General features: G+C 45.0%; 2 protein-coding genes across 4 annotated transcripts; one reads left to right on the top strand and one right to left on the bottom strand.

The window, feature by feature from the left end:
- The first annotated feature begins 56,305 nt into the window (after positions 1–56,305).
- pcbd1 (pterin-4 alpha-carbinolamine dehydratase/dimerization cofactor of hepatocyte nuclear factor 1 alpha) lies at positions 56,306–64,542 on the top strand. 2 transcript variants are annotated; one of them, XM_080215616.1, is made up of 5 exons: positions 56,307–56,620; positions 56,665–56,766; positions 61,638–61,769; positions 61,891–61,971; positions 64,291–64,542. In XM_080215616.1, exons 2-5 carry the CDS (start codon positions 56,764–56,766, stop codon positions 64,384–64,386), a joined length of 312 nt encoding a protein of 103 aa, XP_080071742.1. In that variant the 5' UTR covers positions 56,307–56,620; positions 56,665–56,763; the 3' UTR covers positions 64,387–64,542. The 2 variants fall into 2 exon arrangements, with proteins under 2 accessions (XP_080071741.1, XP_080071742.1); XM_080215615.1 differs by having other exon boundaries at positions 56,306–56,766.
- A 1,671-nt stretch (positions 64,543–66,213) lies between these two features.
- Positions 66,214–142,297, bottom strand: sgpl1 (sphingosine-1-phosphate lyase 1). 2 transcript variants are annotated; one of them, XM_080215678.1, is made up of 14 exons: positions 142,161–142,297; positions 116,142–116,307; positions 114,990–115,057; positions 110,646–110,793; positions 109,151–109,230; positions 104,008–104,136; positions 94,375–94,463; positions 89,156–89,264; positions 86,438–86,536; positions 84,903–85,049; positions 83,288–83,526; positions 72,440–72,586; positions 71,915–72,035; positions 66,214–70,122 (listed from the first exon to the last, which is right to left on the bottom strand). In XM_080215678.1, exons 1-14 carry the CDS (start codon positions 142,176–142,178, stop codon positions 69,979–69,981), a joined length of 1,704 nt encoding a protein of 567 aa, XP_080071804.1. In that variant the 5' UTR covers positions 142,179–142,297; the 3' UTR covers positions 66,214–69,978. The 2 variants fall into 2 exon arrangements, with proteins under 2 accessions (XP_080071804.1, XP_080071805.1); XM_080215679.1 differs by lacking the exon at positions 142,161–142,297 and adding an exon at positions 136,944–137,042.
- Positions 142,298–144,179: the final 1,882 nt, after the last annotated feature.

Raw genomic sequence — 144,179 nt, 5'->3', positions numbered from 1 at the left:
AAGTCAACGAGGGGCTCGGGTTTAATCCCTGATCTGAAATTCGTTGATGCCAATGAGATAGTAGGTTTACAATGGAAAGAACGTGCATTAGTGTAGCACCTTTCACCGCCCCAGGACTTCTCAAAGACCTTTCCAAGCCACTGAATTCAGCCTGAAGTGTAGTCATCATTTTTAAATGTAGGAGACTCGGCAGCCAACTTGCACACAGCAAGATCCCACAAATAGCAAGGAGATAACTGACTAGACCTTTCGCTCGTGAGACTAAAACATTGGTCAGGATATCGGGAAGGATCCTTTCCTTCGAAACCGTGCGTGAGATTTTTTTTCAGGCTCTTGGTCTGAACGAGTGTTCTTTCCCCTTGGCTCAGTATCAGTGATTGTCTTCAGAAGCAGTGTTGTGGATTGAGATGCTACTGTGAACAATCAGAGTATTCCACAGTTATCTTTCAGGATTTGTATAACATCCATAAACTCATTTATTCTCATTACTTTACTGCCTTTCTAACAGACTAAAAGAATTCCGTCTGACTGCTTGTGAAGTTCAAATACTGATTACATTGATAAGTATATTAGCGTTGGCTCAGTGTCATAGACAGCTGATAAGGCCACTCACACTCCTCCTCCAGAACTCCATTAGAACGTGGCTGATCTGTATCACAACTGCATCCAGAAAAGCAACAAAAACCTGCATTTATATAGCACCTTTTAACACACTAAAATGTCCCAAGGTGTTTCACTGGAGTGTTAGCGACCAAATTTTATCACCTTGACATTTAAAGTGCTCTCAAAACTAATATCCAAAAATTTGATCAAAGGGATAAAGTTTGAAGTTTGTTAATGTCACAAGTTTGCTTACATTAACACTGCAATGAAGTTACTATGAAAAATTTGAAGAATAGTCTTAAAATGGGGAGAGAGAGAGACGACAAAGACAGGCAGGTAAATTTACAGTCACCTGTAGGGAAGTGATTAAGAATCCCTACAGTGCAGAGGGATGCCATTCGGCCCATTGACACCGCACCAACCACAATCCTACCCAGGCACTGTCCCCATGACCTCATGCAATTATCTTAGCTAGACCCCCTGCCACTAAGGGACAATTTAGCATGGCCAATCCACCTAACCAGCACATGTATGGGAGGAAACCCAAGCAGACACGAGGAGAACATGCAAATTTGGCACAGGCAGTGACCCAAGCTGGGAATCGAACCTGGATCCCTGGTGCTGTGAGGCAGCAGTGCTAACCGCTGTGCCACCGTGCCACTCAATTAAAATGGGGGTTACTCAAGAGGTTGGAATTGGTGTATATGGAGATCGTTGTTGAGTTGGAGGGGATTGCAGAGATCGGGAGAGAGAACATGGCAGAATTTGAAAATTATCAGACTGGGAACCAACGTAGGTCAGATTACATTAATATCCCAGAATGTTATTCCTTGCCATCCAGAACTCTCATTGTCAATAGGGATTTGAGTGTACACTGGTTATCTGAGATTCTTGAATTTAGCTGCTTAACGGTGGTGCTCCTTTCCCCGTATCTTTGTAGGAGAGTAGGAGAAACCTCTCTTTACGCATGAAATAATTTGCGTCAGAACTGGTCCTCCAAAGAGCCTCAAAAGTTACTTAAAATTGAACAGATCAGTTATGGCTGTTAGTGTGAATTTAGTCCAAAGTAAATCGTCACAAATTCTATCCCTTCGGCTTTCCTTGGGGACGACCTGGCGCACCCTGTTTGGTTTGATAACACACCTGTGTAGCATCGTGAGGATGTTTCACTCAGTTAAGGTGCTATAGAAAGGTAGGTTGTTGTCTTCATCCTCTGTCTGGGGCGAGCCTCCAGACTTGCACTGTTGTTTCTGGCAGTTCAAGGATAAACCTCCTCCAGCAGCACCAACAGAAGATAATGAAGCAGCGACTGATGCTCAAGCAACGAACTCTTGGCAGGATCCGTACCTGCTGGGCCTGAAAAGATTAATGGCACTAAATGCACAGAATGAACGGTCCAGTGGGTTCCATTCACCCAGGCTTTCAGCTGATAATAAATCTTCCTTCACTTTACATTTTCATTTCTAGATAAAGATAACAATAGTTCTCTTTTCTATGAAGAAAGCTTCAGAAAATCTCTTTCCTTGTTCAAGCATCGCGCTCCACATAGATATTCCCCACTTTGCTGTCAGTCTGACACTTGTAAAGAATTATGCTGAGGGATTGTAACAAACATGTTAAAAAGAAATCACATTAATATCCCAGAATGTTATTCCTTGCCATCCAGAACTCAATAGATATTTGAGTGCGCACTGGTTGTCTGACTTTGAGACTCTTGAGTTTAGCTTGCTTGACTATTAATGTTCTAACCGAACACTGAATCCATTCATTTGAAATTCCTTTGCACGCTTCTTTAACAAAGGCATTAATTAGTTCAAAATAAACGGGCTAAAATCTCTTTCAGGAAATATAGAAATTACAAATGTGTGAAATGGTCCAAATCTTAACAGCCCAGTTTCAATGTCCGAGTGTTCAAATAGTTCAATCCTGCTGCCTTTCTCGAGTAAGGATTACAGTCCCACCCGAATCTGAGAGGTTTTTAAACCGAGTTTATTGCCGTAACAAGTAAACGTGACTCTGACACGGGGACGGTCCCTGAAATTAGCGGCAACGGGTGAGTCATGCGACAGATGGAAAATTCTCACTTTGTTACATCATGTGACAGAAAGTGTCAAAGGTCTGAAAGTGATGGACAGAGAAGGAACCAGCCTTCCCTTCACAATAATGGTGGCAGCACTGGCCATTCACACCGGCGGGATTCTCCAACCCTACCAGCAGCACAATCCCGCCCGCGGGCTTCCCGCCAGCGTGGGGGTGACATCAGGGGGAATTCCCAGAGAATCCCGCCACTGGCAATCAACGCGCCACCTCCCACCAACGGGAAACACACGGCTTGGAGAGCCCTTGCCCTATATGATTGAAGGTTCTTCTCTCCCCTTTCACTGTCCTCGCCGGGGGGAGGGGGGGAGGTGAGTGTCAGCTTACTGGCTATGGCCAACTTCTATAAACACATTGTAATAAACAATCTAAGTTGAGGGGGGTGTAATTAGTCCTCAGAGACAGAAGTCCCTTCACCAAAATCCCTTTATTTACAAATCTGAGAACAGCCTATAGAGTGCTATCAGTTTGCAGCCTATACTGGGAGTCCCAGAGGAACTGACACGCCTGGTTAAATACAAAGCAAGAGTCTCCCCTGATTGGCCCATCAATTTGACCTTCAATCAGGGAGTTCAGATTCTAACAAGCCAGCCTCAATTGCCTGATTAAAGTTGCTGGGGGGGTGGGGTGGGGGTCCCACGATGTTGTGTAAAGCCAGATCCCCACCAGCAACTTAACTTTTCGAAAGATTGAGCTGCCCTTTCTAAAGGGCACCCAAATAAAAAAAAAATTTAAAAACGAAGACCTCATGGAATTCGGCCCCCTCCCCATCCCCGCCACCCATGGAAATGCCTTTTAAAGACAGGACCCTGTTATATCATTGGCAATGAGGGAGAGGGTTGGGGGGGGTTGCCGCTGGAGACAATCAAGAAGGGAAATCCTTCTGACAAAATAGTCATTTTGGGCACTCGATTCTCGCACCCTCTGCCATTTCCACCCCCCCACCCGCAAACCCCCCACCCCCGCCACCACCTCTGAAAACAGGGAGGGGCGGAAGGGAAATCCTCACCATGAGAGATGGAACATCGAGTGTTTGATTCAGCAGCAAGCCACATCACCTTTCAGAAACACATCCAATCAGAGGTGCCAATTCTGAAGAAGGCACTCAGAGACACTTCTCTCCTGTGTCTTTTTTAATGGGATTATTTTTGGTTGGTCCTAATTCTGTGTAACTACGGTACTAACGTTGCAGTCCCTGGCCTAACCCCATACTACTGGCAGCATCAATCATCAATGTTTCACTACATTTATCAATTGTGCCACTTGCTAGCTTAAAATAATGGATGAGGTCAAAGTGATTTGAGTGATTACAAGGCCATAACCTTGTCTTTGGGTCTCACAGTGCTTATAAACAAACTCTCCTTCACTCATTTCTGTGGCCATCTGGGCCAACTAATAAAATAGCAGGCAATGATTTCAAGGCACCGACTGATTTCCCCATATGTTGAGAAAGAAAGTCAATGCTGGAGAGATGTGTGGAGGAAAGTCAATGGGTGGAGGAATGGTTGGGGAGGGAGCTAAAGGAGAAATCTTACAGCAGATTAATTACAGACTGGGAGAGAGAGTGTTTGGCGATTACAGGTAGCTGGGCAGAACAGATGGCAAGGTGTTGGCAACGGGACAAGTCAGCCCATGCATGGACTGCACGCGTCACAGTTTCAGTCTTGGCCCAGCGCAGGAGCTGCGTGTATCAAAGCTGTTCCTCCTATTTCAACCACTTCCATTCATATCGCACTTTCAAAGCAAGTGCTATCCCAAGGTGCATTCACAGGAGTGAGGACCTAACAAAATACTGAGCCACGCAAGGAAATATCGCCACACTGACCAAACACTGACTGAACAGGCACATTTTAAGGATTGTCTTGAATAGAGAGAGCGGGGCAGAGAGGTTTAGGAATTCTAGAGCTTTGGGTCCAGGAAGCTGAAGATACAGCCATGGTGGAGTGGCTAAAAACAGAAACTGCTGGAAAATCGCAGCAGATCTGACAACATCTGTGGGGAGAAAATAAAACAAACGTTTTGAGTCTGGGTGACCCTTCGTCAGAGCTGCTCGGTGGCACGATGGCACAGTGGTTAACACTGCTGCCTCACAGCCTCAGGGACCCGGGTTTGATTCCCGGCTCGGGTCACTGTCTGTGTGGAGTTTGCATGGTCTCCCCGTGTCTGCGTGGGTTTCCTCCGGGTGCTCCTGTTTCCTCCCACACTCCAAAGATGTGCAGGTTAGGTGGATTGGCCATGCCAAATTGCCTCTTAGTGTCAAGGGGATTACCTAGGGTAAATGCATGGGGTTGTGGGGATAGGATTTGGGTGGGATTGTGGTCAGTGCAGGCTCGGATGGGCCAAATGCTCTCTCTGCACTGTAACATGCTGTCAGACCTGCTGAGGTTCTCCAGCTAGAAAAACATTTTCTGTTTTTGTTTCAGATTCTGGCATCTGCAGTATTTTGTTTTTATTGGATTAAAATTGGGGATGACCTGGAGGTCAGTAGCTATGCAAACCAATTGTCTATACCGGCGTGTCACCACCAATTTTCTAGCATTGTTCTGTTTACTGCAATCTTCCTTCAGTCAGCACCGGTATCTTGTCTCCTTCATATTGACCATCGTAGTGTGAGGGTGTTCAGGGTTGAAAGGCTTAATGTGTGGCACTGGAGAGGCAGTACCACCCCACACGAGGACACATGGAAGACTCACAGGCCTAAGAATCCAGGAAATGACCGCTCAGAGTTTTGATTGCATGATATCTGTAGTCTAGTCTTTCTGTAAATGGTATTTTATTTTTAGTCATTCGTGGGATACGGGCATTGCCGGCTGGTCAGCATTTATTGCCCATCCCTAGTTGCCCTTGTTCAGAGGGCAGTTAAGAGTCAACCACATTGCTGTAGCTCTGGAGTCACATGTAGGCCAGACCCGGTAAGGATGGCAGATTTCCTTCCCTAAAGGACATTTATGAACCAGATGGATTTTTCTGACAATCGACAATGGTTTCCTTACTTCCAGATTTTTTTTATTGAATTCATATCCCACTATCTGCCGTGGTAGGATTTGAACCCAAGTTTGCAGAACATTTGTTTCTGGATTAATAGTCTAGCAATAATACCACTTGGCCCTCACCTCCTACAATAAAGTTTTATTACAAAGTTTATTTATTTATTAGTCACAAGTAAGGCTTGTGAAATTCTCCTAGTCGCCACAATCCAGCGCCCATTTGGATCAATGCCTCTAACCGGTACATCTTTCAGAATGTGGGAGCAAACTGGAGCAACCAGAGGAAACCCATGCAGACACGGGGAGAATGTGCAAACTCCACACAAATAGTGACCCAAGCCAGAAATTGAACCTTGGGTCCATGGCACTGTGAGGCAGCAGTGCTAACCACTTGCCACCATGATGCCCCAAGTTATTGTTCAGTCACATCTATGTCACTGCAACCAGTCCTTAGCCAATCACAACAAATATGCAACATGGTGGCAGGGGTGAAGGATCCCACAATCTCCAAAAGATTAGCTCTGGAGATTTGTACATTGGACCTGAAAAAGGTACCAACACTAAAGACTGCGGTAAGCAGTTTAAGAGCTCCATAGAAAACATGGAGGCTAAGAAGCAGAGAAGAAATCAACCGCTCGGTTTATTAAGGGGTAAACCTCAGCACATGGCGGTCCATGAAAAATACCTGCAGTTTTGCATATCTGTAAATAGTTACATTTATACAATGAATCAGTTACTGTTCAGACATACCTATGTCTCCACAATTGTTCCTCAACCATTCATAACAAATATATAACAGCCATTATTAGTAAAAGAGATGCATTGAGTTGATACAGACAGGATTAATGGCATTGTGGAATCTTGCCCCCGTTATTATCAATAAGTCCAAACAAATAGATTCCTGAATATCACATAGTCATTTCTTGTAGTGTTATTTATACCGAGGACATGAAACATTACTTTAATCATGGTCCCAATTAATCTGCATATAAATCATTGATACTGTGACTGCAATCAGGCAGTGTGGTCTGTGACGGTTAAACAAGTGTTGAATGTTTCTGTCCTTTTGAAGCGCTCAGTAAATGCTGGCTTCAATTCGCACATTTGTTGCGTCAGGAATGGTGCATTAAAGGAGACAGTGTAAAAAGTATTTGGTTCTTAAACAATGCTCGAAGGGAAACTGCAGTAATAATTCATGGAGACATTTGATTAAATAAGCTGAAAGTATAAGTCTTGCCACTTAGTGAATTGTAAATGATTGTTACACTGCATAAGGAAGGACCCAGATAATGAACGGAATATTTCTCACTGAACTCAGCAGTGCCAATTCCTAATTCTGTTTCAGATCACGCAATCCCTCAAATCACCTTCTCCCCCGGAACGCTCAGCTCCCGACAGCAGACAGCTTGTTAACAAAATGACCATCTTCTCTTCACCCCTCTCACTTCTTCCACCAAAAGTCTATCCATCCCCTTCCTGAATTTGCCAGCGCTGTGTGTCTCCCTGGGCAGCCTGTTCCACACATTCAACGCCAATTTCTGGACAAAATAGTCCAAACTGAACCCTTCCCTCTTCTGAAGTTGAATTCCTGCGGGGTTTACTGAGCAGAGCTGAGTCTTGGAATGGCGGAACAGGCATGATGGGCCAAATGGCCTACTCCTGCTCCCAGTTCCAGTGATCCCATTGCCCCAAGTGCTCTCCATAACCAAATAGTTTGACGCAGGATGTCCAAATCTCCAGAGTACATAGGAGCCCAGACATTTGAGGGGATATTTCAGAACACTCAGAATAAGTATATTCCTATTATAAAGAAACATTTGAAGGGTGTGGCAGGGGGGTGCGTGGGAGGGGGGGAAACCACCATCTGTGATTAACTAAAAATGTTAAAGAAAAAGTATACAAATGTGTAAAGATGAGTGGCAGGTCAGATGATTTGTCAGAAAATAAAGAATGGCAGAGAATGACTAAAGGGTTAATCAGGGGAAAGAAATTAGAGTATGAAAGGGAATGTAAAAATGGACAGCAAGAGTTTCTAAAGATATTCTAAAAAGGGAAAGAGTAAGTAAGGTAATAAGAATAAGTTGGTCCTCTAGAGAGTGAGAATAGGGAGTTAATTGTAGATAATAAGGAAATGGTGGTGAAATTAACAAATATTTTGCTTCTGCCTACGTTGCAATGGATACAAACAACTTCCAGTAATCGTTGTAAATAGAAGTGGAAGGGAGAGGGGAACTTGGCAAAATTATAGTCACTAGGGAAGCAGTATTGAGCAAACTGATGGAGCTGTGGGCTGACAAGTTGCCAGGTCCTGATGGACTTCTTCCTAGGATCTTAAAAGAGGTGGCAGGAAGGTGAAGGAGCAGCACTCCGAAAGCTTGTGATTCCAAATAAACCTGTTGGACTTTAACCTGGTGTTGTAAGACTTACTGTGCCCACCCCAGTCCAGTGCCGGCATCTCCAAATCAGGAAGAATAAAGAAGCAGAGTATTACTTACAAGGAGAACAGCAGAATTCTGAGGTGCAGAGGGATCTAAGTGTTCAAGTGCATGAGTTACATCCAGGGGCAGCAAGTAATTAAGAAAGCTAATGAAATGTCCCTGATTACAAGGGGAATTGAACATAAAAGTAAGAATTTTATTCTTCAATTATACAGAGCATTGGTGGGATCACAGGGAGGATTCTCTGATCTTATTCATTCCTGTCCTGCTGCCAACGAGTATGGAGAATTTGGCGCTCAGCCAAAACTCCACACACTGCAGCGGCAATAGAGAATCCCAACCGCAAACAGGGTCAGAAGTTTCCGGCACACATCACAAATTTTGTGTGTAGTTTTGGTCTCCTTATTTAAGGAAGGATGTGAATGGAAACGGTTCAGAGGAGGTTTACTAGATTAATACCCGGAATGAGCAAGTCATCTTATAAAGAAAGGTCGGGCAGACTGATCTTGTTCCACAGGAGTTTGGAAGATTGAGGGGTGACTTGATTGAAGTGTATATGATCCTGAACAGCCTTGGAAAGGATGTTTCCTCTCGTGGGTGAGTTGAGAACGAGGGGGCACAGTTTTAAAATCAGGAGACACCCTTTTAGGACCTGGGTTAGGAGAAATTGTTTCTCTCAGAGGGTTGTGTGACTTTGGAACTCCACCCCAGAAGGTAGTAGAGATGGGGGGTGGGGTCGATGAATATATTTTTTTCTTCATTTGTGGCGTCTCTGGCTGACCACCATTTATTGCCCATCCCTAGTTGCCCCTTGAGAAGGTGGTGGTGAGCTGCCGTCTTGAATCGCTGCAGTCCCTGTGCTGTGGGCTGACCCTCAATGTCGTTAGGGAGGGAATTCTAGGGTTTTGACCCAGCGACTGCGAAGGAATGGCGATATATTTCCAAGTCAGGGTGGTGAGGGACTTGGAGGGGAACTTGCAGGTGATGGTGTTCACATGTATTTGCCACCCTTGGTAGCGGTGGTGAATTTGGAAGATGCTGTCAAAGGAGTCTTGGTAAGTTACTACAGTGCATTTTGTAGATTGTACACACTGCTGCTACTGAGTATCGGGGTTGGAGGGAGTGGATGTTTGTAGATGTAGTACTAATCAAGCAGGGCTGCTTTACCCTGGATGGTGTTCAGCTTCTTGAGTGTTGTTGGAGCTGCACCCATCCGGCAAGTGGGGAGTATTCCATCACACTCCTGACTTGTGCCTTGTAGATAGTAGAATAATTTTAAGATGGAGGTATTTAGAATCAAAGGTTATTGATGGGGGGTGGGGTAGTGTGTAGATGTGAATGTAGAACTTGAAACACATACAGATTGGCCATGATCTTATTGAAAGGCAGAGAAGGCTCGAGGAGCCGAATGGCCTACTCCGGCTCCTATTTCTGTAAGTCCACATGTTTGCAATCGACTTATAGGTATCAGTTAAAAAATGTCTACACAACTAATAAGGAGTATAACAAAATATTTAGTCTCGTCATTCAGCACATTTGCAAAATGTCAAATGCTTGTTCCTTTACTGTCTCCTCCTGCCTTTAAAATGCTTGAAATAACATATTTTACAAAAATTATAATATTAGTTTTAACCCTTTGGGCTCTGACAATTTTTCACCAAGAACATTAACCTTTAATAGCAAAAACGTAAAAGGATCTGTGTTAAAAATATCTTTTAATTAGACATCCATTGCCATTTTCCCTTTTGGAACTCATCCACCTTCTTAAGTTTATCTTTTTTTTCGTATTTCAAGGACTAACTTTTAATGCCTTTCTCCATTCAAGTCTGGTCTAATCTTTTTCCAATATACGGTTTAATTAAGAAAATGTCAACTCAATCATGCTTGCTAATTAATTTCATTGGTAAATTCCTTTAGGTTCCTGCTGGTGTATTATATTTAACAAGATTAATCATAGAAATCCAACAGTGCAGAAGGAGGCCATTCAGCCCATCGAGCCCGCACCAATAACAATCCCATCCAGGCCCTATTCCCATAACCCCATATATTTACCCTGTTAATCCCCCTGACACTAAGGGGCAATTTAGCATGGCCAATCCACCTAACCCACACATCTTTGCACAGTGGGAGGAAACCAGAGCACCCAGGGGAAACCCACATAGACACAGGGAGAACTGCAGACTCCACACAGACAGTGACCTGAGGCCAGAATTGAACCCTGGTGCTGTGAGACAGCAGTGCTAACCACTGTGCCGCCCATTAGGTAATGTTTAAATGACAATGGGAAGAGACAACAATATGGAAGCAATCCCAAATTTACATTGGGATGGCCAAGCTACGGGAGTGTGAAACGTACAGGGGGGTTTTGTTTGGGGACAAATCGCAAGGTGAACAAAAATGAAACTGGAGATTTGAGACATTTCTAAACTGTTCAGTTCCAGCGCACTCTCAGTCAGGAGGCTGTGGGTTCAAATCCCTTTCCAGAGACTTGACCACATAATTTGGAATGACCCACACAATGCAGTGCAGAGTGAGTCAGAGGTGCCACCTGCCCTGGGTGTAGAAGATCCCACAGATACCTATTGTGGAGAAAAGTGCTGTCCTTTCCTTCATCCTCAGTATTTGTCTCTCAGTTACTAACAGTAAAACAGACCTCTCACTCATCGTCACTTTGCTGTTAGTGGGAGCTTGCTGTGCCCAAATTGGCTGCCACACTGTCTACATTACAACAGCGACAATATTTCAGCTTTGAAGTGCTTTGGGATGTCGTGAGGTTGTGAACAAAACACAAATTATTTCCTTGTCACGAAAAAACAGAAAGGTTGCAGACCACAAGGAATCTGTCTCATATACACATGCGTACACATGACAAATATACACACACGCACGCAGACAATACGCATATAAACACACACCCACCCCTATACAGACATATACACACATATAAACACATATACACACACATGTAAACATATATATGTCCACATACTCACACACATGTACATAAAAACATGCACACATGCTGAGATACACAAGAACACACATGGACACAGAAACACATGCACATATGGGGCAGCATGGTGTGCAGCACGGTGGCGCAGTGGTTAGCACTGCTACCTCACAGCATCAACAACCCAGGTTCAATTCCGGCCTCGGGTCACTGTCTGTGTGGAGTTTGCACTTTCTCCCTGTGTCTGTGTGGTTTTCCACCAGGCGCTCCGGTTTCCAAAGATGTTTGGGTTAGATTGATTGGCCATGCTAAATTAACCCTGGTGTCGGGGGATTAGCAGGGTAAATATGTGGGGTTACCGGAATAGAGCCTGGGTGCGATTGTTGTCGGTACAGACTCGATGGACCATATGGCCTCCTTCTGTACTGTAGGGATTCAGTTCTATGATTCATACACTGACACAAGCGCACATATGTATACACATACATACAGACACATAAACAGATAGAAACACAGACATATACACACACATATCTGGAATGGTAAAGGGGTGGATTTTTAAGGCAGAGTAGCTGCTGCCTCGATTTGACATGGTGGTTGCAGTGATGGTCTAATTTAGACTCACTGTTTGAATGTTTGCTTAAACAGCATTTGTGCAACGGGAACCAGTTGTCACAATGAAGACTTTGAGGAGTTGGAAAAAACAAGTTTGGAAACATTGCAGGTGAAAAGAAAAACCTTGAGGGAGACTGAAGATAATGTGCATCCGAAGATTCCACCTTGCCAGTTAGTGGAGGAAATGAAACTGGTGTATCCACAGCTTGTGTTCAGATACACTTGGTGTTCTCTCTCTCGAAGGGAGGCTGTTTGGGTTATTTACCAATCTGTTCCTCCACCCCCACATCAGATTCTCTGTACTTACAGAATAATCAGAAACACACCTTTAGCAGTGAAGGTATCACCATTGCGATCCAGCTACCTACCCATGATATCGCTTGGAGCATTGGCTAATGAAGATAGATGGACTCACCCATGCAACCTAACCACTAGATACTAATGAAAACTGTTTAATGGTCAATATGTGTCACTGGGAGATGATTAATTATTGCAGGGAACTGCTAATAGAACATTCCTTGCTATTAATAGCACATCAGTCAGCGCATTCCGTTCCTGAAGAGAGGATAACCTTCGTGTTATACTTGTCCTTCATCAGGAACCCTCCCCATCTCAAGGCACAGACAGTCAAACCCACAGACACACACTCAAACACACAGACACACAGACAGACACTGAAACACACAGACACTCGGACACACACAGAACCCAGACACACACAGGCACCTAGACACACACAGACACTCAGGCACACTCAGACACACACTTAAACACACCCAGACAGACTATTCAGACACACACAGACAGACAGTCAGACACAGACAGACAGTCAGACACAGACAAACACCCAGACGCACACAGACGCTCAGACACATACAGATAGACACTCAGATGTACCCAGATAGACACTCAGATATACACAGACACCCAAACATGCAGAGATACCCAGATACACACAGACACTCAGACACAGGCACTCAGATGCACCCAGATACACACAGATGCCCAGATACACACAGGCACTCAGACACACAGGCACACCGACGTCTAGATGCACACAGACAGTCAAGCACATTTTGATTGTTTTGTGGGTAAGATTTCAGCCAATGTGCATTTTCTGTTCCTTTCACTAATTTGATTTGTTTTGTTGTGTCTGATCTTTCTTCTCCAAATTTGAGTGAACGAGCGCTGGGAAGCGACATTCTGTTAAATTAAAAGCAAACACAACATGCAGCAACACCACGAGCTGAATCTTCCCAGCCCCATGGAGACAGGGCTGAAGAGAAAGGGATGGAGCGTAGAATACTGGGGAGACAGCCTGGGATGTTTCCCCAGTACATTCACAGTGTTGGGCAGGTTTCTTAGGGACTGATAGGGGACTGGCAGGCAATGAACAGAGTTCCTATTCCAGAGAGGGGCAATTCTGTGGCCTTGCCAGCATCATTTCTCCAGTGGAGCAGTTCCCTCCACCACTTGTGGAGACCACTAATGGAGGCAGTGTCCACAGAGTCAGAGGATGCGAATTGAAATTTCACCATCTGCCGTGCTGGGATTTGAACCTGTGTCCCCAGAGCCTGGGCCTCTGGATTACTAGCCCAGTGACTATACCACCACTTCCCCATTCACCCTTAGATTAGAGAGACAGACTTAAACAATCCCTTTACAAAGTATGAGAATGATACATTCAGAGAGAATGCTGCTCCATACCCCTTAAACTCATTTGACTGTTTGTGAAGGATAGTCAGGGTTCAATTTCTTGGGTCACTGTCTGTGTGGAGTCTGCATGTTCTCCCCGTGTCTGCATGGGTTTCCTCTGGGTGCTCCAGTTTTCTCACACGCCACAAGATGTGTTGGTTAGGTGCACTGGCCATGCTAAATTCTCCCTCAGTGTACCCGAACAGGTGCCAGAGTGTGGCGACTCAGGGAATTTCACAGTAACTTCATTGCAGTGTTAACGTAAGCCTTATTTGTGACACTAATAAATAAACTTTAACTTTAGCTTATTCCTTTCTTTCTCATATTTGTATCTAGTATCCCCTTCAAAATATCAATTCAGCTTCTCATATTGCAATAAATCTGCTCATTAATGAAAACATAGCAATAATTAATGAATATTTTCCAATTTTGTTCCCCCCCACTATCGTGTTTATTGTGAGGTCAAGTGTCCGTTCTATCAATACTTTTGTTAAGAAGCAGTTACTAGTTGACTGGATTTGTATTCTGAACACAAGAACCCGATAGATTCCTTCACATTCTCTGATTCCCTCCATCACCCCAGGGGATGTCTGTTCTAGATGTAGGTAACTCCTAGCAACAGGAACAGAGATCAGACCCACTTCACCCCAGCAACTCTGGCTCATGCTGAAAGGATTTGATTTGATTTATTATTGTCACATGTATTAGTATATAGTGAAAAGCATTGTTTCTTGTGTGCTATACAGACGAAACATTCCTTTCATAGAGAAGGAAAGGAGAGAGTGCAGAATGTAGTGTTACAGTCATAGCTAGGGTGTAGAGAAAGATCAACTTAATATGAGGTAGATCCATTCAAAAGTCTGACAGCAGCAGGGAAGAAGCTGTTCTTGAGTCCGTTGGTGCGTGACCTCAGACTTTTGTATCTTTTTCCCAATGGAAAAAGGTGGAAGAGAGAATGTCCAAGGTGTGTGGGGCCTTGATTATACTGGCTGCTTCTCTGAGGCAGCGGGAAGTGTAGACAGAGTCAACAGATGGGAGGCTGGTTTGAGTGAAGGACTGGGCTGCATTTACGACAGGCAGAGCAGGAGCCATACCAAGCTGTGATACAAGCAGAAAGAATGCTTTCTATGGTGCTTCTGTAGAAGTTGGTGAGAGTGGTAGTGGACATGCTGGAATTTCCTTAGCCTCCTGAGAAAGTAGAGGCGTTGGTGGGCTTTCTTAACTATAGTGTCAGCATGGGGAGGCGAGAGCAGGGTTGATGAGGAAACAAGGCAGGAAATATCTGTGATTAACCTGGAGACTGAAGGAGATATTGCTCACAAATAAAAGAGGGAAAATGGTGAATGGTACACCCAAAATCCTGACCAGATTTTCTTGACTATGAGTAGACAGACTAATGACACTAATGCTGGACTACGTATTCAAGAGGTTTGAAGTTCAAATCCCGGTGATTGTTATATTGAGAAATGGTTATCTAATAACTTACTGAATTCAGTTAGTATGTAACGGTTCAGTACTGAACTAAAGGATGAGATTGGAGTATATAGGTAAAGTGGAACAATTGGATTTTTATAACAAACTGACAGCTTTACTCACTGAATTCAAGTTCCCAACCCACCAATTGGTGGGATTTGAACTCTCAACTGGGTTACATGTGGTCAGGCCAATCCTATAAGAAATTCCCATTTTCCAATCACCCATTTTCCTCCACAACTAGAAGAAGCAAGTTCAGTTTTGTTTTTGCTTTCTGCCCCCACCCCCCTCCAATTTGCTGATGTACAACTCCAGTCACCATTCTTCTGGAGCATCATTGACACCACTAAAATATAAGATTTGACGCCTTTTCATCTCCGATATTTCCCCAGCGCGAGCGCTCATTCTGGGAACGTTATTATCAAACTAAGACACTTTTAATATATTGCTACATAATTCTGCAGGGTTTGCTAACCTCACAGCCTTACTGGGAAAGTTTCAAATCACTGCCTCCTCTGTTTGTGACTGAGTCACCGGAATAATTGTCCTCCAGGTATTAGAATCACCACAAAAAGACCAGAGAGTATTAAGTGTGAGCTCCTTCTTGCATTATCCATGGGGGGACAGTTAAGGATACGTGCAGCTGAAGTATTGGATTGTGAATAACTCTTCACACATGCCTGCACATTTGAGGAAGGTTTTCCATTTATCTCCCTGTGAAAATCCACATTTCTGGCCACAATCATTTTACTGTTAATGCTGAAATTCAATAGCCCTGGCAACACTTTTACCTTGATGTACTTTTTTAATATCACTTTTATTATTGAGGAATATTTATAGTTCTTTTCATAAGCAAAATATTGCATCTTTTTATTACACTGTCATGAATTTAATTGAAAATTTCAGTGCCGGGATAATTAGCAGCAGAGTCTTGGAAACAATGAAGGAGGTGTCGCATGGACTGTGTGTCAAACAAGAGACAGCGCTCTGCATGTCTCCTCCATTTCTCTTTCCAATGAAAGATCAATTGCCGGTCTTTTACTTATATCTGGAGAACGAAAATAATACTTCCAAATAGTCAACGAAAAGCTGGGCACTATCAGGCAACGTCTCTGCGACATTTCCTCCTTCCGGCAACACAAGACTCAAAGCAAAATACTGTCCCAAGGCAGCTGCCCCAGCCTGTCTCTGAACTTACCACACTGACCTGCCAACTCCAACAATGAACAAACAGGGTGGATGGAAATTCTCAGTGGATGCGCCAAATCCGGATGATTCATTAGAGTAAACTTATTTGTTGGTGTCTCGCGTAAGCTTACATTAACACTGCAATGAAGTTACTATGAAAATCCCCCAGTCGCCACACTCCGGTGCCTGTTCGGATACCCTGAGGGAGAATTTAGCACGGCCAATACATCCTAACCAGCACGTCTTTCAGACTGTGGGAGGAAATTGGAGCATCCAGAGGATGCAGACATGGGGAGAATGTACAATCTCCACAGAGATGGTCACCCAAGCCGGGAATTGAACCCTGGTCCTTGGCACTGCGAGGCAGCAGTGCTAACCACTGTGCCACCATGCCACCTTATAGTCAAATCCACCAGCTGTTGGATAACATGCTAACTGACTTGAGAAAAGATGATTTCCATTTATACAGTAACTTTCACAAAAAGCTGTTACAGCCAGGGAGGTACTTCAACAATGTGGACACGGTTGTGATGTAGGTAACGAGGCAGCCAATTTGCGCATCGCAAGATCCCGCAAACAGCGATGTGTTAATAAGTAGACTATCTGTCTTAGATATTATCTTTTGGTTGAAGGATAAACATTGACTGGTATGCCAGGTGTAACTCCCCCACTCATCTTTTGTATCAAGCAAGACATGGCCTTGGTTTAATATTGTGTCTGAAAGACAGCATCTCCAACAGTGCAACATTCCCTCAGTACTGCATCGGTCGTCAGCCTGGACTTCGTCTTGTGCATGTAACCTGGGCTGGTTCTTCAGTTGATCACCAAAGCAAAATGGAGCTTGGACCCATAAACTTCTAAGTCAACAAGCAACAGGAAAAGGAGAAGGCCATTTAGCCCCTTAAATGTCCTCTGGGGAAGGAAATCTGCCATCCTTACCTGGTCTGGTCTACATGTGACTCCAGAGCCACAGTAACATGGTTGACTCTCTACTGCCCTCCAAGAGCAACTAGAGATGGGCAATAAATGCTGGCCAGCCAGCGGTGTGCCCATAATAATTTTAAAATAAAATCTGTTCCTCTGTTCGATGAAGTTGTGACTGATCTGTAACCTAATTCTATGTAATTATCTTGGCCTCACATGGACCATGGTGGATGTTGAGTCTACGTACAGCACTGGCTATGTTAACATAGGGAATTTTCAAAACAGTGTCGCTGCACAAGAACTGAGAATCATATTCTCAATTAAATGTGAAAGCAACAAGAAGATAAAATGTATGAGGCTCTAATCAGACCCCATTTGGAGTTTTATGAGCAGTTTTGGACCCCATGTCTAAGTACGGATGTGCTGGCCTTGGAAAGGGTCCAGAGGATGTTCACAAGAATGATCCCTGGAATGAAGAGTTTGTTGTATGAGGAACGGTTGAGGACTCTGGGTCTGTATTCATTGGAGTTTAGAAAGATGATGGGGGAATCTTATTGAAACTTACAGGATACTGTGAGGCCCGGATAGAGTGAACGTGGAGAGAATGTTTCCACTCGTACGAAAAACTAGAACCCGAGGGCACAACCTCAGGCTAAAGGGACGATCCTTTAAAACAGAGATGAGGAGGAATTTCTTTAGCCAGAGAGTGGGGAATCTGTGGAACTCTTTGCCGCAGAAGGCTGTGGAGGCCAGGTCATTGAGTGTCTTTAAGGCAGAGATAGATAGGTTCTTGATTAATAAGGGGATCAGGGGTTATGAGGAAATGACAGGAGAGTGGAGATGAGAAAAATATCAGCCATGATTGAATGGCGAAGCAGATTTGATGGGCTGAATGGCCTAATTCTGCTCCTGTGTCTTATAGTCTTATGATCTTATAAACCTCTCCATTCCCCTGGTCATGATGCGAATGGATCGATGATGATTATAAGTTTATTAAACATGAAAGAAACAACCTTTGAATAGTATAGTGCCTTACATTCCCACAGAATACCCAAACAGACAATGGAGTATGTTGTTTTACAGGCAGGATTGAGCCTAGATTGACGGAGGGTGGAAGATGGGTGGCCAGCCCACTGGAATGGTCAAGTCTGGGGTTAACAAAAATGAAGTTAGGCACAATGTTCCCTGAATGAAACCAGACTCCCTCTGGATTAATGGAGAAGAGGTGATGGATAGTAACGGTTTATGGTCCATGCTGGAGTGGCACTTTGACCAGTGCCTGCTCGGGTGGTTCAGATGTATCGTGCACGGCCTGAATCGCCTGTTTTCAACTAAGAGAAAAGTAATTGGCTCATCAGTCACAGTTCAGTGCATATATTAACTCCCCCATCTGTACTTTTAAGACTGCATATTGTACCACACCACTGTGCTCAGAATGAATATAGAGTCTGCTCACATTAAATTAAACTGCTCATGGTTCAATACATGGTAAATTACACATTGGGAATTATAACTTAATCACGGAAGAATTTTGTTACCTCTTAAGTCAATACTTTGGGAATGGCTGCCAGTTGTCAGATTCTCCGATAGTATATTCTCCCTTTTCTGCTGTGTTAATAATGTTTAATAAATAATCACAAAAAATATATTAATTTATTCATGAAACACAAATTAAATAATTCCTATATATTTCCCATTGTGCCTATTGAATTATTCAAATATATCCTCCCCAATTTCATCGTCCAGACATGCAAAGCAGCGGAGGTTTAATGATGTGACAACGCTGTCTTGATCCGAGGAGTGATTGGTCAAATGGAGGCGAACAGTGACCTTTTGCCTCTGAGATTGAACGCAGCCTAGAAAGATGGACCAGGATTTTCTGGTTTCCAAAGATGTGTGGGTTAGGTACATTGGTCACGCTAAATTGCCCCTTGGTGTCCCAGGATGTGTAGATAGATTTGTGGGGTAAATATGTGGGATTACAGGAATAGGGCCTGGGTGGATTGCTGTCAGTGCAGACTTGATGGGCCAAATGGCCTCTTTCTAAATATTTTTAAGAAGCGGGTTGATGGGTTCTTGATAAGAGAGGGGATTAAGGGTTATGGGGAGAGGGCGGGAAAGTGGAACTGAGCCACGACAGATCAGCCATGATCTTATTGAATGGCGGGGCAGGCTCGAAGGGCTAGATGGCCTACTCCTGCTCCTATTTCTTATGTTCTTATGTTCTTATGTAAATCAAGCAAGCTTTAATCCAGTTTCTTCATTGCTCAAAGCCATTCGTATTTTCATGGTAAGTTGGTAACTTTCGAGGGTGACATTAGTACAGGAATTGAAAACTCTACGATTGCAGAACTGGGCGTGTCCTCTCCGACTTTCAGTTCCATTGTTAGGAAAACCTTCTTCCTACATCTAACTCATCCTAAACCTAACCTCATCTACAGACTAGGGCTGGAATTTTACGGGCATGCCCCCTCTGATACCGGAGGCAGGCAGGGCTCGAAGAAAGGCATTCTCCATTGGCCTGGGACATTCATAAGGTTTATCAGCGGTCATTTCAACAAATTTCTGGGTGACCAAGACAGTTTTTTTGATTTGATTTACTTTTGCCACAATTATTGGGATACAATGAAAAGTATTGTTTCTTGCGTGCTATACAAAGCATACCATTCATAGAGTACATAGGGGAGAAGGAAAGGAGAGGGTGCAGAATGTCGGGTTGAAGTTACAGGCAGGGCAAAGAGAAAGATATTATAGAACCTATTTCTGTGACACTTCTATGCTTCTAACACTCGTTCCGTTCCTCGGACAGTGCAACCTAACGTTCTTTAGGGAAGGAAATCTGCCCTCCTTAGATGGTCTGGTCAGCATGTGACTCCACAACAATAATGATTGACTCTCAATTGCCCTTCAAGGGCAACTAGGGATGGGCAATAAATGCTGGTCAGCCAGTGACACCAATGTCCCATGAATGAATTACAGAAATCTTCTGCAACTGAGAGTAGCAGCCGGTGGAGGAAGGAATTAGTCACTAATTTCAGGGAGCATTCTGGGAAATGCTTCTCCAATTTCATGAGGCAATGACAGAAGATCCAAGATCTCTAGTTGCCTGTAACACATTCAACCCTCTTGCACCGATATACCATCACATCACCCTGAAATGTGTTCAGCCATTTCTGACGGGAACATAAGACATCCACTTTCATCACAGAATTGCCTGTCTGCAATACATTGTCAGAATATCAGGCAAACCCACAATTTATTTTCAAAAGAGAAACTGAATTATGATAAGCTCTTTTGTTTTTGATACAGGATTGAGCCTTGTGGTGGCACAGTGCCAGGGACCCGTGTTTGATTCTCGGGTAACTATCTGCGTGGAGTTTGCACATCCTCTCTGCGGGTTTCCTCCAGGTGCTGCGGTTTCCTCCCACACTCCAAAAATGTGCAGGTTAGGTGGGTTGGCCATGTTAAATTGCCTCTTAGTGTCCCAAGGGGTGTAGGTTAGGGGTATTAGAGGGGTAAATAACATGATGGTTATGCAGATAGGGTCTGGGTAAGATGCTCTATCAGAGAAATGGTACAGACTTGATAGGCTGAATGGTCTCCTTCCACACAGTAGAGATTCTATGCTGGAGTGGGGCACATCACGCCATGTCTCACTGGCTAAAGACTTTCCTGCAAACTTTTGCTCAAAACATTTTTGCAACATAACTTGCTGGGAGTGCTGAGTTCACCAAATGTCGGACCCAAAGCCTGACAAATGAGAATTAGGGATAGAGGAGTAGAAGGAGGAAGAAAATGGGGTGAATCAGAGTCAAATCAGGTAAAGGGAATTAAAAAAAATTGGATCAAAAGAGAGAAAAATAGAAAGGAAACAAAGTATATCTTTTTAATTTAACATTTTAGAATCTCACACTAACATTTCACTGAGACTCCACAGTTTTAACTGTCCAATTTCTGAACCAGTGAGGTCAATTGGCATCCCATTAATTATGTCAATGATCAACACCTTTTTCCCCTGTAGTGTAAATTGTTGTGAGAATTTAAAATTTTGCATTCTTGCATTTGTCCTGATGAATGCAAGGTGCAAAACTTCGACAGTGTGTCTCTTTCTTCAGCAATTATTTTTTTTTTAAAAGGTGCTCAACTACCAGCCCTAACTTTCTGTGTGGGTTTAGTGGTCGATTATTTTAGAAATCCGGAAAATTCTTAAAAATAACAAGGTGGGGAAGTGCGCTCGTGAGAAGTAGATATAAATCGAGCAGCAAGTTCGGAGGATTCACATCTCATTTTGTGTTGCTCAGTCCCGCATTAATAATTCCATGCAATGTGAACACGTTCTTATTTATCCTGCAAGATCCTGCCTCGAATATCAGGCATTAGTCAGATTTCACTCAGCCTGAAATCTGGAGATGTGGCCTTTGTACTTTTTCTTGTCTCAAATACCCACAGAGCTTCTGGTTATTTCAGGCATTTTATGTATCAGATTTACAACATCTGCAGTATTTTTTCTTTTGATCAGAGGTACAGTGAAAGCCCTACGTCATGAGAACTATTAGATTATCACTGGATTCAGGGCTATTATTATGATGTGTCTCTGATCACCTTTTGACTCAGGCAAGCCATTGCAGTCATTGGTATTAGTTTAACCCTTGCCAGTTTCACATCGTAATCCAAACACAAGTATAAAACCTGGCCCAGCTTCTTCGGAAAGGAATCCTAAAAGAACGTGAGAATTGATCAAGATTCTCAATTCCTCTGCTTTTATGTGACATCAGAATGTCAGTCATTCACGCACTGTGGGATCTTGCTGTGTGTAAGTTGTCTGTTCCTCCACTTCTTCAAAATTAAGTGTGTAGTTGGCCGTAAAAGGCTTCTGGACACCATGAAAGATGCTGGCAGGAATCCTTTGGCCATTCACACCCTGTAAAGAAAAGTAAAGTTAAAGTAAAGTTTATTTATTAGTCACAAGTAGGCTTACATTCACACTGCAATGAAGTAACTCTGAAATTCCCTTAGTCACCACACTCCAGCACCTGTTCAGGTACACTGAGGGAGAATTTAGCACGGCCAATGCACCCTAACCAGCACGTCTTTCTGTGAAAGGAAACCGGAGCACCCAGAGGAAACCCACACAGACATGGGGAGAACATGCAGACTCTGCACAGACATTGACCCAAGTCGGGACTCAAACCCAGGTCCCTGGTGCTGTGAGGCAGCAGTACTAACCATTATGCCACCTGCTGCCACTGCCAGCGAGAACCTAGAATTTGGCGCTCAGACAAAAACTCCCTTGGAGGCCCAAAGGGCCTTTCCTGTGCTGAAATGTTCTTTTTCCATCCGCTGCAGTAGGGTCGGAGAATCCCAGCCACTGGCGAAGCAGAAGAATCCTGGCCAGTTTTATAAATGCAAGCCTTTTTGTTGGCATTGCTGCAGAGAGACAGAAAGAGAGGGAGAGAGAGAGAGAGAGAGGGAAAGAGAGAGGGAGAAGGAGAGAGAGAGGGAGAGGGAGAGAGAAAGAGAGAGGGAGAGGGGAGAGAGAGGAAGGGGGAGAGAGAAAGAGAGAGATACACAGAGGGCAGCTCACCTGTCAAGTGCCAGTCATGTCAGAATAGAGCATGAGGTAGAGAAACAGACAAAATACAACAGAACACGGTCTGATGGACGCAATCAGTTCCCCTTTTAATCAGCTAAAATGATGAAGGGCACAAAAGTCCCCTGTACGAAGACACATCGAAGAATTTGACTCTTCATTAACCCCGGAACACAAACTGACTCATTTACATAGCTAACTGCGAGAGCAAACAAAGGAAGTATTAATCATTTCTCGTGTCTTTACACAGTTCCTACCAGGAGTCGTTTTGTGTGTGCGTGCATGTGTGTTTATGTTCACAATTCACGGACAGCGAGACACCTTGGTATCCGTGACAGATTAACCTCAGCTGGGAGCCGTCACTTGCTTTGATTCATTGCCCTGATTCTGAATGACTGCTTGTACCTGTCCCACCCGTGCAGCACCCATTCCATATGGTCCCCTACATGACGGTTCTCATCCCTGCACTTTGTGAAATGCAGCAACTATCTCTGTTTCTCTCTCTTCGCTTCCAGAGACCCAACTGCATCTTTCTCCTGATACATTCCTTGTTCAAACACAAAAGGTTGAATTTTTGCACCTCCAGAAACTTACGATGGTCTAAATTCTGGTGATGCAGGAAAAATAATTCAATGTTCCTAAAAACTACCAGAAGTGACACAGAACAGATTCAAAATTATATAAATTTCTACTGCTCAAATTTATACTAGAGCAGTATTTTGCATTATTAGCTAAACTTGAGACATAAGCTAAATATATTTGCATCCAATACCTCTCAACTGTCATCCAGTTAAGTTGAACTTCTCTCATCTAGGTCCATTCTTATCTTTTATTTACAGTTTGTTTATTAGTGGCACAAGTTTCATTTAAAGAAAAAGTTAAAGTTTATTTATTAGTCACAAGTAGGCTTACATTAACACTGCAATGAAGTTGCTATGAACATTCTCTAGTCAACACACTCCAGCACCTATTCAGGTACTTTGAGGGAGAACTTAGCACAGCCAATCCACCTAACCCACACATCTTTGGACTGTGGGAGGAAACCAGAGCACCTGGAGGAAACCCACGCAGATACAGGGAGAATGTGTAGATTCCACACAGACTGTGACACAAACCGGGAATCGAACACTGGCGCTGTGAGGCAGCAGTGCTAACCATTGTGCCACCGTTAGAAATTTAAAATTATCAAGATATTATGAATTGATTAATGATCTGTAGTTCTGTGTGTTTTTAAATGTAAGAATGACTGTGAGAAGGACTGTCACAGAGAGATAACAATGAAGAGGGAGAGAGAAGGGAAAACAGATGGGAAAGAAAGTGGGGGTAAATAGGTGGCAACAGAGGCAAAGGGATAGAGGGAGTTGAGAGCAGTATTTAAAAAAAGGGGGCAGCACAATGGCACAGTGTTTAGTGCTGCTGCCTCACAGCTCCGTGGACCTGGGTTCAATTCCCAGCTTGGATCACTATTTGTGTAGAGTTTGCACATTCCACCCGTGCCTGCGTGGGTTCCTCCGGATGCTCCAGTTTCCTCCCACAGTCCCAAGATGTGCCGGTTAGGTGCTTTGGCCATCTAAATTGCCCCTTAGTGTCCTGGGATGCATAGGATATCGGGATTAGCGGGCTAAATTAGCAGGGTTAGAGGGATAAGGACCTGGGTGGGATTGTTGTCGGTGCAGACTTGATGGGCCGAATGGCCTCATTATGCACTGTAGGGATTCTATGATTCTTCTGTGAATACCTCACAATGAATTTCAAAAATCTCAATTCAACAAAGGATTTCAAATGATGTTATAAACCATGAGAAAGAAATTGAGAAAACCTTGGAGAGTGGATTACAGCTTTCATTCACCTGCAAACCCTCCGCATTATTTACAGCTTATGTCTAAAAGCTGGAAATTTCCCACTTTAATGCAATATTTTCACCACAGTGTCATCCCACTCTCACTCCAGTTTGAAGGTGAGATTGATTCTGAATGACACAGGATATTTTCCATTTCCTGAGGGAGACCTGATGGTGCGTTGATATTTAATTCATCGTCAGGCATTCAACGGGGCATGTTACAAATAGTTTTTTGTTTAATTTCTACAGGCAAAGTGATGCCCAAGTTTAAATTATTTCTTTCAACTACCTCTCATAAATGAAGACCATTGGATTTGTTAATAGGACCTGATGGTCTCTGACAAGTGGTGGTGTTGTGGTATTGTCACTAGACTAGTATTCCAGAAACGCAGAATAATGTTCTGGGGACCAGGGTTCGAATCCCACCACAGCAGATGGTGAGATTTGAATTCAATAAAGATCTGGAATTAAATGTCTAATGGTGACCATGAAACCATTATCAATTGTTGAAAAAATCCATCTAGTTGCCCTTTAGGGAAAGAAATCTGCTGTCCTTACCTGGTCTGGTCCACATGTAACTCCAGAGCCACAGCAATGAGGTTGACTCTGAAATGATCTCAGTTCAAGGCTATTAGGAATGGTCAATAAATGCTGGCCCAGCCAGTGACGCCCACAGCCAATGAACTAATAAATTCTAATCACTTTCTGCTTAATGACCATGGACCTTAACTAATCCTGGTCAGCCATGGTTTTCCTGGTAGCTCTCATGTCTTGGAGTCAGAAGGTTGTGAGTGTGAGTCCAAGATCAAGAGATCACAAAATCCTACAAGGGCACATCCACTGCAGTACTGAGAGAATGCTGCATTGTCGGAAGTGCCCCCTTTTTGGAGGCCCTAACCATAATCTCAGGTAGAATTGAAAGAACCCATGTCACTACTTCGAAGAAGAGCAGAGGTGTTCCCCCAGTGCTCTGGCCAACATTTATCCCTCAATAAACGTCAACTTTTAAAACCAAAATGATCTGGCTATTATCACATTGTTGTTTGTGGGATCTTGCTGTGCAGAAATTGACTGCCCAGTTTCCTGCTTTTCAAAGCTGACGGAACTTCAAAAGTACCTCACTGGTTACAAAGCAGGTCGGGATATCCCATGGTCATCGAAGGCAAACCCTTGTCTTTTTCCTGCCTTGACTGAGAGTCATAGAATCATGGAATCCCTACAGTGCAGAAGAAGGCCATTCGGCCCATCAAGGCTGCACTAGCTCTCTGACAGAATATCTGACCCATGCCCTCTCCCCCTTCCCTATCCCCACAACACTGCACACTTACATATTCAGTGACCAACTGGAGTCACACCGTTTTGTACTAACCAGATCTGCTGCAGACAATCCTTGAAAAGACGTAAATACATTTTAAAATCTTCATTTTCATGAAATAGTCCAATAGCAGGAGAAAGGATCCTCTGTAAAAAATTTCACCCAGATGCAAAGAATATCGTATTTTGGCATCATTCTAAAATAACATTAAATTAACTCTCAGAGGCTCACAGTTTATAATGTTCATTTTTAAAAAATGTAATTTCACTGATGGTGAAAGATGTTTTATTCATTGAAAAGAACCAGGGCAGGTGTTATTGAGCGATGAACTGACTGAGGCTCTTTCTCCTGGAAACGGGAGGCTGAGGGGTGACCTAAAGTCTTCAAAACGATGAAAAGTTTTGACAGAGGAATAAAGGCCAGAATTTTCCCATCCCACCTGCCATGTGGACCATCGCGGGCGAGACACGGACCACGGCAAAGGTCTGTTGACCTCGGGCAGGACTTTCTGGTCTTGGGGTGAGCACTGCCCGCCCAGTACTTCCTCTTGTGAGGAAGAGCTTAAATAGAAGCTGTCGGTATCGGATAGTCACCAAGAAGTCCAACCAGTAATTCAGGAGAACCTGGCTGGCCCACAGAGGAACAAGAACGTGGGACACACTACCATAGACGTGCTAAAGTGCTCCTTATCCCGGGACGCATGGGTTAAATTGATTAGTAGGGTAAATATGTGGAGTTACGGGGATAGAGCCTGGGTGGGTTTGTTGTTGGTGCAGATTCAATGGACCAAATGCTCTCCTTCTGCACTGTAGGGATTCAAGAATAAAGATAAGCCTGTCCTTCAACAAGTTGATATTTTTAGATTCTAAAACTAATTAGCATGTTTAAGAAGGCAGTGGGTCTCAGGCAAAACAGCAAATCATAGAGCCAGAAGGAGGCCATTCAGCCTGTCAAGTCTGTGCCAACCACATCCCAGCCAGGCCCTATTCCCGTAACCCCACATACTTACCCTGTCAACCCCCCGACACCAGGATCAATTTAGCGTGGCCACACAGGTCATGCCCCTTTTTTATGGCACCAGCTGATATGTGGCAAGTTAAAGGTCATGGTTTAATGTTAGTGAATGGACAGGTGGATGAATGGATAAGCAGGCGAGGTGGTGGGTGAGTGAAGTGGCAGGCAGGCGAGGTGGGTGAGATGACAGGTGAGTAGGGTGGCTGATGGATTGAGTGGAGGTCAGATCGGGGGTTTCAATTCTCAAGCACCCAGAAGTTAGACTCGGTTTTAATCTGTGTTACATTTCCTAGTCTACTGTCCATAGTTTAACAGTGGTTAGCACTGCTGCTTCACAGCACCAGGGACCCGAGTTTGATTCCCAGCTTGGGTCACTGTCTGTGCGGAGTTTGCACATTTTCCCCATGTCTGCATGGGTTTCCTTCAGGTGCTCCGGTTTCCTCCCACAGTCTGAAAGACATGCTGGTTAGGTGCGTTGGCCATGCTAAATTGACTCTCATGTCAGGGGACTAGCAGAGTAAATGATTTGCTTTGACTTGATTTATTATTGTCACATGTATTAATATACAGTGAAAAGCACCATACAGACAAAACATACCACTCATAGAGAAGGAAAGGAGTGTAGAATGTAGTGTTACAGTCATAGCTAGGGTGTAGAAAAGATCAACTTAATGCAAGGTAAGACCATTCAAAAGTCTGACAGCAGCAGGGAAGAAGCTGTTCTTGAGTCGGTTGGTACATGACCTCAGACTTTTGTACCTTTTTCCCGAAGGAAGAAGGTGGAAGAGAGAATGTCCAGGGTGCATGTCCTTAATTATACTGGCTGCTTTGCCGAGGCAGCGGGAAGTGTAGACAGAGTCAATGGACAGGAGGCTGCTTTGCGTGATGGATTGGGCTACATTCATGGCCTGTTATAGTTCCTTGCGATCTTGAGCATAGCAGGAGCCCATACCAAGCTGTGATACAACGAGAAATAATGCATTCTCTGGTGCATCTGTAAAAATTGGTGAGAGTCATAGCGGACATGCCAAATTTCCTTAGTCTTCTGAGTAAGTAGAGATGTTGGGGGGCTTATGGGGTGTGGGGTTACAGGGATAGGCCTGGGATTGTGGTCAGTGCAGACTTGATGGGTCGAATGACCTCCTTCTGCACTGTAGAATTCTATGATTCTATGATTCTAAGCCCAAGATGGGGTGCGATGCCTTATTGTGTTAGCTTGGATCTTGTTTGTCTCTCTTGTGAGGACCATGAATTGGATTCAATTGGAATTTGGATTTTGGGGCAAGCAAGGAGATGGATTTGGGATTGCCAGGTCCATCCTGAGCATTGGCTTTGTAACTTTAAGAATAGAGTACAATAATTTTTTTTAAATGGCACATCAGAAATCAGAGTCAGAGATAGTTGCAAAGGGTCCGAGGAAACAGAGCAATTTGCTATCAGATGTTGAAGCCTCCCAGGCAATTCCTATTGAAATCCATGTCAGAATTTCCACAGGATCCCAACACTTTGAGATGACAGTCCGGAGGCTGGAAGATTTAGGCCGGTTTGTTTTGTATCGTTTGCAAAGACAGGCTGCCCCTCCCACTGTCACACCAGTTATTTTCCAGTAATGATTCCTAAATATCCCGCATCCAGACTGTAATAAATCACTGGATCATTCGAGACTAATAGCACTGCTTAAGAATTCCATTCAGTCAGCAAACTTTAAATTTCATTATCAGTAAGGCATTAGCAAAATAACATCTGATGCAGAGCAAGAGAAATTATTCACCTTCAGCGCAGTTTCCAAATTCCTGTACATCAAAAGCTACCCAAACTACAAAAATTACAATATTTTTTCTCTCCCAGTCGTGGATTATTCAAACATGGTCCTCATTATCGGAGCAGACCACACACTGTTGAGGTGGATCTTACCCAGTGATAATTCAAATTTCCCATTAATAGACATCTCACATTTCCATTGAAATTCATAAAAGTGCAAAAATAATCTAAGAATACTCACTGCAAAGTCACCATTTCAAATGTTCGCTGCAAACATGCTGTGATCTAAGAGGAAGAGGATGATGGTGGTTTTGAATTCCCAAAGATAATGACCGTCACTGATGTACAGAACGGGGGCAGTAATGGAGAAAGAGGCTACTTGTAACTGTAAAGCCTCAGAAACATCTCAAAGGTTTCACTGACCAATCCACCCCTCAGGAATGCTCTGCCCACTGTCACAAAGGCCAACCCCAAAGGGCACGTTGTGTGCAGCAAGATCCTGCAGATGCTCAGGAATCCTTCTGGTACCTCACCCCAGGGAGCAATGGGGACATCCAGGTGGCACAGTGGTTAGCACTGCTGCCTCACAGCAGCAGGGACCTGGGTTCAATTCCCGACTTGGGTCACTGTCTGTGTGGAGTTTGCATGTTCTCCCCATGTCTGTCTGGGTTTCGTCCCACAGTCCAAAGATGTGTAGGTTAGGTTGATTGGCCATGTTAAATTGCTCCTTAGTGTCCCAGGATGTGTAAGTGAGGGGGATTAGCGGGATAAATGCATTTGGTTGTGGGGATAGGCCTGGATGGAATTGTTGGTGCAGAATTGATGGGCCAAAAGGCTTCCTTTTGCGCTCTTGGCTTTCTATTATTCTTTCTACCCTCCAGCAGCAGCTGATGGTTGTCTTGGTGTGCATCCCAGGGAACAACCCATACAGCAGAGTCCCCATCCCTGGGGATAGCCCCTGGAGCTCAGAGTCCTGTGTCACAGAGCTGCTCGAGATAAACCTCAACAAGTACGGCTGACAGTCTGTCCATGGAACTATCTGACATGATCCACCTCCTCCATTTCCCTCAGAGCTTTGAGAACATTATGTGCAGACAACTGTTTGGAACACTCGTGGTCAAAGTTTGTTTTCTGCATGAATCCTTCCCTGAGGGGCAGGTGGTACAACACGGGTAAACTACCTAGAGCATTCTGTAGCAACAAGGCCCGACCCATCCTTCACAACACCAGGGATAGGGAGAACCTCAGTACGTAGAGACACTTGGTATTTGCGTACAGAGGGCCTACGCACAGCTTGATGCAGCCGCACACAAAGATGGCCATCAGCATGAGGGTGACATTGGGTGTGTTTCTTCCTCCCTTATCCAGAGATTTGTACACCATGTCCCTGCAGACATGATCCATCTTTGATCTCCAGATGAACTTGTTTGGGTGAGCGCTGCGGTGAATATGAGGGTTTGGGCCAGACCTGTGCCACATCCAGCAACCCCGAGGGCAGCCCACACCTGATGAACAGGTTTTTACCCATAATGAAGAGGGAGCATCACCCCCACATGCCCTGTTTCTCTTCAACTTGGCGATGCGCTCCTCCCAGGCTCACACCCAGTCGCTCTGAACCAGATCGCTAGCACTTTCAGGTCATCTGCTCTGATAGTGAAGGGGAAGAAGAATCGGCCAGCCCAGTTCCCGAAGACCATGGTTTTGTGCTTGCCCTAGGTTACTGTGACTCCCAAGGCCAGCTTCAACTGGTCACTGGCTTTCAGGAGCGTGCGAACCAGCAGTGGACCTGAACAGAAGACAGCCACATCATCCATGTACAGAGAGGCTTCTCCCTGCCTCTGCTGCCCAAGAACATCATTCCTCTTATGCCCAAATCCTTCCTGATAAGACCACAAGACATAGGGGCAGAATTAGGCCACTCAGCCCATCGAGTCTACTCTATTCAATCATAGCTGATATTTTTCTCATCCCCATTCCCTGCCTTTTCCGTATAATCCCTGATCCCCTTATTAATCAAGAACTTATCTATCTCTGTCTTAAAAGACACTCAATGACCTGGCCTCCACAGCCTTCTGCGGCAAAGAGTTCCACAGATTCCCCACTCTCTGGCTGAAGAAATTCCTCCTCATCTCTGTTTTAAAGGATCGTCCCTTTAGCCTGAGGTTGTAATGGACTCAGTAAAAGGTTCCAAACAAGCAGCAAATGGGACAGGAGAATGAGGGCTTGATGACAAACTTAACTGAAAAAGCTTTCTGATTTGCACCAATCGATTGAAACCGCGGTGTTTGTGTAGAGCAGTTGGATCCAATTGCAGATTCCCTTCCCAATTCCATTTTGGAGATCCTTTATTGAAGTGTGCAATGTTCTGTCAAAGGCCTTCTCCTGGGTCAGATTGGTGAGACAGATACCCGCACCCCGTCCCACACATAGGTGACCGTATCCCCGAATAGCGCGTGACTGTCAATGACCTTCCTATGGGGGTACAGAGCAGGCCTGGTCAGGATGGATCAGCAACTCCAGAGCAGACCTGTCCCGCTTGGTGATGACCTTGGGCAGAATCTTATAGTTCACAGTTAGCAGTGAAGTCGCCAATTTCTAATTCTACCTTCCCCCTTCTGCTTGTAAATGAGGGCAATGATGCCTTTCCTCATGGACTTCGACATGCTGCCTTCCAGAAGCGTCCTCTCCCACACTTCCAGCCAGTCTGGGCCCATCCGATCCCACAGAACCCAATACAGCTCAGCCTGAGCGCTATATCCAGCTGTCTCTTGAACACATTCAATATTCTGGCATCAACTCCTTCCTGTGGTAATGAATTCCACAGGCTCACCACTCTTTGGGTGAAGAAATGTGGGCCACGGTAGCACAGTGGTTAGCACTGCTGCTTCACAGCACCAGGGTCCTGGGTTCGATTCCTGGCTTGGTTCACTGTCTGTGTGGAGTTTGCACATTCTCCTCGTGTCTGCATGGGTTTCCTCCAGGTGCTCCGGTTTCCTCCCACAGTCCAAAGATGTGCGGGTTAGGTTGATTGGCCTTGCTAAACAATTGCCCCTTAGTGTCCAGGGATGCGTAGGTTAGAGGGATTGGTGGGTACAATGTGTAGGGATATGGGGGTAGGGCCTGGGTGGGATTGTGTTCAGCGCAGAGTTGACGGGCCAAAGGGCCTATTTCTGCACTGTAGGGTTCTATGATCTATGAAATGCCCCCCTGTCTCTGTCCTAAATGGTCTACCCTGAATCCACAGACATGTATTAGGAGACAGTGAAAAGTATTGTTTCTTGCGTGCTATACAGACAAAGCATACCATTCATAGAGAAGGAAAGGGGAAGGTGCAGAATGTACTGTTACAGTCATAGCTAGGGTGTCAAGAAAGATCAACTTAATGCAAGGTAGGATACAGTGTGTGGGCAAGTGCAGAGATGGACAAGCAACACATATCGGAGACAGAGTCATCTCCACTATCTGGATAGATACAACCAAGATAAAATAACAAATATTTTAAAATGAAGCAGTATGATTGGGTACAGTGATCTTAAAATGAAGTGTAACCAACAATGTCATTTTGAAAGCATAATTTTGTGATGTAACAGGACAAGCTAGTGCAATCGTGTACTGAAGTGCAGTGATTTCCATGTTCATTGTAGACTTGCAAACTTATCCTGAAATGTCATGCAAACTTATCCTGAAATGTTTATGGTTAAATAATTTAAAAGATGCATACTTGCTTTCTCTGGTTATTCAATCAGGTCTCATGGCTTCTGCTTCACTTTAATGCTTCCTGCCCCAGAGTTACGGATGGTGGGCTGTACCCAGTGAAAGGGTTAGAATTTGTAAAAGATTTAACAATAATTTTCTGACTCCAATTCAAAAGATACCCCATGGAGGAGATCATTCAAGGGTATGGAAAGAGCAAAACCTACTGGAAAAAGCAAGGAAGAAAACAGAGACCAACGTTTGAGGGCAGTTTCTCTTTCAGTTGATGGAAATTGGGAATATTTACCCACAGGGCTGTGTTCTGGGGCCAACACTGTTCACTGGGTTATGTCTGGAGGTCTTGTTGGATTATGGTCAACTTTGTAGACGATGATAAAGATTTAGCTCATTCTTTAAGACCAAAGATTTTGATTGGTGGGGAGGGAGTGGGGGTGGGGGGAGTTAGTTAATATCCGAGAGCTGGAAGGTTGGGCAGGATTTTCCAGCCCCGCTCGCCCCAGGACCGGAAAATCCTGCCAAGGTCAATGGACGTTTGTACAGTCCGTGTCTCGCCCGCTACGATTCCTGTGGGGGGGTGGGACAGGAAAACTCAAGATCGCTGCGTGATGTGTTTGACTAAAACAGGCCAACCTCTGAATGGATCGATCTTTGTGACACATATCGCTTGAGATATTGAACATTCCACTAATCGCTGCTCTCGACATTTCATCAGGTCTACCCTCTCTCTCTCTCCAGCCTGATCTCAAGGCTCTGTCATTGGAGAGTGTGGGTACAAGTCCCAGTCAGAGAACTGTGCAGCAAACTAGGCTGACAGTGCAGTACTGAGGGAGTGCCTCACTGTTGGAGGTGCTGTTTTTTGGATGGCGATGTTAAAGTGAGGTGGATGCAGAAGATCCAATGGCTCTAATTCAAAGGATTCTCTCCCATTATCCTGGCCAAAGTTTACATCCTCAACCAATATAATTAGAAAAGAGTGGTCATTATCGTGTCGCTGTTTGTGGGAGCTTGCTGTGCACAAATTAGCTGCTGTATTTTATAGCTTCAGCATTGCTCAAAAATACATCATTGGCTATGAAGGGTTTTGGGAAATCCTGAGGACATGAAAAGTGCAGAATAAACAGAAGTTGCTCTCTTCTGTTCTTCTTTCTCCAAAGTGACTCTCCTCCTCCTCTTTCTCCAGCTGCATTGATTCACTAATCACCCAGGACCTCAATTTCATCCCTCGTTTATCCGCACTTCATCATTCACATGGCAGGGACCTTCAGCTTTGACCACTCTCAGATGCCAATCTCTCTCTCCTGACCTGTCTCTGAACACAGCTTTAGATTACAAGACTGTCCTATCACAGATGGTATTGAGGGATGGTGGGATATTGAGGGATGGTGGGATATTGAGAGGTGGTGGGATACGTTCAAAGACCACAAACCCTTCGTGCCACGTCTCAACAGAAAAAGGACTCACATGTAGGACTCCCCTCCTTGTAAATTTAGATCTAAATTGCTTCATGGAATAAGACAAGGTCCAAACCAAGTTGTGGAGCTTGACTCAGTGAGAATTTCTTGTGTTCCTCAATGAGAAATCTGGGAGTTCAAATCCCATATTGGAAGATTCAAATCTAAACTCAGGAAAGCTTCAACTGGATTTTGTAAAAAAAAACTACCACTCATTTCACATTACACATTGACTTAATTTTGGAAATTACAAGCAGAGATAACATGGGGATACAGAGCTCCCTCTGGCCTGCAGCAGGGCTATTACCAAGGGAGATGTAATGACTTCAACGAGACCCATGAGGTTGGCCTCTCGAGTATTAGCTCCCTGATTGGGGTCAAGATTGCCTGCCCAATAAGGGAGCTTCACCTGTATATGATTCTTTTTTATTCATTCATGGGATATGGGTGTCACTGGCTGGCCAGGATTTATTGCCCATCCCTAGTTGCCCTTGAGGTGATGGTGGTGAGCTGCCTTCTCGAATCGCTGTAGTCCATGTTTTGTGGGTTTACCCACAATGCCGTTAGGAAGGGAATTCCAGGATTTTGACTCAGCGATGGCAAAGGAATGTTGGTATATTTCCAATCAGGATGGTGAGTGGCCTGGAGGGGAACTTGTTCCCATGTATTTGCTGAACTTGTCCTTTTAGATGGAAGTAGTTGTGGATTTGGAAGGTGCTGTGTAAGGATCTTTGGTGAATAAGTGTGGGAGTGTCAGGGCTACTGACACTCTGGATTCTGCCTTTGTATCTGAAACACTCTTAGGAACAGAGTCTGTAAAGAAAGGGCAACTGGTGAAGGGGCAGCAGCTTTTTCAGAGTGCTACACAGGAGCTTTACTGGAGAGGCAACTGTGGAGAATTTTCCCTGCCTTGTTCCAGGAAGCTTGGAGAATTCCCAAAAAGACCACACCATCACTTTTAAAGATTAAAAAGCAATCTGCAATTCAAAAGGAGCCAAAAGGTTAATTCATTGCTTTCATTTTCTTTTAAAACAGCCTTGAAACACAACCTCAGCAGATCAAGTCTCCAATAAAGGACATCTCACATTATCACAGTGTCTGGTGCTACAGACTGAGAGGCTTTTGAGTTGCTTCTTGCAGTCAGGGTGACACCGTCTCATTTACATTCAATCTGACATTGCAAGAGAAAAGGCCACACTTTTCTGTTAAAGTCAGAAGCGCTTATTGGTGCAGACATTTCTGGACTGTTCCAGAGGTGGTGGAGGGGACCGAGCTCTGCTCTTTTCCCTGAGGGAAGGTCGATTAGAAAGAGAGTCTCTTTGGATGTCATTGAGTGTCAGTGACACAGAGTGTCCTCCAGGACTCTCAGATGCTGCTTGGACAACACAATAAATAAATAAAACCTCAGCAAATATATCTGAAATAGCGGCAGGGAAGGTGTGACCAGTGATCTGAATCTCAGGATTCCAGTGGTACACGAGGGCATTAAAAGGTCTCATCATGATTTTATTCTGAATGTTTCATAAACATATTATAAACACAATCAAATTGGCAGTCACACTGAAGAATGTAAGATCCTGAACAGTATTGAAAGGGTGTTTCCTCTTGTGGGTGAGTTCCAGAACTAGAGGTTGCCCTTATAGACGGAGGAGATGAGAATATTTTTCACTCTGAGAATTGTACAACTTTGAAACTCTCTGCCTCAGAAGGCAGTGGAAACGGGGTCATTGATTATTTTAAGGCAGAGGTAAACAGTGTTTGAGTTCCCATCTAATTCCGATAAACTCTGATGATTGGGCAGCACGGTGGCACAGCGGTTAGCACTGCTGCCTCACAGCACCAGGGACCCGGGTTCGATTGCCAGCTGGGGTCATTGTCTGCGGAATCTGCACATTCTCCCTGTCTCCGTGTGCGGGTATTCCGGTTTCAACCTACAGTCCAAAAGATGTGCAGGTTAGGCAGAGGCAGATGGATCCTTGTTGGGCAAGGAAATCAAAAGTTATGTTTATTTATTAGTGTCACAAGTAGGCTTACATTAACACTGCAATGAAGTTACTGTGAAAATCCCCCAGTCACCATACTCCGGTGTCTGTTCGGCTACACCAAGGGAGAATTTAGCACGGCCAGCGCGCCTAACCAGCACGTCTATCGGACTGTGGGAGGAAACCAGAGCACCTGAAGGAAACCCATGTAGACATGGGGAGAACGTACAGACAGAGACAGTGACCCAAGCCAGGAATTGAACCCAGGTCCGTGGCACTGTGAGGCAGCAGTGCTAACCACCATGCCACCCAACTATCAGAGGTAGATGGGGAATGTGGAACTCAAACACGGACATGTCAGCCATGATCTTATTGAATGGTGTGGCAGGCTCGAGGGGCCAAATGGCCTACTTTTTGCTCCTATTTAGTATGTTCATGTAACGACCACCTGGAATCTAACACACCTGACGCACACCCAGAAGTGCCATTCAATACTGACAGCTTCATACTCACTGAAAACTCAACCATTTACAACTGACCTTTCTTCTCAAAGCAGAGCCTGCCATTTCCCAGCACCGTGCAAGAACACACAAACTAGGATAAGGCCATTGACTTGGACAATCAGCCAATGATTGTGATGATTGGAGCCGGCTCAAAGGGCCAAATGGCCGCCTCCTGCTTCTATCTTTTATGTTTCTATCTTGATCTGACTGGCAAGTTCTGGAGTTTATAAAACGGAATATACGCAGTCCAATTGGTTCCACCCAACTCTCAAGGTAGCCAACATTACCAATCAGCTTGCCTGTACTATTTCCTCATTCAGTTGGGCTGCCAACTCTGGTTGAATTCATTCCAAGATTTTTTTATCATGTTACCTGTCACCTCTGTCCAATCAAACAGCCTGTTTTCCCCCTCATGTCCAATGTTGTTCTAACTAAATTACTGAGATATTTAAAAGTAAACACCATTTTGTTTGTACGCTCCTCTGATTTTTCTCCGGGATTTAATCGCAACAGCGTCCAGAAGATTAATCTCTCATTCCTGGAGAGTTGGCAACCCAGTTTCCATGGACGCCCATTCAACCATCTCCGTTGGGGTTAATTGATTTGTCCAATCACTTTCACACTTGTGACCTTTGACCCATGTTTCTTTGCAAAAAGGTTTGTACACATGTACTTTAAAAACCAAACATTTCCAGAGCTGTGGGGATAGGACACGGGAATGGGACTGATTGGATAGATCTTTCAAAGAGCCAGTACAACCAATGATAATTCCTGGGTTAGGGAAAAGAGAAGAAATCCACTGGCCAATTTCAGGACAATCTTTCAGGAATTCTTCCTAAGCAAGTTCCAGGAGACCACAGTCCGTCATGATGCATCTGGAAGGAAGCTGAAACAAAAGACCATAAGACATAGGAGCAGAATGAGGCCACTCGGCCCATTGAGTCTGCTCAGCCATTCAATCATGCACACTCCTGTTCAGCCTCTCAGCTGCAGCTCAGTAATAAAAGATGATGCAAGCCCAGCTTCTTTACAAACTCACTCTCTATTCAACTTTACACCTCACCTCACCATACCATACCATACCATAACCATCACCACCCAGTGCCACCTGTAGCCCCTTTATATATGCCAGTGACTTCTATTGAATAATTAACGTACAAGTTAGGCTTAAGTGGAAGGTGATGTTAACTCATTCCTAACAATTCCCTGTGTAAACTTCTCAATCTTTTCATAGAATCCCTACAGTGCCGAAAAGGCCATTCAGCCCATCGAGTCTACACCGACTCTCTGAAAAGAGTATCTTACACAAGCCCCCACTCCCACCCTAATCCTATAAACCCAATAACCCAACACATTTACCATGGCTAATTGCCCAAACCTGCACATCTTGGGACACAAAGGGGCAATTTAGAATGGCCAATGCACCCAATCTCAATCTTACCTAACCGCACTCCAAAGATGTGTGAGTTAGGTGGATAGGCCACGCCAAATGTACCCTAGTGTCAGGGGAATAGTCGGGTAAACGTGTGGGGTTATGGGAATAGGGCCCGGATGGGATTGTGGTCGGTGCAGACTCAATGGGCCGAATGGCCACCTTCTGTACGGTAGGGATTCTATAAACCTGCACATTTTTGGATGGTCTGTCTGCCTTTCTACAATCATCTTAGTTTAGATGTGTTGCACTTCTTGTACTTCAAGGGGCAATTCGGGATGGGCTCCCAATGCTGGCCTAGCCAGTGACACCCACATCCCATGAATGAACAAGGAAGGCTGTTACTGAGCGACAGAACAGGTTCAAGGGGCTGAATGGCTTAACCCTGCTCCAATGGCTCACGATCCTGGTTGTCTGGGTGGCGCAGCAAGCCGGACAGTCGTATCAAAGAGAACGTCTGTAAAGATAACTCACTGATGCTACAGGACAACTGGGTACAGCCTTGCTGGAAAAGCCTAAACTGCAGGGGTGTTTCATAAATAAAAAAAACTCCCCTTCCAAGCACGTGACCCTCATCGCAGGAGCAAAGCTTATTTTCCACAAACTCAGTCTGACATCTGGAATAATATGGAATCAAGAGGTGGTCACACTGTAGGTTCCAGTCTCTCCAACAGCCTGGGAGGGAATTTGGAGATAGGTAGCTTGTCCCCAGGCTGAAATTGCAATGATCATCTGATAACCTGACTGCACCGAAATCATTCACTGAGATTATTTAGATTGCAGGTCAGCGAATTTCCATTATGAGAGCTAGTTTCTCCCCATATTGGGAGTAAATAACAGTTCATTAGGAGTACCCACCCATGTGTGCTCTAACTCTAAGGATGCTTGCTAATGTGCAATCTAAATTACTTTAATATGTACTGACTGCATTACTTCCTCGCAATCGGGTTTAATTAATCACACAAAAAACCTGCAGAGATTATGTCAGAATGAGGAATGCTTCAGTGTAGATGTCAACATGCATCAAACACAGACTACAACCACAGGGAGGATGCACCTAGAGGTAACTAACTGCGCAACGAAAAGAAACATTCTTCCTTTAGCCTTCGGGCTCCTGGTGTCAGCTGTGGCTCAGTGGGTAGCGCTGGCGCCTCAAAGCCAGGAGGTTCTGGGCTCATGTACCCATACCCACACTGTCAGAAAGGCCTTCCTATGGGTGGGCAAAGTAAAGTTTATTTACTAGCGTCACATTAACATTACATTCACACTGTAATGAAGTTACAGTGAAAATCCTCCAGTCGTCACACTCTGGCACCTGTTCGGGTTACACTGAGGGAGAATTTAGCACGGCCAATGCACCCTAACCAGCACATCTTTCAGAAAATGTGCAGACTCCGTACAGGCAGTGACCCACGCTAGGAATCGAACCTGGGTCCCTGGCGCCGTGAGGCAGCAGTGCTAACCACTGTGCCACCGTTTCATTTGGACTCTTGGGTAGATCTAAAGAATCTACTGGAACAGTTTCAAATATGAGCTCCCCACCCACCCCACACCCCCCACTACCCTCCCTCCCCCCACCCCCAAGCTTGCTGGCCAATAGTTATCGACATCACAAAAATGGATAATCTGTTCATTATCACATTGTTGTTTGTGGGATCTTGCTCTGCAGGAAACCCTTCATTCCACAAATCAACTAAGTGAACCGTCTGGGAAATGCTTCCAAGGGGAGTACAACTGGACATGAAAATTGTCGACAGTGTTCCAGGCAATGTCTCACCAAGGTCCAGCACAGTCATAGCAAGATTTTCCCGCTTTTATACCCTATCATCTGGCAATGCGCAGCCTGTGGTATAGCTTCAGTCTTGTGCTCTACAGTTCCTGGTCTCCAATTGGATGTAATCCCAGTCCGAGTTGCCACAGCTCATCTCCCTGCGAGGTGACTGTCCTCCGGTGAAGGCCCAGTGATAACGAACTGGACTCGATCTGAATCTTCCATTTACTGATCAAACGAACACAGCAAAATTAGTCCCCCCTAACTCCATCTACCAATGGCATGGTGGTTAGCACAGCACTAGGGACCCAGGTTCAAATCGGGCCTCCATTCACTGTCGGTGTGGAGTTTGCATGTTCTCCCCATGTCTGCGTGGGTTTCCTCCGGCTGCTCCAGTTTCCTCCCACACTCCAAAGATATGCAGGTTAGGGGGATTGGCCATGTTAAATTCTCCCTCCATGTACAACCAGAGGATTAATGTGTGAGTCTACTTGTGACATTGGTGAATTGACCCATAACATCAGGGGAAGTACATGGGGTTACAGGAATAGGGCCTGGGTGGGACTGTTGACAGTGCAGGCTCGATGGGCTGAATGGCCTCCTTCTGCACTGTAGGGTTTCTATGATTCTAAGTTATTAATATCAGTAGCCTATCAGTGACATATACCGATGGCCGCCTGTGTGAAAATCTTACCCTTTGTGGTGGTAAACTTAGCTCCAATGCAACTGAACAATCAAGTATAAACCCCCTGAAACCTGCCAAACTCCTCCATCCCCAGAATCGCAGCAGGCTGGGAGGGACTGGTAGCTTATCAACAATTCCTAATCTAGCACCAGTTCAGAGGACCAGGTCATGAACAGTATTGAGGGACAGGCTGAGTGGTCTCCTCCTCCTTCCATACCCTTGTAATTATTTGTTGAATGCCGCGTTGGGAGATGTCCCTGGCTAATGACTGACCCACTGTCTCACTCAAAAAGTTACCGGACTGGAAAGGGATAGGAGAATTCTGGAGTTTTTTTTGGTGTGGTATTTTTGTGATTAAAGTTTTTTTATTTAATTTTTATCAGGCGTAGCTGTCAGAGTGCACTTGTCTCTCTACATTCCCGTTCCTGTCCAAGTTTAGTTATATCTGGGGAGCTGCTCCTCCGAATCAAACTGTGGCTTGAAATCTAAATTACATTAAAAACTGTGGCTGTCTGGGGTAATATCTCCACAGAGAGCCTTGGTAAGCAAGCAGTGATATGAGCCGCTGTGACACTGTTTTCTCCAAGACGTTACGACATAGAGGACAGAATCTGGAGTTTAGCAACAGTCACCATGGCTGACTTCCATTATTTTGAAATTTGCTCACGAACTTTGAGCGCTCTAATCAGTGCTATTTGTTTGAGGTGTTTTTCTTAATAAACTCTCTCAATGTCTCAAACGAATGATGGGCACATGTAGCTCGTGTCACTGGGGTGAGTAATCCAGTGAACCGGACGGACAATCCCTACCTGTTGATTTTGAGAATCATAAGCCAGCTTAAAAAACATATCACAAGTTGATGGCTTGGGACAGCACAGTGGCACGCTGGTTAGCACTGCTGCCTTGCAGCGCTAGGGACCCGGGTTCGATTCCCGGGCTTGGGTCACTGTCTGTGTGGAGTCTGCACATTCTCCCCATGTCTACGTGGGTTTCCTCTGAGTGCTCCAGTTTCCTCTCACAGTCCAAAGATGTGCAGGTTAGGTGCATTGGCCAGGCTAAATTCTCCCTCAGTGTACCCGAATGTGGCGACTAGGGGATTTTTCACAATAACTTCATTGCAGTGTGAATGGAAGCTGACTTGTGACTAATAAATAAATAAACTTTACTTTTGAAAAATGGTAGATTGTTACAAAGAGCCTCAGATAAAAGCAAAATACTGCAGATGCTGGAATCTGAAACAAAGACAGAGAATGCTGGAAAATCTCAGCGGGTCTGACGGCATCTGTGGAGAGAGAATAGAGTCAATGTTTCGAGTCTGGATGACCCTTTGTCAGAAAAGGCCAAACTTGAAGTGTTTGCTCTGTTTCTTCCTCCACAGTTGCTGCTTGATCTGCTGAGATTTTCCAGCATTTTCTGTTTCGGTTTCAGATTTCCAGCATCTGCAGTATTTTGCTTTCATCTTAAGGCTTCTAAAGCAAAATCTAAATATTATATAAGGGAATGCCAGATAATAAGGAGTTGTTTGGAAAGATACATTAGCAGCCTGTAGCAACAATGGTTTACCATTTAGCAGTGGCAACAGTGTTGTTTGTGTAGAAATGTGAAGATTGTCCGGGTCACTCATCTCCTTCAGGGAAGGAAATCTGCTGCCCTTACCTGGTCTGGCCTACATGTGACTCCGAGCTTGCCCTTAAAGAGGTTAAATGTCTCACTAGGCTATATCGCCACCTTCTGACAGGTGCAAGTTGAGATGGGCAATAAAAGTCTCCTATTCGCACAGTACACAAATTGATCAAAAATTCCTTTTGAAGTGCAGTTATCTGGGCACCATAGAAGATAGGAGCAAGAGGAGGCCATTTGGCCCTTCAAGCCTGCTCTGCCATTCATCACAATCATGGCTGAACATCCAACTCAATAGACTCATCCTGCTTTCTCCCCATAATCTTTGATCCCATTCACCCCACGTGCTATATCCAACCACCTCTTGAATACATTCAATGTTTTGGCATCAACTACTTCCTGTGGTAATGAATTCCACAGGCTCACCACTCTTTGGACGAAGAAATGTCTCCTCACCTCCATCCTAAATTGTCTACCCTGTATTCTCAGACTGGTTCTGGACTCCCCCACCATTGGGAACATCCTCACTGCACCTACCCTGATAAGAGGCTTTGAGCACGGCACAATTACACAGGAATGAGATTGATTGATGGGCAATGTTGCCTGCGGTTAAAAGAAGAACATTTACCAGGAGAGTGGATTGTTCTATAAAATGCACCACGCACTCTTTAATGTCCATTGACAAACATCCTGAAGAATGGCCATCCAGACTCAGTCAGTTTACTGTTTTTCTCTCTCCACTGATGCTGCCAGACCCGCTGAGTATTTCCAGCATTTTCTGTCTTTATTTCAGATTTCCAGCATCCACAATATTTTGTTTCTATCTTAGGGCTTCTTTGGTGGGTATTTTGTGTAACTGATCTGATTTGATTTATTATTGTCACATTTATTAACATACAGTGAAAAGTATTGTTTCTTGTGCGCTCTACAGAGAAAGCATACTGTTCATAGAGAAGGCAAGGATAGAATGCACAATGCAGTGTTACAGTGATAGATAAGGTGTAGAGAAAGATCAACTTAGTGCAAGGTAGGTCCATTCAAAAGTCTGACGGCAGCAGGGAAGAAGCTGTTCTTGAGTTGGTTGGTACGTGACCTCAGGCTTTTGTTATCTTTCTCCTGACAGAAGAAGTTGGAAGAGAATATCTGGGTTGCGTGGGATCCTTAATTAAAGCAAACTCTAAATATTATACAAGGGAATGCCAGGTAATAAGGTGGCACAGTGGTTAGCGCTGCTGTCTCTCAATGCCAGGGACCCGGGTTCGATTCCCGGCTTGGGTCACTGTCATGGTGGAGTCTGCATGTTCTCCTCATGTCTGTGTGGGTTTCCTCCAAGTGCTCTGGTTCCTTCCCACAATCAGAAAGATGTGCTGGTTAGGTGCATTGACCCAAACAGGCGCTGGAGTGTTGTGACTTGGGGAATTTCAAAATAACTTCATTGCAGTGTTAATGTAAGCCTTACTAGAATACAAGAGCAGGGATGTACTTCGGAGGCTGTATAAGGCTCTGGTCAGACCCCATTTGGAGTATTGTGAAAAGATTCGGGCCCCATATCTGAGGAAGGATGTGCTGACCTTGGAAAGGGACCATAGCAGGCTCACAAGAATGATCCCTGGAATGAAGAGCTGGTCGTATGAGGAATGGTTGAGGACTCTGGGTCTGTACTCATTGGAGTTTAGAAGGATTGGGGGTGAGGGGGGATCTTATTGAAACTTACAGGATACTGCGAGGCCCAGATAGAGTGGACGTGGAGAGGATGTTTCCACTCGTAGGAAAAACTAGAACCAGTGGCACAACCTCAGGCTAAAGGGACGATCCTTTAAAACAGAGATGAGGAGGAATTTCTTCAGCCAGAGAGTGGGGAATCTGTGGAACTCTTTGCCACAGAAGGCTGTGGAGGCCGGGTCATTGAGTGCCTTTAAGACAGAAATAGATAGGTTCTTGATTAATAAGGGGGTCAGGGGTTATGAGGAAAAAGCAGGAGAATGGAGATGAGAAAAATATCAGCCATGATTGAATGGCGGAGCAGACTCGATGGGCCGAGTGGCCTAATTCTGCTCCTTTGTCTTATGGTCTTGTGGACTAATAAATAAACTTTAGCTTTAACGTGGCTCCTGTTCCCTCCAATCTGCCCAACGATATGTTAACCTTGGAATCGAAACATTGAAGGAACCAAGTTTATTTCCCAAGCCAACTATTGTCTTGGCTTCTCTTTGCGAGATTGCCCACGGCGGTTTTGCTACTGTAAACGTCGTACTATATGGAAAGTGGATTGATGAACTAACCATGCGCAGGAGCCTTACAGCTCACTTGGGAGGAACTGTAGTCGAGAGATGAAAGGACAGTCTGACAAACAACTGACTGAACTCAAAATAAGTGCCTTCATTTTGTCCTTTGTGGGGATTCAGGTTTGGTCCGTTAATTAACTTTCCTTTCTCACTCCACAGCCGTGGCTACATTTCAAAACAACTTAATTTTCTCCAAAGCACCCTGGGTCGTCCCGAGGCTGCAAGAGGGGGCGATGCACGTAGAAAGTCCACCTTTCATCACAACACAGAACTGAGAAGCGGTAATAACAGCTGCTTTTGATTTACATCGATGACTGTGTTTGCAGTTTCAAAATCTGCCCATGAATGAAAGCTGGAGGTGGAACAGTCTTCGAGAGGACACGGAGGGCCCTGGAGGAGTGGGCAGAGGTGAAACTCAATGCAGAGAATTGAGGGGTGGTCCATTTTGATCAGGTGAATGAGGAACGATTACAAACCGTAATAACTCCACGGAGGTGAAAGTCTCAGTCACCAAGTTACTTTATTTACACCATATATCTGTACACAGCCAACTCTCCAGTTGCTCCCTGCTGAATGCAGGCTGGGAGCCTGACACACCTGCTTTAAACAGGGAGCATGAGGCTTCCTGATTTAACCATCAATTAGGATTCATCAGGTATCTCTTTTTGTGTACCAACCAAATAAACAAAATCAAATTAACTCAGGGACATCTCAAAAAGGGGTAGCTCCCTAAAAGGAGGAGGGGAACTGCCTGAGACAAAAGACAAAGCAGAAAGGAAACCTAAAACATCAAATTAAAATGTGATTAACAGGGTCAATAATACACCCCAGTCCCTGCGGTGCCCAGCAAGCATGGAAGAACATAAGAAATAGGAGCAGGAGTAGGCCATCCAGCCTGTCGAGCCTGCCCCGCCATTCAATAAGATCATGGCTGATCTGATAGTGGTTCAGTTCCACTTAGCCGCCCTCTCCCCATAACCCTTAATCCCTTATTGATCAGAAATCTATCAGTGAGTAAAACATACTTAATGAGGTAGCCTCCACTGCTTCAATGGGCAGAGAATTCCAAAGACTCACCATCCTCTGGGAGAAGAAGTTCCTCCTCAACTCTGTTCTAAATTGACTCCCCCGTAAGGTGTTAACTGTGTCCTCGGACACCACATCCTCCCTCTCTAGGGACACCTAGCAGCGAACGTAGCCGCGGTAGACAGGTTAGACAACCCCTCGATCGCCCACTGCCTGGACCTGTAGATGGAATGCCTTGCCAGGTCCAAGAGCAGGTTCACGAGGAGGTCCCCCTCCTTCCCCACCCCCCTCCACACCGGTAGATCAGGAGTGTAGGAGTGAAGAAACACTATCGGGTGGTTCATACTCAAGCAAGCCAACCTCATTAGCCTGGCTGAAGACATCACACAAACTAAAGGCAGATGTTTGTTACAAAGCTTTATAGCTTTGAGGATTTGAGTACAGGATTGGGGATGTCCTGCCGCAGTTATAGAGGACCTCGGTGTGGTCACACCTGGAATATTGTGCACAGTTTTGGTCCCCTTTTCTGAGGAAGGATGTTCTTGCTGTGGAGGGAGTGCAGTGAAGGTTTACCAGGCTGATTCCTGAGGTGGCAGGAGAGAGGTGTCAGGAATGGTTGAGTCACTTAGTATTGTATTCGCTGGAGTTCAGAAGAATGAGGGGGGATCTCATAGAAACCTCTCATAAAATTCCAACAGGACTAGACAGGGTAGATGCAGGGAGGATATTCCCGATGGTGGGGGAGTCCAGTCTGAGGATTCAGGGTAAGCCATTTAGGACAGAGGTGAGGAGACATCTCTTCACCCAGAGAGTGGTCAGCCTGTGGAATTTGCTACCACAGAAAGTCGCTGAGGCCAAATCGCACTGTTTTTATTTCAGCGGGAGTTTCAGAATGAATCTCCCACACTCTGTGCACTGCAGAGTGCCTGAGCGTGAATCCTGCGGATGTTCCGGGGCTAGGGCCTGTTCCCGCTGGAGAGGCTGGAAGCAGAGTGCTGAGTGAGCCATTGCGCACGCGCCAATCTGTCAGCTGAGGTCAGTGTATGTGCCGTGGTCCCACACTGTCCGCCTCCCGATCGCTGGCCAGCCCCACAACCCCCACTGGGGCTCGCCCGAACATGTCTGGCCAGATCATCGCCCCACACCCACTCCCCACCAGCCCCCCGCCACCCTCCCCACATCTCTGATCCCCCTGACAAGCTGACCCACCCCCTCCCCTACCCCTACGCCCAGCCCTGGTCTCCCCCGTCTGTCGCTCGACTCGAGTACAGAGTGGCAGCAGGACCCCCCGCCCCCCCCCCCCCCCCCCACCACCCATCACCCCCAGGGGTCCACCCTCAATAGACCCCATCCCTCATTAGGCCGCACCCCCTTGGCATTGCCCCAATGCCCAATGGACAATAGCACTTTGCCCCTCAGGCAGTACCAGGGGCCAGGCTGATATTGACCAAAGGTCACTCTCCTTGTGCCTGACCCTTGGGGGGGGTCCTCAATGGCCCCCCCCTTCACTCCAGCGGGGTTGGACCGTCAGCTTTGCCACAATGTTCCTCCCTCCCCTCCCTCCCCTCACCCTGTCTGGAAAGGAAGGCTATAAAACGGCAACGCAGGGGGCAGGAAGTGAGATTGCCCCAACCTCACCGCATCTCCGACTGTCTCAGGTCTTCAGGTGACGTGGGCACCGCTTCAGACGTGACCATTCCAATTCCCCGTCACCCTCCAGCACCCCTGCTCCTGACTGCCCCAGGCCAGCTCCCATTCACCTCTGACCACAACGTCTGACCTTCCTGCGCGATTCCCTTCACAGTGTCTGCAATCGTCTCCAGACCAAAGACCACCCAAACCCTCACCCTGTCTGACTCCCTGACACTCATCCCAAGATGGTTAGGCGGATTGACAATGGTCACTGTCTGTGTGGAGTTTGCACATTCTCCCTGTGTCTGCGTGGGTTTCCTCCGGCCGTCTGAAAGTTGTGTGGGTTAGGTGGGTTGGCCGTGATAAACTGCCCCTTAGTGTCAGGGGGATTAGCTAGGGTAAATACATGGGGTTATGGAGATGGGGCAAGGGTGGGATTGTGGTCGGTGCAGACGCGATGGGCTGAATGGCCTCATTCTGTGCTGTAGGATTCCATGTTATATGATCTAAATGCACGGGGTTACGGGGTTAGGGCAGGGAGGCTGGGTAAGATACACTTTCGGAGAGTCGGAACAGTCTTGATGGGCCGAGTGGCCTCTCTCTATCGTGTAGAGATTCTATGGTCCTAAACCACACCCCACCCTGATTCGGAAATATAATCACTGCTCCTTCAACGGCCAAGATCTTGAAACTCCCTCCCTAACAGCACTGTGGGTGTACCTACACCACTGGGGCTCACTGTCACCTTCCCGAGGGGCAATTAGGGGTGGGTAACAAATACCGAGTGCAGCCAGCGATGCCCACATCCCACCAGAGTCCACACTGACTACCTGCCCGGCGGTTAGTCAGCCCCCAGCCCCCTGCCCCGTCTCAGGAAGACTGTCTTGCAGAGAGCAGCAAAATGGGAGAAATTACGGCTCCTAATTCCATCTTAATTCCAGTCCCACCTTTCCTTCCACTCTCTCTGTGTCTGAGGAAGGGCAGCAGGGAGCTTGTGGCTGACTCCTGGCTCACGTCCTTTCCCCATCATTACATTAACATCGGCCTGGGGTGCAGGGCATCAGAGCAAAAGGATATCTATCTGTGTCTGCTCCAAGTAAGAACAGACATTCAGCTGAAATAACACAGAACGTGTGTGTCAGCGACTGTCATTTCAATTATACCACACGGGCCAACAGAAAATCCATTCAAGCCCGTTACTGTGCCTGTTGCTAGACTTCAGCTTTTCTTCCAAGAAATTGAAAAACGAGGACTGATAACAAATGCAAATCAATGCTTAAAAATATTAATGTTATAAAACCTGACCTCTGTGCTGTAAATCACTGAGTTTGCCCCAGCATAGGCCTCTCCTGCCATCTGCTGGTCAATGTAAGTATGATGTGGAGATACCAGTGTTGGACTGGGGTAAACACAGTAAGCCACTAGCTTTCGGAGTGCTGCCCCTTCATCAGGTAAGTTACCTGACAAAGAAACAGTGCTCTAAAAGTTGTGTTTACTACTAAATAAACCTGTTGGTTTTATCCTGGTGTTGTGAGACTTCTTACACTGTAAATACAGCAGGGTTAACTAGGAAAAATCTAAAATCATAATATGTGAATCAGTAAAACTTAACAAATTATTGACACAGCATTCAGATGGTGCTCTGAGCCAAGAGCTCGATGGCCTGGTGGTATTGTCACTAGATGATTAATTCAGCTAACGTTCTGGGGACCCAGATTCGAATCCCGCCACGGCAACGGTGGAATTTGAATTTGATTTAAAAATATCTGGAATCAAGCATCTACGGATGACCGATTGTCGATTGTTGGAAAAACCTATCTGGTTCACTAATGTCCCTTCAGGGAAGGAAATCTGCCGTCCTTACCTGGTTTGATCTACACATGACTCCAGAGCCACAGCAATGTGGTTGACTCTCAACTGCCCTCTGCAGGGGCCTAGCAAACCACTCAGTTCAAAGGCAATTGGGCAATAAATGCTGGCCCAGCCAGTGATGCCCATGTCCCACAAATGAACAAAAGAAAAGATACCACTGAAAGCCTCCAAATCAAGTTCTCAAAAGAGTAAGATCTCAAACTAATCAATTAAACTAAACAGTAATTATTTAAATGATAAGAAATTGCAGTATGCTGCTGTGCAGAGGGATCTGGGTGTCCTTGTGCAGGAATCTCAAGGTGTTGGTTTGCAGCTGCAGCAGGTAATTAAGAAGCAAATGGAATTTTGTCCTTCATTGCCAGAGGGATGGAGTTTAAAAACAGCGAGGTTATGTTACAGCTGTATAAGGTGCTGGTGAGGCCACACCTGGAGTACTGTGTACAGTTTTGGTCTCCTTACTTGAGAAAGGAGATACTGGCACTGGAGGGACTGCAGAGGAGATTCACTAGGTTGATTCTGGGAGTTGAGAGGGTTGGCTTATGAGGAGAGACTGAGTAGACTGGGGCTATACTCATTCGAATTCAGAAGAATGAGGGGAGATCTTATAGAAACATATAAGATCGTGAAGGTAAGATAGAAGCAGGGAAATTCTTTCCGTTGGCAGGTGAAACTAGAACTGGGGACATTGCCTCAAAATACGGGGAAGCAGATTTAGGACTGAGTTGAGGAGGAACTTCTTCACACAAAGGGTTGTGAATCTGTGGAATTCCCCGCCCAGTGAAGCAGTTGAGGCTCCCTCATTGAATGTTTAAGGCAAGGATAGATAAATTTTTGAACAGTAAAGGAATTAAGGGTTATGGTGAGCGGGCGGGTAAGTGGAGCTGAGTCCACAAAAAGATCAGCCATGATCTTATTGAATGGTGGAGCAGGTTCAGAGGGGCCAGATGACCGACTCCTGCTCCTAGTTCTTATGTTCTTATAAACAGAAGATGAGTTAATGTAAAAGATGGTTTGTGTACGGGAGCAGTGGGAGGAATAAGCGTCAAAAAATTATTTGCAGTTTTTTGTGATCCTGCATTTCACTATCCGCTGTAACTCCAATCACCGGCTGTTTGTCAGAGAGATTACTGAGTGAGAGCACTGAGGGAGTGAGGAGTGAAGCTTTACAGCATCACTAGATCCAGTGACTCTGTGATATACTGTGGTGAGTTGTGATAGTGTTAATACTGGAAAATACTCCCAGTAAATACTGCGATTGCTACCCTCACAGCTCTTAATCATCCTCTATCTGCACATCCTGCCCACGGTGTTCAAAATCAGGACTCCAATCACACCCTAAACGCAAAGTTCATGTCATCAAAGTAACACTAAGAAGTCTCACAACACCAGGTTAAAGTCCAACAAGTTCATTTCGTAGCAAAAGCCACTAGCTTTCGAAGCACTGCCCCTTTGACAGGTGAGTGGGATTTCTAGTCACAAACAGGGCAAAAGCTAGCGGCTTTTGCTACCAAATAAACCTGTTGGACTTTAACCTGGTGTTGTGAGACTTCTTGCTGTGTTTAACCCAGTCCAACACCGGCATCTCCACAACATCAGAATAATAGCCAGGGTCACAGCCAGAAATGAAGAATAAAGAACAGAACAGTGCAGGAACAGGCCATTCAGCCCTCCAAGCTTGTGCTGGTCACATTGTTCTATCTAGACCAACCTGTATCCCTCTATTCCCCATCTGTTCGTGTGTCTATCTGGATAAGTCTTCAATATCGTTAATGTGTCTGCCTGAACCACCTCACTTGTCAGTGCATTCCAGACCCCCACCACCCTCTGTGTAAAAAAAAACTCCCCCCGCACATCTCCACTGAACCTCCCCCCTTCCCCCCCGCCCTCTTACCTTGAACTTGTGCCCCCTTGTAATTGTCATTTCTGCCCTGGGAAAAAGCTTCACCCTATCAATACCCCTGATAATTTTATAAACTTCTTTAGAACATAGAACACTACAGAAATCAGGATATTCCTTCAGCCTCCATCTCTCCAGGGAGAACAATCCCAGTTTATTCAATCTCTCCTCATAGCTAATACCCTCCCTACCAGGCAACATCCTGGTAAACCTACTCTGTACCCTCTGCAAAGCCTTCACGTCTTTCTGGTAGTGTGGTGACCAGAATTGGACACAGTATTCCAAATGTGGCCTCACCAACATTTTATACAACTGTAACACTTTTATACTCGTCCAATGAAGGCAACTATGCCATATGCTTTCTTCACCACTTTTTCCACCTGGTGCTGCCACTTTTAATCATATCTTCCAATAGCCGTATCCCAGAGGAATCCTAGGACAAGGACTGGGGGACACCTTTCAAATCCCAGAGCAAGGTCTCATAGAACATAGAACATAGAACATTACAGCGCAGAACAGACCCTTCGGCCCACGATGTTGCGCCGACCAGTTACAAAACAATGACCCACTAACCTAAACCAATCCCTTTTCGTCCATAAACCTATCCTCTGTGGGATTTTCCTGGGAAGTTTTGAAGTGTCTGGAACTCTGAGTCCAGTTTGTTCTGATTCACCAACCCAGGAATGGTTAGAAGATTAAAGCCAGCATTAACTCTTGGGTAACTATACTACAGACCCGATCCATCCCAGATTCCCCATGAAACCCCCCCCAACACATGAACCAGATGCCACTCCTTACCCCCTCACTCACTTACCCACTCTCTGGAGCTGGGACATTGAATTAGCCGCATTGGGGCAGCCAGAGAAGTAAAAAGAAGGAATGACTTGGTTTCTGTGCACAAAGGAACTCGGGAATCATTGTTCAAGATTCTCTTAAGGTTAATGTGTAGGTTCAGTCGGCAGTTAGGATGGCAAATGCAATGTTAGCATTCATGTCGAGAGGGCTAAAATACAAGAGCAGGGATGTACTTCTGAGACTCTGGTCAGACCCCATTTGGAGTATTGTGAGCAGTTTTGGGCCCCGTATCTAAGGAAGGATGTGCTGGACTTGGAAAGGGTCCAGAGGAGGTTCACAAGAATGATCCCTGGAATGAAGAGCTTGTCGTATGAGGAACGGTTGAGGACTCTGGGTCTGTACTCATTGGAGTTTAGAAGGATGAGTGGGGATCTTATTGAAACTTACAGGATACTGCGAGGCCCAGATAGAATGGACGTGGAGAGGATGTTTCCAGTAGCAGGAAAAATTAGAACCAGAGGGCAAAACCTCAGATTAAAGGGACGATCCTTTAAAACAGAGATGAGGAGGAATTTCTTCAGTCAGAGAGTGGTGAATCTGTGGAACTCTTTGCCGCAGAAGGCTGTGGAGGCCGGGTCATTGAGTGTCTTTAAGACAGAGATAGATAGGTTCTTGATTAATAAGGGGATCAGGGGTTATGGGGAAAAGGCAGGAGAATGGGATGAGAAAAATATCAGCCATGATTGAATGGCGGAGCAGACTCGATGGGCCGAGTGGCCTAATTCTGCTCCAATGTCTTATGTCTAATCCTACACACAGTAAAAAGTCTGACAACACCAGGTTTTAGTCCAACCTATTTATTTGATAATATACTCGCAAGCTTTCGAGGGGTTACCCTCTTCGTCAGGTGAATGGAGAGTTCTGGCCTCAGACAGAGTATATGCTCTGTCTGAGGCCAGAACTCTCCATTCACCTGACGAAGAGGGTAACCCCTCGAAAGCTTGCGAGTATATTATCAAATAAATAGGTTGGACTAAAACCTGGTGTTGTCAGACTTTTTACTGTGTTTACGCCAGTCCAACGCCGGCATACCCACATTAATCCTACACAACCAAGGAAGGAATTCTGAAATGGTGCGCTTGACATTTTGGAGGAGGCCTTGTTTGTACATCTGGTTTGTGTGGCAATGCCACTGTACTAAATAGGGTAAAATCTGGCAACTCAAGACTGGCCATCCACGAATCACTGTGGGCCATCAGCAACAGCAGAACTGGACTCAACCACAACCTGTAACCTCATGGCCTGGCGTATCCCCCCCCCCCCCCCCCCCCCACTGAACCAGGGAGGGTGCAGGAGGGCATGCCAGGAGCAGAGCCAGGCACACCTAAAAATGAGGTGTCAATCTGGTGAAGCTACACACAGGAATACTTGCACTAGTGAGTGGATCAGATCCAAGCTCTGCAGTCCTGCCATATCCAGTCGGGAATGGTGGTGCACAATTGACCAACTCATGAAGGAGGAGGCTTCACAAATATCCCCACCCTCAATGACAGGGAGCCCAAAATACTCGAGGCCTCCACTCTAAGCACTGTTGGAGACCTGCTGTGTTTGCCAGGTGGGAAGTATTCCATCCCACTCCTGGCTTGTAATTTGTAAATACTGGTTGTAACAGGCCTGAACTGAGAGCTTGGAATTATTTGTTGAAACATCGCTCTAAGTTAAACTCTGTGTGGAGTTTGCACATTCTCCCCGTGTCTGCATGGGTTTCCTCCAGGTGCTCCGGTTTCCTCCCACAGTCCAAAGATGTGCAGGTTAGGTTGATTGGCCATGCTGAGAAATTGCCCCTTAGTGTCCAGGAATGTGTAGGTTAGATGGATTAGCGGGTATAATATGTAGGGATATGGGGGTAGGGCCTGGGTGGGATTGCAGACTCGATGGGCCAAAGGGCCTCTTTCTGCACTGTAGGGTTCTATGATCTACTGGTTCTATGATCTAATCAGTTAAGTAACCAAAAAAAAACCCATCTTTAACCCTGTTTAAATGACAACTTACAAGATTCAAGCAATAGCGATCAGTTTACACAGGCAATACCGCCCTCGTGTGGCAAATGTATGCAGGGCAGCGTGTGCCAAACCACTCAATCTACAGTCTTGTCGAGGAGTTTGACCCTCCCTCTGATACACAAACCTCCTCTCAGGTGACGAAAGCAGAGAGATGAGAGTGAGCCAGCCGGATACAGGTGAAAGTGAAACACCTTTTCAATCACCGCAAACACTGCACACCTCCATATCTCATCTGCACTCAGAGTGGAGCACTCAACAAATTGGTTTCCAACATTTTCAGAGATTGGTTCTGCAATTCAAGTACAGAGGGGAGAAGGAAAGGAGAAGGTGCAGAATGTAGTGTTACAGTCATAGCTAGGGTGTAGAGAAAGATCAACTTAATGCGAGGTGGGTCCATTCAAAAGTCTGATGGCAGCAGGGAAGAAGCTGTTCTTGAGTCGGTTGGTTCGTGACCCTAGACTTTTGTATCATTTTCCCGATGGATCTGATGAGTTTCTCTAGTGTCCTCTGTTCTGCTTTCAAACTCCAGCATCTGCAGTATTTTGCTTATTCTGGAGACTGATGTGGGCTAGAATCCTCCTGTTCCACCTGCTACAGGAATTGTAGTGAGGGGGTGGAGGGAGGTCTGACCATTCAAAGATCTGTTGACCTCGGGTGCGATTCTCCGGTTTAGAGGTGAGCGTAGCTGGAGAATCTCACTCAGGATCTAACAGAAGCAATTCAAACTGGTCCTTCTGTGTACGAGGCAGCACAGCAAGTTAAAGATAAAGATTTATCTTTTTTCAAGCTTAAAAGGTGTGTTTGTTATAATATCAGAGCAGCAAAAAATGAAAAAAGTGAATGAGCTATTCATGAAATTACTCATGTTCAGTGGGAATGAATGGTCAAAACCGATTGATATAAATTCACATACTTTTTGATTTTATTTATTATTGTCACATGCATTAGCATACAGTGAAAAGTATTGTTTCTTGCGCACTGTACAGACAAAGTATACTGTTCATAGAGAAGGAAAGGAGAGAGTGCAGAATGTAGTGTTACAGTCATAGCTCGGGTGCAGAGAAAGATCAATTTAATGCAAGGTAGGTCCATTCAAAAGTCCAGCAGCAGCAGGGAAGAAGCTGTCCTTGAGTCGGTTGCTGCGTGACCTCAGACTTTCGTGTCTTTCCCCCGACGGAAAAAGGTGGAAGAGAGAATGTCCGGGGTGTGTGGGGTCCTTACCTTATACTGACTACTTTGCCAAGGCAATGGGAAGCATAGACAGAGTTAGTGGATGGGAGGCTGGTCTGCGTGATGGATTGGGCTACATTTTGTAGTTCCTTACGGTCTTGGGCAGAGCAGGAGCCATACCAAGCTGTGATACAACCAGAAAGAATGCTTTCTATAGGGCATTTGTAAAAGTTGGTGAGAGTTGTAGCCAATATGCCAAATTTCCTTAGTCTTCTGAGAAACTTGCACACATATAGATTTACACTGCAATGTTTCTCAGAATTTCATGTTACATTCCTCGTTCCGTTAATACCACAGTTTTACAAACTGGTACATCTGTACGACTGTTCCAAAACTGCAAACCAGTGAATAATATCAAGGATCGTAACCTAATGTCAGCTAGTCTGTTGCAATAATTGCTTTTTTTTTTAACTCTATTCTTAAATTACAAAGCCAGTGCTCAGAGTGGATCATTCAAAACCCAAATCCATTCCTTGCTCCAGAAGCCAAATTCAAAATCCAACTAAATCCCATTCCCCTCAGGAAAGAGACAAACTTGATCCAAACTGACAAGATAAGGCATTGTACCCCATCTTGGGCTTGATTTGATGCATCATCTTAGCAAAAAGGTCTGTCGTAGTAATTGCTGAGTAAATTATGCATAAAATCATCCAGTAAATGTTGCTGATATACACAGGAGTCACATTACACATTATAATGTGGATTTCTTCCAGTACATAGAATCCCTACGGTGCAGAAGGAGGTCATTCAGCCCATCGAGTCGGTACACCGACCACAATCCCACCAAGGCCCTATTCCCATAATCCGACACATTTTCCCTGCCAATTCCCTAACACTAGGGGCAATTTAGCCTGGCCAATGCACCTAAACCGCACATCTTTGGACTGTGGGAGGAAATCGGACCGCCCAGAGGAAACCCATGCAGACACGGGGAGAATGTGCAAACTCTACACAGTCACCTGACGCTGGAATCAAACCCAGGTCCCTGGCACTGTGCCATCATGGCATCCATATTCTGTGAAAAGTGTGGAGCAATTAGAACGTACAATCAAGATCATAATGTTACCCCTTTGCATGTAAGTGTAAGTTCATTTATTAGTGTCACAAGTAGGCTTACGTGAACACTGCAATGAATATACTGTGAAAATTCCCTTTTTGCCACACTCCGGCATCTATTCGGATATACTGAGGGAGAATTTAGCACGGCCAGTGCACCGAACCAGCTCATTTTTGGACTGTGGGAGGAAACCTGAGCACCCTGAAGAAACCCAAGTAAACACAGAAGGGCATGCAAACTCCACTCAGTTTGTGACCCCAAGCTGGGAATCCAACCCGGGTCTCTGGCGCTGTGAGGTAGCACTGCTAACCACTGCTGCAGCGCTCCGAAAGCTCGTGATTCCAAATAAACCTGTTGGACTTTAAGAAGTCTCACAGCGCCAGGTTAGTGTGCCCACCCCAGTCCAATGATGGAATTTCCACATCATCACAGATGCAGAATTTTTATTCATGCTAGTGTACAACATTCATTTTCGAAAGTTAATTGTGCACAACACTGAAGGTTCGCATAAAGGTCACCTATTACTCTTGAAGCAGCCCTGGTTTTCTGGCAGTGTGGACCCAATGCATAAAAAAAAAGGACATTGGACCAGAGTAAACTTGCAACATGAGATGTGACAAAAACCTGCTCAACTTATGAACAACTGTCAGAACCTGCCATACAATCTGACTGAGTGCAGGCTAAGCCATTACAGGACAGATTGCCACATTACAACAGTCTTCTTCACTGAATAGAGACCTGCCCCTTCCACAGCACTGCAAGGACCCAAGTTTAGGTGCCCTTCGATACTGCTTTAGAAGCCCTGTTGCAAACAACTCAAGCATTTGCAAACCGGCTTGTATGGTGCGTGCAGAAATGATGACACAACGTGTGCGATCCACCTCCTCCAGCCCCTGCGCTTAAGTCTTTAAACTGCATTCCTTCTCTTCCTCACCTGTTGCTGCCTTGTCACTGGCCTTCCCTGCTGCCACCTAGCACAGGTCCTGGGTTTTAGTGACTGTGTTAGCAAGAGACCTGTTGTCAGATCACGCCTGTTGCACCAAGTGGGCGGCGTTGTAAACTCCCGGGCCAAGGTTCTGAATCCCCGGGGCAACGTTCTAAACTACCGGGACGAGGTTCTAAATCTCCGGGGTAACGTTCTCTAAACTCCCGGGACGAGGTTCTAAATCTCCGGGGCAACGTTCTAAACTACCGAAACAAGGTTCTAAATTTCCAATTCAACCCCACGGGAGCCGGTGGTGCAGAAGATTAATTGTCAATGGTAAGTCATTAATTATTTGCCTTATTGAGGGTTTTTTGTTATTGTTGAGGGGTGCATTGGTAGGCAACTCAAAGGTGCTTCGATCGTGCTTCAAGAATTAAAAGCGATTAAGGAAATCCGTCAGTGAAATTACATTTTATAAAATTCGTAAATTTTTAAAAAATAATAAACGTTTTGCGTTTTTCACTTTTTTCTAGATGTGCAGAACCAGAGATTTCAGAAAGCAATTCTCGCGTGACGTTAATGTTATTTGCAGTAATTGGTTTCAGAATTTCAAATTGGAATTTATATGAATGTTTGGGTTTGGACAGTTTTATTTTGCACGGCTGAGTTACGCACCGAACAATCTGCAAACGCCAGTTCTGCCTTTTCATAGTTGCAGTATTGCCTGCGCCATCCTCGTTCTCAGAGCGGCTGTGATCCTTTGATTTTTGGCTGAGATTATCACAGCGGTTGCTATGGCACTCGGTCACTGCAAACAACATTTCTTCCAGGGGGTGAGGGCAATGATCAGGGGCACAGGGACCTGCTTCGTGTTTGCTTTCTAGTCAAACTTTAATGAGGTGCAAACATTTCACATTCTCCGGCAGCCCCTACACTGCAGGACCCTCTGATTGTGTGGCACACAATATTTGCAAGCGACTAATTGAATTAAATTGTCCTGTTTAGCGGCTGGATGTGATAATGTGTTATCCTTGACTAGGTTGGAATCTACACAAGTCAGAGGCAGATGTGATTCCTGCATCAATAGGTACACATGTTCTACCAGAGAGGGAGTGGCAGCACGGTGGCACAGTGGTTAGCACTGCTGCCCTCACAGGGACCGGGCTCAATTCCCGGCTTGGATCACTGAGTGGAGTCTGCATGTTCTCCCTGTGTCTGCGTGGGTTTCCTCCAGGTGCTCCGGTTTCCTCCAGGTGCTCCAGTTTCCTCCCACAATCCGAAAGTTGGTTAGGTCCATTGGCCATGCTAAATTTCCCCTCAGTGTACCCGAAGTGTGGCAATTAGGGGATTTTCACAGTAACTTCATTGCAGTGTTAATGTAAGCCTTACTTGTGACAAACAAACTTTAAAATATTGATTTACGTAACATTTGCAGCTGAAACAGGGTCACTGGGCCCCAAATGTCCACATCAAAATAACATTTTTTAAGTGTGTGAAATATTTTTATCTCTGATATTTCACAAATATCTTTTCAGGAGCTTTTCAGGATTAGTGAGTGTTTGTTTAACAGCAGTTATGAAATTAGAACATTGCTTTTAAAAAACTCAATTACATCTCATTCAACAAGGTGTAACTTTTTAAGAATTCTTACAGAGGAGGTTCCCATCAATTCCCCATTTAAAAATTTATTTATTAGTGTCACAAGAAAGCCAGCTCTGATGAAGAGTTAATCTGAACTCTGTTCTCTCCCCACAGATGCTGGGATTTTCCGGTGTTTTTCTGTTTTTGTTTCAGATTCCAGCATCCGCAGTATTTTGCGTTAAGCTTGCGTGTTAATCCCCTGGTTGTACACCAAGGGAGAATTTATCACGGCCAATGCACGTCTTTTGGACTGTGGGAGGAAACCGGAGCACCCAGAGGAAACCCTTGCAAACACAGGGAGGACATGCAGACTCTGCACAGCCAGTGACCCAAGCCGGGAATCGAACCCAGATCCCTGGCGCTGTGAGACAGCAGTGCTAACCACTGCGCCATCCCATTACTTGCTTATTGGGTGAGACTGCATCGGTGCACCCTCAGGAGAAGCAGGGAGTCACTGAATCCAGGTTGTTCTGCTCACATGCAAGCTCCAGCTGTTGCTATCAGTTTCAGTGGAGTCTCTCTTGTTTTCGACCCTTGTCAGAGGCTCCATTCCCTCAGCATAAGTTCACGGGACAATTGTCTGTGGTTGGGGAAGATGGTTTGGAACCTGCGTAGACCCTGAGTTCTCAGCTAACCCAGCCTTGAAACTGTAGATTTCCCTTTCTTCAAAAGAAATGATCCAAACCAATCGCGTTCCTTACTCACTGCCCACTTGAATTCTACCTAAAATATGATGACGGTAACTTGCTTGCTGTGAATGTTCAGGGGATATAGATTAAAGTAGCGTTCAGCTTCTTAACAGAATGTTCACAATATATAATCTAGCAAAAAGTAACCATCGCATCAGTTTGAGTAGAAGTCAGTGTGCTGTTTGTACGGCACTTGACTTTAAATGTATCTTCTCTGATCTGTAGCAGATCTCTGAACTGGTTACTTTTCTTATCTGGAGAGTTGGATTTTGAGTAACACTCAGTGAAATATGATGTATCAACTGCACAGGACCCCGAACAATCAGTCAATCGATTTTGAAATTAAGTGGAAGGCACAGCGTGAATGAATAAAAGATAAATTATTCATAGTGCCTTTTAGGAACTTAGGATGTCCACATTTGGAATACTGTGTTCACTTCTGGTCACCCTATTATAGAAAGGTTATTATTAAATTAACTTCTAGCCTGGGGAAGCTTGGTGGCACAGTGGTTAGCACTGCTGATTCACAGCGCCAGGGTCCTGGGTTCGATTCCCAGCTCGGATCACTGTCTGTTTGCACGTTCTCCCTGCATGTGCATGGGTTTCGTCCAGGTGCTCCGGTTTCCTCCCACAGTCCAAAGATGCGCAGGTTAAATGGGTTGGCCATGCTGTATTGTCCTTAGTGTTAGGAGGACTAGCTAGAACGTTATGGGGATAGGCCTTGGGTGGGATTGTGGTCGGTGTAGGTGTGGTGGGCCGAATGGCCTCGTTCTGCGCCGTAAGATTCAATGATTCTGTGAAGCTAGAAAGAATGCAAAAACAGATTTACTAGGATGCTACCAGGACTTAATGGTTTGAGTTATATGGAGAGGCTGGATACACTGGGACTTTTTTCCCTTGGAATGTAGCAGGCTTGGGGATGATCTTATAGAGGTCTATAAAATAATGAGGGCACAGATATGGTAAATAGTCAATATCTTTTCCCAAGGGTAGCAGAGTCTGAAACTAGAGGGCATAGGTTTAAGGTGAGAGGGGAGAGATACAAAAGTGTCCAGAGGGGCAGTTTTTCACTGAGAGTGGTGAATGTCTGGAACAGGCTGCTAGGGTAGTGGTAGAGGTAGGTACAATTTCCATTTTAACAAGCGTTTAGACAGTTACATGGGTACAATGAGTATAGAGGGATATGGGCCAAATGCAGGCAATTGGGATTAGCTTAGTGGTTAAAAAAAGGGCTGCATGGATGTGTTGGGCCAAAGGGCCTGTTTCCATGCTGTAAATCTCTGTGACAGCCAGAGAAGCACTCTTGAAGTGTGATCATTGTTGCAATAAAGGAAATGCAGCAGGCTAATTTATACGCTGCAGGATCCCAAAAACAGCCATGTGGCTATGATCCATTGGAGAATGGGTAAAGCACTAAGTAAGCATCTAGTCTCAGTGTGGGAGCCTGGAAATTTGATGAGGGAATGTTAAAGGATTAATCTATCTGAAATCTAGCCCAGTTTGCATTTCAGGTTTTACTACAGTTAACGGTTAAGTTTCTTTCAGTCTTGGGGCTAAACAAGTTCCTGACAGGGGAGGTGGCTGGTTAATTCAGTAGCTGGTTTGAATGAGATTCTCCAGCCAACAGCAGTGCTGACTCATCACTGTAGAATTTCAGAGTGTGTAGACATGGTCTTACCAAGTGCACAGAGTTAGTTAGCACTGCTGCCTCACAGCGCTAGGGATCCAGGTTCGATTCCTGTCTGTGCAGAGTCTGCATGTTCTCCCTGTGTCTGTGTGGGTTTTCCTCCACAGTCCAAAAGACACGCTGGTTAGGTGTATTGGCCATTCTAAATTCTCCTTCAGTGTACCCGAATGTGGCGACTTGGTGATTTTCACAGCAACTTCATTGCAGTGTTAATGTAAGCCTACTTGTGACAAATAAATAAATAAGACAGCAGCTGGCCACTTGAGTGCAGCTGGAAGCAAAGTACGGGCGTGGGGATTTGGTGTGTGAGGGAAGAGGTGCTGTTTACCTAAGTATTTACCTTAACTTTGAGTTTTATGAAGGCAGGCCAGCGTGGCCTTGTGCATTGCCCATCCCATAATGTGGAAATTCCTGGACGCTTCCGGCAGCCTGGATGACCAGGAATCTCACAACCAGCTGCTGAAACTGGAGCTGCAGGGTTCTGAGCTACTCTTCGTTGCAAGAGGATTTGAGTACTGGACCAAACATGGATTTCTGTGGAGCCTCAGTGAGACCGCAGCTGGGGTAGTGCGTACAGTTTTGGTCTCCTTACCCAAGGAAGGATTTATTTGCCTTGGTGGGGGGGGAAGCACAACAAAGGATCGACAGGCTATTCCCTGGGGTAGTCTTCTTGAGGAGACTAAGTTTGTATGCTTAGAGTTTAGAAGAACGAGAGGCAATCTCGTGGGCTTGAAAGATAGACATGCATGATGTTTCCCCAGCAGGTGGTGTCCAGAACAAGGTGACACAGTCTAAAAAAGGGTGGGGGACACATTTAGGACTCGTGGGGGAATTTCTTCACTCAGTTGGTGGGAGGGTAAATCTTTGAAATTCTCTACCCCAAAGGGCTATGAGGCTCAGTTATTAAGTATGTTTAAGACGGATGAACATATCTCTAGATTTAAGACAGCAAGGGACATGGGGATAGTGGCATTTAGATAGATCAACCATGATTTGTATTAATGAGGGAGGAGACTCAAGGGGCTGAATGGCCTACCTACCCCTATAGTCCTAAATATTTGGGCAAACTCCACTGTTGATGGATTAAATTTTGCAGTCACTGCGTTCTTGACAAAAATAGCAGACGGGGGAGTTGGTTTAACACTGATAGTACTAGAATATAATGGCTTTTATTTTAATGCTTTTTTTAGGCAGGGAAGGCACACAGACTGAGTGCTGAACAACGCGAGCAACTGCTTCCCAATCTCCGAGCAGTGGGCTGGTCTGAAGTTGAAGGAAGAGATGCAATTTATAAAGAGTTCATCTTTAAAAACTTCAACCAGGTCAGGATTTCTCAATTGTCTTTTTTTAAAAATGAAAAATTGAGCAAATGTGAGGGGACAGGGGGGGTTTTTTTTGCAGTAAATCTACCATTTCCTCATTTTTTTTTCCCTTCCCCGAAAGGCTTTTGGTTTCATGACAAGAGTGGCACTACAAGCTGAGAAAATGGACCATCACCCGGAGTGGTTTAACGTTTACAATAAGGTAGAGTCAGAACTTGCATTTGTATAGTGCCTTTCATAATCAAAGTGCCTGGGAGTCAAAATCTTTAATGGACACAGTCATCATCACTTTGCAAATGTAGAAAGCTCCTACAACAACAGAGCCCATCACTGTTCAGTGAGTTAGGCTGGAATCATGACTGTAGCTGACCTGGGGTAAAGAATGATTCATGCATTCCTCCTCGCCCCCTCAAATCAATGTGGATAAAATATTCAACAATAAGTAAGTTTGTTTATTAGTCACAAGTAGGCTTACATTCACACTGCAATAATCCCCTAGTCGCCTCACTCTGATGCCTGTTCGGGTACATAAGAACATAACAACATAAGAAATAGGAGCAGGAGTAGGCCATCTAGCCCTTCGAGCCTGCCCCGCCATTCAATAAGATCATGGCTGATCTGTCGTGGCTCAGTTCCACATTCCCACCCTCTCCCCATAACCCTTAATCCCCTCTCTTATCAAAAACCCATCAACCCTCTTAAAAATATTTAGCGAGGTAGCCTCCACCACTTCAACAGGCAGAGAATCCAGAGATTCACCACCCTTTGAGTGAAGAAGTTCCTCCTCAACTCTGTTCTAAACCGACCCCACTTTATCTTGAGGCTATGCCCCCTAGTCCTACTGTCCTTTGAGCGGGAAGAGTCTCTCCACCTCTATCCTATCCATCCCATTCATCATCTTATACGTCTCAATGAGATCTCCCCTCATTCTTCTAAACTCTAACGAGTACAAGCCTAGTTTATTCAGCCTCTCCTCATAACTCAACCCCCTCAACTCCGGCATCAGCCTAGTAAACCTCCTCTGCAGTCCCTCCAAGGCCAAAATATCCTTGCGTAAGTACGGCGCCCAAAACTGCACACAGTACTCCAGCTGCGGTCTCACCAATGCCCTATACAGCCGCAGCAAGACCTCCCTACTTTTATATTCAATCCCCCTCGCTATGAAGGCCAGCACACTGAGGGAGAATTTAGCATGGCCAATCCACCTAACCCGCATATCTTTGGAGTGTGGGAGGAAAACCATGCAGACACAGGGAGAATGTGCAAACTCCACACAGACAGCGACCCAAGCCATGAATTGAACCCAGGTTCCTGGTGCTGTGAGACAGCAGTGCTAACCACTGTGCCACCCACATAAAATAATTTCACTAGCATTCCCATACCCGCTGCTCAAGCAATGAAAGTAAAAAGTCTGACAACACCAGATTTAAGTCCAACCGATTTATTTGATAGGTTGGACTTAATCGGTTGGACTTAAACCTGGTGTTGTCAGACTTTTTACTGTGTTTACCCCAGTCCAACGCCGGCATATCCACATCAAGCAATGAAATGCAGAGAATGTGTAGGTGTCAGCCGTGGCTCAGATATTAGCCCTGTTGCCTTTGAGACTAGAAGTTGTTGATTCAAGCCCCAGTCCAAAGACTTGGGCACAAAATCTAGGCTCGTGCCCCCAGTGCAGTAGAACATAGAACACTACAGCACAAACAGGCCCTTCGGTCCGTGAGTTGCGCTGATCACATCAACACCTACCAATCCATAGAGCTATCTATAACCCCCAATCCCACTAAATCCCATATACTCATCCAGAAGTCTTTTAAAAGACCCCAGCGAGTTTGCCTCCACCACCACTGACGGCAGCCGATTCCATTCACTCACCACCCTCTGAGTGAAAAACTTACCCCTAACATCACTTCTGTACTTGCCTCCCCGCACCTTAAATCTGTGTCCTCTCATAGCGACCATTTCAACCCGGGGAAATAGCCTCTGAGAATCCACCCTATCTATTCCTCTCAACATTTTATAAACCCCTATCAGGTCACCTCTCAACCTTCATCTCTCCAGGGAGAAGAGTCCCAGCTCCCTCAACCTATCTTCATAAGGTATGCCTCCCAATCCAGGCAACATCCTTGTAAATCTCCTCTGTACCCTTTCAATAGCTTCTACATCCTTCCTATAGTGAGGCGACCAGAGTACTGAGAGTGTGCTGTACAGAGGTGCTATCTTTCAAACTAGATGTTAAACAGCAGACCAGTCAGCACTCAGACTGCTAAGAGGCCCTATTTCAAAGGGGAGTTGGGGAATTCTCCCCAGGAATCCGGTCAATGTTTCTCCTTCCAGTCACCGGAGTGATAATTGACTGATTCAAAGTGTGACGACTATTGTCATCCCTGTCTCTAACTCCAAAGGGAACTCAGGAGTGTTTGTTTAGCACATGGGTTGGGCAAGGAGCCTCCTGCAAAAACAAAATTGGGGAAGTTAAAGGAAAGGCAACTATCTCACCAGCTCTGTTTTACCTTTCCAGGTCCATATTACGCTGAGTACACATGACTGCGGAGGGTTGTCTGAACGTGATATTAAGCTGGCCACCTTTACTGAAGAAGCTATGGTTTCCCATTGAAATCCAACAGTATGTCCACGGTTGCAGGGACCAAATTAATTGCTGTAATTTAGTGAGATTTATTTCAAAGCAGAACTTGAGCACTCAAAGCATTTCCAAGGCTGGCAGTATGTTTGAAACTTACTGCAGATTAAACTGTAATTATATTTAAATTGAGTTGAAGGGAGCGAGTCTATATGTTGCCATATGAATGTACATACTGTGTGGAAAAAAAATGCCTTGCAAATAAAATGCGATCAGATTTAGTGCTGAAACTTCAGAAACCTTATCCACACTCAAAACAGATGAACAGACAAACTCTGGTTTATTACTTTGAATTCCCCTTCTGAAATCTTTGGCCTCTGACTGATACTCATGATACACTGCTGGGATTATGTTTAAATGTCACTGCTCTGGCAGCTTAATCAACAATGTTTTGTATAACACCTAGAACAGTCATGTGGGGAACCCATGGCCTAGTGGTATTTTTGCTAGACTATAAACCCAGAAGCTTAAGACTTTGGGGACCTAGTTCAAATCTTGCTACTGTATATGGTGAAATTTGAATTCAATAAAAATATCCAGAATAAAGAGGCTACTGATGACCATGAAACATTGTCAGATTTGACAAAGGGTCATCTGGACTCAACATCAACTTTTCTTCTCTCCTTACAGATGCTGCCAGACCCGCTGAGGTTTTCCACCATTTTCTCTTTTGGTTTCACAAAACCATTGTCGATTGTCATAAGAACCCATCTGGTTTACTAATATCCTTTAGGGAAGGAAATCTACCGTCCTTACCTAGTCTGAGCTGCGTGTGACTCCAGAGCCACAGCAATGTGGTTGACTCTCAACTGCCCTCTGAACAAGGGCAAGTAGGGATGGGCAATAAATGCTGGCCCAGTCAGTGACGCCCATTGTCCCACAAGTGATTGAAGAAAATATATCCTTAGGCGCCTCACAGAAATCATCATTGGATAGAATTCAGAGTGATTGGGATAGAGAAGCAAAAGTTTGGTCAAAAAGATTTTAAGGAACCTTAGGGTTTAGGGGGCAGGTTTCAGTGCCTAGGGCACCTTGGCATTTGAGGGTCAGGTGCAAATTATGATTTGATCAGTGTTGCAGCAAAAATTCACTAGGTAGAGTCCCTCAGACCAAAGAGATATCCTACAGGTGCTGAAAATCTGAAAGAATCACAGAATTGTTAAGAACAGCAGATAGCTGTTTGGCCTACCTTGTGTGCTGGTTCTCCATAGGAGCAATGCACCAAGTGTCAGTCTCACCACCTTCTCCCCGTGACCCTGCACATTCTTAAATGTCTCGATTGAATCTGCCTTCGTCATACTCCAACACTTCATTCCAGATCTTCCTGTCACCATTTCCTCTTTTACTTATTACCTTACATCTGTGCAGTCTTCATGATCCAGCCACCAATTTCCCCCCCATCTACTCTGTCCAAATTGATTTTTAATACCCCCAACAAGTCTCTCAGCCTTCTTGTCAAGAAGACCAGTCCCTACTCCTGCACCCGATCTACATATCTGGAACCACTCTGATGAATCTGTCCTTACTTTCTTAACAATAACCCAGGGATTAGGAGGCCCCATTCCTGACCAACTCAGCTGACAAGGCTCAGATATAACAGAAAGTGCTGGAAACACTTAGCATCCATGAAGAGAGTTAAGTGTTTCAGGTCTTGTGATCTTTCATCACAACTGAATGATATTAGGGATGAATGGCTTTTAAAGAAGGTCAGAATTCACCAAGGGATTGGGGAGGGAGTACATACACGCACACAGAGAAGAAACAGACAACATTAAGATATTTACAAAAGAGACAAACTACACACAGTTTTAACAAATCAAGTTTATTACCAAATTTCAATTACAAACATGTTAATACATAATACAATGAATTAATTCAGATCATTTTGCACACTAATAACGCAAAAGTGCAGGGATTGTTGTCCAGATACAAATAACCTAGGTGTAGGAAATACCCTCTCTGAGGACTAACTAGAAACTTCACAATACATACAAACTCCAACTAGTAAACCGACCATTAGAATAGTGCCCTCACATTGGCTAACCGTCTGCCCCAGTAGAGTTCCATAACTTTTGTCTCAGAAACATGTCACTGATCCCCGATGCACAACTCTGTTCAACGTGGGAATGGGTTTGATACAATACAAGTGGACAAAAGTTCATGCCTTATAGTAGCTCAAGTAAGCAAATCAAAGAGAACTGCTGGGACAGTGTATCTCCCCCATTTTGAAATGTGTGGCACAGGATGGGAGAGGGAGGGGAATTCCTTCATCAAATCCAGAAAGTGGAAAGGAAAACCAACAGAGGTTTACATCCACTTTGCAAACTCAAGCATTTCTTCCTCAGAGAGGAGCAGGACCCAGTTATAGAATACACTAAAAACAGGCCCTGTGACAAATGTACACTGGAGGCAGGGCTCAGTTACAGAGTAAACTGGAAACAGGGCCCTGTGACAGATGTAGACTGGAAACAGGGACCAGTAAAAGTATGCTGGAAACAGGACCCAATGCAGAGAGGGTACATTGGAAACAGAGCCCAGTGCAGAGAGAGTACACTGGAAAACAGGGCCCAATGACAGAGTACAGTGGAAGCACTGCCTAGTTACAGAACACACTGGAAACGACCCAGTGACCAGAGAGGGTACAGTGGAAGCACAGCACAGTTATTCAGACTATGCAAGAGGATCCAGAGCCTGAAGGTGGGGACCTCCTGCATCTGCTTTGTACAAACAGCAATGTAGCAAATGGAATGGGTTTACAGACTCTTGAAGAGAAAAAGACCAGAGTGTTGCATACGGGGTGAGGGGGCAACTCGGCAAGTGTTGATTTTACAAAGTTTCTAAAAAGGGTAGCGGACCTCCTATCAAAAGTCAGAAAATTGTGCATAAATCTTTTTTTGCAAACATTGGAGTTCTGAGGACAGTATGAAATGCAGCCCTTTCGAGTCATTATGGGAAACCATTCTGACTGGTTTAAAATGATGTTGAGGCAGTGGGAGCACATTACTAAACACACTGTTTCAATGTACCAATTTCAGGGCGATGACACTTTCCATTCGTTGCAGAGGTACAGATTCATTCTTAGTGCTAATCCAGATACTCTGGGCAAGAAGGAGAAAAGAATAGTCTCTCTTCTTCTTCACTTTATCCTCAAAGCCCTTGTGACAGAGGGGGAATAAATGTGCAATCAATGGCAGTTTCCAGCAGTGGTGCACAGTTCATCTGCTTTGCCAAGTGGGGAGTCCATTTACCGTCTGGGACATTTCCTGAATGTCACACTTCAAATGGAGAGGGCATTTTGCAGACATCGATCCTCCTACAAGTTCACATATTCCAAGTTCCCCTCAGAGACTAAGCCTGCTGGGAGGAACCGAAAAGTAAAGGAGAAACCGGCAAGAAGAGTTTCACTGGCAACAGATAAATTTGAAGGGGGAGGGGTGTATAAGGGTAACTCGCCCAGAATAGCAGCTATTACTGAGTGCATTGAAAGCCAGGTTAAACAAAAGGGATTGTGTTTCAAGGATCTCAGGATTAGTAAGAAACAGCATGGTTTTAAAGACAGCATTGAAAGTACCGTTAAAATCTTGACGCAATTATTCACAAGCGTGCAAGTCCTGCATAGATAAGTCGCTGTGTGAATACTTGTTACAGTACATGTAGCATCTCAGAGCATCAGAATCGCCACACAAGAGACCCTAGGCTTCGTTACTGCAGCGGAGCACAGTACCCAAAGCACTGACACTAAAATAACTCAAACACAAAGACAGCGACACACAATTCGAAATAATTAAACCATCAGTTCCAACAATGGAGTGAGCACTTTCACACAAAAAAATGGACAATTTGGGGTGAATTCGCAGAATCTCAAAGGAGCAATCTAGGTATTTTCTTTGAACCAGGTCTGTGTCATAGTATCTGATTACTTCAAACAAATCAAAAAATATCTGCATAGCAATTTTTTTTGTATTTAAATCCTGGAAGTAATTCCTATGGCAGCATTAAAGTAGGTCCTCTGTCCGTAACTGATAATAACCATGTCTAGTTTGGGGTTTAAAGAGGTCTCACGTTAACTGGGGGCAATTAAAGGTGGAGTCACTCTTTCGAAAACCATCCAGACGATATTTGAGGCAGTGCAAGCTCAACAATCATTCTGAAACGTGTCAAAAAACTTCAGACCAGACAAATCATAGAATCCCTACAGTGCAGGAGGAGGCCATTTGGCCCATCGATTCTGCACCAACCACAACCCACCCAGGCCCTCTCCCCGTAACCTTATGCATTTACCCTAAGGGGCAATTTAGCATGGCCAATCCACCTTACCCGCACATTTTTGGACTGTGGGAGGAAACCCTCACAGACACGGGGAGAACATGCAGGCTCCGCAGAGTGACCCAAGCTGGGAATCGAACCCAGGTCCTTGGCGCTGTGAGGCAGCAGTGCATTCAGAGGTCAAACCAGTCCCTCACACGCCTTTCTCCCACCTTCCTCACTGATTCACAAGGTAATAGTTTTTCCAATAGTCCCGATTTTCCCCTGCCCTACCACCCACAATGCATGGTACAGAACAGGTAAGTGACCAGCATTCAATTGGCATGATTACAGCTAAGTAGAATCCCTACAATGCAGAAGGTGGCCATTCGGCCCATCAAATCTATACCGACCACAAGCCCATCCAGACCCTATGCTAGTTCCACCCCCCCCCCCCACACTAAGGGGCAATTTAGTATGGCCGATCCACTTAACCCACACATCTTTGGACTGTGGGTGGAAACCGGAGCACTCAAAGGAAACCCATGCTGACATGCGGAGAATGTGCAGACTCCACAGAGAGTGACCTGAAGCCAGGAATCAAACCCGGGTCCCTGACACTGTGAGGCAGCATTGCTAACCACTGTGCCACCGTGCCGCATCCAGGGGAGAGGGGTTGGTCGTCGCCTGTGCAGTCCATGTGGACTGCAACTGTCCACCACTCCCTCTCTTCCCCCTGGTGATATCGCAGCACTAACCTGCTCCAGCTGCAGTTATCACAGTTCTCCATTCACACAGTCATCAGCAGCAGCAACTTTTAATCCATTTTACTCCTTTGAGAAAGATTCTGCCAAAAAAAAATTCTTGGAAATGAAAGAATTAAAGGAGAAAGGCATCGAGGTGAACTAGCACTTGTTGCTGAGTCGCTAATCGATCAATATTGAGGTAATACCCACATTCATTTCACTGGAAAATCTCACTCAAAATTCTTGGAATTTTTTTTAAAGTTTTGAACTCACATTTGCAACGTTTAAAGAATTCCGGACCAGAGATATGATTTTTGGGGATAAAACCTTTTTTGAAAGTACAAAGAAAAGGCTCTGGGGATTTGAAAGTGGTGTAAAAATCACCAACGACATTCCCCGGTACATCTGATTGCCATTTTTCCACATTTCCATCGAGTCTGCCAAAAAAAAAATCACGGAAGAGGACTGGATTTCCAATACCTCAGACCGGTCAGATTGCGTTCCAGAGTTCCTTCCTGCCACCCAATCCATGATTTTTACTTTTCCTTTTTAAAAAAAAACCTGGTTTCTACGTGTTTCAGTGCTGTGCCGAGGCTCCGTTCATATGGTTCTTCTCAGTGTTGGGGAGCTCAGTGCTGTACAGACAGTCTAGGAAGCCGTGCGATATCTCCGTAACCAAGGAACGATCAGGAATTGACTGTGCCATACCATATATGGCACCCTGGAGCAGGAGGGGGAGAGAGAGAAAATCAAGACATGTCTGACAGGTGACCCCCGTCAAGCCAAATAAACCACTGAAGTTGATCTACTGTCAGTTTGCTTGATGGGCACCAACTTAATGTCCATGACAAATCAACAACTTGCATTTATATAGCGCTTCTTGTGAATCAGAATGCCCCCGGAGCAATTATTATCCAAAATGTGACACTGAGTCACATAAGGAGATATTAGGTCAGATGGTCAAAATCTTTAAGGAGCGTCTCAAAGAAAAAAGAGAGGTCAAGAGGTTTAGGTGGGAATTCCTGAGCTTAGGACTCAGAGAACTGAAGTCACAATCCAAAAAAGTTTGAAGTTTCAAGTTAAAATTTATTTATTAGTGTCACAAGTAGACTTACAGTAACACTGCAATCTCCACTACATTCTGCACTGTCTCGTTTCATTCCCAATGAACGGTATGTATAGCGCGCAAGAAACAAAACTTTTCACTGTATGTTAATACACGTGACAGTAATAAATCAAATCAGATCAAAAATCAACACTTTCCAGTACACCGAGGGTGAATTTAGCATGGCCAATGCACCTAAGCAGCACGTCTTTCGGACTGTGGGAGGGAACCAGAGCACCTGGAGGAAACCCATGCAGATATGGGGAGAATGTGCATACTCCGCACAGTGACCCAAGTTGGGAATCGAACCCAGGTCCAACAAGTGGCTTGTGCTACCAAATAAACCTGTTGGACTTTAACCTGGGGTTGTGAGGCTCCTGTGCACCGACTACAATCCCATCCAGGCCCTAGCCCCATAACCCCGTGCATTCACCCTAGATAGCCCCCCCGACACTAAGGGGCAATTTAGCATGGCCAATCCACCTAACCCACACATCTTTGGAGAGTGGGAGGAAATCCACACAGACACAGGAGCAATGTACAAACTCCACACAGGTGACCCAAGCCGGGAATCAAACCCGGGTCCCCGACGCTGCGAGGCAGCAGTGCTAACCACCGTGCCACCCCAAATAGTCACTTAGTAGAATAAAAAGACGTGCTGTCAAAGCTTTTCATCTTACACCCAGGGTAGATGCAAGAATATTAAATTTCAAAGGAAACAAGTATAGATTGCTGTTCCCTTTGAAATTTGGCATTCCTGTATCTGTCCTGATAAGCGCAAGATGAAAAGCTTTCACTACGTGTCGCTTTCTTCCACAGTACTTTCATACAAAATAACTATGGAGGGATATGGGCCAAATGCGGGCAACTGGGACTAGCTTAGTGGTTTAAAAAGGGCAGCACAGACAAGTTGGGTTGAAGAACCTGTTTTCATGCTGGGGGAGATAATGGCTTAATGGTATTCTTGCTAGATTATTAATTCAGAAACTCAGCTAATGTTCTGGGGACCCAGGTTCAAATCCCACCACTAGAGATGGGGGGATTTGAATTCAACTGAAAGAATCTGAAATTAGGAATCTACTGATGACCATGAAACCATTGTCGATTGTTAGGAAAATCTATCTGGTTCACTAATATCCTTTAGGGAAGGAAATCTGCTGTCCTTACCTGGTCAGGCCTACATGTGACTCCAGAGCTACAGCAATGTGGTTGACTCTCAACTGCCCTCAGGCAACGAGGGATGGGCAATAAATGCTGGCCGACCAACAACACCCATGTCCCACGAATGCATAAATAAAACTATGACTCTATGTGAAAAGCTCTACATAAATGCAAGTCATCATCCAACACTTTTCGGCAGTAGATTGCACCCCATCCCTCCCAAGTCCTGACCTGACGGTACCCTTACCCTGCCTGTGGTTTTCTCCGCAGGATTCTTCATTATTTCAGCCACACTTTCACGCACATCTGTGACAAATTGGTCCGCCACTCCATCCCTGGTGTGTAGAAGTGTCACACATATATGGATGCTGAAAGAGAAGAGGCTATCTTGGTTAAAGACATCATGGACCCTCAATCAGTTCCTGTTCATCAATCTTTCACATCACAGTAACTGGGCTATCAGTGAGGAGGTGAGGCAGTCTCAATATTGACTGTATCTCCCCCCTTCTATTTATCAAACAAGTGGTCAGTAAGGAAAGATGATGTTTTTATTTGTGTCAGTGTTAGAAGTGACGGTGAGGCATGCTGCGCACAAATAACATCTAACCGAGGAAATAACTAAAACTGAAACTGTTAAGAATGAGCGACAGGGGCGGGGACAGCGACAGGGCGGGGACAGCGACAGGGCGGGGACAGCGACAGGGCGGGGACAGCGACAGGGCGGGGACAGCGACAGGGCGGGGACAGCGACAGGGCGGGGACAGCGACGCACCTTGAAGGGAACTGCAAGGTGTTGAGGTTCCACCCTTTGGATGTCATCGCGTTTGATAAACGGAAAATATCAAACGTTTCTGAGCCAATGGCCACTACAGACACCTCCGGTTTTCCAAAGATTAAAATTTCTTTTATTTTCCTCAACCTGTAAAACACAAAAAAACGACAGAAAATGGTTTAGCATCTGGGGAAAAGTCAACACCTTTTATCGATATAACACAACACCAAACAGCCCAAAATATCCTGAAGCATCTCAGCACCGGGAGGAGAATGAGGTGACAGAATGCCTAATAGAGACAGTACACAGAAATATAAAATCGGTTAGAACCAAGCATTCCAATAGGATGCATCAGGTAAAAGTTAAAGTCAATTTATTAGTCACAAGTAGGCTTACATTAACACCACAATGAAGTTACTGTGAAAATCCCCTAGTCGCCACAGTCCGGCGGCACCTGTTCAGGTACACTGAGGGGTAATTTATCATGGCCAATCAATCTATCCCTGCACATCTCTGGACTGTGGGAGGAAACTGGAGCACCCGGAGGAAACCCACACAGAGACCCAAGCTGGGAATCGAACCCGGGTCCCTGGCGCTGTGAGACAGCAGTGCTAACCACTGTGCCACCCTAACTTGGAGAGAGGATTTCTTTCTGATTTATCCCACTTCTCTCTTGAAAAGCGAGGAAGTCTCTGCCTGGGTTGAACACAATCAGCACTTTCCAACACTTCACTCTGATCATTCAACTTCTCCAAAACTTGCTTTGGATCCAATGCATTTGAAGGATTGTCTTTGAGACCATGAGCCAGTTCGCTCAGTAAAATTTTCCACGTGTCAGTGGCAGAACCACACCACCAGATGGAGCTGGAGGACAGAGGTCATCGCTCTGCAGCAAATTGGTAAAACTCATAATAAATAAAACTTTGGCAGCAAGGGCAAGCCTTAATTTTATGCAGAATATTTCCACTTCTAAGGCCTGCGTCATCCAGTGAATCCTTGCTCAAAGTGTTATGGAACACAGGCAAAACACTCGACGCTGGAAATGTTAAATATAAAACAAAAAGCGCTGGGAAAACTCAGCAGGTCTGGCAGCATCTGAGAAACAAGAGTTAATGTTTTGACTCCACATGACTCAGAGCTACTCCACAGATGCTGAAGACAATGTTCCAGTAGGCCGATCGCAGGGCCCACATCAGGACTGCCACAAAAATAAATCCCTTCTTTTCTCCACATTCAAAAACAAAATCCCAGACAATCTGAACACTTACTTTCTGTCAAAATCTCAAAGGCAAAGCATCCAGGCAACAAACGCCGACTCCAGCAGAACAGTAAAACATCAGAACACAAGAATTAGCAGGGCTAGGCCATTCAGCTCTTTGAGCCAGCTCCCGTCAACAAGATCTGATCTGATTATTCATTGATTTGATTTATTATTGTCACATGTATTAACATACAGTGAAACGTATTGTTTCTTCCGCGCTATACAGACAAAGCATACCGTTCATAGAGAAGGAAAGGAGAGAGTGCAGAATGTAGTGTTACAGTCATAGCTAGGATGTAGAGAAAGATCAACTCAGTGCAAGGTAAGTCCATTCAAAGTCTGACAGCAGCAGGGAAGAAGCTGTTCTTGAGTCGGCTGGTACGTGACCTGACTTTTGCATCTTATTCCCGGAAGGTGGTAGAAGAGAGAATGACCCGGGTGCACGGGGTTCTTGATTATGCTGGTTGCTTTGCCGAGGCAGTGGGATGTGTAGATAGAGTCAACGGACGGGAGGCTGGTTTGCGTGATGGTCTGGGCTACATTCACAACCCTTTGTAGTTCCTTGCGGTCTGGGGCAGAGCAGGAGCCATACCAAGCTGTGATACAACCAGAAAGAATGCTTTCTATGGTGCATCTGTAAACGTTGGTGAGAGTTGTAGCTGACATGCCAAATTTCCTAAGTCTTCTGAGAAAGTAGAGGCCTTGGTGGGCTTTCTTAACTATAACGTTGGCATGGGGGACCAGGATAGGTTGTTGGTGATCGGCGAGATTGTGGTCTTGACTCCAGTTTCCCGTCCCTCTTCCCCCTTGGCCTTGACTCCATTTGTTGATCAATAATCTGTCTAACTCAGCCTTGAATACGTCCAATGACCCAGCCTCAGTTTCTCTCTGAGGAAATAATTCCAGACTGGCAACCATCAGAGTGAAAGAAATTCTTCTTATCTCAGTCCTAAAAGGGAGACGCTTAATGTTAAAACCGTGCCCCCCTAGTTCTAGACTCTCCACAATGGGGAGGAAACCTCCTCTTGGTGTGTGTGTTTCAATAAGATCACCGTCAATAAGGGCAGCACAGTGGCACAGTGGTCAGCACTGCTCCCTCACAGCGCCAAGGAACCAGTTCAACTCCAGCCTCAGGTTATTGTCTGCGCAGAGTTCCCCATGTCTATGTAGGTTTCCTCCAGATGCTCTGGTTTCTTCCCACACTCCAAAGATGTTTACAATTTATATAGATGATTTGGAGTTGGGGACCAAGTGTAGTGTGTCAAAATTTGCAGATGACACTAAAATGCGTGGCACAGTAAAGTGTGCAGAGGACACTGAAAGTTTGCAAAGGGATATAGATAGTCTAAGTGAGTGGGTGAGGGTCTGGCGGATGGAGTACAATGTTGGTAAATGTGAGGTCATCCATTTTAGTATGAATAGCAGCAAAATGGACTATTATTTAAATTGGTAAAAAAAACAATTGCAGCATGCTGCTGTGCTGAGGACCTGGGTGTCCTTGTGCAGGAATCATTAAAAGTTGATTTGTAGGTGCTGCAGGTAATTAAGAAGGCAAATGGAATTTTGTCCTTTATTGCTGGAGGGATGGAGTTTACAAACAGCAAGGTTATGTTGCAGCTGTATAAGCTGCTGGTGAGGCCACACCTGGATACTGTGAGTTTTGGTCTCCTTACTTGAGAAAGGATATCCTGGCACTGGAGGGGGTGCAGAGGAGATTCACTAGGTTGACTCTGGAGTTGAGAGGGTTGGCTAATGAGGAGAGACTGAGTAGACTGGGACTATACTCATTGGAATTCAGAAGAATGAGGGGAGATCTTATGGAAACATATAAAATTATGAAGGGAATAGATAAGATAGAAGCAGGGAAGTTATTTCCACTGGCAGGTGAAACTAGAACTAGGGGGCATTGCCTCAAAATAAGAGGAAGCAGATTTAGGGCTGAGTTGAGGAGGAACTTCTTCACACAAAGGGTTGTGAATCTGTGGAATTCCCTGCCCAGTGAAGCAGTTGAGGCTACCTCATTGAATGTTTTTAAGGCAAGGATAGATAAATCTTTGAACAGTAAGGGAATTAAGGGTTCTGGTGAGTGGGTGGGTAAGTGGAGCTGAGTCCACAAAAAGATCAGCTATGATCTGACTGCACCAGGTTAAAGTCCAGGTTTATTTGGTAGCACAAGGTTTCGGAGAACTGCCCCTTCATCAGGTGAGTGAAGAGTTGTGTTCACAAACAGGGCATATATAGGCACACTCAATTTACAAGATAATGGTTGGAATGTGAGTGTTAACAGGTAATCAAGTCTTTACAGGTACAGACAATGTGAGTGGAGAGAGGGTTAAGCACAGGTTAAAGAGATGTGTATTGTCTCCAGCCAAGACAGTTAGTGAGATTTTCCAAGTTCAGGAAAGGCGTGGGGGTTACAGGGAGTGTGACATGAACCCAAGATTCTGGTTGAGAGCATCCTCACGTGTGTGGAACTTGGCTATCAGTTTCTGCTCAGCAACTCTTGTGTTGTCGTATGTCTTGACTACCTGTTAAAACTCGCATTCCAACCATTATCTTGTAAATTGTCTGTGCCTCTATATGCCCTATTTGTGAATCCAACTCTTCATTCACCTGAGGAAAGAGCAGCGCTCTGAAAGCTCATGCTACCAAATAAACCTGTTGGACTTTAACCTGGTGTTGTGAGACTTCTTACTGTGTGCACCCCAGTCCGATGCCGGCATCTCCACAACATGATCTTATTGAATGGTGGAGCAGACTCGAGGGGCCAGGTGGTTTACTCCTGCTCCTAGTTTTTATGTGCAGGTTAGATGGATTGTCAATGGTAAATTGCCCCTTAGCGTCAGGGGGATGAGTGGTAAATTTGTGGGGTTACGGGGATAGGACCTGGATGGGATTGTGGGTCAGCGCAGGCTCGATGGGCCGAATGGCTTCTCTCTGCACTGTAACGATTCTATGATTACTTCTCATCCTTTTAAATTCTTCCAATCAATCAAGCCCAATCTGCTCAATATTTCCTCATAAAATAATCCCTTTATTTACTGTATCTGCCAAGTGAACCTTCACTGAAGTGCTTCAAAACAATTATTCTAAAGGAGAACAAAACTCCGGCTGCAACACCACCAAGCCCAGTGCAGCGACAGCAACAGTTGTCTATTTTTACATTCCATTCCGTTTGCAACAGACAGCAGGAACCAACACAGCACTCTGCCTAAACAGCACTGCTCACGATGTGAAACATCCAAGTGGCAAGGGCAGGAACACATTGTGGCACCAAGCGTTAGAAGTGAGACTTCACGGGTAAAATGAACACAGCAAGATTAACTCAGCCGGCCTCTGCACATCGTCAACACTCGGTGTGAAGGCCTCTAGTTTAAATCTTGGCTACACTGGATCGTTGAAAGCTGTTGCTAAGTTTTAAGACATGGGGTGATGCTCGCACTCTGCAGCTACTGATCTCAAAGACAAGACAGATCAATCCATCTCACTTGAGTTTTATATTTAAACTCTGCATGTTTTGTACAATTCCATTCGAGCCACTTAGCCTGCAGATTTGTATTAACAGTGGCTGAGAATGTGTGGAGCAGGAAGCCAGTGGAGAATAAGCATATCAATGAGCTCAAGAGGTTGCTGGCCATCTTTCTGGTGCTAAAAGGGATTGAGGGATACAAAGGATTAAGTATAATGCAGTATTAATCCTACAAATTTCTGACCAGTGAAAGAGGTCACCACTTCTTTGATGATCTTGTGCATTCAAAAACATACATCACTTGAGACTCAGTGGGCAGCACTTGCACCTCAGAGACAGTAGGTTGAGTAGGTCAAGTCCCACCCAGAGCCCTGAGTGCAAAAATCAGGGATGACGCTCCAATGCAGTCTGGAGAGAGTGCCACACTGGCGAAAATGCCAGCTCTCAGAGGAGATGTTAAACTGGAGTCCCAGCTACTCTTTAAGATGAACATAAAAAAATCCCAAGGAACTAGGCCGCATTTCAAATACTGCGTGCGGTTCTGGTCGCCACACTACCAGAAGGACGTGGATGTTTTAGAGACGATACAAAGAAAATTCACCAGGATATTGCCTGGTCTGGAGGGTTTTAGGTATGAGGAAAGGTTGGATAAACTCGGATTGTTTTCACCGGAAAGACGGAGGCTGAGGGGAGGTCTGATAGAGGGCCACAAAATTACAACAGGCATAGATAGGGTGGATAGTCAGAGGCTTTTTCCCAGGGTGGAAGGGTTGCCTACAAGAGGGCACAGGTTAAGGTGAGAGGGGGAGAGTTTAGAGGAGATGTGGGGCAGAAGTTTTTCCACAGAGTGTGGTGGGTGCCTGAAACACAATGCCAGTGGAGGTGGTGGAAGCAGGCACGGTAGCAACATTCATGATGTATCTTGGTAAGACACATGAACAGGAGGCGAACAGAGGGATAGAAACCACTTATTGGCTTGGTGGGCTGAAGGGCCTGTTCCTGTGCCATTTTGTTCTTTGTTAAAACAGAGCTGGGGAGTTCTCTCTGGTTTCCTGGCCAATATTAATCCCTCAAACAACTTGCAAAACCAATTATTTGGTCCCCATCATACTGCTGTTGTTGGACCTTCCTGCGCATAAATTGGTTGCTGCATTTTCCTACATTACACACACACTTCATCAGCAGTAAAACACTTGGTGATGTCCTGAGGTTGTGAAGATGGCTAAAATAAAAACCAGCACTTCTTTCTGTGGTTCCAGAAAAGCCTTTCATTTTAAGCTAAACTGGGATTTAAACTAACACAAGTCAATACAATGGATGCAAGTGGTTCCCAAGAGACTCCTTGGGAAAAAGAAAGCATCTGAAGGAAGAACAATCACCGTCTGTTGGGAAGCTCAAAGCAGCTGCAGAAAACTAGTTGAAGTAAAGCAACTTCCTGCCTAATCTAATCAACACCACAACAGATCGTGTCCACACCCATACTAGGGCTCGTCAGCACACCAGCCTTTCTTGCAGTACTAAACCAAAATCTGCCCCCCTCCTCCCGCTCTCATTTACACACAAGTTTCCAACAAATCACTGCTGAATTTATGGGAGTTAAAGCATTTGGATTTACTGAGTGCACATTCTTTGTTTTGACAGTCATGGTGAACTTATGGAAGCATTTTCTTCCAAAGTCCCATTAACCTAAGCCCTGTTTGCACTTTACTCCATTAGTAAACAGTTCCCTGAATGCCTTTCTTTCAATCATTCTGTGACAGTGGAAGGAGGGCTTTTTGTTTTTCTTACTTAAAGATGATCTTGGCTGAACATCATTCTTTGCGGACACCCTGTCCTTTACACAAAGTGGTAGCACAAACCTATTGAATCATAGAACCCCCACAGTACAGGAGGAGGCCATTTGGCCCATCGAGTCTGCACCAGCCACAATCCCATCCAGGTCCTATCCCCATAACCCCATGCATTTACCCTAGCTAGTCCCCCAGCACTAAGATGCAATTTAGCACAGCCAATCCGCCTAACCCATACATCTTTGGACTAAAGTGAGAATATATCATCTCCATTCCTTTGGAGTACAGGATTTTTAAAATTCAGAACAGTGTTTACTTGCAGTTGTTTTGCATTTCTGGACAGCCTGTGGAGTAAAGCCCCTGGTTAGAGTTGCAGACCATGACAGCTGTGTTGCAAACTCTGAAGGCAATACGGCAGCTCCGTTTTTGTCTTTATAGTACCGCTTAACCACCTAGATTTTTACTGAATTTGGTCGAGCAAGTGGCTCACATGGGGAGTATCGCAATTATTCTGTAGCTGGAGTCGGGGTGTCACTGGCTCCAGACCTACACCAAGACTTGAGCGCACAACCTAAACCAACACTCCCACTGCAGGAGACAGAGTGCTGGGTCTGAAATAGGCAGAGAGGTTTGAGGGACTAAACTCCAGAGCTCAGGACTGAGGCAGCACAGTTGCCAATGCTGTAGGAATTGAAGTGGGGAATCGAGGGTGGAATTCGCAGAACTCCAGAGATTCTGGAGAATTGGCAGACCAGAGATTACTGTGATACGGAGGACCAAATATAATCAGCCAGGATTCCCTCTCCAGATCATTTCCCACTGCCCTGGAAGTACCAAGCATAGGATCAGGCAGTTAGTTACTCCCACTGGGTCTGTCCACCCTTCATTTAGATCATGGCTAGTCTGTACCACAACATGTAATCACTGCTGCCTCACAGCACCAGGGACCTGGGTTTGATTCCTGGCTTGGGTCACTGCCTGCATGTGAATGACACGGCGGCACAGTGGTTAGCACTGCTGCCTCACAGCACCAGGGACCTGGTTTAGATTCCTGGCTTGGGTCACTGTCTGTGTGGAGTTTACACTTTCTCCCCGTGTCAATGTGTGTTTCCTCCCACAGTCCAAAGATGTGCAGGTTAGGCGGATTGGCCATGATACATTGTCTCTTAGCATCAGGGGGACTAGCTAGGGTAAACGCATGGGGTTGTGGGGATTGCACCAGGGTGGGATTATAGTTGGTGCAGACTCAATGGATCGAATGGCCTCCTTCTGCACTGTAGGATTCTAAGTTTCCACGAGATCCACAGTCCTTTGACGCCATGACTCAATGAAAATCTATCAAACCCTGCAAGATCCAGTTATCCTCCAGCACCCACAGATATTTGGGGGATAAATTCCCAATTGCTACTGCTCTTTGTGGGTAAAGTGCTTCCTGACATACCCTCTGAAGGGTCACACTCCAATTCGAAGATGATGTTCCCTGGTTTACAATTCCCCCAATAAAATTAAATAATTTCTGAGTTTGCCGGCCAACACATCCTTCTCGCATTTTGATCTGAACACATCCTGAACTCCAGCAAATAAATGACTAAAATTAAGCAAACCATGCCCAGTAATTTAATCCTCTAAACCCTGGTATCATTCTGGTGGATATGTGCTGTTCTTACTCCGTGGTCAATATAGCCCTCCTGGGGTGCAGTGCCCAGAACTGATAGCCCAAAAAAAACAAGGCATTTGGACAAATACATGGATAGGGAAGGTTTAAAGGGATAGGGACCAAATGCAGGCAAATGGGGTTAGCTTAGATGGGCATTTTGGTCAGCATGGACCAGTTTGAGCCGAAGGGCCTGTCTCTGTGCTGTAGATTCTGTGAATTAGGCAGACAGAAATACTGAGGAACCCATCCAATGACACTGAGACAGAGAAACCTCCCTGTAGTGGGCCAATGAGGGAAATGCATGCCCTTAAGACGGTGGTTTGCCCAATAGGAGATGACAAATCCCAAAATTGCTTAATTGGTATTTTGCTCACGACTTTGCGATTTATTAATGAGCCTGAGCATAATTGTTTGCTTGCATAATTCCATGCTTCCTTTCCTCATTCGTCCATGCAAGTCTTACTGAAACCACAGACCCAACTATGCTACAGGCAGGTCTGGACAAACGGTCTCCGGATCTCAGAGCAGACCCTCCCATTAATCCATCAAAAATCCATTTTAAACCAGCCAGGAATTACCCAATTCGTCCAGTAATCTCTATTGGTGATTAACAGTTAGAGAGTTATGGCAAAGGAGTTATTTTATCAATGAGTGCTAAAATATGTTTCAAAACCTATTCTTGTGTACACCTTATCCCCACAAGGGAAATATTGGTGCAAGGGAAAATATGATCGTAAGAAATAGAAGGAGGCCATTTGGCCCTCGAGCCTGCTCTGCCATTCAATAAGATCATGGCTGATCTGATTTTGACCTTAATGTCACTTTCCTGCCTGTCCCCAATGAGCCTCGATCCCCCCCGCCAACACAATCAAAACTTTGTTCAACTCAATCTTGAATATGTTCAGTGACCCAGCCTCCACTGTTCTCTGGGATAGAGTGTTCAAAAGACTAACAAACTTCTGTGAAGAAATTGCTCAGCTCTCTAATTAAATGCAGCACAGTGGTTAGCACTGCTGCCTCACAGCGTCAGGGACCTGAGTTTGATTCCTGTCTCGGGTCACTGTCTGTGTGGAGTTTGCACATTCGCCCCGTGTCTGTGTGGGTTTCCTCCCACAGTCTGAAAGACATGCTGGTTAGGTGCACTGGCACCTAAATTCTCCCTCAATGTATCCAAACAGGCGCTGGAGTGTGGCGACTAGGGTATTTTCAGAATAACTTCATTGCAGTGTTAATGTAAGCCTACTTGTGACTAATAGAAAAAGATAAAAACTTTTAATGTAAACCTAGTTGTGATGCTAATTAATAAATAAATAAACTTAATTCAAAAATAATCATTTCTGCTGTTAGTACACCTTTATCACGGTCAGGTGCCAGGTAGATGGAAAAGATCACATGATAATCTATTATAGAAGATTAAAGAAATGTATTTTTATTCATTGGATGTGCGTGCACCAGCTGGGCCAGCACTTATTTCTCATCTCGAATTGCCCAATTTTCAGAGGGCATTTAAGAGTCAACTCCATCCCTAAAGCATGAGTGAGCCAGTTGGGTCTTTATAACAACAACAATGGCTTCATGGTCAAATATTGAATTCAAATCATTTCACCATCTGCTGTGGTGGGATTCGAGCCCGGATCCCCAGAGACCTCTGAATTTCTCATCCAGTGGCAATACCACCACGGCACCACCTCCCCTTTATTATCCCATACCCTGGCCAATTGCTATTGCTCAACCAACATCAGTAAAACAGATGATCGGCTCATCATTATGTTGCTCTACGTGGGAGCTCGCTCTGTGCAAATTGGCTGCTCTGTCGCCTTTACTCCCACAGTGAATATACATCAACAACACTTAAATGGCCTGGGAAGCATTTTGATATACCCTGGAAGTCATGGAAGCTATGTATACAAGTCGAGTATCCTTTATCCATAAACCTGGGGGCAACCTGCATCTTGGATTTCAGATCATTTAGGTTTGCAGTCACCATGTATAAACTTATATTACAATCGCTTAAGCTTGGGCTAGTTATAGTCTAAGGTAAATAAAATGTCTGAAAAGTAAGATGTATCATTGAATAACAAGTACAAGATACCTGAAAGTATCTTTCTGACATGTTCACCATAAAAATCACAAAGGTAAGGAGTGCGGATAACAAGCAGACTGGGGAGGCAATGGCCTAGTGATATTACTTCTGGACCACTTATCCAGAAACTCAGCTAAGGTTCTGGGCACTCGGGTTCAAATCCCACCACAGCAGATGGTGGGATTTGAATGCAATAAAAAAAAATCTGGACTTAAAAAATCTACTGATGACCATCAAACCATTGTCGATCATCAAAAAGACCCGTCTGAGTCACTAATGTCCTTCAAGGAAGGAAATCTACCATCCTTATTTGGTCTGGCCAAATGGGACTCCAGAGCCACAGCAATGTGGTTGACTCTCCACTGCTCTCAGGCAACTAGGGATGGGCAATAAATGCTGGCCAGCCAGCAACGCCCATGGCATACAAATGAATAAGAAGACTCCTTGTACACAAGAAGTGTTGTTTTTGGATATGTTCGGTTTTCAGGTTTACAGATTAAGGATATTCCACCTGTATAAATGCAAGCCTTTCTGTTAATCGCTGGTTCTAATTTTAGTCTTGAGGGGCTCCATGCAGAGTGTACCTACTGTGCTTCAATGTGTCGCGCAGTTTCAATGATCTTTTTGGTGGCCTTAACGTAACCGTCCTCGCCCATGTACATCATGGTTGCCCAGCAAGCAGCAATGATCCCTCCTGGTCTCGATCCAGCAATTGTGGGCGATGCATAGATCCCTCCCTGCCAGTCTGGGGCCACAAAGAACTGGTAGTGACGGTACCTCTTGTTGCTATACAGGACAACTGACGAACCCTTGGGCGCATAACCATACTGCGAGGAGAAAAACAATGAGGGGGGAATTAAGCATTTAAAGTATTACAGAAAGGAAGCAACAGGTAGAATGAACTTTATGGTTCACTCAATTGCATTAATGGTTCAAGATGTTTGGCTCAATTTAAAGCTGGCCAGTTTATACGGAGTTTTTGTGCGTGGGTAAGCAAAGGAACTTAGGAGCAAGCCATTCAGCCCCTTGATTTAACCAGATCATGGCTGATCTTCTATCTTCAGTGCCATCTTCCCCCACAATGCCTATATTCCTCGGGTGACTGTGTGTGGAGTCTGCACATTCTCCCTGTGTCTGCATGGGTTTCCTCCAGGTGCTCCAGTTTCCTCCCATAGTCCAAAGATGTGCAGGTTAGGTTGATCGGCCATGCTAAATTGCCTTTTAGTGTTGGGGTATTAGCAGGGTAAATACATGGGGGTATAAGGACAAGGCCTGGGTGGGACTGTTGTTGGTGCAGATTCAATGGGCCAAATGGCCTCCTTCTGCATTGGAGGGATTCTATGATTTTCTGATTCTATGATGTCATTGGTATCTGGAAATCTATTGGCCTCTGTTTTGAACTGAACCTGCACAGTTCTCTGTGGTAGAGAATTCTAAAGATTCACTACCCAAATATTGGCATTTAGTTAGTGTCCTGCTACATCTCACACAACATACAATGAGGTACTCTCCCCTGCAGTCACAAAATACAAGTCTCAATACCATCTAGATAATCATAGAATCGCGGGAGGAGGTCATTCGGCCCATCGAGTCTGCACCCACCACAATCCTACCCAGGGCCTATTTCCATAACCCCTCATATTTATGCTGCTAATCCACCTGACACTAGAGTTAATTTAGCACGGTCAGTCAACCTAATCCGCACACCTTTAGATTGTGGGAGGAAACTGGAGCACCCGGAGGAAACCCACGCAGACACGGGGCGCACATGCAAACTCCACACAGACAGTGACCCGAGGCCGGAATTGAACCCGGGTCCTTGGCACTGAGTGGCAGCAGTGCTGACCACCGTGCCACCCATTTAATTCTGACATTTAATGCCCTCATTAAACAATGGGAAAATCATAGCTTTTGTTTTCAGTACCCAACGTCTCTCTATTCGGTCACTCTTTCCCGTGACCGATTCCACTGGTCTCCCCTGCCTTTGTTTTAGGCCAAGCAGACTGTTCATAATCTGTTCAACTCCACGCTGCTGCATCCGAGCCAATACGTTTCTATCTCCTGTAACCACTGGCCAACTTCCCATGGAAACCCCAGCTCACCCAAAACCTCCACTGCCTGTGTATCGCATCCCGCACCAAGCCTCATTCACACACACCTTGGACCAGCTGCAATTCATCTCTCACCTTCGTTGCCAGCCTACCTTGTGTGTATCGGCAGAGATGCTCGTCACTCCCTCAACACCAAAGTCAAAGGGTGGCAATGAGTAACCGGCTTTTTCCATGAAAACAATGAGAAATCCCCCCAGACAAGCATCTACGTGCAAAGGAACATCGTACTCCAGGGCCAGCTGAGGAGACAGGGAGGAGAAATGATTCATTAACTGGGAATGATTAGGTGAATTCCAAAACACATTTTAAATAAGATAATCATTACATCACACAAATGCAGAGTCAGAATTAGACAGCAAAGGAGGAGGAGGCCATTTGGTCCATCATGCCTGTGCTGCTTCTTTGAAAGAACTATCCAACATCAATCGAGCTACAAATTTTTCAAATTCATGTAAATCTCCAGCTGCCTTTTAGAGGAGCTATCGAATCCACTTTTATTTCAGGCAGCACATTCCAGATTAGAACTACTCCTGGAGTAAAAAATAAATTCAGTTCTAGTTCTTCTACTCATCATTTTCAATCCATGTCCTTTCCTTAGCAATGCTGCCATCCGTCGAAACAGTTTCTTTCTATTCATTCTATCAAAACCCGTCAGGAATTTTGAACACCTCTATCAAAACTCCCCTTAACCTTCTCTCTTTGAAGAAGAACTGTCCCAGCATTTCACAGAATCACATTTGTTACAGCACAGGAGGAGGCCATTCGGCCCATTGTGTCTACACCAGATGAGCATCATGACTTAGTGCCATTCCCCTGCACATTGTTTCGATTCAAATAATTGTCTAATGCCCTCTTGTATGCCTCAGCTGAATCTATCTCCAGGCAGTGCATTCCAGACGCCAACCACTCACCACGTGAAAAATGTTTTTGTCATATCGCATTTGCTTCTCGAGTAAATCACTTCAAATCTGTGCTCTCTCGCTCTCGATCCTTTTGCAAGTGGGAATAGTTTCTCCCTCTCTATTATGTCTAGCTCATTCAGGTTAAAGTCCAACAAGTTCTGCTCCATCTATGCCTCCACCTCCACCCCATAACCCTTGCACTCTCCATTTCTCAAATGCACACGGAGGCTCACTTGACCCAGTTACCAGCTCTGGGAGATGAACGTGCTAAGATGATGTCCAGAGGGAGGACATTTTCAACATACATGTATATAAGTTCGAGACCTCCCAGCCTCAAAATGCCACGACAGCTGCAAACTTGATTTCCCCCACACTGTGGGAATTAACAACACCTCAAATTCAATTCCTCCTCACGATCACTCTTTGGAGATGAAGATTACATAAAAACAGAAACTTCATCAGTCTTTAGTGAATCATTAAAAGTCTTCTAGGCGGACATGTCTTTTAAACAATTACAAAATAGGCACATATTGCCTCAAGTATTTTCCTCCATTTATTGTATTTTGTTTAAACATTACAAAGAACAGGGAAAAACAAAGCTTTGCCAGAGTTTCCCGTCTTCCGCCTCCACCAAAAGGCTCTTAACTTTGTCAAATAAATATTCCTGTAATTCTCGATGTTGTCACTCCATAGCACCAAAAGTTAATCAATGGACAGGAAGGTACCTTGGCAACCTCCTCGACTGGGTCCATGATACCATGGGGAAACTGTGGCACAGAACAAACCAGCATGACTGTGTTCCTGGAAATCGCCTTCTTCATGGCCTGAAGACAGAGGCAAAAGCTAGTTAGCTTTGGCAATCTTGGAAGACCCATTTTCCAATGACTTCCATAATCAACTTGGAACATCTACATTAGCAATTGCAGGCGTCACTCACTGAACCAACAATAGCTTGCATTTCTATCGCCCTCAATCATCAAATGAAATTTGACACCAAGCCACATTGAGGTGGTATTAGGACAGATGACCAAAAATGCTTGGTCAAAGGGGAAGACTCCAAGAAGTTTCTTAAAAGGAGGTAAGGGCAACAGGTTTTGGAAGGGAATTCCAGGGATCTTGTCAGATTCAATTCTAAGTTGAGGCAGGCATGGACATGAGAGATGAAAACACGTTCAAAGGCCTCGCCAAGGGAAAAGGAGTTTGAAGATGGGTTTGAAGTTCAGCAAGAACAGAAGGGTGAAGGATGAGTTTTTTTTTTCAGGACTAAGCCCATAACGATGGCTTCGTAAAGGACAGTAAGTAGAGGAACCCACTGGTTGGAATGGGGTACAGGAGGGGAAGCTGGGGGCTTAGGAGGAGTGAGGGGGTTGGAGGTGGAGGAAGGGGGTCAAGGATGTTGATGGTGTGAATGGATAAATGAAATTCAGAGAAGTCAGAAAGGAAGAAACTAGAGAAAGATACGATTTTGGGATAAGGTATGGGGAACTTAGGATGGGAGTCACTGTCAGATTTGGTATGCAAGGTCAAATAGGGCTCATTTCAAATGAATAAAAGCTCCTTTAGCTTCCTGCGCTTGTTAATGGAGATGCAAGGGATGAGAGGCTTTTTCAGGAAAGGCTGGGTATTGGGAATTATCGTTGCTCTTTTGGATGAAGTCATGGGCTGTTTAGGCAGCGGGCAGTAATGACGGAGACAAGGTTCAACCAGACATGATGAGCAACAACTGAATCAGACTGTGACAAAAAAAAAACTGACCACACATAACTCCTGCTAAATGTAGCCTTGGTTTATAAACATGGCACATCCCATTTGTGAATGACGCATCAGTGGATGAAATTACAATTCGGAATGAATTGACATGGACAGATGTTTAATCAGCCAGGTATTTGTATTAAAATGAAGCCGCCAGCCAGACTGCACTATAGGGTGTGGTATGTTTCTCCTTGCTTATATTCTACAAAATATTTGTTTTTAATCATAGAATCCCTACAGTGCAGAACGAGGCCATTCAACCCATCAAGTCTGCACCAACCACAATTCCACCCAGGCCCTAATCCCATAACCCCACATATTTACCCTGCTAATCCCCCTGACACTAAGGTCAACTTAGCATGGCTAATCAACTTAACCCACACATCATTTGACTGTGGGAGAAAACCAGAGCACCTGGAGGAAACCCACGCAGACACAGGGAGAACGTGCAAACTCCACACAGACAGTGACCGAGGCTGGAATTGAACCCAGGTCCCTGGCACTGTGAGGCAGCAATGCTAATCACTGTGCCACCATGCTGCCAGGGACCCGGGTTCGATTCCCGGTCTCGGGTCACAGCCTGTGTGGAGTTTGCATGTTCTCCCCATGTCTGCGTGGGTTTTCTCCAGGTGCTCCAGTTTCCTCCCACAGTCCAAAGATGTGCGGGTTAGGTGGGTTGACCATGCTAAAATTGCCCCTTAATGTCACGGGGACTAGCTAGGATAAATGCATGGAGTTACAGGGATAGGGCTGGATGCAATTGTGATTGCTGCAGACTCGATGGGCCAAATGGCCACCTCCTGATTCAATGATCTAATTCTTTTTTAGGAAATGAGTGTCGCTGGCAAGATCAGCCTCTATTGTCCATTCCTAATTGTCCTCGCAAAGGTGATGGATGGTGAGCCATTATTTCTTTTCATGAACAAATTATTACTGACTCATCTCCCTGGAAATGGGCATGATTTATATGTACCCAAACTAGCAAGTTAACCACAGTATTAGAACACACTGGATTAAAAGCTGGACATCCAGCATCAAACATTGCGCAAGCAACTATTTAAGAAAACGTCATTTCAAGTTCAATCCTTTTACTGTTAACCATATATGTCTGTAACGTTCAATGTGTGTATTTTTGAAGTACATTTTTAGGCTTTAATCAGGCAGTTAAAATAAGACATACATAAACAGCCCAGATTGAATAATCAAGCTCCATTGACTTCATCTACACTTCCCGCTACCTCGGAAAAGCAGCCAACATAATTAAGGACCCCATGCACACCAGACATTTTCTCTTCCACCTTCTTCCGTTGGGAAAAAGACACAAAAGTCTGACGTCATGTACCAACCAACTCAAGAACAGCTTCTTCCCTGCTGCCATCAGACTTTTGAATGGACCTACCTCGCACTAAGTTGATCATTCTCAACACCCTACTGTAACATTACATCCTGCACTCCCTCCTTCTCTATGAACGGAATGCTTCGTCTGTATAGCACGCAAGAAATAATACTTTTCACTGTGTACTTGAACATGTGACGATAATAAATTAAGTCAAATTCAAAAGCAATAGTCGTGAATCCAAATTTCGGAAAGACCCATTTCACTTCTGAACCCCAGGATATCAGCAACATCTCAGTAAAACACATCACTTGTAAGTGCAGTTTCATGAGCAGGCATCTTATCAGGCACCTACCTTCACATCCACTTGCATTGTTCTTTTGTCCAAAGGGACATGTACTATCTTCATCCCAAAGTACTGAGCAGCCTTGTCGAAGGCAGCATGAGCACTTATTGGAGCGATGCTGAAAAGAGACACACACAGTTCAACGCTTGTACTGATTGGTTCAGACAGTGAACTGCGCAGTGCAGCTCATACACTAAGATTAATGGCCAGTACTGTCGTTTTGTCTCTGCAATTCCCACAGGCTAGGAGATATGAAGCAACCCAACTAACACACTTTCCCTGCAAGTATGTCAGTCAAGCTTGGGTCTCAGTGACCTCCATCACACAGGATCTGACCACCCAATGTTTTTTAATAAGGCCCTTCAGTACATCAACCCCGACCAAATGGCATAAAACCAGTATTTTACTGTCCACACTGAAATATTTTTACTGAAATATACATGATCCTGTGGAGGCTTGAGAGGGTAGATGCTGAGGGACAGGATGCTTCTTCTTGTAGGGGATAGTCTAGAACAAGGAGGCACAGTTTAAAAATAAAGAGTTCCCTATTTAAGGTGAAGATGAAGAGGATTTCTTCTGTCAAGAGGGTCATTAGTGCTTGGAATCCCCTTCCCCACCACACACATTAATTATATTCAAGGCTGGGTTGAACAGCTTTGTGATCGCCAATGGAGTTAAAGGTTATAGGGAACAAGCAGGAAATGGAGTTAACGCCACAATCAGATCAGCCGTGATCTTTCTGAATGGTGCAGCAGTCTCAAGGGGCCAGATGACCTTCTCCACATCCCATCTCTTACAGTCTTATTGTTAGTTATGAGTACCTCCCCTGTTCATAATAGTTTCTGGAGTTCGGCTCGAACACATGATCTTTTGAGTCGGAGTTAAGATCTCTATCACACTTCTATTTAGTCAGCATCTTCCCAGGAAGTCCCAAAGCACTCCACGGTCAACAGGTCATTCATTTTAATGACCTTTCTTTTGTAGGTTAACAATGGCAGCTGATTTGCACAGTAATAAGTCACACAACACCAGGTTAAAGTCCAACAGGTTTACCTGACAATAAACATCATAAGCTTTCGGAACGCTGTTCCTCGTCAGGTGAGTGGCCACTCACTTGATGAAGGAACAGCTTTCTGAAAGCTTGTGGCGTTTATTATCAAATAAACCTGTTGGACTTTAACCTGGTGTTGTGAAACTTCTAATTATGTTTAACCCAGTCCAACACCAGCATCTCCACAGTTGATTTGCACACACCAAGATTCCACGAACAGTCCATGCAATAAATGCTGGCCAAGACACAGCATCTCCCACATCAACCCCAAGAGACTTTTCCCTTAGTCTCACCTTGAAAACAGCCAAATAAATATCCCAGCACTCCCTAGCCACCACGCTCAATCTCGAATCCACACTAGTAGCTGCCATGTTCAATTGGCAACCAGGTTTCCCTCATTAGAACAGCACCCCCAGTCAGTAGTCAGGTGAGAGGCACTTTAATGAAGTTCTGAGACGTGATCAAGGGGCCATATCAATGCGGGTCTGTTTAAAACACTTCCTTTCCAAACATTTCCAAACTCCTCACAGATGATGAAAATAAATTTTCTTTTAAGCTCTGCTGTAAACAGATGCTTAAAAGCATCCCACTCATCCTCCCTCGGTTTCCAACATTGTTAAGAACGTGTGTCAGGAAAAGTGGGGCAGGAAGTCATTGTACTGAAGTCATGTCCAGCCAGTCCTCATGAAGGAGAGAAAATTATAATCTTTCTCAGCGAAGAGCAGTGGCTTCTCAAACATCAATACACTTCAAACCTTTTTGTTAATTTTACACCCTTACAGGGATGCTGGGCGACGAAAGAATCTGCTAACAATACAAAGACCAGCAGCCTAACGGAAAGGTTTGATAAACACTTTCAAATTAAGATTGTGCTTCCTTTAACAGTCGCAACCCAACGACTCAGTCAGCAGATAACCTTGGTGGCACAGTGGTTAGCACTTCTGCCTCACAGCACCAAGGCCCCGGGTTCAATTCCCTGTTTGGGTCACTGTCTGTGTGGAGTTCTCCCCATGTCTGCATGGGTTTCCATGATGTGGATATGCCGGCGTTGGACTGGGGTAAACACAGTAAAAAGTCTGACAACACCAGGTTTAAGTCCAACCGATTTATTTGATAGTAAACTCACAAGCTTTCGGGGTTAGTCCCTTCGTCAGGTGAATGGAGAGTTCTGGCCTCAGACAGAGCATACAAAGCACAGACAGTTTAGAGATTACTGATTAGAATGCGAATCTTTACACCTAACCTGCTGTTCGTCTTAAAGTGGCTGACAATGTGAGTGGAAGGAGCACTGATCACAGGTTGAAGAGATGTGTATTGTCTCCAGACAGTACAGTAAGTGAGGTTTTGCAAACCCAGGCAAGTCACGGGGGTTACAGACAGTGCGATCAGTACAGATAGTACAGATCAGCTGATAGCCAAGTTCCGCACACATGAGGACGGTCTCAACAAGGATCTTGGGTTCATGTCGCACTATCTGTAACCCCCGTGACTTGCCTGGGTTTGCAAAACCTCACCTACTGTACTGTCTGGAAACAATACACATCTCTTCAACCTATGATCAGTGCTCCTTCCACTCACATTGTCAGCCACTTTAAGACGAACAGCAGGTTAGGTGTAAAGATTCGCATTCTAATCAGTAATCTCTAAACTGTCAGTGCTTTGTATGCTCTGTCTGAGGCCAGAACTCTCCATTCACCTGACGAAGGGACTAACCCCGAAAGCTGGTGAGTGTACTATCAATCGGTTGGACTTAAACCTGGTGTTGTCAGACTTTTTACTGCATGGGTTTCCTCCAGGTGCTCCTCTGTCCTCCCATACTCCAAAAGACGCGCTGGTTAGACGCATTGGCCATGCTAAATTCTTCCTCAGTATACCCGAACAAGCGCCAGAGTGCACCGACTAAGGGATTTTCACAGTAACTTCATTGCAGTGTTGATGTAAGCCTACTTGTGACACTAATAAATAAATTTAAAACTTTAACAAAAACTTAAAACATGGAGGGGAGGAGGCGGTGGGAAACAAGGTATCTCCCCCAATCAGCTGTACATTGGCTGCCAACACCCTAACTGTCAACACAACAACCCACAGAAATTGGAAATCTACAAATGTCCCCCAGATTACAGACAAGAATTGTGCGTTCAAACACAACCCCATGAGATTACAAACACAATTCAGATTATTCCCCGCCCATCACCAAGGTCATTACCCTTGCCTTCATTCCTGCAAATGTGATGCAGAGATGACACACACACTCTCAAATCTATGGAAACTTTTAATTTTAAGCAAAGCAGGTCTAATGAGAAATTATTAGTCAAAATATAATGTGCACATTACACACTTTTTCGCAGTCCATCATTCTATAACTGAAATATCCAACATATTGTGACAACACATCCCGGATCATTACACAGACATCAGCTTTCAACAACACATTATACACATCAGCAAGCAATTGAAATTACTTTTCCTACGCTCAATAAATCAACTCCATATGGTTAGCACAATCAGCTTTTCCAGGCCATACAGATCGTGTTAATCAGCCTCACATAGAAACCCTTCTGTATTGTCACTCAACCTACAGCAAACACTGAAGTGATCATTTATTTAGGTCCCACAGGTGTTGACTAAATTGGAACCATTTACAGAGGTTCAAAAGGTAATGGATGCTTGTTCACAGGAGATTTTCTGAAGCTGAACTACGCCAAGACTCTGCAGGGACTTGTGTTTAAAAGAAATGCAACTAATCCACTCAGCCCCTCCAAGGTACTTAATAGAAACATGTAAAGCAGAAGAAGGCCATTCAGCCCATCATGCAGGCACACAATCTTTGAAAGAGCTATCCAATTGGTGCCCCCCCCCCATTCTTTTTCCAAAGCCTTATAAATGTGTCCTTTTTAAATATTTATCCAATTTCCTTTTGAAAGTTACTACAGCATCTGTTTCCACCAGTCTTTCAGTCAGTGCATTTCAGACCATAACCTTCTTTCTGATATGCAACCAGACACTTTATTGAGTGCTTTATCCCTGGGTTTTTGTGTTTTATCTATTTCACCTTATTTCATTCCAATTTGCTCTTCATTTCACAGAAGTACTGTGCTCATCAGCCTGCTGATATCACGGTCTTTGATGACTGGGACATGACAGTTTTTGCTTGTACAAAGTAACAGATAACTTTGACATATGAGTTCCAACTTGCAACAACAACCTGTATTTATACAGCACCTTCAGCACAGTAAAATGCCCCAAGGACCATTGTCAAACACAATTTGTCACAGAAACACCAAAGGGAAATACTATGGTGGGTGACCAAACATTTTTTCAAAGTACTAAGTTCTAAGTGAGCACCAGAGCAGAGGAACGAGAGGTGGGGGGGGGTGGATCTTGGAGGGCATTCCAGAGGTTTGGATCCAGGCAGCTAAAGGAACTCCTTGGGGAGGGTGCATGTGGGTGTCCACGGGAGCCATTGAGGCCTTCTGTGCTCGCTGGGTGCTGCAGGGACTGGAGTGCATTACTGACCCATTCAGTTACATTTTAGTTTGGTATTTTAAGCTTCCTTTACACTTTGCTTTTTTTGTTTTGGCGGTCCTCCCTCCACCCCCAACTTAAGGGAATGATTCTCCTTTTACTTTTGTCCCTCATTTAGTTTAATTGATTTGCCAAAAAGATTGGCAGCTGAAGGCACAGCCATTCCACAAAGGAAATCACAATGAATTCAGTGTTTTTTTTATTTATTAGTGTCACAAGTAAAATTACATTCACGCTGCAATAGAGCTACTGTGAAAATCCCACAGTTGCCACACTCCAGTGCCTGTTCGGGTACATTGAGGGAGAATTTAGCACGACTAATGCACCTAATCCACACATCTTCGGACTGTGGGAGGAAACCGGAGCAGCTGGAGGAAACCCACGCAGACACGGGGAGAACGTGCAAACTCCATACAGACCCAAGCCGGGAATCGAACCCAGGTTCCTGGCACTGTGAAGCAGCAGTACTAACCACTGAGTAGCTCACAGCACATTACTAGATTGGAAAGCATCCAATGAATCAAACGTACTCATCAAGCAAAGAGGCATTAATATAGTTCACATTTTAAAATCAAAGTAACATCATGCAGTTTTGAATATTCAAAAATTAACTCCACATCCTCTTCATGGAAGATATTTTGTAGTCACTTACATTTCGGGATATTTCACTCCTCGTTCGGCCCCAAGGTCTCTGTAAGCTTTGCAAGCCATGAGGATGCTTTCCGTCCCACCAGATGTCACCTGCAAAAACAAGGCTAGTTCAGGATTTCTGACCTTTATGTTCTCCAATTCTGGGGCATCTCTCGTCACCAGGGAACTTTCACAACACTACACAAACCAGCATCTATGACGTAAATTCTTTGGCAGACTGAGGCTGTGTTTGTACTTGATGAATGACAGGATCTTGGAATTACATAGCATGGAAGGAGGCCATTCAGCCCAGTATTCGCGTTTTGACTTTTTCAAAGGACTATTCAATTCATCCCACTTTCTGATTTTAAGATAGAATTCACACTTGGTGATTGTAAAATGCCAGCCATGGCTCAATGAGTAGTGCAGCACTTCAGTCAGGATGTTGTGGCTTCAATACTCACTCCAGAGTCCTGGGCTTATAATCTAGGCTGACACTTTAGTGCAGTGCCAAGTGAATGCTACACTGTCTGCTGGTGATCTTTGAGGTAAAAGATTAAACTGAAATTCCACCACGTGCCCCAGCTATATATTTCATAATAAAAGGGATGCAGTACTTTACTGTTGCAAAATTTTAACATGCAACGAAACAAGCCATTACCCTTCCCTTTCCAGTTTATGGAGTCACTCTGAATCAAACTTCCTGCAGTTTCACCGATTCTCTTTTCCTCATGGTTGCACAGAATCCCTACACTGCAGAAGAGGTCATTCGGCCCATCAAGCCTGCCCTGACCCTCTGACAGAACTCCTTAACCAGGCCCTCTCCCTGCCCTATCCCCATAACCCTACACATTTCCCATGGCTAATCCACCGAGCCTACATACATCTTTGGACACAGCGTTAATTTAGCATGGCCAATCCACGTAACCTTTGCACTGTGGGAGGAAACCAAGTACACCTGAAGGAAACCCACCCAGACACGGGGAAAACGTGTGGACTCCGCACAGACAGTCACCTGAGGCCGGAATCGAACCCGGGTCCCGGGCGCTGTGAGGCAGCAGTGCTAACCACTGTGCCACCATTTCTTCAGGGACTTCCCTGCTCTGTCCTCCCCTCCCCTCCAATTCCCAAACCAGTCTTTCCTGATCGATCCCTCACCACCTCCCCCCATTGGATTTGATCCACTTCCCCATAGGAACATAATGCTGCTGTGGTCTCTGGGCAAGGGTTCAGATTCACACGATCACTGCCCTTTGACCATTACAGCTCAATCTGAAGAACAGCAGCAGATGCTCCAGGACTCCAGTATGGGATGAGTCAGGGAAGGGATCAGGACATTTTTAGAGGAGATTTTGGAGGAGTTTTTTTTTGCAAATGACAGTTCCCATTAGTGCATGTGTGATTTGCCGGCTATATAAAATGGACACAAAAACCAAATGCTGAAAGTAAATTTTTTTAAGAAGATAATGGAACTCTTACTTAGCATCCTAACTGTCAGCAACTGAATCCAAAATCTCCTCACGCTTAAAGAAGATGCTGATTAAATATATTCAAAGACACAGCTTAAAAAGGGGGGACAAAACTGCAGGGCTACGGGGAAAGAGCAACATGGAATGGAATAATTGGATACTTCTTTCAAAGGGCAGCACGGTAGCACAGCGGCGAGTACTACTGCCTCACAGCGTCATGGACCCGGGTTCAATTCCCGGCTTGAGTCACTGTCTGTGCGGAGTCTGCACATTCTTACCGTGCCTTGTGGGTTTCCTCCCACAGTCCAAAAGACATGTGGGTTAGGTGCATTGGCCATGCTGAATTCTCCCGCAGTGTACCCGGAGTGAGGTGACATGGGGAGTTGCACAGTAACTTCCTTGTAGTGTTAATGTAGGCCTACTTGTGACACTAATAAATAAATTTAGTAAGAAACAGAACAGACACTATGGGCCGAGTGGCAGCCTTCTATGCTTTAGATTTTAATGTACAAGATTCCCACAATAGCTCACTGACCTGCCAATACTTTTATTTAGTTTGTTTATGAGCATTACTGGCAAGGGAACTTGATATTTCAGAAAGCCACTAGTTCCTTTATTTGCACATTATTTGTTCATTGTTACTGAACGGGATGACACAGCACACAGGCAGGCCATATTATAGACAATAACCCTTTAGCCTTCGTTAGTCACCTGCCTCCCCACTCAGCCAAATCGAAGCACAAAGAGCAGCAGTGAACGGTTCAAAGCTTCAATTTCAAAACAAGACAGGCGCTGAATCACTACCGAATGCAACCACAGCGTACCCCATTCACTTGACATTGTCATAGACGTGCAAATTCACTGCATCGCAGCCCAGCACTTAGTCACCATGGCAACTCAAACACAAGCCCTTCCCATTCGGCTGCTATGATGGACTTTACTAAAGAGCAAGGCAATGTATGCAATTACTATGCAGCTATTGTTTTATTTAATTTATTTATTAGTCACAAGTAGGCTTACATTAACACAGCAACACACTGTGAAAATTCCCTCGTTGTCACACTCCGGTGCCTGTTCGGGTACACCGAGGGAGAATTTAGCGCAGCCAAAATACCTAACCAGTACGCATTTCAAGCTGTGGGAGGAAACCGGAACACCTGGAGGAAACCCACGCAGACATGGGGAGAACGTGCAAACTCTACACAGATAATAACCCAAGCTGGGAATCGAACCCAGGTCCCTGGCACCGTGAGGCATGATATGCAGATGCCGGCGATGGACTATTGTAAGCCCAAAATAAAGTCTCACAACACTAGATTAAAGTGCAACAGGTTTATTTGTCACTAGCTTTTGGAGTCTCAGGCTCCTTCATCAGGTGAGGCAGCAGTACTAACCACTGTGCCATTGTGTAGGGGAAAGTGTAGACGAGCTTGAACTCGGACTGCAGGCTGAAGCAGGTGGATGATCAGACTGGTTTGTATAGTCATCCTCGTATGAGGAGGAATGTCACCAGCAATTTCACCAGCCCCCTTTCAACCACAACACGCAGGACAGTCAAGACAGCAAACAAGAGAACGTGATTGTGTAAACTCTGAACTCAAAACATCAACTCTGTTTCTCTGTCCACTGACACTGTCAGATCTGCAGAGATTTTCCAGCATTTTCCAATTTTATTTCAGATTTCCAGCAATATTATACAACTGCATAAACTGTTCAATTTATTTCCACAGACATTAAACACCCACACTGACGGCAACTCAACCTGTAGGTCTTGCCAAAGTAGATGAATGCTCAAATTTTGCCCCCGAGGTTTCCTGGAGCCTACTAGAATATCTGACTGCATCACACTCTTGTAACTCGCTGCTACATGCTGCCCAGGTTAAATTGGTCTCTCCCTGGAGATGGTTTGGATGCAGTTCCCAGCACTTACACCGCTTTTCTATTGGAAAAATGGCACTAACCAATTGTGATCACTTCAGGGGTGAGTTACAAAGGTACAGCTTAGAATGTGTTAAGTGCAGCAACCATCCTGACAGTTTGATAAATATTTAAAACAACAACTTTCACTGATACACTGCATTGTTGAGCATCCTAACAAGCTTCACAAGAATGTTAACAAACAAAATCTGATCCCGAGCCACATATGATGATATTGGGACAGGACGGAATAGTTTAGTTAAAAGAGGTAAGTTTTGAGGCGCAGAAGGGGGTACAGAAACTCCTGGGATTTCGAAGATGATTAAAACAAAGTAGATTAGTTTAGAGTAGGGATCACAGTGTGCCTTATATATAGAATCCCTAGTGTAGAAGGATGCCATTTGGCCCATCGAGTCTGCACCGACCACAATTCCATCCAGGCCCTTTCCCCATACATTTACCTTAGCTCGTCCCTCTGACACTAACAGGCAATTTAACATGCTCAATCCACCTAACCAGACATCTTTGAACTCTGAGAGGAACGCAGAGGAAACCCACGTAGACACATGGAGAACGTTCAGACTCTGCATTGACAGTGACCCAAGCTGGGAATTAAACATGGGTCCCTGGCGCTGTGAGGCAGCAGTGCTAACCACTGTGCCACCATGCCACCCCATACCATAAGGAATCACAAAGTGCCTCATACATATGTATCATGTGAAGGTATTGTCTGCATGGACACATCTATAATCATTGTAGAGAATTTTGAACTAGTATTGTAGATTTATAATGAATTTTTAAATGTCTTGTAAGCTTTGGCCAAGCCTGCCCCAAAGCATAATGGGAAATGAGCAGAACTAGACAGGCCACATTTATTGGAAACAATAAAGTACAGAATATATTCTCTATTATCAGTTGGAAACCCTGCAGCTCAGAGCTACCAAGGTTTTAAAATGAATGAAGGCATCTAGTTTCTGATTGCAGTGACTAGAAGTATTCACCTTCTACTGATAAGGGGGCAGCTAGCAGGCTGAGGGAAATGACTCCCGCTCCATTCCCATGGTTTGCATGTGGTGAGGGCGATCCTTGAACCTACTGGATTTGCGTAGATAAGGTTGCTAGATAACAGTAGGTAAGAACATCTGGGTCCAGTTGACCAATGAATTCCCAGTTCTGCTAGAAAAGAGAATGCTATTGGCCAAGGCAAATAATGTGTATTAACGTAACTGTATAATCCAGTTTGGATGGCCGATCGGGTGAAAAAACAAACCTTGGAAAAAGTATATCAGTCTTAACCACTGCACTGTAACTGCAGAGAGCAGTTGGAATCTTCCGACTGACTCTCTCACAATGCCTACTGGACATACTGTCTTTTGCAAGTTTCTCTATTAGCTAAGTTCAGCTCAATATATAGCACTAGATGGAAGCACTCCAGAAAATCCCTATACACAAGGAAAGGGAAGTAGAGAAATAAAGGGGTTCAGGAAGGGAATGGCACATCTTAGGGTCCATACAGCTGAAGACAGAGTTACCAATAGCAGAGCAATCAAACTCAAAAGGTTCCCATGAAGCCAGAATTGGAGAAAAATCTGAGGCTTGTAGGGCTAGAGGAGAATGTAGAGATCGGAATGGGTGAGGCCCTCAGAGGAATTTCCAAACAAGGATGAGAATTTTAAAACTGAGGCAGTGCTATACTAGGAGTCAACATAGGTCAGCAAGAACAGGGTAAACAGGACTCCGAGCGAGTTATCTATTTAAATAGTTCTGCTGGCTTCAGACAAAGTCAGATCTTTGAGCAATTCCAAACAGCTGTTTGCACCCAAGTGTGATTAACTTAGAGATGAATTTCTAAATGTAACTGTTAACCAATTTGGAGAGAGAGTGCTGCTCGGAGAGGTTTCCTGTCTGGTTTTAACTATATTTCTTATTTTGCTATTTAATTTTACACTACGTCTCATAAAGCAACCAAATACACACGGCACAGGATGGGAGACTGTTAATTCCCAAACCAGACGGATTTTTAAAAAATGTTCAGAAAAAACATAACCTTCGAAAAGCAATACTGGAAGATAAATTCTCTGTTGGGTAAGGCACGGTGAGGCCGATACAGATGCAATATGGTCATCAGTTTTAATGGGATAACACAACACAATGGTAGAATTTTACAGCAGGACAGATGGCCATTTGGCCCATCATGCCAATGTCATCTTTTTCTCGTGAAGTGCGACCATTGCTTCAGTACATTGATCCACAGTCTAATTAATCATCTCCACTGAAGAAATTTCTCCTAACCTGCTCCTTCACTATTGCGCCATTCTCAACGTCTTAACAGAGAAGATTAGCAAATGGCCAGCGTACTCGCTATTAGCTTCTCAAAGTGAGAAATAGAACTGCATGCACGTTGACAGAATCGCAGAGCACAGGAGTATCATCATTCGGCCCATCATACCTCTATAGTCACCCAATCAATCCCACTCCCCCTCCTCCATCACTTTGATCTTTCGCCCCGACCCCGCAAAGCATTCCTCTTTCATGTCAGACTTCCGGGAGCTGCACTTCTTTTCCATTACAGGCTCTCGGTCCGAATTTGGAAAACCTTGTGTAATCCCACAAGACACAAAGTCTAGACTGCGACATAAACAAAGCTGGATGCCATGAAACCCATTAGAAATGATTCTTGAAAGCAGAAAGAACACGCTGAGTGGATGTTGCCTGGCAGCACTATATTAGAGGATTAGATTATTTGCTTGGTGTTTTTATGCATCAGTCATGAGGTGTCATTTGAAGCCAAATATCCTTGCAGGTCTGACATTTTGCCAGGAACCGTTGTTGAAAATGTCTGTCTTCCGTGAAAGGTCAATTAACCAATAATGAAGGAGAATGGAACAGTACAAATTGGAGCTTTTTCTAAAAAAAACACCAGGGATCAATTGCTAAAACAATCATCATCATCACAGTGAATACCTCCCCACTCCAACCAAACATCAGCACACCCCACCCCCCCCATTACAGATTCAAGATCTTGTACTTGTTGAAGGGAGGTGGTGGCCAGCATTTACTGCCCATCTCTAACTGCCCTTCAACTGAGTGGATTTCTCAGCCATTTCAGAGGGGCAGTTAAGAGTCAAACACATTGCTGTGGCTCTGAAGTCACATGTAGGCCAGACCGGGTAAGGACAGCAGATTTCCTTCCCTAAAGGGCACTAGTGAAGCAGATGGGTATTTCCGACAATCGACAATGGTTTCATGGTCATCCACTACTGGGACTAGTTTCCAATTCTAGATTTTGTAAAAATCAACTGCTTGAATTTATATTCTACCAGCTGCCATGGTGGGATTTCAGCCTGCTTCCTTGGAGCATTAGTCTGGGCCTCTGTATTACTGGTACAGTGCATCATCACTACACCACTGTCTCAGAGGTCCGAGTTGATATTCAATTACTGTACAATAATAGGATCTATAAAAAGAGTCAATGCCAAAAGACCTTGCAAGGTGACAGATGAGGGAGTTTACTCATGAAGCTCATCCAAGCCAGCAGCCTGGGTCCTTCTTTTACATTTATAGCTCCTTCTAGGTTCTAGAGATTGCAAGTACGGAAGATGCTGTCGAAGGAGCCTTGGAGAGATCCTGCAGTGCATCTCGTAGATGGTACACATGGAATCCTTACAGAGCAGGAGACAGCCATTCGGCCTGTCCAGTCTGCACCAACTCTCCAACAGAGCATCCCACCTAGGACCTATCTCCATAACCCCACATTTTACACCATTAATTCTCCCTAATCTACACATTTTAGGACATTAAGGGGCAAATTTTTTCGGCCAATCAACCTAATCTGCATATCTTTGGAGTGTGGGAGAAAACTGGAGCACCCAGTGGAAACCCGTGCAGACACAGGAGAATATGGAAACTCCACACAGGCAGTCACCCAAAACTGGAACTGAACTTGGGTCCCTGGCACTGTGAGGCAACAGTGCTAACCACTGTGCCACCATGCTGTCCCTGCATGCTGGTGGTGAAGGGAGTGAATGTTTAAAGTGGTGTATGGGCTGAATGTTTAAAGTGCTGATCATGCATGCTGCTTCATCCCGGATGGTGTTGAGCTTCTTGAGTGTTACTGAAGACACATTCATTCAGGTTAATGGAGAATATTCAATTACACTCCTGACTTATGCCTTGTAGATTGTGGAAAGGCTTTAGGAAGTCAGGAAGCAAGTTACTCGCTGTAGATACCCAGCCATTGACCAGCACTTTAGTCAGAGTATTTGTGTGGACCTTCCTGCTAAGCTGCTAGACAACTGTAGCCTTCAATGGACCACTCAGTCAAATGTTGCCTTGACGTAACTTTAACCTCACCTTTGGAATTCATGCTGAAGCCAAGCCTGAAGCAAGGTCCAGAGCTGAGTGGCACTTGTGGAACCCAAATTGAGCATCAGTGTGCAGGTTTTGCTTAGTAACCTCATCGCAATGTCAATCACCCCTCCCATCACTTTGCTGATGGTTGAGAGTAAGCTGATTGGGCACTTGTTGGCCAGGTTGGATTTGCCCTGCTTCTGGTGGACGGGACATATCCGGACAAATTTCCACACCATCAGGTAGATACCAGTGTTGTAGCTGGACTGGAACAGCACGAGTAAAGGCATGGCTAATTCTGGAGCACAAGTTTTCAGTGCTGTAGCCAGGATGCTATTGGCTTGACAAACAGAATATGAAGAGACATGCAGCCTTTGGACTACTCTATCACTGATAAAGTATCTGGTTCCTGACAGATAAAAGTTATCAAACAAATAATGCTGATAAAATATAAAATTGCTACATGGCACATTACCTTTGGCCTGTGATCAATGTCATGATTAATTCAGAAGATAACAGCCTGGGTGCATCGAGTGGAGGGGTGGGTGGGGAGAGGAATTAAACTGGTAAACCTTGGCCAAAAAAAGACAAATTAAGGATCTTATTCTGCCTCAGAACTGTTCTCAGCAGTCCTAAACCACCTGCCCCAGTGTCCAAATGAGTTGAAATTAACATTAAATACACTTTTATAAACACTCACCTCCAACGTCTGAAATTTAGCAGAATTTGAGTTCATGATAAGTGTCAGCGTATCCAGATTTGCTACAATAAGAGTCCCTTATCACAGTTTCACACAGAAGTCAATCACAGGGAGGGCCAGTGACTGCTTACACTTATTTAATTCTTGACTCCCAGTAACTTGCACAATTCAAATCCAATTCTCTGTTGCATTTTATTACTGCTCCTTGTCGAACTTGGGGCACAGTCTCTCACTGACACATGGTGAGATCCAAACTTTCCCTGGAACTGGAGACAAGACATTGGTATAACCTCCCTGTCCATTTTTACACAATGGTGGTGGAGGCCAGACTGGAGGCAATGTATCCCACAAACCACAACGGCTTAAAATTTAAAAGCAAACTACTGTGGATGCTGGAGTCTGAAACAAAAACAGAAAATGCTAGAAAATCTCAGCAAATCCAACAGCATCTGTGGAGAGAGAATAGAGCCAACGTTTCGCATCTGGATGTGACTCTTTGTCAGAGTTCAAACCACAATGATGTTGGGATGGAGGTCCAGCGCACACGACGTACGGATTTCCCCAAGTTTGGAGACAGAAGGGCGACCTGATCAAAGTGTTAAAAGTGATCAGGTCAGGTTGATAGAAGAAACTATTCCCTTTGTTCAGGGAATTAAGAATGAGGGGGGCATCATCTTAAAATCAGGACCAAGAAATTCAGGAACAAGAAGGGTACAGATATTGGGACATGCTGCCTTAAAGTGCTGGGACACAAGTGGAACTTTCAAGGCTGAGATTGGTGTTGGGGGTGAGATTATCCAGGGATATGGATTGGAGCAGGTAAATGATCGATCCTTATTCGACTGAATGGCAGAACAGGCTCGGACCCAAATCCAATCCTAAATTCCAGAGATTTCTTCCTGAGTGCAGTTAAAAAGGTCACAGTTTCTAAGTGCAAGAACAAACACACACTATTTACTCATCCATTTAGAATTTCCATTTGAAAATACAACGTGTGGGATATTAGCAGAGTCTGAGTGGGATATCTCAGTTTGACCAGTTTCCCTGCCTGTAATTCTGTCAATCGCTGCCCTCCCTTATTCTGACACCATCTCTTTGTTTTCCTGCATTGTCTGCACTATGAAAATTGATTTTTCAAAGGGTGGAGAATTTCAGATGGGCTGAGTGGCCTCCTACATTTGCCAAGTGGGGAAAACGAGCACGTGTGCAATCTACCTACCGTCCCGCACGATTCTGGCCCCCCATGAAAGAGGGTACACGCCATCCTAACAACCTCTGCTTCCATCTTCCTCACACCAGGGAAGATGTCCGGGTGGAGTGGATTACTCCAAGCAAAGTCTCCGTAAACCTGAAAAGTACAACCCAGTTAGCAGATCACACAATTTATTACAAAGTTACTGAACATTTAAATGCAGCACAGAAAAAGGCCAATTAGGCCCCAACACATTTATGATTTATCTTTCATGTGAACCTCCTCCAACCCGACTGTGTCTTACCCCGTCAACACATCCTTCTATTCCTTTCTCTCTCATGCATTGATCTACTTTCCCTTTGAATCTGTACAGTACTGGCAAGAACAGCAGAGAGAGCCCCCTGCTTCATCTTCAACTAGTGCCATGGGAGCATTCATCTTCCGGAAGGAGATATCAGGCTTTGGGTTAATGTCACATCTGAAAGATGACAGAGTGAGTCACTCCTGGTGTCCTGCACCAAATGTCAGCCTGGATTATATCCTCAAGTCTCCAGCATGACTCGAACCCGCAGCTTTCTGACACACAATTAGGGATTACCTGGTCATTTATCTCATTGCCATTTGTGAGAACTTGCTGCTTTCCGCATTTCCCTATGTCACAGCAGTGACAGCCCATCAAAAAGTATTTCATCAGCTGTAAGACACTTTGAGACATCCATCCCAACTTCTAAAGCACTGTTGTTTCATCAGCACTCCTTCCCAACTTCATCCGCACTCCTGTAGCTAGATTTCCATCTCCTCTCCCTATCTCTTTCCTTTACATTGTCCACAGTTAAAAATCAAGAGCAAAGAATCTTGACAGAAGCCAGCAATCCACCGGCATTCCGCAGTATTTGACTTAAAACATAGAACATTAGAACAGTACAGCATAGCACAGGCCCTTCGGACCTCAATGTTGTGCCAAGCTATGTCCGAACCCAAGATCAAGCTCACTCCCCATCATTCTGGTTCTCTTTAACAGTACCAAGTGCCCCACTTGGCTAATTCACTGGCAATTAAGAGTTGACCGCACTTTTAATCAACTGATGTAACTTTTGGACCCCAAAGATAGTCAGGAAACAGGCTGCCATTCCTAAAGGACATTAGTGAACTGTTAGCTTTTTAACGATAATCCAACAGTTTTGTGGTCACTTTTATCTGACTCCAGCTTTTTACTTCCAAATTTACCATCCTTAAAACATCAATTCAAATTCCATCGTGGGATGTGAACTCATGGCTTCCGGATTACAAGCCCACTAACATAAACACAACAGCATGACGCTCATTTATATTGAGAAAGGAGCCTACTCGTAATTTGAACTCGAATTGAAATTTTGCAATCAAAGAATTCTTCTGGACTGATTTGTTAAGATGGTTTTTATTTTGTTTCCCTCAGGTTTGCACAGTCCTTCAAAAGAGAGACTTTGTGTTTTCCTCTGACATGCCCCCTAGTTAGCATTGTCCATCATTTCCCTCCTTCTGTGGTGGAACAGCCTTTCTATTTTAATTTGTATCCAGTGGGTAATTCAAAGCAAAGGTTCCCTCCCTCAACAAGAATAGACAGTAAACGTGGCACTGGGTGAGTCACAAGTCAAACTCCACACAATGGAGTGGCCCTTCACATTCCTGAAACCATCAAATAAAATAAAACATAATAAGACAGTGGGACTCAATGTTCTGCCATTGCCAAATCCCCCTCATCAAGTGTTAAAGTGCTCTGTCTTCCCGGAGAGCTTGTTTCACACTTGGCACAGACTTTTAACCCAGGGTTACACAAGGTGCTCCTGAGACAGTTTCAGGTCCTTGAATTCACCGCAACTTGTGGCAGCTTTCTGTGCGTCAGTCAGCAGTTGCACGCTAACAGTGATTATCCTGCAAAAATGATACAACAGCTGTGAAATGCACTGGAGTTTCCCTAGGATGTGAAACGTGGTGTAGAAACGCAAGATTATTCTCAACTCAATCCAGACTGTGAGCTCCCAAAACTAAAAAGAGAAGTTACTGTTAAAATGATCCCAAGTTCCTCTTAATCATGTGCTACGTACTAATGGTCCAGCATGGATAACAGGATTATGAAGCAAAATGGTCACGAGATTTTTAAAAAAGCAGTAGGCCATTCAGCCCATCAATCCTGCTCCACTATTCAATAAAATCTTGGCTAATCTGATTGTGGCCTTGACTTGACTTCCCTGCCAGCATTACCCCCACCCCTACACCCCCTTACCCTCAACTCCCTCGTCAATCAAAACTGAGTGCTCTGGTTTCCCCACACAATCCAAAGATGTGCAGGTTAGGTAGACTGGCTGTGCTAAATTGCCCCTAGTGTCGGGGAGATTAGCAGGATAAACGCATAGGGTTATGGGGATAGGGTCTGGATGGCTTTGTGATCAGTACAGTCTCGATGGGCCGAATGGCCTCCATCTGTGTTATACGGATTCTATTTAAGACTCCAGATGCAGTGGAAAAGGAGGTCCAACTGGGGCGCAAGTGCCTCACAGGTGATGGGCTCAGGAAGATTGAAGAATCGAGGAACAAACTTCTGCCTTGAATGTATTTCCGGCTCAGTCTCCACAGCTTACTGGGGGCAGAGAATTCCAAATACCGACCATCACCACATGAAAGGAGAAATTCTTCCGCGTTTCAGTCTTAAATGGAAGACCCCTTATTATTGAACTGTGGCCCCTCGTTTGAGATTCCACCAAGAGGCAACCTTCCTCTCACCATCAGCCCTATGAAGCCTTCTCAAAATCTTTGGACAGAATTCTTCCCTTTCGAGAGTAAGTATGATGGCAGGCAGTTCAGCAGCACCTGTCCACTGATCAGTTTAGCGGGATTCAGCACCTGGAAGCTCATTAATTATGCACAGGCAAGTTCCCCTCTTCTGGTGGGTGGAGAGCTGATTCATCTGCCTGCAAACCCTCCGCTGTTGGGTTCAAAGAGCCCTGTGTGATATTTAAACACCATTCCAGCACAGTCATCAATCTGCAGCCCACCTGTCATCACCAGACAGTGCAGGATGTCAGCAACCCAGAGGGAAAAGGCTCACAGCCTCAAGAGGAAGTTTGTTCCTCAATTCAACAACCTGCCCTCCCCCCTCCCCCCCCCCCCCCCCCCCGCCCGAGCCCCTCACCTGAGGTGCCCATGCCCCACTTGGACCTCTTTCCACCGCATCTACAGTCTTACACGGAATCCCTACAGTACAGAAGGAGGCCATTCAGCCCATCAAGACTGTACCAACTACAGTCTCCATCCAGGCCCTATCCCCATAACCCTTTGCATTTATCCTGCTAATCCCCCTGACACTAGGGGTAACTTATCATGGCCAATCAACCTAACCTCCACATCTTTGGATTGTGGGAGGTAACTGGAGCACCCGAAGGAAACTCACGCAGACAAGGGGAGAACATGCAAACTCCGTACACAGAGTGACCTGAGGTTGGAATTGAACCTGGGACTCTGGTGCTGTGAGACAGCAGTGCTAACCACTGTGACTTCATCCATCCCCTTCCAGTGAACAATGTGGTGTCCCTTTGACCCTCTTGTTTGTGAGCTTTTCATTCAGCCTTGTTCAGCTTCCCTCCACCTTCCATTGTTCTTCCTCTTCATCCACATCCTTGGGTGGCACGGTGGCACAGTGGTTAGCACTGCTGCCTCACAGCGCCAGCGACCCAGGTTTGACTCCCGGCTTGGGTCACTGTCTACGTCGAGTTTGCACATTCTCCCTGTGTCTGTGTGGGTTTCCTCTGGGTGCTCCGGTTTCCTCCCTCAGGCTGAAAGATGTGATGGTTAGGCAGATTGACCTGAACAGTCACCGGAGTGTGCCTCCCTCTCCTCAGCCTCTCACTCCCTCCCCACCCACCCAGTTGAACTTTGGGCCTTTGTTGTGGTGGTTGCCTGTGTCCCACAGCACAGTGCTGCCCAGATAGACAATGCTGTGGGGAACCGGGGTGGAAGGAAACCCCTGTACTCCCCAAATCTAGGCACCATCCTGATCTGAGATGGTAACACAGGAGGGTCCCATGGGTCCATCAGCATGGTGCTGATGGACCCATGGATACCAGCTCGGTGTGGAGATGGGGGCAGGAAGCTGCTGTACTCACTTTGAATTCTCTGGGGACTGAGCTCGTGCACATCATCTTTTAGTGATCGGGTTTGACACCGATGTAGTGAGGCGAGAACGATCGGCCTGACAGGATGCTGGTGGGCCGCTGTTTTAATGAGATGCAAATGATGTCTGCGCTACCTGCCAATGGGAAGAGCAACCCACCATTAACCTGCCATTGGGAGAATGGCGACGGGAATTTACACTAGTGGGATTCTAACATTTTAGTTGTGGGCTGATTGAAACGTAAAGGGAAGAATTCTCCCAATCAGATCTCGTTCTTCTAAACTGCAAGGAGTATTCTTGTTTTATCCATTCCTGGGACAAGGGTGTCGTTGGCTGGCCAGCATTTATTGCCCCATCCCTAGTTGCTTGAGGGCAGTTGAGAGTTAAGTCACAATGCTGTGGATCTGGAGTCACATGTAGGCCAGGACGGCAGATTTCCTTCTCTAAAGGACATTAGTGAAGCAGGTGGATTTTTCCTACATTCGACAATGATTTCATGATCATCAGTAGATTCTTAATTCCACACAATTTTTTTTTATTGAATTCAAATTCCACCAGCTGCCGTGACAGGATTTGAATCTGGATCCTCAGAACATTAGCTGAGTTTCTGGATTAATAGTGTAGAGATAATACCACATGGCCATTACCTCCCCAGTGATATACAGGCCCAAATTGCTCAACTATTCCTCATAAGACAACTTCTTTGTCCCAGCAATCAGCTTTCTCCGAAATGCTCTGACATTCTAATCTTGCCAGTGCGCTACTGCCAATTGTAAGATCTCAGGAGCTGACGCAAAAGTTGGAGGTTCCTTCACTGTACAGAGGCTGCCATCCACCTGAAACAACTGATGTGACACTGGCATGGATCACAGGACCAACAAAAAGGAAAATGCAGGGAATGAGCTAAAAAGAGATGTCATACTGTCACAGAAGTTACAGGTTTTGGGACAGAAGAGACAGGAATATTTGTAAATCAGAATTGATCATTTTGTTGTAATAAATTTATATCATGCCACTTCTTACCTTCACCATCAGCTTTGTGAGTTGTTCTTCACCGCTGTACACTGTCCCAGAGACTTGCCCTTTCTCCCAATGCACTTCTCCTACAAAACACAAGATGCAGATTCAGTGGATTAAACATGCGCGTCTCAAAGGCAGGAAGATTTCAGTGTCCACTGCATGATTGGATAATGCTGAGCAAGGACCTAAATGGGAGTTAATTATGGAACAAGTTACTCACTGCATGAAGCAGCTGAGCTGAGGCAGCTAAGAGCCAGTGGTAATTCTGGGCAATCACTGGCACCAAGTCTCAATGGAAAATGGCGGAATGGAGAACAACACATTTAATTAAAGAACACACTCAATACTCAACTTGAAGAATGAGGAATTATATCATGATCAAATCAGAATACAAATTAGGCTACTTTTTAAAAAATTATTCACAGGCTGTTGGCATTGCCATAAAGTTAGCAGTTACTGTCCATTCCTACTTGTTGAAAAAGTGATAATGAGCTTGAATACAACTGGGTGGCTTACTGGATCCATTCATAGTGCAGTGAAGAGTTAACCACATTGCTGTGGGTCTGGCATAAAAACCCATTGCAATTCTCCCAATGGCAGGTTAACGGTGGGTTGGTCTTCCCACTGGCAGGTGACACGGACACCATTTGCAGATTTCCTTCCCTAAAGGGCATTAGCGAATAAGATGGCTATTTAAACACAATCCAGCCATTATATGGTCACCATTACCAAGACTAGCTTTTTATTCCAGATTCACTTAATTTACTAAACTATAAATTACACATCACCCAAGGCAGGATTTAAACTCATGTTCCCAAGTCATGAATTCAGGCTCACTGACTAGTGGTCCAGTAAAGTACCATTTCTTGTTGTTGCAGCCTGGAAACACTCAACTCTACTATCATTAAATGAATATTAGAATCTGCCTGGGTTGCCGTTTGGAGTTTCAGTGCAATGAATAGGTTGTTATAAAGCAATGCAGCAACAACAGCCAGCACTGCATTCATATAGTGTCTCAAATTCAGCAAGAACATTCCAAAGTGCTTCACAGGAGCTTTTATTGGACAAAATTGGACAGTAAGACAGGTAAAAAGGTAATAAATAGGACAGCTAACCAAAAGCTTAAGTTCATTTATCAGTATCACAAGTAGGCTTACATTAATACAGCATTGAAGTTATTGTGAAAATCCCCGAGTCACCACACTCTGGCACCTATTCGGGTACACTGAGTCTCTTAGAGGAGGAGACAGAGGTGGAGAAGTTTAGGCAGAAGATTCCAGAAGTTAGGGTCAAGGCAGTTGACAGAATAGGCACCAAGAGCGGGACCAATGAACAGTAGGGCCATTAAGAGGTCAGTATTAAAACAGTCCATGTCAGCAGAAATCTACAAGTGCAATTTTTATGTATACACGATACAATGAGTCAAGCTCTTGCATTGGTAGGGTGTGTAAGGAAGAATAATATTTTAAAAATTAGAAATGTAATAATATCAATGTACCCATTGTGCTGTAGTCTTTAAGTTTTAATAGCAGCTCAGACTCTGCCAATCCATGCGCAGGCAGGGCTTTGACGTACGTCATTCCCTCCTTAAGGGTTAAGACGCTTGTGGAGAGGTCATCCAGAGCCTTGTTAAGTTTCTTTTGTATCTGTTGATGAGAGCGTGTCAAAAATGTTAAAAGGTGTTGCAATATTCAAGCACATGCACCACAAGTGTAACGCACATCACTCAGGGGTTGCTGCTAACCTCGATCCCTGTGCTCACCTGATACTTAACCAGCAGGAGTCAACCAGCTAATGAGAATGACGTTCTTTGGGTACAAGTGAGTGGCACAGTGGTTACACTGCTGCTTCACAGTGCCAGGGAACTGGGTTTAATTCCCAGCTTGGGTCAGTGTCTGTGTGGAGTTTGCCCATCCCCCCCATGTCTGCATGGATTTCCTCCAGGTGCTCCGGTTTCCACCCACAGTCCAAAGATGTGCAGGATAGGTGGATTGGCCATGACAAATTGCTCCTTAGTCTCTCACAATGTGTATGTTAGAGGGATTAGCTGGGTAAATATGTGGGACTTTGGGGATAGGGCCTGTGTGAGATTGTTGTCGGTGCAGATTTGATGGGCCAAATGGCCTCCTTCTGCACGGTAAGGTTTCTATAATTTCTGTAAGTGCTAACTTCGTTTTTGATCTGCATTTTTTTTTTAAAAAAGGATATACGATTGGAAACCATTTCCTTCTGTCACTGACTTTGCCAGAACCAACCAAGTACAAAGGGTTGAGTTTATTTGTGGATTTAAGGCTTTGGGAGCACGCAGCTCAGAGGTTGTTGCTTCTTTTATTAAAAATCACTCTGCAGCAATGAAGCATTTGTGAATTGTTAAAAAAACACTAATCAGTATGAAGTATTTCCTGGGCTAACTAAGGATTCAGCAAGATTCAGTTCCAAACTCTGTGCCTGACACAGACTTGGACGCACTCCAAGAGCAAAGCCAGAGTATTGCAACTCAGAGTGTAATGCGGATATGAAAGTCCGCCAAAGCCACAATGCCCTCTGCCCCACTTCAACAAACGCTTCAGAATCAGTCACACTGGTGGTTGGGATAATAATCTTCTGTTCCACTTACTCCAAACACAATCATGAGATTGTCACTATGTTGATCAGAAATGGTTAAAAGAAAAATCCTTTGTATGATCAAAAAGCAAAACTTCAAAAAGTATGCATTATTCCTCCCTTACTGTACAGCACACAGCTGTCATAAACAGGACAAACACACAGGCGTGCTGGTTCATTACTCTCCACGGAGAGCTGGAGTGGGAATTTTTCACCGCAGGAAGTGTTTGGAGTACAGAACATTGAATCACAGAATCCCTACAGCCGCCATTTGGCCCAACGAGTCTACACCGACCAGAATCCCACGCAGGCACAATCCCCATAACCCTATGCATTTACCCTAACTAATCCCCCTGACACAAAGGAACAATTTAACATGGCCAATCCACCTAACCTGCGCATCTTTGGAATGTGGGAGGAAACCCACGCAGACACAGGGAGAACGTGCAAACTCCACACAGACAGTGACCCAGCTGGGAATCGAACCTGGGTCCCTGGCACTGTGAAACAGCAGTGCTAACCACTGTGCTGCCCCGTGCCATCGTGAGATGATTGAAGGTACAGGGCAGAGGCAAAGGCTACAACAGGACTGCCTTCACAAAGGGTCAGCCCGGACTCAGGTGAGCCAACAGGCCTCCGGTAATGCTGGAAGCTGTGGCGATTAAAATTGTTGCTAGTGTGCAAGGCAGGAAAGCAGCAGGGTGAAAGATCAAGGAAAAAGGAAGGATCACTCTGGATCAACCCATATCGTCTGTGCACCGAACCCTGACTCACTAAATTCCCTCCAAGCAGAAGCTGGGCGGAGATCAGCCTGGTACAACTGCCGGGTAACTTTTTTTTAATTAATTCGTGGGACATGGGCATCGCTGGCTGGCCAGCATTTATTGCCCATTCCTAGATGCCCAAGGGCAGTTGAGAGTCAACTACATTGCTGTGGCTTTGGAGTCACATGTAGGCAGACCAGGTAATGACGGCAGATTTACTTCCCTAAAGGACATTCGTGAACCAGATGGGTTTTTCCGACAATTGACAATGGTTTCATGGTCATCAGTAGTTGCTTAATTCCAGGTATTTTTTAAATTGAATTCAAATTCCACCATCTGCTGTGGCAGGATTTGAACCCGAGTCCCTAGAACTTGAGCTGAGTTTCTGGGTTAATAGTTGAGTAGTAATACCACTAGGCCATCGCCTCCCCATAGACCTGAACTCATTTCAATTGCCTGAAGAGACTGAGGGGAAATTTACCAAATTGTCTTCTACCCGAAATTGCTCAAGGTTTTTAAAAATTTGTTTTCTCCCCTCCCCCAAGAGATCGCAGAGCTCCAGGCGGTTGGGGAGTCTCTGTATGACAATGTACTAGATGTCACTATTCTAAAAGTTAAGCTGGATGGGCCTGTGTCTCTTCTCCAGTTCACCATTATTTATGTTTCAGTTGCTGCAATTCCATCCCCAGCACCTCACGATGATAAAAACACCCAAGTCGAAGATATTTCAATAACCAGTCTGGACAGCAGTTCTCCATTCATCCTTACAGTAGGATGTTACATGTAAATGACCTAAATTGCGAAGTAGGTGGCACAATTACAAAGACATCACCCTTGGCAATGTATAAACAGTGAGTAGTATATTGGCAGCCTTCAGGTAGGCAGTGATGAAATAGCAGACACATGGTAAACGCAGCTTAATGTGAGTAAGTGTGAAATGATGAATGTTCACTAATAAACAAAACATCCTCTGCTCAATTTAAGCTTTGTTAGACTTTGAATCCCTCAAGGACATCCAGCACAAAGGCTCCAAGGAGAATACATCTTAAACAGAAGGACATAAGAACTAGGAGCCAGAGTAGGCCATCTGGCCCCTCGAGCCTGCTCTGCCATTCAATAAGATCATGGCTGATCTTTTCATGCTCTCAGCTCCACTTACCCACCCCCTCACCATAACCTTGAATTCCTTTACTGTTCAAAAATTTACCTATCCTTGCCTTAAAAACATTCAATGAGGTAGCCTCAACTGCGTCACTGGGCGGGGAATTCCACAGATTCACAACCCTTTGTGTAAAGAAGTTCCTCTTCAACTCAGTCCTAAATCTGCTCCCCCTTATTTTGAGGGCATGACTTCTACTTCTAGTTTCATCCACCAGTTGAAACAACCTCCCTGTTTCTACCTTATCTATTCCCTTCATAATCTTATATGTTTTGATAAGATCTCCCCTCATTCTTCTGAATTCCAATCAGTATAGTCCCAGTGTTAGATTCCTGACATTTCACATTCCAAATAAGAGTCCAACAGCGTGTTGCAACCTGTCTCGGATACAGATCAGATATCAGAGAAGTGATACATTTCGAGCTCAAGCAACAGTAATGAGACTGTCCCGCCACAGGAAGGACAGTTGTTTTTTTTTAAAATGTGTGTTGACTGTGGCTTGGTTATTAGTACACTTGCCTCTGGGCCAGAAAGCCACAGATTCAAGTCCCACTTACTCCATTGCCTGGAGCACAAAAGTGCAGTACTGAGGGACTGCTGCTTTGCCAGAGAGCCTGCCTTTTGCATGAGACATGAACCCCAAAGCCCTGTCTGCCTCCTGTGGCAGATGTGCAAGATACCATGGCGCTATTCATAGAATAGAATCATAGAATCCCTACAATGCAGCCATTCAGCCCATCAATTCTGCACTGACCACAAACCCATCCTGGCCCTAGTTTCATAACCCCATATGTTTACTCTCCTAACCCCCGATACTAGGGTCAATTTAGCATTGCCAATCAACTTAACCTGCATATCTTTGGAGTGTGGGAGGAAATCGGAGCACCCAGAGGAAACCCACGAAGACACAGGGACAATGTGCAAACTCCACACAGACAGTGACCCAAGGCTGGAATTGAACCTGGGTTCCTGGCGCTGTGAGGCAGCAGTGCTAACCACTGTGCCACCGTGCCGCCCCACATTGCAAAGAAGGAATCTCCCCAGTGACCTAGCCAATACTGGAGAGATTCCTCTATAAACATCACCATTTGATGATCATTAGCTCCTAGCTGTTTGTGGCACTGTGCTGTGCGCAAAACAGCAGTTGTGTTTCACTGCATTAAAAGTGACAGAGATCCAGAAATTGGTCTTCTCGGCAGAGGAGGAGGTAATATGTACACAGGAAACCCAACCTCCTCCATTCCAATGGAAAAAATCTGCCCAATTCTTGGCTTAAAAATAAATCACAGCACAGTAAACAGAAAAATATACTCACAGTCACAGCCAGAAATGGTAATTTCCTTACGATTCTGAAAAAGAATTTTCTAAGTCTTGAGGCAATACCTGTGGAGAGATTTGTCATATTTTTAACTGTTGAAGTTAGAAATAAACACAAATCACAAAGTGGCAGAATCCAGGGATGGCTGAAATACTTTAAGGGGAACCTGTGGATCTTCCGTAGGATAATCTGGAGTCTGGGGAGTGTTCATTCTAACCTCGAACACAAACTGATCAACATGTAAACCCACACTGCTTCCAATAAAAGCTTCATTTACAGTGTTCCTCCCATAAATCTCACATACAAAACTGTAGAAAGACTGGTGAGCTTTCAGCTGTGTCTCACTGACACATCTACCTTGGAGTGTGAATGTTGGCGGGTTCAATTCCCACTCCAGAGACTTGAGCACAAAATCTAGGCTTACACTCCAGTGCTAGCGCTGAGGAGATGCTGCACTGTTGGAGGTACTGCCCTTCAGACGAGACATTAAACCGAAACCATCTGCCTTGCAGGTGATAGCAATAGATCCTATGGCACTATCTTGAAGAAGTCTCTCAAACACCAGGTTAAAATCCAACGAGTTTATTTATTATAAATAAACCTGTTGGACTTTAACCTGGTGTTGTGAGACTTCTTACTGTGTTTATCCCAGTCCAATGCTGGCATCTCCACATCATGACTATCTTGAAGAGTAGAGAGAGTTCTCCCTGTGTCCAGGCCAACATTCATCCCTAAATTATTAAAAATTAGATTGTGGGATCATTATTACTTAGGAACTTAGAAGCTAGGAGCAGGAGGCGGCCATTTGGCCCTTTCAGCTTGCTCCACCATTTATACGATCATAGGCTTCTGGGGAGAAAGCAGGATTAGGCTATTGAATTGGATTTGGTAGCATGAGCTTTTGAAGCGCTGCTCCTTCATCAGGCGAGTCCGGCTTCTAATGAAGGGGCAACACTCCAAAAGCTCATGCTACCAAATAAACTTGTTGGACTTTAACCTGGTGTAAAACTTCTTACTGTACAACCGTGACTACACTTCAAAAGTACCTCCACTGGTTGTAAAATGCATTGGGACAGCCTGAAGTTGTGAAAGATGCTAGATGAATGCAAGTTTCAAAAAACACACTGCTGCAGTTCCTGGTAAACTTACTTTGTTGTTGGAATAGGAACCCATGCAGCCACACTAGCAGCAGAGTGATCAGAACTGTAATGGCGATGATTTGCCAGGGCTCCAGGCCTTTGCACCGTGCATTCACGTAACTCTTCCCCTTTCCCACATACAGCAATAGTGTGTCTCTGTACAGGTCCAGCATCTCCTGCAAAAGAAAACCACAAGTGACCATACATTCTCAATTCACTCTGACATAGCAATCAAACTTTACCAGACAGGGCGGCACGGTGACACAGTGGTTAGCAATGCTGCCTCACAGCGCCAGGGACCTGGGTTCAATTCCTGGCTTGGTCACTACCTGTGTGGAGGCTGCACGTTCTCCCCACATCTGCATGGGTTCCCCCCGCCTGGTCCAGTTTCCCCCCACAGTCCAAAAGACATGCTGGTTAGGTTGACCCTGTGTGTGGCGACTAGGGAAATTTCACAGTAACTTCATTGCAGTGTTAATGTAAGCCTTACTTGTGACTAATAAATAAACTTCACAGACAGGCAACATTCAAGAATAAAGCAGGTCTGTACCTCAACTCCACTAGCACACATTTGCTCCATTTATCTGGCTACTCTCACCTAACAAAAATACCCCTCCCGTAGTCTAGAGAGCACCAACTGACACCATCCACTCACACCTAAAGTTTTTTTGGGTAAGAATTCCAGATTTCCACTCTCCGATATGAGGAGAAAGTGCGTCCTAATTGTGCTCCTGAATGACACAGTGCTCATTTCATGATGACTTCCCACTCTGCCATAATTACTTCAGATTCTCTGCCTTGTTAAACGTTAAACATCTTGATCAGATCACCGCCCCCCCCCCACCTCCACCATCTTCTATTTTCCACAAACGAGCCATGTTCATACAAATAGACATCTTTCACAACCACATCTTCAATCATACCTTTGTCACTTCTAAACTCAACTATCCCAATGCTCTCCTGCTCCCATGATGAATCCCAGCTCAAGCAAGTTCTGCTGCCCATATCCTGCCTTGAACAAAGTCTCATTCATCCATCAGCAGGGTACCTGCTAACCTACATCGGCTCCCAGTCTGACTTCACTTTATTTCAAAAATTTTGGTCCCAGTTTTCAAATCTTTCCATATCTCGTCATCTTCTCCAGGCCCACGACCCTCAGAAACATCTGCACTCCTCGAACTAGTGCCTCTTGTGCGCCTTCAATATTAATCGCACCCCTGTTAGTGGCCGTGCTTTCATCTGCCTGGGCACTGAGCTCTGGAATTCCCTCCATAAACCTCTCAGCCTCTCTCACCTCCCCTGCAGCAAGTTCCTTAAGACTTCTTTCTTTAACCAAGCTTTTGGTCACAGGCCCTAATAACTCCTTCTGTGACACAATATCAAACTTTATTTGACAATTGCTCCTGTGAAGGACCCCAGGGTGGTTAACTGTTAAAGCTGCTCCATAAATATAAGCTGTTACTGTAGTAAGAGCGTGACGTGGAGATGCCGGTGTTGGACTGGGGCAGGCACAGTAAGAAATCTCACAACACCAGGTTAAAGTCCAACAGGTTTATTTGGTATCACGAGCTTTTGGAACGCTGCTCCTTTATCAGATGAGTGGTTCATATATAGGGCATAAAGAGACAAATTGCGAGATAATGATTGGAATGTGAGTCTTTACAGGTAATCAAGTCTTTAGAGGTACAGACAATGCAACTGGAGAGAGTGATAATCATAGGTTAAAGAGGTGTGAATTGTCTCAAGCCAGGACAGTTAGTAAGATTTTGCAAGAAGAGGCCAAATGCTGGGGGTTACATGTAGTGTGATATGAACCCAAGATCCCGGTTGAGGCCATCCTCATGTGTGCGGATTTTGGCTATCAGTTTCTGCTCGGTAATCCTGCATTGTGCATCTTGAAGGCCACCTTGGAGAACGTTTACCCGAAGAACAGAGGCTGAATACCCTTGACCGCTGAAGTGTTCCCCGACAGGAAAGGAACACTTATGCCTGGTGATTGCCGAGTGGTGTCCATTCATCCGTTGTCGTACCATCTGCATGGTCTTAACTTGATTACCTATAAAGACTCACATTCCAACTATTATCTTGCAATTAAGTCTGTGCCAATATATGCCGTTTGTGAACCCAACTCTCCACTCAGCTGAGGAAGGAGCCACGCTCCAAAAGCTCATGATACCAAATAAGCCTGTTGGACTTTAACCTGGTGTTGTGAGAGTTCTTACTGTAGTAAGATCAGCCAACAAACAACTCAACCTTTGACTGGGGAAGCTCCAGTCTTTATGTGCTCTGCTCTCACCTAATACTCAGTATCCAACAGGAGCTATCACCTTTCCAGGCCAAGTGTGAAATTCACTAGCTAAGAGAGACTGACTCCCATTGAAGCACACCAAATGTTGGCAAATAAACTCTGCATAGAGCAAGAGTCAAAGCCCAGGAACCAAAGCCTCAAAAAAAAATCCATGCAAAAAAGGGTGCTTTATCAGCCGCTGGACGTTCTAACTGTATCTGAAGGGATGAGACCAAGCAACTGCAAAGAACAGAAATCCACATGTAGAAACTGTACAACATATGGCCAATAAAAGTGTCAAGATAAGGTTAAGAATGTGCAAACTGCACTGTGGATATACCTACACCACAGAGATTGCAGTGGTTCAAGAAGGCGGCTTACCACCATCTTCTCATGGCCAACACTAGCTAGCAATGTTCACATCCCGTGATCAAATAAATAAAACATTCCTTTCAAAGAAAAATGTATTAAACACCAACACAAAATCCAATAAAAAGCACATTTCTGTCACATGACTGCAAATAGCCAGAGCTTGTGGGAGAGCTGGAAGTTTGTTAGGACAGAGGAAAGATTAAAAGCAACATTCACACAAAAAATAATCACAATCACTAAAAAAAATGAGCATTTCTTTCTCCATTACAACAGTGGCATCCTTTAATGACCATTTTGATGACCAAAGTGCCCACATAACGTCCTAAGTGACAGATCCACTTGCAGTCACCCACCAACGTTCTGAATATCTCCTCACACCAGTTGCCTTCCTTACTTACGTAAGAGCAGGTTGCACAACGATCTCAATGATTAGTTCACTGTGGCTCCCCAATACATTTTTATGGCTAAGTAAACATTATTGCAGCAAAGGAAGGAAGGAAGGATCTGATATAAAGAATACAACTTCAGTCCGCACACCCTGTTCATAGTTGCTTCACACTTTGCAAATCAGATCTCATTTTGCACAGTAAAGGGGAACACGGTAACTTCACATACAAGAGCAACCAAATTGCCACTTGGAGGAACACAGCCTCGCACATCAACACCATGCAACTAACAGCTGTGGTTCAGCAAAAGGCTCTCATACCTCTGAATCAGACAGTCACGAGTTCAAGTCCTCACTCCAGAGATTTGTGCACATAATCATAGATTCAGAGCATGTCTACAGTGCAGAAGGAAGCCATTCAGCCCATCGAACTTGCACCAACAACAATCCCACCCAGGCCCCATTCCTGTACCCCCCACGTATTTACCCTGCTAGTTCCCCGGCACTAATCTAGCAATTTAGTCTGGCCAATCCACCTACCCCTGCACATCAAGCGGACGTTCCCCCTGCTGATACTGAGGAAGTGCTGCACTGTCAGAGGTGCTGCCTTTTGTGTGAGATGTTAAACCGAAACCTTGCTGACTCTTTTAGATAGATGTACAAGATCCCACTACACTATTTTAAGAGGAGTACAGAAGTTATCCCTGGTATTCTGGCCACTATTTATTCCTCAACCAACATCACTAACCCATAAGATCTGATTAAGAGCACATTGCTGTTTATGGGAGCTTGCTGTACCTAAATTGGCTGCCAAATTTCCTACACTGACTTCTCAAAAGTATTTCATTGCTTGCACAGTGCTTTGGGATAATCTGAATTTATGAAAAGTAATTACTACCCCATTGCAGATTTGGAAAATGAACATACTTTTACTCCCTGGCATTCATCGAGTCATAGAGGTTACAGCATGGAAACAGGCCCTTCAGCCCAACTTGTCCATGCAACCCTTCTTTTTTAAACCCCAAAGTTGGAATTCCAAAACCACAACTTGTATCCTTTATTCCCAAGTAGATTAAATCAAAGGCACAGAGCTTCATAGTAATATTTAGCAGGCCAACCAAGATCCAGGCAATGGAGCTATTTTCTCTGATCATCTCTGTTGAAACTTGAAGCAATGAATTGGGAGGCAAGTTTTAGATTTTAAAAGTTAATATCTCATCTGACCTCACTAACCCCACCCACCACCATTTTCAAGGGGGTTAAAATGGCCCTCAATGTATTAAACACATCATCAAAATGTAGGTGTCTCTCAAGGTTACAACACCAAACCAGCAGACAAAGCAAACTTCTGATGACCATTCCATTGGCATTATCTCCTGACATTCTGTGTCTGCGTCAGTTTCCTCCCAATTTCCTCCCAAAGTCCAAAGATGTGCAGATTAGGTTTATTGGCCGTGTTAAATTGATCTTTGGGGCCCTATTTTATTATTTTGATTCGAAGCGCTGGGCAGACTTGAAACTGGGAGCATTTCAGATCCAACTTTCAGACCCATTCTGCCTGAAAAAGCATCAGCGATTCCGAATCACTCTACTGAAGCCTATGGATGGGTCTTAATGTGTCTGAAATCCTGCAGCTCCGATTGGCACCTCCAACTGCACAAGCGCAGAAGAAAAATGGTAGAATGCGGCTCCCCTGCCACATCCCTCCTGGATAATGACTCCCCCTGGCCCCACAAACATTGCCCCACACCATTACTGACCCCTTTATCCCCCCACCTAGGCCAATTGCGACCCTCCTCCCCCTTTTCCCTCACTGATCTCAGACAGAGTGGCAATGGACCCATCTTCCCCCCACCCCACCGATCTCAAGCACAGAGCCATCGGATGCTCAGCACTTACCTCCTCACTAACCCTCACTGATGGAGCGCCCGAATCAGACTTATGTGGAGCAAGTCTGTTTCACGCCGATTCCAAATGGGCAAACGCGGTGGTAAAGAGTGAAGTGCTGGTAAGGTTGGGCATATAGCCCATAAAGTCAACTTAAATGCATTCAAATGGCTGTTGTGCCTGTTTCAGGCACAATCCCGATTGTGGCCATTTTCAGGCCTTGGTAAAGGGGGAACCAGCGGAGGTGGGCTCGGATCACGCTACTCGCCTCACGCCCAGTTTTGCCAAGTTTTTGCACCCGAAAATGGGCGCAACGGGATGGTAAAATCAGGCCCTTAGTGTCAGGGGGAATAGCACAGTATGTGGGATTACAGCCTGGGTGAGATTGTTGCCAGTGCAGGCTCAATGGGCCGAATGGTCTCCTTCTGCATTGTAAGGATTCTATAATTCTACATGACGAGAACATTAGTAAATTACACAACAGGAATCCAGCATGACATTGGGAATTCTTCCCAAATTGTATTTGTGTGGGAGCATGTGTTAGCCTGCAAAGAGAGGAACTAAACCAACTACAATGCTTTACATTTCTGTCTCACAATTTGCAAATATTTTCCAATCTACTGCAAGCTCCTCAGCAAAGGACATTCAGGCTCTGGTTGACTGACCTGAGGCTATGTTTAGTTCACAATGTATATGGGGGGAGGGGGGAGTGTGGCCATCAAGGACACATCACAAACTTATATTTGCATTGAGCCTTTAACAAAGCAAAACATTGCAGTGTTCTCAAACATAATTCCACATCGAGGCAATAAACAAGATGTGTGGACAGGCAATCAAATTTTCGTTGAAGAGATGATGTCAAGCAGCCTCTCAAGGAAGAGGTAGAGAGGTTCAGGAAGGGAACTTCAGAGTTCAATGTCCAAGGGGTGAAGGCACAACCGCCAGTGGCAGAACGATTAAAATTGGGGAGGCACAAGAGGGCAGAACTGGAGGACATGATGTGGAGATGCCAGTTTTGGACTGGGGCGGGTACAGTAAGAAGTCTCACAACACCTGATTAAAGCCCAACAGGTTTATTGGGAATCATGGGCTTTCGAAGGTGACTCACCTGATAAAAGAGCAGCGCTCCAAAAGCTCATCTTACCAAATAAACCTGTCGGACTTTAACCTGGTGTTGAGATTACTCTTCAGAACCGGAGGAAGGCAGAGGTGATGTGGGACTGGAGATGGGGAGCGGTAAGGCCATGGAGGGAAAGGGAGTCACTCTCGTGGGCGAATTTCCCAGTCCTGGACGATTTGAGCTTCTCAAGCATTGCTGCAGCTGCACCCACTCAAGTGAGGAAGGAGTGAGCATTTTTCAATTGCATTTGCTCACTGTAGGCTGTGGAAAGACTTCCAGCAAAAGGAGGGAGTCACCCACCACTTTGCTCTTGTAGTCCAGTGCTTAGAAGAATGATTTAGCCTTCAATAGATGATTATGTCTCTAAAATGTCAATGATGCGCAATCTGATGCTGATGGTGCAGTTGACAGTCAGGGAAATGGGCCTGGACTCTAATCTTTTGGAAACAAGCACTGCCTAGTATTTGTGTTGGACCTATTACGCCAGACTACACCAGAGAAATGCACCGCTTTATATCTTTATTTGGAGAAGCAAACTACATTTCATAGAATCATAAAATCCTACAGTGCTGAAGGAGGCCATTCAGCCCATCGAGTCTGCACTGAGCACACAATCTCACCCAGGCCCTATCCCCATAACCCCATGCATTTACCCTAGCTAGTCCCCCTGACACGAAGGGGCAATTTAGCATAGCCAATCCATCTAACCCACACATCTTTGTGGACTGAGAGAGGAAACCGGAGCACCCAGAGAAAACTCACAGATAGAAGGAGAATGTGCAAGCTCCGCACAGACAGTGACTCAAGCCAGGAATCGAACCTGGGTCCCTGGCACAGTGAGGCAACAGTGCTAACCACTGTACCAACATGCTGAAAGGACAAAAAAAGACTTTTCTGAACACTTCAAAATGGGCAAAGAAGCTTGTGATTTTTCCCAGTATCCATTTTTCTTTATATTGCTCCAGTGACATGCACATGTTTCCAACAATAAAAAAGCCAAAGCCGGCACAACAGTGTCCTGCAGAAACTGGGCCCAAGTCCAGCACATCACAAGTGTTGGAAAGATAGTAACAGATGGCTTCATGTGCCAGTACAGGAAGGGGCTTTTTTCTTGTCATAACCATCCACTGAAGACAGTAACCTGATAACACAAAACAAAAAGCTTCAGATTTCCCCTACGCCTTCACAATTCTCTCCCAAAAACTACTGGTGTTCTTCCCATAAGGGCGCTGGCTTGTAAAACCAGTAAGAAATCTGCAAGACTCTGAACACAGTAAGAAGTCTCACAACACCAGGTTAAAGTCCAACTTTAACCTGGTGTTGTGAGACTTCTTAATGTGTTTACCCCAGTCCAACGCTGGCATCTCCACATCAAGACTCTGCGAAGGTGTTTTGTTAGAAAATGACATTGACAAATACAGGGGAAATCCTTTTTATACAGACTAATTACTTATCATGAAATCATACAGCACAGGAGGCCATTCAGCCTATTGTGTTTGTGATGGCTTTGAAACAGCTGTACAATTAGTGCCACTGCCCGCTCTTTCCCCGACGCCCCACCACTTATTCCTTTTCAGATAGATCACCAGCTCTCTATTGAAAGTTACTTCTGAATCTGCTTCCGCCACCCCTTTCAGGCAGCACATTCCAGATCAGAACAACTCCACACAGAAATGGTCCTCCCTTAGACTGGCACTGTAGCTAAAGCAAATTGCCTCAAATTCGTGCCTCTCTGGGTTACCAATCATTCTGCCGCTGGACAGAGTTTCTTCTTAGTTACTCTGTCAAAACCTGTCAGAATTTTCAACACTATCTTTGAGGCTATTTCTGTACTTTTAAAAGAAAGCTAACATTGCCAGACTGTGAAAGGGATGGAGATGAGATTATGTGGAGAGGTCATGTGCCATCTGCTTCTCAGGCTGGTCATACAACACTTAGGTCTCAATTCGCGTGGACTGGAGTTCATTCCCCTTCAATGCCATGCTAACATGAACATATTTCACAGGACTACAGTTACCTTGAGAGAGACTGCAAATGGGAAATGGCTCAATGGTCATGAAATTCAGCTATGTGTGGAGAACAGCAGCCAGAAACAGCTGAAAATGGGGTAATAACACCACCATGAATTGTGAAATGGAGAAGGGAGACATCTGAAAATAGACTTCAGCTGGCTGTAACAAACCTTCTATGTCAGTGTTGTACAGAACCTCAGGTGTCGCCCTAAGTATGGAACACATCTAATCTTCAATACAACTACAGGCCTTTTGCAATGATGTTTTGAAACTGTATAGGCATTGGTCTGGATCAGAGTACCCTTCAATTCTCTAAACAAAAGCAAATACAACAGATCACGGGCTAGAAAATTTGCAAGTAATTCACCTCCTATCTCCGGATAGCCTGTCTGCCATCGACAAGACACACGTCAGGAGTGTGATCAAATAACCTCCACTTTCCTGGACGAGCACTGATCCAACAAAACTCAAGAAACTCTACACCATCAAAGAGAATTTAGCCCACTTAATAAGTACCGCACCACCTAAAAATATTCAATCCCTCCACCACCCATGCACAACTGTTGCTGTTCAACACCTCTCGACAATCACCAGGCAGGAATGCTCCCTTCCTGTCGGGGAGCCAAGTGGAGAGGATCGCCACAGTATATGTCCTGTTTGTGAACTGAAATCCCAATCACCTGGACAAGACGCAGCACTTTGCAAGCTAGTGGCTTTTGCTACCAAATAAACCTGTTGGACTTTAACCTGGTGTTGTGAGACTTCTTACTGGGGGAACACTTCAGCAGGCACGGGCATTCAGCCTCTGATCTTCACGAAAGCATTCTCCAAGGCGGCCTTCATGACACACAATGCAGAATCGCCAAGCAGAAACCGATAGCCCAGTTCCGCACATGAGGACGACCTCAACCGGGATCTTGGGTTCATGTCACACTTCCTGTAACCCCCATGACATTCCTGGACTTGCAACATCTCACTAACTGTCCTGGCTTGAGACAATTCACACCTCTTTAACATGTGCTTAACCTTTCCTCGCATTATCTGGAGCTATAAAGGTTTGATTACTTGTTAAGTCTCGCATTCCAACCATTATTTTGTGAATTAAGTCTGTGCCTATATGTCCCCTGTTTGTGAACCCAATTCTTCACTCACTTGATGAAGGAGCAGTGCTCTAAAAGCTGGTGTTACCAAATAAACCTGTTGGACTTTAACCTGGTGTTGTGAGAATTCTTGCAGCAACTCATTGAAACTCCTTGAACAGAATCTCCCAAACCCGCAAACTCAACCATGAGAAGGACAAGAGCAACATGCACATGGTGTCAGTATCATCTGCTTATTTCAAAGTTACATACCATTCTGACTTGGAACTATATCATCATTCCTTCAACATCACTGGGTCAGAATCCTGGAACTTACTCCCCAACAGCACCGTGGGTTTACCTACACCACATGGACTGCAGCAGTTTGAGAAAACACCACACCACCACTAGCTGCTCAAGAGCAGTAAGGGATGGGCATAAGATTGCAGCCTTGTCAGCAACACCCCATATCCCTTGAACAGATAAAGAAAGATTTATGCAATCTGTCCTCACATCTTATCACAAAGTTCCTCAAACCAGGTTCAAAAGTCCAGTTTAAGTATAAAAGTATACATGAAGTAAAAATTCAAAGCAACAAGGTCAAATAATTCATTTTAACAAAGCCAAAATAAAATATTACAAGTTTATAGAAGATTAATGTATAATATATGTCTAGCAATGGTCCAGTCTCTCTCTCAGCTAGCACTTTATTGAAACTTACAAGCACCATCGAATTTCTACAACTCCCTCAGCAAACAATTACCCTCTGACTGACCAGATGCTATTTCTAACCCAACACTTGGACCTGCCGGCTATCTGGTCCATCTTAGCAGCAGAGTACCCCATCACACATCACTGTCCATTTATCTTCTTTTAAGCGCTGTTATTTACAATTCAATGTTTCTTTCCATCATCCTTATGCATTTGCCGATTCACTCCTGCTAACGAACAGTTCACAGAATCAGAGAACAGAACTGAACCCTGGATTTCTCGTTCCAGAACCACTCATCAGCATTCCACAGTTCGAGAGCCTCAAACAGGTTCTCAGAAAACCAGCTATTTGCTTTGTCCACTTGACCATCTGACAGAAACTTCAACAGTTTTCCTTTCCCTCCCCAAGTAGGGTTAGTTTGCATTGTCAGTTTTGAATTAGCATAAAGAATGCCAATTCCCAACTCAATATCCTCTAGGGTGGTCCCCCCCATGCCGACACTATAGTTAAGAAAGCCCACCAACGCCTCTACATTCTCAGAAGACTAAGGAAATTTGGTATGTCAGCTATGACTCTCACCAGCTCTTCCAGATGCACCATAGAAAGCATTCTTTCTGGTTGTATCACAGCTTGGTATGGCTCCTACTCTGCGCAAGACAACAAGGAACTATAAAAGGTCACGAATGTAGCTCAATCCATTACGCAAACCAATCTCCCATCCACTGACTCTGTCCACACTTCCCGCTGCCTCAGAAAAGCAGCCAGCATAATCACCCTGCACCCCAGAGATAGTCTCTTCCACTTCTTCCGTCAGGAAAAAGCTACAAAGGTCTGAGGTCACTTACCAACCAACTCAAGAACAGCTTCTTCCCAGCTGCTGTCAGACTTTTGAATGGACGAACCTCGTATTAAGTTGATCTTTCTCTACACCCTATCTATGACTGTAACACTATATTCTGCCCCCTCTCTTTTCCTTCTCTATGAATGGATTGCTGTATCTGTTCAGCATGCAAGAAACAATATTTTTCACTATATCCTAATACATGCAACAATAATAAATCAAATAGAGGAAGATGAGGGGGTGGGGGCGGGGGAAGAGAGAGAGAGAAAATGACTAACAATGAAAGAATCCTCTCTCTTCCCCCGGCCACGCCCCTGTCCCCACCAAGAGAATCACTCATGGTACCATGCAATACAGCCAGGCTGATGCCAGCTGCATCATAACTGCAACCACAATGCAAAGGGCATGTTTCCAAGCAGCCCACGCATGAAATTGATGAGAAGATGGTGCCGGTCAGTCTTCACAAGCCCAGACCTGCTGTCACTACATTGAAAATTAAGACGTGCACAAACACCAAACTCTGCTGCTAGAATCAGCTTCAGATCACGCCAAGAGACTGCATTGCTTTCCACTCCAGGTGGAAAATAGCACGCTCACACTGGTGATGGCAACTTGAACAGAAAATTCAGAGAACAATTTGCCAACAATAATGACAGCAACAATGCTGCCTCATAGCGCCAGGGATAAGAATTCAATTCCTGGCTTGGGTCTCTGTCTGTGTGGCATCTGCATGGGTTTCCTCCAGATGCTCCAGTTTCCTCCCATAGTCTGAAAGACGTGCTAGTTAGGTGCATTGGCTGTGCTAAATTCTCCCTCAGTGTACCCAAACAGGCGACAGAGTGTGGCGACAAGGGGAATTTCACAATAACTTCACTGCAGTGTTAATGTAAGCCTAGCTGTGACACTAATAAACTTTTAAACTTTGACCAGAAGCGAGATTTTCCATGTTACTCAGGCCTGTGTCACTCCTACAAGAGGCTAATAAACCATCAGCCTTCCGATGGGAAAAAATGGGAGACTTGCATTTATACAGCAAGTTCCAGACCTTCCGAAGTGCTTTGCAATTATTGAAATGAAGTACCTTCATTGTTGTAATATAGAAAATAGGCACTACAAGCGCTCACAACAGCAATGCGACAATGATTGTAAAATCTGTGTTTGTGATGTTGACCATGGAACCAACAGTGAGAAATCACCTGTTCTACTTTAAATTAGTGCTGCAATCTTTAACTCCCACCTGAGCAGGCAGACAGGACCTTAACTTGAAGGTGGCATGTCTGACACTGCAGCACTCCACCAGTACCGCACTATTTTGTCAGTCCTCGTGTAAGTTTCTAGAGTGGGATTTGAGCCCATAACCTTCTGATTCTGAAGATACAAGCATCACTGCCCGAATCACAGCTGACACCAGAACTAAAGGAAGAACGGGAAACCGTAACAAGGGGTCCCACTTGAACAAATACAAATAAAGTGGCAGCATGCTCAACGACCGGAGAACATGGATTTAATTGAATTGGTAAAGTTTATTTATTAGTGTCACAAGTAAGGCTTACATCAACATTGCAATGAAGTTACTGGGAAAATCCCCTCATCGCCACACTCTGGCGCCTGTTCGGGTACACAGACAGAATTTAGCACAGTCAATGCATCTAACCAACATGTCTTTCAGACACAGGAGGAAACCCATGCAGAATGGAAGAGAACACGCAGACAGTGACCCAAGCTGAGAATCGAACTCAGGTCCCTGGCGTTGTGAGGCAGCAGTACTAACCACTGTGCCACTGGACTGGAAGAAAGATAAGAGGAATTTTTGAATGCAGCAAATTGTTCAGATCTGGAGTACAAAGGACAGTGGAAGAAAATTCACAAATAATCTGCAAAAGAGAATTGGATGGAGACACAGAGATATAAAGTGCAGGCAAACAAAAGGAAGGAGGTCACACAGCCAACTTCCCATATTACACTAAAACCTGAGTCTAGGAATTATGTCACTTTCATAAATTGCCGATGAGTGATGGTGTGACCAGCATTCTACCAGCCTTGCACAAAGCACTTTGCCTATTTAACACACAATATGTTCCTCAATTTTAGGATGTGGGTATCACCAGCAAGAACAGCATTTATTTCCTAATCCTCATTGCCTCTTGAGAAAGTGATGGTGAACTGGCTCCTTGAACCACTGCAGTTCATGTGGGTAGGTACACCCACTGTGCGGTTAGGGAGGGATTTTGCCCCAGTGACAGAACAGTGATATATTTCCAAGCCAGGATGGTCTGTGGATTGGAGGTGAACTTGCAGGTAGGTACTGTTCCCACGTCTCTGCTTCCCTCATACTTTCTAGGTGGTAGAGGTCACGGGTTTGGAAGATGCTGCCTAAGGAGCTTTTGAGAGTTGCTGCAATGCGTCTTGTGGACAGTACACACTGGTATTACTGTGCATCAGAGGTACAGCAAAGGAATGTTTAGTTGCTGGCCAGTACATTATTCAAATAAAGAAATTAAAGTTGATTTGATTTCTTACATTTGACAAAATGATCCCATATCCAACATCCAGTAAAGGATGACCATTTCAGGGAAATACAATTGATTTGTTCCATACAATCTTATAGCAAAGGAGGTCATTGAGTCCATCGTGTCTGTGCCAGCAAAGACAGTCCAATGGGACCCAATCCTCTGTTCCTCAGAACAATGCCAGGGACCCGGGTTCAATTCCAGCCTCGGGTCACTGTCTGTGTGGAGTCTGCACTTTCTCCCCATATCTGCGTGGGCTTCCTCTGGATGCTCCTGTTTCCTCCCACACTCCAAAAATGTGTGGGTTAGGTTGATTGAACATGCTAAATTGACCTTAGTGTCAGGGGGATTAGCAAGGTAAATAAGGGTCACAGAAATAGGGCCCAGGTGGGATTGCGATCGGTACAGGCTCAATGCATCGAATGATCTCCTTTCTGTACTGCAGGGATTTGATGATTCTACGAACATAAGATATGGTTTACTCCTGCTCCCATTCGGCCCCTCAAGCCTGCTCCATTATTCAATAAGATTGTGGCCTCAACTCCACTTGCCTCCCTCTCCCCCATAACCCTTAACTCCCATGTCAATCAAAAATCTGTTTAACTCAGCCTTGAATATACTCAAAGCGCCAGCCTTCACTGCTCCCTTGGGAAAGAGAATTTGGAGAAAAAGAATTCCTCCTCATCCCCATCTTTAATAGCAGACCACTTAATTTAAAACCTTACTCCCCTTTGAGTTCCAGATTCCCCCATGAGGGGGTACATCCAGACAATCTGTAAAGTTCCCTCAGCAATCTTTCCTTTTCAACTAGATCCCATCATTAGCTTTTTAAAGGCACTTAGGAATGGGCAAATGGCCAAGTCATAGATGCCCGTACCCTATCAAAGAATAAAAAAGATCTCTACCTCCCTATTCCTTAGTTATGGTCAAGACATATGACAAGTTAGTGAAGCCAATTCTAGCTTAGTACATAATCAGATCTGACTCTCACTGCAAATTGGTGATGAAATGCAAACTCTCCTTGAGCAAAACTAGCTAGCTATCGTTCAACAACACAATGTCCATTTCAGTTACTTGAAAGGAAGCAAGTGCAACAATTTGCAGCACGATAGCACAATGCTTAGTACTACTGCCTCACAGCACCAGGGGACCCAGGTTCGATTCTCAGATTGGGTCACTGTGTGGAGTTTGTACACTCTCCCCGGCGTCTGCATGGGTTTCTTCTGGGTGCTCCAGTTTACTTACGCAGTCCAAAGATGTGCGGGTTAGGTGGATTGGCCATACTAAATTGCCCCTTAGTGTCAGGAGGAGTTACTAGGGTAAATGCATAGGGTTGTGGGGATAGGGCCTGGATGGGATCGTGGTCAGTGCAGGGCGATGGGCCAAATGGCCTCGTCTGCAGCGTAAGATTCTATGATTTTAATTTGGACTTATTCAACACTCTTAACATTTCATGGGAGTCTTAGCACAGAAAATCACCAATAGTAAAGCGATGAAAACCCAAGGATGCTCAAGAGGCCAGAAAAGGCACTTCAAGACCTCCAAGGGGTGTGTCACCAGAGGAAATCAGTGAGATGGGTTAGGGGCAAGGGCCAATGGATGAATTTGAAAGCAAAGATAAGGGTTTTAAACTCAAGGCATTGCCTGACTGGGGGACAATGTAAGTCAGCAAGAGCAGGTATGATGGGTGAGTTAGGATAACAGCAGCAGAGTTTTATGTGAGCTGAAGTTTACCAAGGATAGGAGACAGGCAGAGAAGCAATGACAGTAACAAAGGCTTTGCCACTTCAAACTGTGCATTTCTCCAGCTAGTTAGGACTACATACATCAGGGACAGTGAGAGCGGGTCAGTGTGCAGCGATGTCCAAAATTCTCCCTCTCATACCTGGATTTTCAGCATTGCAGGCAGGGAGGCGATGGCCTAATGGTATTATTGCGAGACTTTTAATCCAAAAACCCAACTAATGTTCTGGGGACCTGGGTTTGAATCTTGCCACGGCAGATGGTGGAATTTGAATTCAATAAAAATCATCTAGATTAATGAATCTACTGATGACCATGAAACTATTGTCAATTATCAGGAAAAATCTATCTGGTTCACTAATGTCCTTTAAGGAAGGAAATCTGCCATCTTTACCCGGTCTTTTGATTTATTATTGTCACACGTATTAATATTCAGTAAAAAATATTGTTTCTTGCGCACTGTACAGACAAAGCCTACCGTACATAGAGAAAGAAAGGAGAGAGTGCTGAATGTAGTGTTACAGTCATAACTAGGGTGTACAGAAAGATCAACTTAGTGCAAGGTAGGTCCATTCAAAAGCCTGACGGCAGCAGGGAAGAAGCTGTTCTTGAGTTGGTTGGTACATGACCTCAGACTTTTGCCTCTTTTTCCCAACAGAAAGTGGTGGAAGAGAGAATGTCCAGCATGCGTGGGGTCCTTAATTATGCTGGCTGCTTTTCCAAGGCAGCAGGAAGTATTGACAGAGTCACTGGATGGGAGGCAGGTTTGCTTGATGGATTGGGCTACACTCATGACCTTTTGTAGTATCTTAAGGTCTTGGGCAGAGCAGGAACTATACCAAGCTGTGATACAACCAGAAAGAACGCTTTCTGTGGTGCATCTGTAAAAGTCAGTAAGAGTCGTAGCTGACATGCCAAATTTCCTTAGTCTTCTGAGAAAGTAGAGTGTTGGTGGGCTTTCTTAACTATTGTGTTGGCATGGAGGGACCAGGACAAGTCTGACGTACACGCGACCCCAGAGCCACAGCAATGTGGTTGACTATCAACTGCCCTCGAACAGCTAGGAATGGGCAATAAATGCTGGCCAGCCAGTGACACCCATGTCCCATGAATGAATAAAAATACAAGAACGATATTTAATTTTCAAGTCCCCTGAGGTTAAGAAGCAGAGATTGAAGTCACCTCAGCTGGAAACAGTCTCCAGCGCATAAGACAGCTTTACCGAGAACAGAGAATCCCAGAGGGGCGAACCATTCCCCTTGCTCAGAAAAAAAAGCCAGAGGCACAGGGAAAGATGAGCAACCAGCAATGACTGAGGTACAGTACCACAAGCAAGGGGTGAGGAGAAAACGGAATCAAATTGACAACTACTAAACCCTCAAGATTTATTTTGGAAAAAAGCAAAAGATATCAAATAATTACGATTATTTCTTTTCAAGAGCACATTTCAAGCGTTGAGTTTGAAAGTAACAAGGCAGAAATCCTAGAAACACTTGGAAAAGGCTTTATTGCCGCACACGCAAAACAATTTCAAAAGATGGAAATGACTTGTCCCACAGTGTCAATCAGGGTTTGCCCAGAGTACCTAATGACATACAAAGCAGGATGTGTTATTTAGGGGTTAAAACCAAAGATTTCTGGACTGGGGTATACCAGTAGTAATTAGCGGATCACAGAAGACTGACATCTTCCTGGGGAGTAATTGAAAACAGACATAATCTGGTCACGGTCTCCGCAGTGCTTCCTGGTTACACACGAACAGTACTTCCCATCCACAGCTTCAGTGGGATGCTGCCTGAACAAAATCCGAACACACGGTCCAGTACAGAAATATCATCATCAAATATCCTCGGGCCCACCTTGGTTTGGTCTGTGACACTCACCCAGGGCAATATGTCAACACAGCTGTAAATAACCACCCCTGTTTCTTCTATGCTGCTGCGGCAATAACTGCATAGGCTGCACAGACTGAGCATGTATTCTCCTGACTCCAGAAGATTAAAGAGCAATCTAACTGAAGTGTTTTAAGATAATGAAAGGAGCTTGATAGTTTCTCTACGTCAGTTCTCTTTCCTGTGGGCTCAGTGGGTGACAGGGAGGACGAGAAGAGGGGGTGGGGTAGCGAGCGAAGAGGAGAGAGTCCACAACAGAGGTCAAAGTATACATTTACAATTCAGCTGTCCAAGAATGAGGTGGAGATTGGGGTGGACAAGATTAGAAGTCACACATCACCAGGTTTTCTTCCAACAGGTTTATTTAAAATCACAAGCTTTCACAGCGCAGCTCCTTCATCAGGTGAAGGAGAAGCAGGAGTGGGCCATCAGATCCTTCCAGCCTGCCCTGCCCCTCAGTACCATCCTGGCTGATCTACGCCGTCCTCAGCTCCTTTTCTGTGACATTTCCCCGACATGCTCTATTCCTCAATCTATCAAATATTTATCCACCTCCACTTTGAATACTTCTAATGATCCAACCTCCATCATCCTTCAGGACAGAGAATTCCAGAGATTGACCACCCTCTGCGAGAAGAAATTTCTACGCACCTCAATTTTAAATGACCGTCCCTTTATCTTGTTACTATGTCCCCCTTATTCAAAACTCTCCCACTAGTGAAAACACCTCACCATCTACCCTATCAAGCTCTCTCAGGATCTGATATTTTTGCATAAGATCACCCCTCACTCTACTAAATGCCAAGGAATACAGACCCAGGCTATTTAGCCTCTCTTAATAGGTCAACCCTCTCATTCCAAGAATTAGCCTGCTAAAGCCTTACATTCTATTCCTTCCTCCAGCTCATTAATGTAAATAGTGAACAATTATGGACTAAAAAATGATCCCTACAGTACTCCATTACCCACATCTTTCCACTCTGAAAAGCAGCCATTCATTCCAATTCTCTGTGTTCTATCTGACAGCCAGTTTTCAATCCATGCTAACACACTTCCTCCAATTCCATGGGCTTTTACTTTACGTCTCAGCCTCTTTTGTTGGGAAACACTTCTTCAGACAAAAGGTTAGAAGTAGAAATCTGGACCTCTTACCCTCCTTTCCCCTTGCCCTGCCCTGGAGCGACAGAGGCTGGGTGCTGTTAAGTAAATATGCCAACGCTGAAATGGATAGATTTGGGGCTTGTAAGGAGGTTACAGAAGCAAGGCAGATCCCTAATACATCGCCAACTTCCACAAGTTCCTTCAACTCAGCTTTAAGATAAAACATTTGGTCATCTGTACTGTGGTTTGGTGTCAAATGTTTCTTTGATAACATTCCTGTACAGCATCCTGGGATCTCTGACTATATTATGTAAACACAGTGCTATGGAGTCAAGATACAGAACAAGCCATAACCTCCCTGAAGGATAGAACAGGGTCCAGGAACAGAGTACTCTGCTCCCGTCCTCATATTCCAAGGTCAAGAACACCTTCATAAGAGCCTCACAAGCTGACTCTTGTTCATTTGATAAGATGTGATGCATCATCAAACTAGCAGCTGGGCTGTTGAACAAACTGAAATATTCCAGGAAGTCAGGCACAGCAGAGAGAGGGGGCAGGAAGAAATTTAATACCTGACTCATTGCTGCTGCGACAAACTTCTGTTCAAAACACTATTTTCCCTTGCCCTGTTTCTCTGTGTATTCACTGCTGTGATCATATGACTTATCCCACAAAAGGACTGACTCAATCACATGATACACTGAGACAAAGTGAATCTCACAAGGGTAAAAAAAACTTCCCCAAGTATTTTGTAACCTTCCTCAAGTATTTTGTAACTAATAACCGCTTCTGAAATACAGTAACAAATCAATATACATGGCAGCAGTGTGAGATGAATAATCCATGACTTTATCATTAGACAATGACAGCTGATTCCTACTCTTCAAACACCATAAGTATCACATCTCATCTGAAAGAAGGTTCCTCCAAACATGCAGCACTCCTTCAGTGCAGCATTGAAATTTCATTCTCGATTACATGCTGGAATGGACTTGAATACTCCATCTAAACCTACAAACTCTATCTTCTGGAAGGACAAGGGCAGCAGATACATGGGAATACCGTCACCTAGAAATTCCCCTCCAGGTCTCTCACTGTTCTGACTTGGAAATACATTGCAAGAAGTCACACAACACCAGGTTAAAGTCCAGCAAGTTTACTTGATAGTAAACGCCACAAGCTTTTGGAACACTGTTCCTTCGTCAGCTGAGTGGAGAGAAGCTTGTGGGTTTATTATCAAATAAACTTGTTGGACTTTAACCTGGTGTTGTGAGACTTCTTACTGTGTTTACCCCAGTTGAACGCCAGCATCTCCACATCTTGGAAATACATTGCCATTCCTTCACTGTTGCTAGGTCAAAATCCTGACAGTACTGTGGATGCACCAATACAACAGGGACTGTGGCTCATCACCACCTTCTGAAGGTAAAATACTGGCCTAGCCAGTGATGCCCACATCCTGTATGGGAGGGGAAGGCAGACTGTCAACCAAGAACAGCTGTCCCCACTGACTGCACTCCTCAGGTTAGCAAACTTCCGCAGATGAAGGCTTATATTAACACTGCAATGAAGTTACTGTGAAAATCCCCTAGTCGTCACACTCCAGCACCTGTTTGGGTACACTAAGGGAGAATTTAGCATGGCCAATGCACATAGCTAGCACATCTTTCAGACTGTGGGAGGAAACCGGTGCATCCAGAGGAAACCCCCGCAGACACGGGGAGAACATGTGGAGTTGGCATAGACAGTGATCCTAGTCGGGAATCAAATCCAGATCCTTGGCGCTTTAAGGCAGCAATGCTAACCATTGTGCCACCATGCCTCCCCCCCTTCATAACTGGAAGCTGCCACAGCTAAAAGTGGGTGAATTTTGGGGCAGTGAGTATAGTGGGGTGGATGGGTATTGTGGCAGGGGGTGGGATAGGTGTTCGAGCAGGGCAGTATGGTGGGATAGGTGAAGTGTTGCAGAGGCGGGGGGGTATGTTGGGGTGCATGGGTGGTGGGGTGGGGTGCATGTTGGGGCAGGGGGGGTGTGTTGGGGAGGGTGGGTTGGTGTTGAGGTGGGTGGGTAAGTGATGAACTGGGGTGTTTGGGCTGGAGTGTATGATGGAGTGCGGGAGGGTCTTTGATGAGATGGCGGCGCGTGTTGGGGCTTGGGGGTGCTGCAGCTGGGCAGGTATGTTGGGGTGGGTTGCATGTTGGAGGTGGGGGAGCATTGCAGCAGGGGGGGTATGTTGGGGTGCATGTTGCGGGTGGGGATATGATGAGGTGAGGTGCACATTGGGGCTGGGGTGTGGGAAGGATGTTGCAGCATATTGGGGCTTGGGGGGAGCTGTGGGATGTATGTTGGGGTGGTAGGCAATTGAAGCAGGGCTCTATGGTGGGGCAGGTTAGGAACCAAAAATTGCTTTATGCAATAGAAGATGGGTGATTGAAGGGGGGGGGGTTATGATTCAATCTGGGGTTGGGATGGGGGTAGGTTGCTGGTTGGGATCTTGCTGTGCACAGCATGCTGGCACCCTGCTGGGTGGGGGGCTGAATTGAGGGGAGGGGGGGTGATGGGGGGGAGGGGGGGTGATGGAGGGATTGTGATTCAATTCGGGGTGGGGATGGGGGTGGGTTGCTGGTTGGGATCATGCTGTGTACAGCATGCTGGCACCTCCTTGGATGGGGGGCTGAGTGATTGACAGCTGATTCGGGGGGGGGAGTGGAAGGTGGGCCATGATAACGTCATCCATATTGTTACGTCATCCCTATTGTTACGTCACCGACTGGAACGTTGGCCGTTGCCCGGGCAACCCGCCCCCCGGCGCCCCCTCCCCCCGCTCCAACCATCGTTGTCCGCCCAGCTGCCGCTTCCTCCCTCATTACCCGCATCTCCATGTCCCGCCGCTGCAATCCGCTCTCCTGAGCCGCTCTCGCTCTCCTTCTCCTCTCCGCCCCGCGCCGTTCCAACTCTCTCTCTCACAGTGTGTGACTGGCTGGCTCTGATTCACAACAAAGCACCGACCCAGCCACCGCTCGGCCAGGAGCGGCCTTCTTTGTGCCCGCCTCAGCCTCAGCGCCGGCACTCCCGGCACAGCGACACCTGCCGCGGCGGCAGAGCCACGACACCACTCCTCCGCTCAGCGGCAGGGAACCTCAGCGCCACCCAGAGGCCGGAGGGATCTGCCTCACCCTCTCCTCTGAATCAAATCCAGGGCATCATAGTTCAACACATTCATCAGCACGTTCAGTCCTTCCAATCTGCCTCTTCAAAGAACGATCTTTGCAAAGATGTGCAGTTAGTTGGATTGCATACTAAATTGTCCCGTAGTACTTCAAGATGTGTAGGTTAGGGGAAAGTAGCGGTTAAGTGTGTGGGGTTATGGGGACAGGGCCCCAGTAGGGTTGTCAGTGTAGATTCAGTGGCCAAATGACCTCCTTCTGCACTGTATGAATTCTATGAATCTGTTAGTCTTGATTTATTATTGTCACATGTATTAGTATACCGTGAAAAGTATTGTGTCTTGTGCGCTATACAGATAAAGCATACCGTTCATAGAGAAGGAAAGGAGAGCGTGCAGAATGTAGTGTTACAGTCATGGCTAGAGTTTAGAGAAAGATCAACTTTATGCAAGGTAGATTCATTCAAAAGTCTGACAGCAGCAGGGAAGAAGCCGTTCTTGAGTCAGTTGGTATGTGACCTCAGACTTTTGTACCTTTTTCCCAACAAAAGAAGATGAAAGAGAGAATGCCCAGGGTGCATGGGGTCCTTGATTATGTTGGCTGCTTTGCCAAGGCAGCAGGAAGTGTAGACAGAGTCAATGGATGGGAGGCAGGTCTGCGTGATGAATTGCACTACATTTCTGATCTTTTGTAGTTTCTTGCAGTCTTGGGCAGAGCAGGAGCCATACCAAGCTGTGATACAACCAGAAAAAATGCTTTCTATGTTGCATCTGTAAAAGTTGGTGACAGTCGTAACTGACATGCCAAATTTCCTTAGTTTTCTGAGAAAGTAGAGGCATTGGTGAGCTTTCTTAATTATAATGTTGGCATGGGAGGACCAGGACAGGCTGTTGGTGATCTGGACACCTAAAAACTTGAAGCTCTTGAAGCTTTCTACTTCGTCCCTGTTAATGTAGACAGGGGCATGTTCTCCTCTATGCTTTCTGAAGTCGATAACAATCTCTTTCATTTTGTTGACATTGAGGGAGAAATCATTTTCGTCTCGTCGCACCAGTTCACCAGGTTCTCTATCTCATTCTTGTACTCTGGCTCGTCATTGTTTGAGATCCGACCCACTACAGTGGTGTCATCAGCAAACTTGAAAATCAAGTTGGAGGGGAAATTGGCCACACAGTATAAAGAATATAGTAAGGGATTTAGAATACAGCCTTGTGGGGCATCGGTGTCGAGGATGGTCATGGAGGAGGTGTTGTTGTCTATCCTTACTGATTGTGGTCTGTGGGTTAGGAAGTTCAGGATCCAGTTGCAGAAGGAGGAGCCGAGCCCTAAGCCACACAGTTTGGAGATGAGTTTCATAGGAATAATGGTGTTGAAATCCGACTTCGCCCACTCCCACACCACCATTGCCTTCTTTCGTCATATCTCTGCAATTTTTATCTCCTGCAAGTACTTGTCCAATTGCATTTGAAAAGTTATCACATAGAATCTCTAATGCAGAAGGAGGCCCTCTGACAGAGCAACCCACCCAGGCCCATCCCTGCCCCATTCCGCAACGCCATACAGTTAATCCCCTTCATGTACACGCCTTGGGACTCACTAGGGGGCAATCTAGCATGGCGAGTCTACCTAACCTGCACATCTTCAGACTGTGGGAGGAAACTGGAGCATCCGGAGAAAACCCACGCAGACACAAACTCCACACAGACAATCAGCCAAGGCCAGAATCGAACCCAGGTCCCAGGCAGTGAAGCAACAGTGCTCATCACTGTACTACCGTGCTGTCCAATTCTTCTACCAACCTATGCATTACAAATTCTAACAAGTCATGAGAATAGTTCCAGGGATGAGGAACTTCACTTATGAAGCTAGATTGGAGAAGTTGAGAAGCTTCACTTGAAGAAAAGAAGTCTGTTTAGGCTAGAAATGTCATGTCCACATATCATATGTCCTATCTAGTTTGCTGTGGTCAAGCAATCTCTGACATGAGAGACTCCCTGCATGCAGCCTTCTCACATTCAATTCAATAAAGACATCACACTGAAAAGTCTTTGGCCTTTGAGTTCGCTACATGGTGTCCGTGGTGGAGCTGAGATTGAGTTTTGAAAAGCTGAAAGAGGAACACTGAAATGTTCCAAGCTGCTGAAGAAACAAAAACACAGACGTGGAAAAGCTAACACAAGCTGACAACTTTCAAACAAAATATTGGGTGAGATAAAAATGGCTGTAAATTTTCCACTCCCAGCCCGTGTCAAAACAAAAGGGGATATGCGGTACAACTGGCAAAGTTTCCACTTTCAATGACAAAACTACAAAATTGCGATGGATTTAATAACAGACTGGAGCCGATAAGAGTAACAATACTTTTAACACTGCTGGGAGAGACTGCTATAAATTGTATTCCACCCTTGATCTATCCGAAAGCTGAAAAAAAGACTGCAGAAATTTTGAAAGTATTGAAGGCTCGTTTTGAATCTCAAGTGAATGTAAGTTATGATCAACATGTGTTCAAAATTAGAGCTTAAGGTGAAAAAGGATCCATTGGTCAGTATGTGAGTGCGGTAACATAGCTCGTAGAATCATGTGAATTTGGACAGTGAAATGATGATCTCATTAAAGTCAGGATTGTCTTAAGTATAAGAAATCCGATGGCAGCAGGGAATAAGCTGTTCTCGAATCAGTTGGTACATGCCCAACTATCACAACTTGTCCTGCAGGTTTGCTTAATTTGCTTACAAATGCTCTCTTCAACTTCCTCCCCACTGTTTGGAGGTCTATAATAAAGACCAAACAATGTCACCTCCAACCATATAGATTCTGATTCAGGGACTGCATCTCGTGATACTGTTTTTGACGAAGACTGCCACATCTCTTCCCGTTTTATCCACCCTGTTTCTACTAAAAACCTTACAACCTGGGATATGAAGTACTCAGTCCTGTTCTGTGTTGAGCCACATTTCTGTCAATGCTACTATGTCATAACCCCCTCAAGCAATTTCTGCTTCCAGTTCTCCAGATTTGTTCACTATACTCCGTCATTTAAACACATACAATTGAACCCTGCCCTTATTTCTTCCTTGCCCTTTGGGAGGCAACCATTTCTTTGTTCAATGTCAAGCCTTCCCTCACTTCCTTTTCCCTCTTCCCCATCTGCTTTCTTTTGCCCTCACTGGTACTTCTAAAATTAGGCCCATTAGTAAACCCCCTGCCCGCCTTTCAAATTTAAATCTACTCCCACTATACTACTTACTCTCCCAGCCAGGAGATTGGTTCCACTTCTTTTGAACAACTTTCTCCTTTCCTGAATATGATCCAATGTCCTAGAAATCTAAACCCTTCCCTTCTACACCATCCCTCAAACTTTTGTATTTTTTTCCCGATGGAAGAAGGTGGAAGATGCCAGGGGTGCGTGGGGTCCTTGACTATGCTGTCTGTTTTCTGAGGCAGCAGATGGTGTAAATGGAGTTAATGGATAGGAGGCTGGTTTGCATGATAGGCTGGCCTACAATCACAACCCTTTGTAGTTTCCTGTGGTCTTGGTCAGAGCAGGAGACATACCAAACTGTGATACATCCAGGAAGGATGCTTTCTGTGGTGTACCTGTAAAAATTGGCAAGAGACTTAGCAGAAGTGCCAAATTTCCTTAACCTCCTGAGAAAGTAGAGGCATTGAGCTGAAGAGTCTGAAAAATCACTGTACATCATTCAACAAGTTGGTTCCGTCAAGTCTATAGGTCATAAATAGTTAGTGACTATTACAATGATGACCTCAGAAGGAGAGCATCAAGTGGACATGAAGTGCATCATACAATATCATGCCCTTCACAGATCTGTGTGAAGTGGCTTAACATGGCGATCTGAAAATTAAGACCTGGAAAGTAAGATTGAGGCCATATGATGGAGAGGTTTGTGGAACAGTCGTACCAGAGGGTGGTCACACCACATCCTGATAGCAAGCAAGGAGGATTGTAGAGATGGCAGGAAAATGGGTGACCAATTGTCAAAAGGAAAAGGGACAGCAGATTTAGGAAACCCAGGACTACTTGGAGCTGTCCAACTGGTATGAAATTTTAGATGCCAATGAAGTGAGCAATGTTAGGGTAGAAGACTCATGGTGCCCAAGGCAACTCTGGAAAAAGAGAGGGAGGCTGGTAAGCAGATTAGAGATGTGCGTGTGTGATGGATGAGTCAACAGTTTGAGGGATTGACAGGCTAGTTTGCAGCCGAAATTGTGAGGCCCGTATGGTCTGTTGCCTCCCGAATGTAAAGGTTCAGGACATAACAGATTGACTAGACAAACTCCTGGAAAGGAAGGGTGAACAACCAGAGGTTGTGGTTCATGAGGGAACCAACAACGTAAAGAGGGGACAGCTTGGAGATCTTGCAGGACCAGTTTCAGGAGTTAGGAAGTAGGCTGAATCGCAGGACCTCCAGGAAAGTCGTCTCAGAAAAACCACCTGTGCATCAAGCTTCACCATTTAGGCAAAGACCAGTTAGGGAGGTAAATGTGTGGCTTGAGGGAGAATTTAGCATGGGCCAATGCACCTAACCAGCACATCTTTCAGGCTGTGAGAGGAAACTGGAGCACCCAGAAGAAACGTGCAGACTTTACACAGACAGTGACCCAAACCAGGAATCAAACCCAGTCCCCAACGCTGTGAGGCAGCCGTGCTAACCACTGTGCTGCCCTCATGTGTGACAAAGTGAGGTAGGAGAAGGTGTATGTGGCATATAGATCTGCTGGACTGAATGGTCTGTTTCTGTGCTGTAAATTCTATGTAAAAAAAAACTGACATTCGATCAGATTCAGCTTAAATATTTAATTCTGTTCCAACTCCTTTTCCCATTAGTAATTGTCGCAGAGCCTTGAAATATGACACTTTGTTGTCTGTTCCAGAGCTGTGTGCATTAAATCATAACTTACCTTCAAACAGCTCTTCATCGCTCCAATTCAACATCGTGTGACACATTAAAGGTTCTCTCATTCTATCTAACAGATGGCCTCCAGTTTGCAGTCATGTTAACAGCACACTGCTTGGGGAATAGCAGTGATGGAAGCATTCGGCAAACACGGCTTCAAAATCCTTGACTTTCTGGATAAATATTTCAGCAGCTGTGCGGTGAGGTCGACGCAGAATTGGCAGCATTCCAGCGGGAGGAATTGACACTCTGCTGCACATCAAACAGAATTTTCCAAGCAGTGATTTGGTCGAAATGCATAATCGAGTGACATCCACGATTCAGGGACACAGACAACAACCAGAGCCAACAGATGGCTCCGGCCTTACAAGCGATAAGAACTAGGAGCAGGAGTAGGCCATTCAGCCCCTCATTCTTGCTACGTCAGTCAATACAATCTGATTGTGATCTTAATTCCACTTTCCTGCTTGTCTCCCCCACAGCCAGACAGGGGCAGCACGGTAGCACAGTGGTTAGCACTGCTGCCTCACGGTGCCAGGGACCCAAGTTCAATTCCCGGCTTGAGTCACTGTCTGTGTGGATTGTGCATGTTCTCCCTGTGTCTGCGTGGGTTTCTTCCGGGTGCTCCGGTTTCCTCCCACAGTCCGAAAGACATGCGAGTTAGGTGCATCGACTGTGCTAAATTCTCCCTCAGAGTACCTGAACAAGCACAGGCATGTGGCAACTGGGGATTTTCACAATTACCTGATTGCAGTGTTAGGGTGGTGACACTAATAGAATTTAAGAAAACCTCAACTTTCTTGTCAATCAAAAATCTGATTCTACCTTGACTACATTCAGCCTTCATTGCTCTCTGGTGGAGAGAACTCCAAAGATTCATGACCCTCCAAGAAAAGAAATTCCTTCTAATCTCCATCTCAAATGCAAGATTCCTCCTTCTGGAATCGTTCTAGATTCCCCATGAGGGGAAACATGTTCACAACACCCAACTTGTGAAGTTCCCTCACAATCTTGTATATTTCAATAAAATCACTTCTCGTTGTTCTAAATTGCAATGAGTATTGGCACAACCTGTTCAATGTTTCCACATAAGACAGTCCCTTCATCCCAACAATCAGAGAAGTGGGTGGCACGGTGGCACAGTGGTTAGCACTGCCACCTCACAGCGCCAGGGACCAGATTCGATTCCCGGCCTGGGTCACTGTGTGTGTGGAGTTTGCACATTCTCCACGTGTCTGCATGGGTTTCCTCCGGGTGCTCCGGTTTCCTCCCACCGTCCAAAGATGTGCAGGTTAAGTGGATTGGCCATGCTAAATTGCCCCTTAGTGTCAGGGGCACTAGCTAGGATAAATGCATGGGTTGTAGGGATAGGGTCTGGGTGGGATTGTGCTTGGAGCAGACTCAATGGGCTGAATGGCCTTCTTCTGCACTGTAGGGATTCTATGATTTCCTGAACTGTTTCCAATGTAAACATATTTCTCCTTCACTAAGCTGATCAAAGCTGTACACAGTATTGCAGTACAGGAATCACCAATGTTCTGCACTGTTATAGCAAGGCTTCCCTACTTTTATACTCCATCTTCCTTGCAATAAAGAAAAACATTGCTTCTGCCTTCTTAAATACTTGTTGTACATCTACAAGCTGACTTTTTGTGCTTTGGGTACAAGAGACCCAGACTCCTCTGTGGCCTCCCTAGGTTTTTGTCTCTGCAAACTCCTCCCATTCCCACCTAATGCATATCCCCATCCAGTGCCTGTTCCCCATTCAGCATCAATCGCCATCCAGCCATGTTACAGTAATATTATTGTAATAACTTATAAGATACAAGGCACAAGTTATTCTAAGGGATTATGTCACACATTATGGGTTCATTTATTAAAACTGGATACAAGAGAGCTAGACACAGATGTAAAGCTTGAAGACATCAGAGCAATGGGTGTGTGCTCTGCTCAAAAGCAAAAACGAAACTAAGACTGGATCACATGACACACTTTCCTTCTATTGATGTCACACTGATATCCC

The sequence above is a fragment of the Carcharhinus amblyrhynchos genome, chromosome 31 (genome assembly GCF_965287045.1).
Source record: "Carcharhinus amblyrhynchos chromosome 31, sCarAmb.v2.hapA, whole genome shotgun sequence".
NCBI lineage: Eukaryota > Metazoa > Chordata > Chondrichthyes > Carcharhiniformes > Carcharhinidae > Carcharhinus > Carcharhinus amblyrhynchos.
Note: the sequence above shows the minus strand (reverse complement) of the source record. Positions and strands in the feature narration are given on the sequence as shown.

What these genes read in the sequence shown, in the direction of transcription:
- pcbd1 (XM_080215615.1), top strand. An exon ending in TCTTTAAAAACTTCAACCAG is followed by an intron (nt 61,770 to 61,890) that starts GTCAGGATTTCT and finishes CTTCCCCGAAAG; the next exon opens with GCTTTTGGTTTCATGACAAG. An exon ending in GGTTTAACGTTTACAATAAG is followed by an intron (nt 61,972 to 64,290) that starts GTAGAGTCAGAA and finishes TTACCTTTCCAG; the next exon opens with GTCCATATTACGCTGAGTAC.
- sgpl1 (XM_080215678.1), bottom strand. An exon ending in CAGTCGAGGAGGTTGCCAAG is followed by an intron (nt 85,050 to 86,437) that starts GTACCTTCCTGT and finishes CTGTCTCCTCAG; the next exon opens with CTGGCCCTGGAGTACGATGT. An exon ending in CGGAGAAAACCACAGGCAGG is followed by an intron (nt 70,123 to 71,914) that starts GTAAGGGTACCG and finishes CTCCTGCTCCAG; the next exon opens with GGTGCCATATATGGTATGGC.